Source organism: Oncorhynchus tshawytscha, linkage group LG16, assembly GCF_018296145.1.
Source record: "Oncorhynchus tshawytscha isolate Ot180627B linkage group LG16, Otsh_v2.0, whole genome shotgun sequence".
NCBI classification, from domain to species: domain Eukaryota; kingdom Metazoa; phylum Chordata; class Actinopteri; order Salmoniformes; family Salmonidae; genus Oncorhynchus; species Oncorhynchus tshawytscha.
In genome coordinates, this window is record NC_056444.1 from 53323798 (window position 1) to 53467976 (window position 144179).

At 42.5% G+C, this 144179-nt stretch overlaps 6 protein-coding genes across 12 annotated transcripts in view; 1 reads left to right on the forward strand and 5 right to left on the reverse strand.

Moving 5' to 3' along the window:
- Positions 1-8950: 8950 nt before the first annotated feature.
- Positions 8951-16172, reverse strand: LOC112215908 (taste receptor type 1 member 1-like). The gene is made up of 6 exons (XM_024375398.2): positions 15989-16172; positions 13338-13635; positions 12319-13062; positions 10491-10700; positions 10258-10378; positions 8951-9974 (listed from the first exon to the last, which is right to left on the reverse strand). The coding sequence occupies exons 1-6, from the start codon at positions 16144-16146 to the stop codon at positions 9046-9048; spliced, it is 2460 nt and encodes an 819-aa protein (XP_024231166.1). The 5' UTR covers positions 16147-16172; the 3' UTR covers positions 8951-9045.
- A 544-nt stretch (positions 16173-16716) lies between these two features.
- On the reverse strand, positions 16717-35964 carry rer1 (retention in endoplasmic reticulum sorting receptor 1). 3 transcript variants are annotated; one of them, XM_042299355.1, is made up of 8 exons: positions 29674-29860; positions 27515-27600; positions 27164-27268; positions 26466-26562; positions 25306-25384; positions 22147-22282; positions 19180-19234; positions 16717-17284 (listed from the first exon to the last, which is right to left on the reverse strand). In XM_042299355.1, exons 1-8 carry the CDS (start codon positions 29846-29848, stop codon positions 17274-17276), a joined length of 744 nt encoding a protein of 247 aa, XP_042155289.1. In that variant the 5' UTR covers positions 29849-29860; the 3' UTR covers positions 16717-17273. The 3 variants fall into 3 exon arrangements, with proteins under 3 accessions (XP_042155289.1, XP_042155290.1, XP_042155288.1); XM_042299356.1 differs by lacking the exons at positions 16717-17284; positions 29674-29860 and adding an exon at positions 35858-35964 and having other exon boundaries at positions 18135-19234; XM_042299354.1 differs by lacking the exon at positions 16717-17284 and having other exon boundaries at positions 18135-19234; positions 29674-29858.
- A 7305-nt stretch (positions 35965-43269) lies between these two features.
- On the reverse strand, positions 43270-89164 carry tp73 (tumor protein p73). 3 transcript variants are annotated; one of them, XM_024375399.2, is made up of 14 exons: positions 89068-89164; positions 74804-74899; positions 71632-71773; positions 65374-65625; positions 52827-53013; positions 52391-52506; positions 51565-51674; positions 50799-50944; positions 50438-50520; positions 48396-48520; positions 48048-48166; positions 47629-47764; positions 46017-46110; positions 43270-45791 (listed from the first exon to the last, which is right to left on the reverse strand). In XM_024375399.2, the coding sequence occupies exons 1-14, from the start codon at positions 89097-89099 to the stop codon at positions 45393-45395; spliced, it is 2037 nt and encodes a 678-aa protein (XP_024231167.1). In that variant the 5' UTR covers positions 89100-89164; the 3' UTR covers positions 43270-45392. The 3 variants fall into 3 exon arrangements, with proteins under 3 accessions (XP_024231167.1, XP_042155291.1, XP_024231169.1); XM_042299357.1 differs by lacking the exon at positions 89068-89164 and adding an exon at positions 80105-80215; XM_024375401.2 differs by lacking the exons at positions 71632-71773; positions 74804-74899; positions 89068-89164 and adding an exon at positions 66527-66864.
- Positions 81722-102634, forward strand: wrap73 (WD repeat containing, antisense to TP73). 3 transcript variants are annotated; one of them, XM_024375404.2, is made up of 13 exons: positions 81722-81912; positions 82572-82667; positions 88615-88767; positions 89200-89316; positions 95496-95568; positions 96175-96278; positions 98345-98431; positions 98511-98645; positions 99621-99698; positions 100722-100880; positions 101183-101308; positions 101531-101722; positions 102095-102634. In XM_024375404.2, the coding sequence occupies exons 2-13, from the start codon at positions 82599-82601 to the stop codon at positions 102116-102118; spliced, it is 1317 nt and encodes a 438-aa protein (XP_024231172.1). In that variant the 5' UTR covers positions 81722-81912; positions 82572-82598; the 3' UTR covers positions 102119-102634. The 3 variants fall into 3 exon arrangements, with proteins under 3 accessions (XP_024231172.1, XP_024231170.1, XP_024231171.1); XM_024375402.2 differs by having other exon boundaries at positions 100722-100827; XM_024375403.2 differs by having other exon boundaries at positions 81784-81805; positions 100722-100827.
- Positions 102635-103406: 772 nt separating this feature from the next.
- tprg1l (tumor protein p63 regulated 1-like) lies at positions 103407-116045 on the reverse strand. The gene is made up of 6 exons (XM_024375405.2): positions 115639-116045; positions 115218-115309; positions 107142-107192; positions 106808-106933; positions 106258-106411; positions 103407-106147 (listed from the first exon to the last, which is right to left on the reverse strand). The coding sequence occupies exons 1-6, from the start codon at positions 115864-115866 to the stop codon at positions 105953-105955; spliced, it is 846 nt and encodes a 281-aa protein (XP_024231173.1). The 5' UTR covers positions 115867-116045; the 3' UTR covers positions 103407-105952.
- A 2108-nt stretch (positions 116046-118153) lies between these two features.
- prdm16 (PR domain containing 16) overlaps positions 118154-144179 on the reverse strand; it is a 182282-nt gene continuing 156256 nt past the window's right edge. Inside the window, 13 exon segments of the mRNA XM_042299359.1 lie at positions 118154-121937; positions 122438-122621; positions 123217-123492; positions 128793-128964; positions 129342-129511; positions 133117-133194; positions 133327-133499; positions 136989-137076; positions 137666-138937; positions 138939-139332; positions 140425-140578; positions 141096-141243; positions 141438-141645. Of these exon segments, the coding sequence (XP_042155293.1) occupies positions 121803-121937; positions 122438-122621; positions 123217-123492; positions 128793-128964; positions 129342-129511; positions 133117-133194; positions 133327-133499; positions 136989-137076; positions 137666-138937; positions 138939-139332; positions 140425-140578; positions 141096-141243; positions 141438-141645 (3452 nt within the window). The 3' untranslated portion in view covers positions 118154-121802.

The window sequence follows — 144179 nt, forward strand, 5'->3', positions numbered from 1 at the left end:
TTTTTAAACAGAAATACTTATTTACATAAGTATTGAGAACCTTTGCTATGAGACTCGAAATTTAGTTCAGGTGCATCCTGTTTACATTGATCATCCTTGAGATGTTTCTACAACTTGAATGGAGTCCACCAGTGGTAAATTCAATTGATTGGACATGATTTGGAAAGGCACACACATGTCTATCTATATAAGGTCCCACAGTTGACAGTACATGTCAGAGCAAAAACCAAGCCATGAGGTCGAAGGAATTGTCCGTAGAGCTCAGAGACAGGACTGCGTCGAGGCACAGATCTGGGAAGGATGCCCAAACATTTCTGCAGCATTGAAGGTCCTCAAGAACACAGTGGACTCCATCATTCTCAAATGGAAGAAGTTTGGAATCACCACGACTCTTCCTAGAGCTGGCCACCTGACCAAACTGAGGAATTGGGGAGAAGGGCCTTGGTAAGCGAGGTGACCAAGAACCCGATGGACAGTGCTCCAGAGTTTCTCTGTGGAGATGGGAGAACCTTCCAGAAGGACAACCATCTCTGCAGCAGTCCACTAATCAGGCCTTTATGGTTGAGTTGCCAAACAGAAGCCACTCCTCAGTCAAAGGCTCATGACAGCCCACTTGGAGTTTGCCAAAAGGCACTGAAATGACTCTAAGACCATGGAAAACAAAGATTCCCTGGTCTGATGAACCCAAGATTGAACTCTTTGGCATGAATGCCAAGCGTCACATCTGGAGGAAACCTGGCACCAGCCCTACGGTGAAGCAAGGTGGTGGCAGCATCATGTTGTGGGGATGTTTTTCAGTAGAAGGGACTGGGAGACTAGTCAGGATCAAGGGAAAGATGAACAGAGAAAAGTACAGAGAGATCCTGCTCCAGAGCTCTCAGGACCTCAGACTGGGGCAAATGTTTACCTTCCAACAGGACAACGACCCTAAGCACACAGCCAAGACATCGCAGGAGTGGCTTCTGGACAAGTCTCTGAATGTCCTTGAGTGGTCCAGCCAGAGCCCGGATTTGAACCAGATTGAACATCTTTGGAGAGACCTGAAAATAGCTGTGCAGCGATAGATCTTGAGAGGATCTGCAGAGAAGAATGGGAGAAACTCCACAAATACAGGTGTGCCAAACTTGTAGTGTCATATGAGGCTCTAATCACTGCTAAAGGTGCTTCAACAAAGTACTGAATAAAGGGTCTGAATACTTATGTAAATGTGGTATTTCAGTATTTCTATTTTTTATACATTTGCAAAAATGTCTAAAAACCTGTTTTTGCTTTGTCATAATAGGGTACTGTGTGTAGATTGGTGAGAAGAAAACAACTGTTTAATCCATTTCAGAATGAGGCTGTAACGTAACAAAATGTGGAAAAAGTCAAGGGGTCTGAATACTTTCCGGATGTACTGTATGCTGTTCAAATTGCGTAAAATGTGCCGAGAAATTGGTGCCGCAATTTCGATGCTATGTTTTCCAAGTGATAATGCAACGTTTAATCAGTATGAAATCTGACCGCTCTGCTTTGGTGTATGAAGGCTGGTTCTCATCCTTTGTTCTGGTCTCTGCATTATGTCGTCGCTTTCACGCTCTGAGTTAACATGCACCGTGTAAAACCTGATTTCAGCATGGCAACTTGGCAACATGGCAAACTTTGTTCTTTTTTGTTGTTGTTGCAAGCGCACACTGGAATGATTTCACGTTAATTACGCGGTGTGTTATATCAGTTATCACTGGTTATAGGCGAGTTCAAAATATGGAGGCTACACAGAATGTTGAATACAGATATTTATATAATTAATATAATGTTAAACGAATTGAATGATTTACAATTCACAAAAGTTCGAGATTTTTTTTCCTGCATGGGCTTTAAAAATGTATTTAACTGGGTTATACCGTCACTCCCTTTCTCGCAGCTCTCAAAAGAATTGGTTACCTCTCCATGATAATAGCTCAACGAGCGACTTGTGTCCAAAATGGGCATGATAATGACGTACCATTAAATAACAAGTTAAGTGTATGTTTATAAAAGGACCTCAGACTTTTTCCCTCCACTTTCACTTTTCTCCCTCGAGTAACTCATTAACCACGACAGTCTATTGTCATGTATGCCTGCCAGGGGGACCTGACAAAGAGTGCTGTAATAATTGGAGTATTCGAGAACTTGTTAACAACAATTAGTGAAGCAATTATACAATTACCTGCAATAAACTGTTTTTCTCCAGAGGAAAACTTGCCCCATTTGCAAGAGAATGGCTATACATTACACAGCAAAGTTCAGGTAAATCGAATGGAGATGACTTTTGGCAAAGTAGACATGTATAGCGTGAATTGCCACATGCATATTCCAGCATTGTATTAGGCTCAGCCATCGGATCATATACATGTTGGCTTTTAAAATGCTTCACAATGCATCTAATAACCTACACTCTTAAAAGAAAAGTTATATATAGAACCAAGGGTTATATCGCTTGCTTCATATTGGCACCACTAAAAGTTCAATATAGAACCCTAATGAACCCCCCATTAAAAAAAAATGAACATATGGGTTCTATTTAGAATATTTAGGGCTGCTATATATGAAGCAAGATATATAACCATTTTAGAACCCTTTTTTGTGAGTGTAGCCTACAATAACTTGCCAAAATTAAGTTGCCAAACATAAAGCTTTTGGGCAAGAAAAAATTGATAGACTTATTTAAAGATGTGAAGGCAATTTCACACATAGAAACTGCAACGGGTCTCTGAGAGCGAAGCAAATCGAGGAACCGCCTCTTAACTATTCAGGGATCTGACGCAAACTGGAGGATGCAAAACCTTTATTATGGGCCTACACTAGGGGAGTTCGAAACGAAATCACTCAGGTGCTGACGCTGGTGAACTGTTTATATCGAATCATCTACATCCTTCGAAATTGCGAAAGGGAGATAAATAAAAGCCACGCGACGGGCCTGTTGGCGAAGCTCTGATCAAACATCAAATATCATGAATTTCTATAGACTGGTCTCCAGGTTATTTAAGGGTCTTTACTTTGGTTAAGGCGCACAATAGGTTGTGTTTGGCTATTTGCACCGGGGTTACCGTCTGAATAGAACAGAGGTCCACATTAACATCGCTTAGGGTTTTCTCAAGGGCCGAAATGAACTAGTGGAAAGTAACTTTATAACTCGCAGAGGATGAACCCTTTGTCAAGCGCTCCACTGAAAGACACAAGCGCCTAACAAAAGAGAGACGTCATTGTTAAACACTATGGCTCATGGGTATTGATGCGCCTTGAATTGCTAAACATCTGCCATTTACTTTGCAACCACTTCAACCGATTTGAATACGAATAAAGTGTCTGTGCTTCTTAGTAGTCTGCACTATCTTTGCCCGTGCGTAAAACAACAGAGTTGCCAAGCGTATGAGCGGATTAGAAATCGAAACTTTTGAGCTAGGCCTAAACATATGGCTCCCCTATGGCATCGAAAAAGAGCTAACTGCTAAAAAATGTTTTATTGGAAACTGACTGAGAAAAGAAGGGTATGATCCACAAGTCAAATAATAAGAATCCTTGATATCAGGCCTGGTTGTCAAAACGTTCTTCGTTTCTTATTTATCTGCTCACAAAAAGATACACCAAACGTTACTTGCGCTATTAGTTAAGCCTGCATGAGACTATTCAATGAATATGAATCCAGTTTCTTTTTAAACCTGAAATTATAACTTTCTTTCTGTAAAAAAAAAATTGTGCGTCATTACGCAGTTGGTCCATCAATAGGCCTGCGCTTAATGACCAAAAATAGAGAGATAGAGAGAGCGATAAAGTATCACTAGCAACAAACAACTATATGTATGGATATTAGGCCTAGTCAATCTTAAATTCTAATAATTTTGTAGCCTACTCACTTTGTTAATAATCAAACCAAATTGCGCTTCAATGTATTACCGACGGAGTTTATGAAAGAGTTCTCGACTCAATCAAAAAGGCATAGGCTATATTCTGTAGTCTACTGCTATATTCTGTAGTTACCCATTTGTTTTCTTTTAATGACTAGTCATTTGAGAAACAAGGGGTTGTGGCATACGATGTGGCATGTAAAAAGCATAAGAAACAGACAACTCTGACAACGCATTTGTCAACTTGCGCACGACAGTTATTCCAAACACAATAGACCAACTGTATAGTTATAATTTCTTACTGAAATCGAGTCCAAATACTGTAAGTCTATATAAGCATTTAAGAAATAGCCCGGCTACACAGCTGGTGGGTGAATCAAAGAAAGACGTTCTTGTGACCCGTTTTCTGCAGCAGGTTTTCCCAGGGTTCGTCCTTTATATGGCAAAAGTGGAAAATCGGAGTGTACAACTGAAAAGCCAGGGGGCGTTCCTCCAATTTTCCTCGCTCCATATTTTGCAGGGCAGAGAAATATGCATTCTCTCCCTCACTATCAGCAAGTAACATGGTTGCTGATGCCGTTAGTAGACAGACAAATAAACCATTGGATAGGCTATACCAGATCTAAATGCATGACATTTTTACATGCAATATTTTGTAATATTAGCTAAATGTTTCCAATAGCCATTAGCCAATTAATTGAGATAATAGTTATATTTGTATTATCATCAACTTTTTCCATAAAGAAAAGTCCTGCTTTTTTAACAAACGTGTATATGCTAAAATGGATATGCTCGCTGTTTGAAATATCCAAATAATATAACTTAATCGACGTGTGTGGCGTGTATCGTGCATCTACCCTAAAATTGGTATGAAATCGTCGATTTGTTGGTGTCAGCGTTCAGCTGGCCAGGCGCGCCATATGCCATGCTTAGTGGCACTATTTACCGATTCGTTCCTACTTTCACGGTCCATCCTCCTCTTCTTCTTGCCAGAGAATTGAATGACAACAACAAAATAGCAATTTACCCTCTGAAATGGTCCCATACCCCCCAAGGTACGAGTCCTTTCCGTTTCCATCAGGGGCATTATCCTTACTTCTTTTTTTTTACAGCACAAAAATGTAAGAGCTAAATATGTGAGAATGTGTGTGTGTGTGTGTGTGTGCAAAAGTCTGTCAAAGGTTACAATTCAGATTAAAATAACAAATATAGGCTAAAGCTTAATTCGTCTGTAGAACATATCCTCTTTCTACGTTTCTGAATATTGCAAAAGGAGGTACAAAACTGTTGTAGCATCCCTGGTAGAATATACACTATATATACCAAAGTATGTGGATGCACCTTCAAATGAGTGGATTCGGGCTATTTCAGCAACATCACGTTGCTGACAGGTGTATAAAATCGAGCACATAGCCATGCAATCTCCATAGACAAACGTTGGCAGTAGAATGGCCTTACTGAAGAGCTCAGTGACTTTCAACATGGCACCATCATGGGATGCCTCCTTTCCAACATGTCAGTTTGTCAATTCTCTGCCCTGCTAGAGCTACCCCAGTCAACTGTAAGTGTTATTATTGTGAAGTGGAAACATCTAGGAGCAACAATGGCTCTGCCGCAAAGTGATAGGCCACACAAGCTCATAGAACAGGACCGATGAGTGCTGACGTGCTTAGCACTACTGAGTTCCAAACTGCCTCTGGAAGCAACGTCAGCACAATAACTGTTAGTTGGGGAGCTTCATGAAATGGGTTTCCATCGCCAAGCAGTCGCACACAAGCTTAAGATCACCATACGCAATGCCAAGTGTCAGCTGGAGTGATTTAAAGTTCGCCACACATTCTCTGCAGTGATGAATCACGCTTCACCATCTGGCAGTAGCGCGGACGAATCTGGGTTTGGAGGATGCCAGAAGAACGCTACCTGCTCGAATGCATAGTGCCAACTGTAAAGTTTGGTGGAGGAGGAATAATGGTCTGGGGCTGTTTTTCATGGTTCGGACGAGGCCCCTTAGTTCCAGTGAAGAGAAATCTTAATGCTACAGCATACAATGACATTCCAGTCGATTCTGTACTTCCAAGTTTGTGGCAACAGTTTGGGGAAGGCCCTTTCCTGTTTCAGAATGACAATGCCCACGTGCACAAAGCGAGGTCCACACAGAAATAGTTTGTTGAGATCAGTGTGGAAGAACTTGACTGGCTTGCACAAAGCCCTGACCTCAACAAACACCTTTGGGATGAATTGGAACACCGACTGTTAGCCAGGCCTAATCTCCCGACATCAGTGCCCAACCTCACTAATGCTTGTGGCTGAATGTAAGCAAGTCTCCGCAGCAGTGTTCCAACATTTAGTGGAAAGCCTTCCCAGAAGAGTGGAGGCTATTATAGCAGCAAAGGGGGGGGACCAACTCCATATTAATGACTATGATTTTGGAAGGAGATGTTGGACAAGCAGGTGTCCACATACTTTTGGTAATGTAGTGTAATTGACCAATTTCAATGTGCAAATAAACACAAAATTAAATACTGAGTTGTATAAAAAAAATATTCAACTATTATTTTACCAGGTAAGTTGACTGAGAACACATCCTAAATTTACAGCAACCACCTGGGGAATAGTTACACGGGACAGGAGGGGGGATGAATGAGTCAATTGTAATTTTAACTTAGTGCGTTAATATAAATTAGTGATCTAAAACAATAATTCTAGAAGTTTAGCCACAAATAATTAGACTTTGTTTCACAAATCTAATGTTCATAAAAATGTAATAAAACATAATGGAAAAGCAACCACCTTTTAGAATAGTTTCATCACCTAAAAAAATACACATTTTACCCATGAAAGGAGCTAGGGTCAGAAGACTGCTGCCAGATGTCTTTGGGAGTGACTGGAGGATACAGAAGAGCACAGGCCCACCCATTTTATTTAGTGTCAAGGTCTACTGGCACCACCCTCTGGTAAAATAATGTATAAACTTTACACATCAAAAGTGTGATTGGTTGCGTTAAAACAGGAAGCCAAATTCGGATATTTTTCCAGGATAAAATAGAATAAAAAAAGCACACAAGGAGAACATAAGGAGTACATTTACTTCAAACTTTTGCAGCATAATGACAAATTGCTTTGATATGACATCTGTGCAACGAACCTCGTCCTCATCTTCTGAGGAGAAGCGAGAAGGATCGGAGGACCAAAACGCAGCGTGGTAAGTGTCCATATTGATTAATTCAAAAAACACAACTGAACACTGGAACAAAATAATAAACGTGAAGAAACGAAACAGTCCCACACTGACACAGAAGACAAACACCCAAAACTGAAACCCAGGCTACCTAAGTATGATTCTCAATCAGGGACAACAATTGACAGCTGCCTCTGATTGAGAACCATACTGGGCCGAACTCAAAAACCAACATAGAAAAACCAACATAGACTGCCCACCCCAACTCACGCCCTGACCATACTAAAACAAAGACAAAAACAAAGCAACTAAGGTCAGAACGTGACAATCTGTTCTAAATTTATGCAATATGTGAGCCTACTTAATCCAAATACTTACATAAAAGGTATTATAGATATAAATCATACCAGCATAAATACAGTGCCTTCAGAAATTATTCATGCCCCTTGACTTATTCCACATTTTGTTTTGTTACAGCCTGAATTCTAAATTGATTAATTTTCACCCATCTACACACAATACCACATAATGACAAAGTGAAAACATGTTTATAGAAGTTTTTGCTAATGTAATCAAAATTAAATACAAAAATATCTAATTTACATAAAGAGGTCACAGCCCTGAGTCAATGCATGTTAGAATCACCTTTGGTAGCGATTACAGCTGTGAGCCTTTCTGGGTAGGTCTCTAAGAGCTTTGCACACCTGGATTGTACAATATTTGTACATTATTCTTTTAAAATTCTTCAAGCTCTGTCAAGTTGGTTGTTGATTCTAGCTAGACAGCCCTTTTCAAGACTTGCCATACATTTTCAAGCCTATTTAAGTTGAAACTGTAACTAGGCCATTCAGAAACATTCAACGTCATCTTGGTAAGCAACTCCGGTGTATATTTGGCCTTGTGTTTTAGGTTATGTCTGTTGGAAAGCAGACCATGTTTCCCTCTAGGATTTCACCTGTGCTTAGCTTTATTCTGTTTCTTTTCATACTAAAATAACTCCCTAGTTATTGCCGATGACAACCATACCCATAACATGATGCAGCCACCAACATGCTTGAAAATATGAAGAGTAGTACTCAGTGATGTGTTGTGTTGGATTTGCTCCAAACATAACACTTTGTATTCAGGACATAAAGTTAATTTCTTTGCCACATTTTTTGCAGTTTTACTTTAGTGCCTTGTTGCAAACAGGATGCATGTTTTGTGTACAGGCTTCTTTCTTTCACTTTGTCAATTAGGTTAGTATTGTCAATTAGGTTAGTATTGTCAATTAGGTTAGTATTGTGGAGTATTGTGGAGATCCATCCTCAGTTTTCTCCTATCACAGCCATTAAACCCTGTAACTGTTTTATAGTCACCACTGGCTTCACGGTGAAATCCCTGAGCAGTTTCCTTCCTCTCCGGCAACTGAGTTAGGAAGGACGCCTATATCTTTGTAGTGACTGGATGCATTGATACTACAGGAGGTTTGTGGCACCTTAATAGGTGGAATGTTATCAAATACATCAATCACATGGTTTCCATGTGTTAAATGCCATTCCATTTACTCCGTTCCAGCTATTATTATGAGCTGTCCTCCCCTCAGCAGCCTCCATGATGTATATACCATCCAAAGTGTACAGAGATGAAGTAGTCATGCAAAAATCATGTTAAATTCCATGCAACTTATTACGTGACTTGTTAAACAACTTTTTACTCCTGAAATTATTTAGACTTGTCATAACAAAGGGCTTGAATACTTATTGATTCAAGACATTTCATCGTTTCATTTTTTTATTAATTAGTAAACATTTTTACAAACATAATTCCAATTTGACATTATGGGGTATTGTGTGTAGGCCAGCGACACAAAATCTCAATTTAATCCATTATAGATTCAGGCTGTAAAACAACAAAATGTTGAAAAAGTCAAGGGGTAAGATGAATCAATACTAGTAAACAATTCTATCAAGAAAAGAATTTCCTTGATTCAGTAAAACAGTTGAAATGAACTATTTTCAACTACTTACTACTGATGTTTTGAGTATAACGTTGGATGATCCCTTGGAAATGCTGTTGTGTATTTTTCTGCGGCTGAAAGATAATGATGTAGCACTTCGGGAGAAAGTAGCAGAAGAGGATGCTGTATGAACTGGAAAGCACTGACATTGCATTGAATAACTGTAAATATTTACCATGGTATAATATGCTTGCTGTACAGAAAGTGATCCATGTAAGTATAAGGAAAAGCAGGTACAAGGTGATTGCTTTGGACTCATTGTAGTTTTTGGGCAGGTCTTTCCCCATGTATGAGAAAATAAAGCAAAGACTTGCCAAGACTATAGTCAATAACAAGAACATGATCACTGTTCTTCTCATGGCACACTTTAGTATTATTTGATCTCTGTATGATGTCATGTCACTGACTGGTGTGGGAGGGCTGGCAGTGAACACTGTTGTAAGCAACAACAGCTGAAGAACAAAGACTATGGCTATGAGCCACCACTGTCCATTGTGCTTCACCCACCAGCTGTGAATCTTAGGGAACTTGGTGGCCATTTTGAAAATGCACACTATTTGAAAGGAGCGCACAGCGAAACAGCCTAAACAGACAGTGTAGAACAACAAAAATAGAAAATACCTCAACACACAATTGGTCACTGTTGGTTTCCCAAAGAAAAAGAACACACTGATACTGCTTGCACTCACGCAGCCCAGAAGAAGGAAACACATTGGCCCACCGGCAGACTTAACAACCGGCTTGTCATAGTTCAGTGCAAAAAGAATGACAATGGCTAGTGTTAGCGCTAACAGGACGCCTGTGGAAAACATGAGTGTGATGGCGATAGGGTCCGTGAAAAGTATATACTCCACTGAACGCTGTGTGCAAAAGGTGCTTCCTGGTTTGGACCACTCTGTCTTCCTACAGTCGATGCAGCTGTATGGGTCGTCTGTTTGGCAAGAAGACGATAGTCAATGATGAGCCAGGCACCATGCATGCATTATATCATCTCCAGTGGAAGAGCTCATGAGGACAGAATTAGTAGTTCTATGGTAACATTTGGACCAGGTGTGAAGTGTGTTTTCTAGTAGGAAGCAAAACACCAAAAACAAGCTGAAACAAAAATCTACATAAATAATGTCACATTCCTTTTCTTCTTACTTTAACCCCCATGAGTGTCAATGGACACCATAATCCAATAAGATTTCTCTCTTTATCCCTGGACCTCTTACCTGTGTAGTTGACATAAGTCATACCAGGGCAGACATTACACTGGAAACAACACTGATGGAGTCCATCTATCTTCTTTGCAAATCCTTCTGAGCATTCAGGGGAACAGCGTGCGACGGGCACCTTCAGAAGGACCAAAGGCTGCGATTAAATGGACTTGGTCATACATGTAAAATAGAAAAATATGATTCATTAATAATTTATGATTTATTAAAACCAGAAAAAAATGACTTACTTGGTCAGCATACCAGTGAATTTGAGTGTTGTTGATAGAGAAGGGAACGTCAAGTGTAGGATCAGTTTCATAAGAGCCAACTTTCTCGGCCTGGCCACTCTGGTTCCAGAAAACAATAGCATAAGAAGTAGATGTCGGGTCTCCATTGCTGTCAAACTCAATATGCCGGTTCAATATTGTGAAATTTGACCTCTTTAATTCTCGGAGAAGCTGAAATCAGACAAGAATGTAGTGTTGCAAGAGCATTTGTGGTGTGTAAACACTATAACAATGTTATAGGGATTATTCACTATTGATTCACACTTTCAAAGGTTCACACCTTTGTGTGGACATTTAAAGGTAGACTTAGCAATGACAACATCAGACACGTTGGGGTACGAATTTTGATTACTGACGTCAACAAAATCTGTCACAATTGGCTTTTCCAAATGTGGAAATATGGGCATGCCCGAAGTGAGGCCACAAATGAGAGCAAACAGGTAAGGACTGTCCTGGCAGGTTCAAATGTTGCTTCTATTGATGCTGTTGTCTGTAAGCGGGAAGTTGCCCTACAGTGTTTGATGATGTCATATTGCTGAATCTTACCTTTAAAGACACACTCCAGCCTCCCCATCACCTCATTTATCACAAGTGTAGCCTAGATGCATCCTTTCAATTGATGTATTCTTCAATATTGTAACGCCATTTCTCTTCAAACAAAAGTATGTGGACACCCTTTCAAATGAGTGGATTCAGATATTTCAACCACTCCCCGTGTATAAAATCGAGCACACAGCCATGCAATCGCCATAGACAAACATTGGCAGTAGAATGGCCCGTACTGAAGAGCTCAGTGACTTACAATGTGGCACCATCACAAGATGCCTCCTTTCCAACAAGTCAGTTCGTAACACTTTCTGCCCTGATAGACCTGCCCCAGTCAACTGTAAAGTGCTATTATTGTGATGCAGAAACGTCTAGGAGCAACAACAGCTCAGCCGCGAAGTGGTAGGCCACACAAGCTCACAGAACGGGACCACCGAGTGCTGAAGCGCATAGTTCGTCTGTCCTCGGTTGCAACACTTACTACCGAGTCCCAAACTGCCTCTGGAAGCAATGTCAGCATAAGAACTGTCCTTCGGGAGCTCACCATACGCAATGCCAAGCATCGGCTGGAGTGGTTTAAAGCTCACCGTCACTGGACTCTGGAGCAGTGGAATGTGTTCTCTGGAGTAATGAATCACACTTCAAAATCTGTCAGTCCGACGGACAAATCTGGGTTTGGTGGATGCCAGGAGAATGTGGAGGTGGAGGAGGAATAATGTTCTGTGTCTGTTTTTCATGGTTCAGGCTAGGCCCTTTAGAACCAGTGAAAGAAAATCTTAACTCTACAGCAAACAATGACATTCTAGACAATTTGTACTTCCAACGTTGTGGCAACAGTTTGGGGAAGGCCCTTTCCTGTTTCAGCATAATTCCCCTGTGCAAAAAGTGAGGTCCATACAGAAATGGTTTGTAACGAGATCGTGTGGAGGGACTTGACTGGCCTGCACAGAGCCCTGACCTCATCAAACACCTTTGGGATGAATTGGAGCGCCGACTGCGAGCCAGGCATAATCACCCAACACCAGTGCCCAACATCACTAATGCCCTTGTGGTTGAATGTAAGGAAGTGCCCGCAGCAATGTTCCAACATCTAGTGGAAAGCCTTCCCAGAAGACTGGAGGCTGTTATAGCAGCAAAGAGGGGACCAACTCCATATTAATGCCAATGATTTTGGAATGTTCGAAGAGCAGGTGTCCACATACCTTTGGCCATGTAGTGTATATGCAAAGTTTCAAATGCTTACCATAAATGGATACACAGTTACATTGTCACTGCATCCCTTAATGTCACATAGTAACAAATTATGTAACGCGTGGGCCATAGCATAAATGGCAGAGTAAGTTGCGAAAGAATATGATGGGTTTTCACCGATGATCTCTTGTGGGCTCACATCACTACAGAGGTCACAAGCTTGATTGCATGTTTGTCTGGATGGTGTTTGTTCACAGGTTGAAGGCCTATTATTCCTTTGTGTTTGGGACAAATAGACAAAATCCTTAAACCCAGGTAATGGCATCACTGTCTCTGTTATTCCAATGATGGTGCCAATCGCCTTGATTCCACTCAATCTGGGGAGGTTCTTGTTCAAGGACCAACTGTCGCCTGCAATCCACACTTTGCTGTGTATGTTGTGCTTGATTGCTGATTTAATGAACGCAACAGCGCTGCTCTGCCCGGCAAAAACTATAATGACCTCTATGCTAAGACCCTCTAACTGTTGAAGTATTTCGTAGTGATCAGACATTTCGTTGAGCTCTTTTGCATAAGCCAAGCAGATCTTTGTGTCTTTCAGCTTGCTTTTGAACAGCTGGAGGCCATTTTGGCTGTTCTCATCGCCGCTGCTGACAAATGCAACCCAGTTCCAATTAAAGTGCTGTATAATCAGAATGATCAGATGTATTAAGTCTTTGTTACTAGCTGTGGTTCGCAGGAATGAGGGATATTTCCACTTGTCGCTTAAAACAGAACTGGAGGACCCATAATTTACCTGTGAAGAAAAAGATGTCCATTTTAGACATACATAGACAAGAATAACCCAAATAGGGTGGTGACCTACCCAACCCTCCTCGTAGAGAGCTACTAGGAGTGCAGAATTTTATTCCAGCCATGCTCTTAACACGCCTGATTCAGTTAATCAAGCTCCTGATGTTAGAGAAGGGCTGGAATAAATACCTGCACACCCAGTAGCTCTCTGGGTGTACCCCATCCTTAATACACTTTTTTTTAAAGTGATCAATATAACCTAAAGTAAGTATGTATTACCATGGGAATTAGATTCATCGCAAACATGGGAGCAACAGTCATAGACTCCATGCTTCTAAATGGACCGGCCACAGCTATGACTTTGGACAGATACTCGTTGACGCACCTCAGAACTTGAATGGATCCATTTCTGGAGATCATATTTAAGATTGCCTGAAAGTTGAATTTGTCTGAGCAGTGGTCGAATATCTCATAACCGAGCGATACATTGGGCAGGATGAGGCTGGAGTTATTGATCTCTTGTACAGCGAACCTCATCACCTGAAACATCCGATAACTTGACAAGGTAAACGACTGTCTGTGGAAAGAGGAACAGTGTGTACACACAGCAAATTAGTAGATTTTTCCTGGTGTGACTACTGGCATATGCAATTTGAAGTGTTTAATCACTTCACATACCACCACACATTTTTTGTTTGTTTCACCTAATTTGTCAACTTTGTTAAAGGGGAAGTTTAGTATTTTACAACTTAAAGGAAAGATTCACCCATTTTTAACGTTATATATTGTTTTGTGCATGTCTGAGTGATGTTCTATCAATTCCCAGGGTCATTGCATGTTTTCATGTGTATCTGAGCTATTGCTTTTCAAGAAGGTATATATAAATATAGCCGGTATGACGAGTTTTGCATCACAACAGCCATTACAAACTTTAGCTAACTTTAGCCAACAGTTAAAAACAGTGGGAGTGATTAGGGCAAGAATGTAATCAACTCAAGTATTTGGTTTAAGATGACTTTAAAATGTGATTTGGCCCTTCTTTTATCATGTGCCACATGTCCCATTCACTTGCCACATGCCCCAGTCACTTGCCACATGCCCCAGTCATTGATTTTTAGCTGGCAGTAGTTAAAGTTAGCTGACGTTTGTGGTGGCTGTTTAAAGAAAACCATACCACGGATTACAGTTTATCCTGACCAATAGACTACTTTCAAGGTGTTTAACCATCTAACATGAAGTTGTAAAAAACTCAACATTCCCTTTAAAGTGTCAATCTGCGATTGGTGCATCCAAAGTTTTACTTTTAAATTAATGATATATACACATTCATTCTTATATTCTTATGAATGACTTCATGAGCTTAGCTCAACAATCGTATGGTGATGGGTTGTGCACGAACTAACTGATCTTTTTGAATGGCTCTTTTGGGTGAACGTCGGGAACTGAATCACATCTGTAAAAAAGCAGTTAATTTGTTTCCCTGATTTGCATTCTACTACAGCTTTCTGATCTCCAGATAACGATTATCTGTAGATAAATTATAAAAACATTCTCTGAAGATTGTAATTCCTCACTGCAGGAACAATAGATAGTGAGGGGAGAGACATTTTCTGGTCCACCACACATTTTGGCAGTGCGTTCATTTTTAAAATCTTTTTTTTGTTGCAGGCAACAATAATTTGTTCAGGTAAAAGAAAACTAATTTCACGATCTCACATAATGGCAGGCAAAGAGGGGTTAGGAGTAACTGATTACATGTAATCAATTGCACGTAATCTGATTACAAAAAAACAAACCAGTTACGTCACCAGAAAAAATATTGTAATCAGATTACGGATACCTTGAACAACTAGGATTACTTCTTGGATTACTTTTCAATTCAGAAAGGATGTTTGTGGGAAAAATACATGGACACCTTTCTGTTTTCTCAATGATATTCCATTCAGAATTTTAAAAATATGCAAGTTTAACTTTGTTCCACCTGAGCGAGTCTGACCACAAGTCGGAGACCACTATTATGACACATCAAATGCGTTTGCTGGATACTTTTTGTCTTCTAATGTCTCAAGGGGAAAGTAATCCAAAAAGTAAAGGAAAGTTACATTACTGATTACAATTTTGTACAGGTAACTAGTAACGGTAACAGATTACATTTAAAGAAAGTAACCTACCCAACCCTGCAGGCAGGTTTGTGGGCTTTATATAAGAGATTAGCAATTTTTACATTGTTTTAGGTACATTTTTAAGCGCTAATGAGTGAAGAGCTGTTTGGGAGCCAAATTAATGTCTCTCTTAGCTGAACGAATCCAAATGTGCCGGTTTACTGAAAAGACTTGGAATGCTCATCACTACGTCGTACCCCATCAGAACCCAACATACACATTTTTTTTACCCCAAAGTTAGTAGACAATGTAATTGTAGATAAACACTGTATAATCTCAAAAAACATTTGAAACTATAATTTTGATCTCATGGAGGGTCAGTCCACGCCTCCATAGTATATACTGTACATTTGAAAGTGGTTACATTTCTCCAGACCCATCCCTCAGCTATTTACCAAAACAGAGGTGGGGTGCCCGCTTTGTTATTGTTTGAACTGCAGATTGCTCCTTTAAGTGAGGTTAAACATTTGGTATAATACATTTACAGTACTATAACATTTCACGTTACTTACATGGAAGTGTTGTGATTGAACTCAGGTGTCTCCAACTCAGTTTCTGGAGAGGTACTGGGTATGCAGGCTTTTATTTCAACCCAAAACTAGAACAAGTTGACAATCAACTTGGTCTTCAGTACGAACATTGCTTAATTAAATTGGTTGTTAATATTTGGCTGGAAGAAAAACTGCACGCCCAGTGGCTCTCCAGGACCAGAGATACGATTTCCCTGATGGTTGAAAGGTATGTTGAATGGTGTGCTACAGCACTCACCGAGAGCAATCCACAATCACCGGTCGGTTGTAAACAACTGAGCTGTTGCGATGATGAATGTCGAAAAGGCCTCCCAGTATGTATTCTCCATCTAGTTTAAACTCAGAGGCTGAGCAAGAATATGATTCAGGTAAGGCATGCTGAAAAGACCCCAGCATTACCAGCAAGGCCAGGAGATGTTTCATCGTTGCCTTCACATGTAGTCAGTCTGAGAAGACAAGAGGGGCTGTGTCTACACCAAATGCTCAGGTACTGGTGAAGATGGCTCCCCCACTTTGCATAGGGATGCTTTACATGCAATGATTTATATGCACCATTACATCAGGCAGGAGTTCCTCACAGTCAGACTGGAAGCAAATGTGTAGCACTGAACAGGAAATCCATGACCCGAAGTGAAATAGAAATGTGCATTGAATTGCTGGTTTAAAGGATGAATGGTGTGGTAAAGGAGTTGGCACCGAGAGCATTGATTGATTTCACGGTCCAACCCTACCCAGGTGGGACAAATGTACCATGACTAGCTCCATCCTTTCTGCAAATGTAACATTTGCACAATGATTAATGGACTTGTTTTCCAAACACAAGATGTGTCAGTGTATAGATACACAATATACCTCATACAGTAATACACATGTAGCAATGTAATAGTTATTTCTAAAAAGCAGATATGGATGAACGTTGACTAAATGTCAGCGGTCCCAAAACATGAAGCAGAAACAGCCACCTCATTAGAAGGGACACAGTTTCTTTAATAGCAATTGGAGTGAAAAAAATACACTTAAAGTTATTAAAATCAAGTTTTGTTTCTAATTGCAGCACAAGAAAAAACAAGAACATGCAATCTCTTTCTTGAGAAAGTGTTATAAATCTAGAATCCAATTTTACCAGGTTTTGTTTTCATTCATTTTTTTTTAATGGCATATGATAAATTGAACACTTGGAAATAGTAGCCTATAATGTTCGAAGAAAAAAATAACATGTTCAAAATAATCTCTAAACAAATGTTATCTTTGCCATATATATAAATCCACAAGACAACTCTTGGAAACATGATGTACTTTGACAGGGGGAAAAAAGTCTGATCCTTCTTTACAGGGCTGATCAAAGGTTTTCCAAAATGTCTCTCTGGTTACCAAAAATACTACTGCACACTTTTCATAAGATACCCGACCGGCATACTGATAAAAATGCCCAAAAATGTGAGGGGTGGGGGCCAAAAAGAAAAAAAGTGTTCACAACCCCCTTCATCCATTTGTTACATTAAAAGCTCTCAATCTCAATTTTCTTATGTTTCCTCTGCAAAAGAAGAGAGAGAGAAAATATTTTTGTTTGGAATGATTAGTAGATTACCACATATTTGTCTAAAGTAAAATACAGAATATGAGTTTATCAAGACTGCTATATTTGCATGGAATGGACCCCAGTTTCTAAACAGTTGGCCTCAGTGTAGAAGGTATTTCATTATTATTCTATAATGATACTATAAAGTACATTTTAAAGTAACTGTCCAGAGAAAATCTAACTTTTCTGTTAACTCATACACAACTAATGTTGACGTCTCATTCTATACTCGTACACTTCAAAAACCACACCTCAAACTTGTGTCATACACACCTATAAAAAAAAAAATACTAGCCATTTCCTCATGGAGGATGTTGTCATCCTCCTGAGGAGGAGCTGGCCAATCAGCGGTCTACTTGAATTCACATTTTTTTATGACCAGTATACGCCCACACCATTCTGTTGGGATATGCCCACACCATTTCAACACAGAAAATGTACTGTTTTACATATTTAATACCCATTTTTTGGAAGGAAAACTATTTCACCCCTATTGTAATTAATTATAGGTCATATTTCATAGAAATCTGGAAACACTGGACAGTTACTTTAAGAAATCTAAACTCGAAAAATGAACTATTTAAAATTATATTCACAGGGGGGCGCATCGCAAAAATCTGAGGTTTAACTTGATTGGCTCGTCCATAGCTAGATGCCACCTCCATAAAGTAATCTCTATCATTTAGTTTCCAGGAGTGCTGAATGACACAGTATTATATTTATCTTCAACTGTACAAGCAAAGCGTCTTTTAGACATGATGGGAAAGCAGATGGACTAAACACAAAAAGGGATTATATGGCTACATAGGGCAAAACAAGAACACATTTTAATAAAAATCAGCCACACTTAACTTGAACGAGGCATTCTTAAACCTCACTGTACATAATGTCTTTAAAAAAACATGACATGAAACATTTCATAATCCTCCATGATGGTTTATTCTCTGGAGAGTACACTAACTCAGTCTTGGCCATGCAGTGATTTGCACTCTTAGCTGACTTGTTATCTAGCCAACCTCCTATACATAAATCACTGCTTTTGCCATAAAGAGATGGTTGGATTATGGTTCTGAATAGTTACAGTATGATAGGTATTGTATGTAGTTAGTGAATCCTTGTTCAAGTGAAGCATAACCAGTCATTGAAAAGTAACTGCATTCTGCATTAAAATACAGTGGATAAATTTAGGTTGGGGGGTTTCAAGCCGGCACAAAAATACACTTGATCTCAGAGACACATCATTCATCAATTTAAATATTTCATATTTACTTCAATTTCAAAATGTTACATCTTATCGTTATTTCAATCTAAACCTAAGGACTTCCCATAATTACACGTTATAAACGAGTAGGTACCAAGTCTTCAATCAAAAGTAGTTACTTTGCTTGGAGACAGAGCAGTGCACAGCAGTTGAAAAGGGATAGTCGTTAAGAATCCACAACTGAAATTTCTACTGAAATTCATCCAGTGCCGCCCCCTCTAGCAGAGTTTATACTTACCCCATGGGGTTACAAGGCAAAGGGCGACACTGCGTTTCATCCACTGACTTAAGACAATGTTATCCCGCGGCTGCAAGATGGCTCACCGACTCATATCCCCATAATAACCAAAGGCAGAGTTTTCTTGTGACTACAGCAATCCTCAGCAATAATAACATCCATCACTGTCACCATTTTGGATCAAAACTCTTTTCCCACTTCTCTTTTTTTTTTTCAATCCCCTCACAGACAATCATTGACCCCTGTTCCCCACCATATACTCTTTTTCCACAACTTTTAATTTTCAAAATGGGGGAAGGGGGGTGGGGGGGTTATTTTAACTAGCAAAAGGTTTCCCTGTGTCTTCCTTGCCTCTGTAAGTCCTCTTCCCGTGCGTGAAGGGTAGGTATCTATACTTGACCATATGCTGGAAGTAGGAGAAAAGACGGAGTTAGCCACATTGTAATTCAAAGAAAGTGAAAGTCACAGCACAGTTCACATTTTGCTGCTTTAAAAATGAAAATGTATTACATTTAAAAAAAAATCCTACACATGTACACAACCTATACATTCTGAAAGTGAAAGAAAAATGTAAGAAAATATTCCAAATTAATAAAAAATAAAAAAGATGTCTTGATTGTGTAGGTCTTCACACCCCAGAGTGAAGACTTGGTGGAATACATATTTTGCAGCCATTACAGCTGTGAATCATGTTGAATAAGATTTTACCAACTTTGCACAATTCGTAGGGCAACTGACTGTACAAAACATTAGGAACACCTGCTCTTTCCATGACAGACTGACCAGGTGAAAGCTATGAACCCTTATTGATGTCACTTGTTATATCCAAATCAGTATAGATGAAGAGAATGAGACAGGTTAAAGAAGGATGTTTCAAGCCTTGAGACAAATGAGACATGGATTGTATATGGTGCTGACGGACAGGGCTGCCGTGCTTCTAGCTCTTAGGAAACTGCAGTATTTTAATTTATTTTACCCTCTTTTTTCTCCCCAATTTCGTGGTATCCAATTGTTAGTAGCTACTATCTTGTCTCATTGCTACAACTCCCGTACGGGCTCGGGAGAGACGAAGGTTGAAAGTCATGCGTCCTCCGACACACAACCCAACCAAACCGCACTGCTTCTTAACACAGCGTGCATCCAACCCGGAAGCCAGCCGCACCAATGTGTCGGAGGAAACACCGTGCACCTGGCAACCTTGGTTAGCGTGCACTGCGTGCCCGCCACAGGAGTCGCTGGTGCGCGATGAGACAAGGATATCCCTACCGGCCAAACCCTCCCTAACCCGGACGACGCTAGGCCAAATTGTGCGTCGCCTCACAGACCTCCCGGTCGCGGCCGGTTACGACAGAGCCTAGGCGCGAACCCAGAGTCTCTGGTGGCACAGCTGGCACTGCAGTACAGCGCCCTTAACCACTGCGCCACCCGGGAGGCCCTACTGTAGTATTTTTAAAATCTGTTATTTCTTACATTATTAGCCCATGATATTTATGTTATTACATACTGTAATATGTATAAAAAAAAAACAGCCACGTCACGGACACTGACGTCTTGCTTCCGGACAAGCTAAAACACCTTCTTCGCCCGCTTTGAGGATAATACAGTGCCAACGCAGCCCGCTACCAAGGACGGTGGGCTCTCCTTCTCTGTGGCTGACATGAGAAACACATTTAAGCGTGTTAACCCGCGTAAGGCTGCCGGCCAAGACGGCATCCCTAGCCGCGTCCTCAGTGCTTTGAGACTAGTCAAGGATAATATCACCTCTACCTTACCTGACACCCTAGACACCCTAGACCCACTTCAATTTGCTTACCGACCCATTAGATTCACAGACGATGCAATCGCCATCACAATGCACAATCCCATCTGGAGAAGAGGAATACCTAGGCTTTGTGTGGGAGTATCAATGTAGTTTGTGTGAGTGAGTGTGTATATACAGTCTAGTAAGTGTGCGTAGGGTCAGTGCAAGACAGAGTAAGTACAGATAGTTTGGGTCCCATTAATTGTCGATTTAGCAGTCTTATGGCTGTGGGGGTAGAAGCTGTCTGGGGGCCTATTCGCCCGAGAGCCCTCTCCAAAGTGTGCAAGTTCCTAAGTAATTTCAATGCACTTTTATGTTTCAAAGAAGAGTCTTCAACTATAAGGTGCTTTTTGAGCTCTCCAAGCTGTGTCATTGAAGAACTAAAGCAAGTACACTTGTAGATGTTTTGATTGGAACACAACCCTGGATCCCCAATATCACACAATTACTGTTCACGCAATCCAAAAACGATCCATTATACAGTAAATAGCAATCTGGGTCAGATGAGCATAATTTGAAAGCTTGCTCTATTGCCAACATGACTAGCTAAGTTACAAAATACGATACTACAGTGTTAGCCGCTCACAATTCAATTCAGAGAAACAGATTGTCATTTTGGTGCGTGTAGAAAGGAGTCATGAGTGCATTCAGGTGCGTGTGCACGACAAGTTGGACACAATAGACAAATATGGGCTCATTCTGTCCAAAACAACCCAAGGTATGACGCCACGTCATCTTGTAACTGTACATCCAACATAGTGATCATAAACGTTGGCACTGTATATGACATGAGTTTTATGCTATGGAAATGTGAAGTGCACATTTGGACTCACAGGTGTTTGGCTTGCTTGTATGACATAAAAGCGGTATTTATTATCATCCTCAACATCTCATCTTTTAAAATACATAGCCCTCTTCCTTTACAGAATTTCCGTAAAAACATTAGCAAAAGTTGCCCAATTAGCGGAAGGGATGGGGGCAACGTCTTGTCGCACGAGGTGCTCAAATTCAGAACATCTGTCAGTCAAAACCCATACAGAGCTGTGTAGCGGAGACCCTGAGCTCTGACATCATGTAAAGCTTTTTACTGTACAGCCACTGCGTACCAATTTAGCTGTTTATCAGTACCTAAATCTGCCACTTTCAACCCATATACGGGTATGAATGCAAAAGGGATACACAAGAAGTTGTTAAATGTTGCCCTAAGAGTTGTACAAAGTTGGTTGGGGTGTGTGAAGACTAAAGCAAAAAAGACATCTTCGTTTAATTTTTGTAAATAAATCAATTGGGAAAATGTTCTATAATTTTCTTCACTTTAAAAAAGAAAAGTGGAGTTGGTTGTGTAGATCGGTAGGAAAAATAATAAACGTATTCCCTTTTTAGATTGAATTTCAAGGCTGCAAAATGTGATGACTGTGCAAGGGGTGTAGACTTTCACTAGCGACTGTACATCTAGCTATGACGCATCTGATACGACTATCATGCAGTCAGCAGCAGTGTCACTGGGTTTCCCATACCTTGATCTGCCTCTTCATGGTGATGCAGAAAAGCATGATGAAGTACATTACGAGAATGGGCCAGAACACAGGCACATTGAAGGCTTCGAAGAATGTGCAAATCATGGCAATGACGATGCCTTTTGTTGCCGAATGCCTGCAGACAAAAAAAAGGAACCGACATAAAACATACAATAAGGATGTGTAGTAGTTGGAAAATAATAGTAGTTGGAATTTCACACTCATGGCCAAAAACAGGACCCATATTCAAAGCGTCACAGATGATCTAGGATCAGGTCCCGTCGATGCATATAATTATGATCTAAAATGCAAAACTGGATCAGCTCTCGTAGTCTGAGACTCTTTGTGAATACGAGCCCAGAAGGATACCACAAAGCTAACCACCAGAGTTTTCTGTTTCCGATCATCATAGGTATGGGCAAGAACATATCAGTCAGTGACACCAAGTCAAGGGGTCTGAAGACAGTATTCAGACCCCTTCACTATTTCCACATTTTGTTACGTTACAGCCTTATTCTAAAATGTATTAAATTGTTTTCCCCCCCCTCCTCATCAATCTACACACAATATCCCATACTGACAAAGCAAAAACTCTATTTTTTTCCTTTCGCAAAGTAAAATAAACTGGAATATCACATTTACATAAGTATTCAGACCATACTCAGTACTTTGTTGAAGCCCCTTTGGCAGCGATTACAGCATTGAGTCTTCTTGGGCATGACGCTACAAGCTTGGTACACACCTCTATTTGAGCAGTTTCTCCCATTTTTCTATGCAGATCTTGTCCCATTTTTCTATTCTAGACTTGTCCTGAACCCACTGCTGCGTTGTCTTGGCTGTGTGCTTAGAGGACGTTGTCCTGTTGGAAGGCGAACCTTCGCCCCAGTCCGAGGTCCTGAGCACTATGGAGAAGGTTTTCATCAAGGATCTCTCTGTACTTTGCTCCGTTCACCTTTGCCTCGATAGTGACTAGTCTCCCACTGACTGCCGCTGAAAAACATCCCCACAGCATGATCCTGCCACCACCATGTTTCACCGTAGGGATGGTGCCAGGTTTCCTCCAGACGTGACGCTTGACATTTCATTCCAAATAGTTAAATCTTGGTTTCATCAGACCAGAGAATCTTGTTTCTCATGGTTTGAGAGTCTTAAAGTTCCTTTTGGCAAACTCCAAGTGGGCTTTCATGTGCCTTTTACTGAGGAGTGACTTCCGTCTGGCCTCTCTACCATAAAGGCCTGATTGCTGGAGTGCTGCAGAAATGATTGTGATCTGCCGCACTCCAACAAGAACAACCATTTCTACTGCACTACAACAACCAGTCTTTTATGGTAGCGCGGCCAGACGAAGCCACTCCTCCATAAAAGGCAAAACAGCCCGCTTGGAGTTTCTCCCATCTCCACAGAGAGAGCTCTGTCAGTGACCATCGGGTTCTTGGTCACCTCCCTGACCAAGGCCCTTCTCCCCGACTGCTCAGTTTGGCCGGACGGCCAGATCTAGGCCGCCCGGTCTAGATCTGATCTTCATCCAAGTCACAACAACAAACACAGTCTGCTTAAACTAATAAATAATTATACATTTTCACGTCTTTATTGAACACACCATTTAGACATTCACAGTGCAGGGTGAAAAAAGTATGTGAACCCTTGGATTTAATAACTGTCTGGTGTGAACTGCTATCTTCAGATCATGCCACAGCATCTCAATCGGGTTGAGGTCAGGACAGGGCGACTCCAGAAGGCGTATTTTCTTCTGTGGAAGCCATACTATTGTTGATTTACTTCTGTTTTGGATTTACTTCTGTGTTTTGGGTCGATGTCCTGTTGCACCATCTAACTTCAAATTGAGCTTCAATTGGCAGACAGCCTTACATTATCCAGCAAAATGTACATTTGCAGGATGGCCACTCCTAGAGAGATTAGCAGCCGTGCTTAACTTTCTTCATTTATAGACAATTTGTCTTACCGTGAACATCAAGGCTTTTAGAGATACTTTTGTAACCCTTTCCAGCTTTATGTAAGTCAACAATTCTTAATCTTAGGTCTTATGAGATCTCTTTTGTTTGAGGCATGGTTCACATTAGGCAATGCTTCCTGTGAATAGGAAACTCAAATTTTGTGATTTTTTTTTATAAGGCAGGACAGCTCTAACCAACATCTCCAATCTTTTCTCATTGATTGGACTCCAGGTTAGCAGACCCCAATTAGCTTTTGGGGTTCAAACTTTTTCCAACCTACACTGTCAATGTTTAAATGATGTATTCAATATAGACAAGAAAAATACAATAATGTGTGTGTTATTAGTTTAAGCACACTGTGTGTCTATTGTTGTGACTTAGATGATCAGATCAAATTTGGACCAATTTATGCAGAAATCCAGGTAATTCCAAAGTGTTCACATACTTTTTCTTGCCACTGTATGTAAATAAGGTGTTTTATTTGCAAAATTTGCAAAAATGTCTAAAAACCTGTTTTCGCTTTGTCATGACGGGGTGTGTAGATTGCTGAGTATTTATTTTTATTTAATCCATTTTAGAATGAGGCTGTAACGTAACAAAAAGGGGTCTAAATACTTTGAAGGCACTGTATGCTATATCCACATATAGCCTTGATAGTAAGGAGAGTATGTACAACAAAGCTTTCCAGTAAACGTCTATAGAGCCATCCTAGTGCAGCATCCTTCAGGAAGCATACTTTCACAAGCCAAGAACCTCTTCACATTGGAGGGTGAGCGAGCTACTTGGTGAACAGAATACAAGGAGTGATACTTTGCAATGGCAGTGTGCAGGAGCTTATTTTCTGTGAACCAGGCTATAGCTGGACATAGGACACAACACACATACATGGTCGGACAGTATTGTACATGGCACAGTGTACTACGTGAATATGCGTGTTCTCACTTTATTGTAATGTATTATAGTGCATTGATTTGGTGCATTATGATGTGTTGCTGACCCCACAAAATGAACTTCCATGCAAATGTTCCCCCCCAAAAAACATATCGTAACCATTGGTGAATGATTGATGAAAGAATATTCAAACAGGAGACTGTGGTAGGATGTCAGGACAAGGGAGCACAAATGATGCATGCACAAGACTGTGGCTCAACCCAGTTCAGTGAAAGGCCAGGCTGGGTAGATGACGGTGATTGAGGGCTCTCACCAGAATTTGAATTCGGGCAACCTCCTGATGAATGGGCGGAACTCCTCGTTCTGCTTGGTGGGGAGCGCCGGGCCCTCATCTATAGGTGAGTGGAGGAGGAGCAAGGTTACAACAAGGATCAGTGGTCACGTTCCGAGCCAATCAAATGGACTCAAAACAAGAAGTGACTACAGATTTAGAAAACTGATCCCAACGGCATCCCAATAAGAATACTGGGGTAAAAACTTTGCATTCTGTTTTAAATACCAAAATGTCACTAAACAGGTGTTAAAATAGTATTTACATAGCAACCAAATAGCTTTCAAAGAGAACCCTTTCTTTGTTACTCTCACCACACTGGAAGCAAAAGAGCTCTCCAATAACTTGTTTCTCTAGTGTACAGAGTGCTTCTAAAAACTGGTATGAGATGATGCCCCCACCCCAATTCAGTCCAAATCCTTTCAGTAAAGAAATTTGCACCTTGCAGCAGCAATGTCAGTAATTAACACACATCAAAGACCCCACTTAACCAGTGCATCCCCCATTTTAAATTAGTAGGCGTGAAAAAGGGTTAAATGCAGAAGACACATTTAAGTTTAATGCATTCAGTTGTGACATGGTGTCCCCCTTTCACTTTCCCAAGGGCAAGGTAAACCAACCAATCGTTATCCACAATACTACATGTAAGTACACTGAACTGTACTAAATATGCACCTCTTTCTGAATTTTGGGATCTAATTTTGTAGTTTGCCATTGGGCTATAGGCTGTTTTTCGAAATAATGGGTAATTTGGTAATTATGTTTTATATAGTCTTTGTCTAGTCATTAACAAGGATGAATTATCCAGACTACAAATAAAAATGTAATTGCATTGAACTAAACCGTATAGTATTGAGTCTTCCCAAACTATAAAGGTATCTTTTTTAAATTGTATACGACAGTGTATTAAGACGAGATATCGAGTTGGCATGAAAGCCAAAGATGCACCCCTAGTAAAAGCTTTTTTAAAAACACTCTCTCTAGCTGCACCATGGAGTCTGAGCACCAAGATATTTTTGATTGTGTCTTAGTGAAGAGCACTAGAAGACACTCCTAGACATGGTTTTATGGAGGAAAAGTAAACATCTTGAACATGACCGCAACCAAAGGAATGTGGCGTGGTTCAGTGAACTCTAACTTGCCTTCGTCAAGCATTGATGGATCCACTTTTGGTGATAGAAAAGCGATGAACAGGTTAAGATGGTAGATTCCCAGAGCATATGTTACAATATACCAACCCTGGAGGGAGCAGAGAAAACCTCTTATTAGTGTTGATTTGAATGTCATGCATTCCCACCTGCAAACTGTAAATTAAATAAGCGTAAAAATGTATATTCCGTAATTCAATTTGCAAATGCATCACTGACTGAGATGAAAATATCTGGAGCAATACTAGTCTAAAAGAAAACAGTACACCTTCACACAGTTAGATGCCCCCAAAATGTCTTCATATAACGTTATCATAGTCAAACAGAATTCAAATCTGACAAGCCATTTATAGGCTCTTCCAAACTTGCTCTCTTGCTTGAGGCATGCCAACATCTTGGCAGATTTTACTTTGACTGTTTACGCCTGTAAGGAGAATGTTGTCCCACTGTGTCTGATGAAGTGTCACATTGCCGAGGCCACCTTTAAAGACGTCAGGTGCGTATTCAGTAGGGCACAATGTTGTGGAACGTTCCGATATAAATATATTGTTCAGAACAGACGTGCCTTTTTGACATGTGGAGGAAGGAATTATGTCAGCTTTGCTCATGGCATTTCTATGTGGAGTGTTCGGTATGTTGCACTCTCCCGAATGCGGCTCAGGATAAGCCCTGAGTGTGGTGTGTGGCTCTACCTGTAATATGTACACTCTGATCATGTAGATGGCCGTTAGAGAAAGAGTGACTCCCCATCGCCCTATGGAGAATGGCGTTGACTTGTCTAGCCATGACTGATAGATCTGGAAAAGACACCAACCAGAGACACAGTGCACAACCATTACCAGGAGAACAACTGTAACCATTAGATAAAGCACTGTTTTAACATCGTCTTATCTGAAGTGGAAATTCTAGTCTTTCTATGTGGCACCACCGGGACAGTGGGTCCAATGTTTATCTTCATCAATACAGTGGTGCAGAGTTCTATTTGGTTTAGCCTATTTCGCTTTCCTCTTGACGAGACCAACTAAAGGCCCCGGCAGCAGTACCTGTCCAACCCGTGTGAAGAAGCTGCCGATTGTGGATGGTTTCCCATGGATCGATTCACCAACACTGTCCCCTTCTGACATTATGTCTGTGGAAGGAGAGAAAATGGTTGTGAACAGGTATTCCTTGAACAGACTTCACCACCCAGGGCTCTACAGTGCGACCATTTTACTTGAATATGCACCTAAATATTTTGCTATGCGAGCTAGATTTTTTATTTTATTTAGGAGCACCAGAGCTCCTAGAAAAGAAATTAGCCCAGATGATAATTGTTGCAATGATTACTTCCTTGTACCGCAGCCCGAGTGCCATGGAGAATACACAAGAGCAGATACACCACCATGCTTGCGCCATTACTACAAAAAAAGGCTTCTTAATGAAAAATATTTGAAGTGTGCTCTTCAATTTACACGTACTCGTAAAAAAAATTCAAAAGTCAGCGTAGAGCCCTGCTAACTCAGACTTTGTGTTTGAAAGATCTTGCCTGGCGGTGCTTGATAAAGCTAGTTTAGTTGTTCCATTTGCTGCAAGTAAATAATGTGTGGGAAGATGAGACTGGGGATATTATGCCTATAACTCAAAGAAATGTGTCAAATAGTAATGAACACCAATATCATCCTTACATGTAGGCTTCAGTAGTCGTTTAATATATAGCTAGCTAGTTTATTTATTCAGTTGCAGTCCTCTTCTACATTACCGGTAATAACATGGCAACAATACACAGAGCGACAACAAAGCTACATCAACATTAGCCCAACCGGCCACCAGATTGCATTTTTATTCCTTTTACGTAGTTCGTCATCTGCGTCCGACTTGAATGCGCCCAGCCGGCTATACACTCGTGTCCCCCAGTGACTGTCTCGTACATAAAAAATGTCCTTCATTCAGGCAGCAAGGGCATCGGTTTCCTCCTTAAAAGGAACGTTCCGGCCATTTTTGGCCTAAAAATCATTGTCCGATACAAACATGCAGGAATGTGAAAACTACTTCCAAATGTGTTCTGTAGATCAAAAGCTAGGTATCGTTAGTTCATCATACGCTGATGAAGACAGCTTGGCTGTCGAAACGTTGGTATTACATTTTTGCATCTGAGCTCCTAGAGTGTGTGGCTCTCCTTTATTTTCAAGTTTCTACTCCGCTAGCCAGCACCTCGTCTTAATAGGTGTGCGTTTCTTTTTCTTCTCTCTTTCTTCTTTTCTTCGTTTTATTTTCAGGTATCGTTAAGTTACCAGATTTGATCCTTACTGATGCATTTGGGGGTAATCGTGTTATTTCAAAACTACAACAAGGTTTAGGGAGTGAGGTTGATTTCCTGATCTCGGCTTGTCCCACTCCCGAATGCTGGGAATCGGAAAACGCGGGGCTTTCTTAGTTTAACAGCCTTGAGACAGTACTCCCGAAAATAAACTGGAGAAGAATGCCTGAACCAGCGGGGCCAAGAGGACAGATAACAGAGCAAGTGTTTTGCTCCAGCTATTGTTTTTATATCTGCATAATTTCATAACATTAGTGCTGATGTGTGCATTGCGGTTGTGTAGCATTAGTTCGGCTATCGTTACTAGATCGAGTTCTGCCTGGTTTGTTTATACATCCAGAGCTAGCACATTGACATAGCCTCGTTTCTAAAGTACAACCATTGCAACACTGACTTGAATTGTTTTATATTTGGCTGCTGAATGTGCTCCCACCATAATATCTATAACAGCTATATGAATGAGTCTCCTGTAGCTTGCTATGGTAATCTCCCGACATCTTGTTTATATTGGCATCGTCATAGTAGTCTAAGCAATATGGCCCCCCCAATATACCATGGCTAAAGGCTGTTCTTATGCACGACGCAACACACCTGGATACACCCCTATTGGCCATATATCACAAACCCCCGAGGTGCCTTATTGCTATTATAAACTGGTTACCAACCTAATTGGAGCAGTAAAAATAAACGTTTTGTCATACCCGTGGTATACGGTCTGATACCACGGCTGTCAGCCAATCAGCATTCAGGGCTCGAACCACCCAGTTTATAATTAACGTTAGATCACTTTACCATCGTATTGGCTACATTTACCAGTGCTGTTTACAAATGTTGGAGTACAGTCTACCCTAACAAACAAATCTGATTATTCCTTTTTTTTTCTTTCAGAAAATATCACATGCCTACCATTTTTTTCCTTTCTTCCTGGAATGGGTACAACGGAAAAACAACAGACTGGTTTTGCCTGCCTGTGTGGTTGGGAGAATTCGTGATCTCCTGATGGGAAGTAAAGAGGCTTCGTCGAGGTTGATGATGTGCTGGAGGAATTGTAATAGCGTGCAATAAAATCTGGAAACGGCATGAATTCTTTGTCTTTATTTGATTGGTTGTATCACTATCAGATCAGTACATCTTGAGTAAAACGAGTAGCCTCAATAAGGAATCACTCAGCTACTTATTTGCTTTAGTTGTACTATAAACCCCCTTTGTTTTGTGTATACACTATTGATTTACCAGAAGTTGGTGGAGATATCAGTATCAGGGTTGGGCAATATTTTTGTCTGGCCTCATATGCATTAAGCATTTCTGTCATATAATGCTTTGCTTAACTGTAAGGTTTGTTCAAATTTCTCATGAGACTTTTCCCATTTTCCTATTGTTTGTTCTTGCTCTCTCAAGATTACCTTTGGCCTACCATATTTGTAGGTTATTCAAAAACAACATAAAACTTTGAGATAGCCTAGAACTCCATTAAATAAATTCCTTGTTTGATCATGAAATAGCACAGTGGGAGAAATCATCCACTATTGGAGAAAGATATATATTTTTTAAATAATTAAATTGACCGGACATTTAGCACTGCTTTGGTGAAACTTAGCCATGTCTACATTGTGCTCTTGCATTCTGTAAATATAACATTAATTGGAATGGGCTATAGCAAATCAGAATATAAAAAATTGACTCGGAATGACACCCATGCGCTGTCCTGCTGTGCACTGCCTGACTCCACTCTACTCTTTACTGCTTGAGGCCAGTCACGTTGGAATAGGTTAGGTATCGTCTGTCACATCACGATGTCATCACTAGACGATGACTGTCAATCATCCTTGATAGACGATACTATTGTAATATCGACCAACCCTAAATCATTATTGCTCATAATATAGATGTTCAATAATACAGCTCATATTCACACAGCGGATATGCCTAGTACAGCCATTAAAGCTTGTTTGGATTGATTTGTTTATAGAGAATAATATACACATTTAATTTACAATAACATGGGCAATGATGTTTTAATTTGAGAACCTTGTCTTGTGCTTCTTAATGACATCCTGTTTTGCTGGCTTTGTTGCTTGGGCAATGTTCTTTGGAATGGCAGGGGTATGCCTGTGTTGAATTTAGAGTTGGACAAAATACGTTGTCCTGATAAATCACCACCCATCAATTTGGCCTGCCTAACCCTCTCGTTGTCCTCTGGTGTGAAATGCTTGCTACATACTAGAGGTCGACCGATTATGATTTTTCAACACCGATACCGATTATTGGAGGACCAAAAAAAGCCAATACCAATTAAAATCGGCCAATTTTTATTTATTTATTTGTAATAATGACAATTACAACAATACTGAATGAACACTTATTTTAACTTAATATAATACATCAATAAAATCAATTTAGCCTCAAATAAATAATGAAACATGTTCAATTTGGTTTAAATAATGCAAAAACAAAGTGTTGGAGAAGTAAAAGTGCAATATGTGCCATGTAATAAAGCTAACATTTAAGTTCCTTGCTCAGAACATATGAAAGCTGGTGGTTCCTTTTAACATGAGTCTTCAATAATCCCAGGTAAGAAGTTTTAGGTTGTAGTTATTATAGGACTATTTCTCTCTATACCATTTGTATTTCATATACCTTTGACTATTGGATGTTCGTTCTTATAGGCACTTTAGTATTGCCAGTGTAACAGTATAGCTTCCGTCCCTCTCCTCGCTCCTACCTGGGCTTGAACCAGGAACACATCGATAACAGCCACCCATGCAGAGCAAGGGGAGCAACCACTCCAAGTCTCAGAGCGAGTGACATTTGAAACACTATTAGCGCGCACCCCGCTAACTAGCTAGCCATTTCACATCGGTTACACCAGCCTAATCTCGGGAGTTGATAAGCTTGAAGTCATAAACAGCGCAATGCTTGAAGCATTGCGAAGAGCTGCTGTCAACCGCACTAAAGTGCTGTTTGAATGAATGCTTACGAGCCTGCTGGTGCCTACCACTGCTCAGTCAGACTGCTCTATCAAATCATAGACTTAGTTATAACATAATAACACACAGAAATATGAGCCTTAGGTCATTAATATGGTCGAATCCGGAAACGATCACCTCGAAAACAAGACGTTTATTCTTTCAGTGAAATACGGAACCGCTCCGTATTTTATCTCAGGTGTGGCATCCATAAGTCTAAATATTCCTGTTACATTGCACAACCTTCAATGTTGTCATAATTACGTACAATTCTGGCAAATTAGGCAGCCCAAACTGTTGCATATACACTGACTCTGCGTGCAATGAACGCAAGACAAGTGACACAATTTCACCTGGTTAATATTGCCTGCTAACCTGGCTTTCTTTTAGCTAAATATGCAGGTTTAAAGATATATACTTCTGTGTATTGATTTTAAGAAAGGCATTGATGTTTATGGTTAGGTACACATTGGAGCAACGACAGTCCTTTTTCGCGAATACGCACCGCATCGATTATATGCAGCGCAGGACACGCTAGATAAACTAGTAATATCAACCATGTGTAGTTAACTAGTGATTATGATTGATTGCTTTTTATAAGATTTAATGCTAGCTAGCAACTTACCTTGGTTTACTGCATTAGCGTAACAGGCAGGCTCCTCGAGGAATGCAATGAGAGGCAGGTGGTTAGAGCGTTGGACTAGTTAACTGTAAGGTTGCAAGATTGAATCCCCGAGCTGAGAAGGTAAAAATCTGTCCCTGAATGAGGCAGTTAACCCACCGTTCCTAGGCTGTCATTGAAAACAAGAAGATTTTCTTAACTGAATTGCCTAGTTAATAAAGATTAAATAAAGGTGTAAAAACAAATATATATATATATATATATTTTTTTTTAAATCGGCCAAATCGGTGTCCAAAAATATTTCTGATTGTTATGAAGTCTTGAAATCGGCCCTAATTAATCGACCATTCCGATTAATCGGTCGACCTCTACTACATACACAGACCTTCCGGTAATTGTCCTGCGGTGGTTTTACATCGTATTGTCGTAGAATTATTCTAATCAAAAGGAGAGACTAAGATTTCTTCAAAACAATCAAACTTTATTATTTAATTACTGCAGTAATGGAGCTTGTCAACGACCCACACGTAGGGGATTCGTTGAGAGCCCAACCAGCAGGACTAAGCCACAGCATTCTATAGCAAAGTCCATCCTCCTGGATATTCATGACAATTCACAGATGAGAGAATTTATACAAAAAGGTACATTTTGCACTCATGCAAAATAATTCAAGATTTACATGGTACCAAATATCTGTCTCTAGTTAATTTACTGCTTGCTTATACAGAAATACTAATGCAGCAGACATAAGGTCCTTAAATAAACTGGAGATTGTGCCTGTCTGTCGGTGCCAGGGAGACCCACAGACACTAATCATGGAATGTTGTCTTATCACCAAGCCATCGTAAATCTACTGTCAATGTTAAATCTTAGAGGCTTCTCCCTCTCCCCCCACACAGACACATGAGAGTTCGAAGAACTGTATTCTGTTGCCTCTAAGAAAAACAGACAGTGTGAGCACTAGTATAGGCTTACATTCTAATATAAAAGTAATGTGATTAACATAATGTAGTAATTTTACGATAGTATTTCGAGTTTTGAATAGGCGCCAACCACTGCTTGCATCTTTCCAAATGATGGAAACCGCTTTCAATTTTGGATTCTTGAAATTACCACAGCCGAACACAGAACAACTACCAAGCATTGTTATTTTAAGAATACATTTCTTTACGGATAACAAAAACTAATGTAGCCAACTGGACAGTCAAGCTCGCTCAGAAGTTGACTTGAGACGCTACTGACAAGTATATCACATAACCACGCCAATCTAGCGAAGACGTTCTCCAAAAGTCAAACTTTGAAGTTGCTCCAAAATGTAAGTGTTTGTTGTTCCTGCTGCTATATATCGTTTAATTTCTTCAAATGTCAAATTTTAAGTTAACATGTTTGGGATAGGGTTAAAAGATTACATTTTGGAACCCATTCCAAATGGTTTGGTATAGGATAGGGTTCACCCCCCCCAAAAAAAGTGTCCATGACTGGCTTCGAACACGCAACCTTCTGATCTAGAGTGCAATGAAAAACCAGTGTCCATGACTCCAACCTCATGAAAGTGACAAACTGGCATGTTTTCATTTTCCTCAAAATGTGTGGTGATTGGGGATTTCTATTTCTAGAAGCAGTTTATGCCCATCTAGGGCAAGTGAACTGAGCAGTCGCACAAGTTGAACCTGCTCTGAGGTTTCCACATTGGGAAGGTGATAAAAAAAAATGTATGGCAGTCGGGCAAGTTGAACATGCTCAACATAACCGAGTTACAGATCTGTCACTGATTGAAAGCAAGTCTAAGAAGCCATAGATCTGTCTTATGTACACTATTTTTATGCTTCCCGTTTTTAAGTTTAGTTGTGTCTTTTACTTTCAGTTTTGTACACTAGCTTCAAACAGCTGTAAATAGAATAGTTTTGGTTATGGAAAATATATTTCGCAGCGGTTTAGATGGTACAATGATTCTCTACACTATACATGCTTGTTGACACAAACTGAAATTAGGTGAACTATTAGAATTTTAGTAACCAGGAAATGGCGGAGCGATTTCTCCATTGTGAAGCTTTAACGTCAATCCCTGCCACTCTAGCATGGTGGTGGAAAATTGTGTTTTATTAAAACGGTACACATATGTCCCTGTTTTTTTTTATAGACCGAGTTAAGGAGGAAACTGATGCCTTTGCAGCCTGAATTAAGGATGTTTATGTGCGAGCCGGTCACTGGGCGACAGACATTGTATAACCAGCTGGACGCAGAAGACAAACGTAGTAATAGTGTCCGCGGTCGGTTGGGCTACATCAACATACTGTAGGCTAATTCAGTGTTTCCCAACCCTGGTCCTCGAGTACCCAACAAACTGTTTATTTTAACCCGTGATACCTGATTCAACTAATCATCAAGCCCTCAATGAGTTGAACGTTGGGTTTTTGTCAAGGGCTACAACAAAACGGTGTACTGTTTGAGGTACTCGAGGACCAGGGTTGGGAAACACTAGGCTAATTGACCTAGCTAGCTACCACTATTCCAACACTTCCCACCCAAAATCGATAGAAGAGTTTCATTTTCCAGTTCATGTCAAATGGCATTTGTTGTTGATTGGCTATCAAACGGCTATCCAATTATTGTGAGACTAAGTTAACGTTGGCTGATACGACCATATACTTGATAAATAGCTGACAGATCGGAGACAGACGGTCTCTTCCATTATGGATAACGTTAGCTATTATTTGCTCTCCAACGCTGAATCGTGTAATGGTAGGCTAGCTAATAGCAAGCGAGCTAGCCAACCAGCAAATGCAGTAGATAGGTAGCCAGCCATCTAGCCAACAACCCATCTATAGTGTGGGATTGGAAAGCTATCTACAGTAACGTTAAATGTTTAGCAATGAAGTGTGATTATTCATAACGCAATTTTGAATACCTAGCTAAAATATCAGGTCATTGTTGTGGTTAGTTACTATTAGCTATTATTTTCGTATTCAATGTTATGTTTCTGTTTTGCAAGCAGGGTGAGTGTTGCTAGCAAATTAGCTAGCTTTACAAAAAAAATATCTAGCGAATTAGTGATGTTCTTCCCTAAACAACCCATTTCTGGTTTGTGTAGTTTAAGCAACCATCTTTCATTAGCAGTGTGTGGTAAAACACTTATGTTTTCACTCTACTTCCCATAAGGTGCAGCGGGAATCAAACAGTTACTTGTTAACCCCTGCTATCAGAAAGATGGAAAGTGTAGTCCTTAGGTGTCAATCGTGTCGTTTTAAAGGCTACAAATCAGTTGGAAATTGAACTACAACCACCAGCTGTAATTTCGTGAATTTGACAACTCACTTCCGGTTAGAAACCGAGCTCTTTCTCGCTAGCTAGCATAGGCATATAGCCTCTCGTTACCATATTTAGAGATTCATTCAATTTAAATATTATTTCGGTATTGGTCCCCTAGATTCCACTTAAACTCGAGAACATATGTTCACAGTCCTACTGATAGACAAAATACTGCAAGACAGGTTTTTCTTACCTGATTCTGCCGCTGTGTCACTGCCTAACTACCTCTCGTGCTGGGCCGGCTAATGACGTATGAACACGTCAGTACTTCCGCGAGGACTCGCTCGAAAGTACGGCAGGCAAGATTAGAAGAGCTTCGAAAACGCTGGACCAATGTGATAGATTCTATAGAAATAGAATCTATGGATCAATGGATTATATTTCTATGGTGGTTACACTGGGGTTTTAGGTGCATTTTGCCAGGCCTCCGGCAAATTAAACATTGAAAAGACAATTGAAAAGACAATGGCAAAATATTAACTACAATTATATATGACACAATAATAATTTCACTTTTTTTCCAGTTACACATTTACTTTCAACTCACGTACTATTTTATGTCTGTAGCCTAAGATAATGCTCCAAATTAAATAGCCTACTTATTAAGTCTCTCTAGAAATAAGTGCCTTCAGAAAGTATTCACACCCCTTGACTTTTTCCACATTTTGTTGTGTTACATCTTGAATTTAATATTGATTAATTCGAGATATTGTGTCACCTGCTTACACACATACCCCATAATGTCAAAGTGGAATTATGATTAATGTTAATGTTTAAACATTAATAAAAATTAAAAACGGAAATGTATTGAGTCAAACCTTTTGTTACAGCAAGCCTAAATACATTCAGGAGAAAAACTTTACTTAACAAGACACATAAATTCCATGGACTCTCTGTGTGTGCAATAATAGTGTTTAACATGATTTTTGAATGACAACCTCATCTATGTACTCCACACATACAATTATATGTAAGATCCTTCAGTCGAGCAGTGAATTTCAAAAACAGATTCAACCACAAAGACCAGAGAAGTTTTCCAATGCCTCATAAAGAAGGGCACCTATTGGTAGATGTGTAAAAAAAAACAGACCTTGAGTATCCCTTTGAGCATGGTGAAGTTATTAATTACACTTTGGATGGTGTATCAATACACCCAGTCACTACAAAGATACAGGCATCCTTCCTAACTCAGTTGCCTGAGAGGAAAGCGCCGAATACATCAGGTGTAGACCTTACAGTGAAATGCTTACTTACGAGCCCCTAACCAAAAATGTAGTTTAAAAAAGAAACAAGTAATTAAACAGTAGCAGTAAAATATAACAATAGCGAGACTATACAGGGGGGTACCGGTTAGTTGAGGTAATATGTACATGTAGGTAGTGTTATTAAAGTGACTATTCATGGATGATAACAACAGAGAACAGCAGCGGTGTTGAAGGGGGGGCGCAGTGCAAAGAGTCTGGGTAGCCGTTTGATTAGATGTTTGGGAGTCTTATGGCTTGAAGGTAGCAGCTGTTTTGAAGCCTCTTGGATCAAGACTTGACGCTCCGGCACCGCTTGCCGTGCAGTAGCAGAGAGAACGGTCTAGGACTAGGGTAGCTAGAGACGTTTAGGGCCTTCCTCTGCCTAATGTAGAGGTCCTGGATGGCAGGAAGCTTGGCTCCAGTCATGTACAGGGCCATACGCACTACACTCTGTAGTGCCTTGCGGTCAGAGGCCAAGCAGTTTCCATACCAGTGATGCAACCAGTCAGGATGCTCTTAATGGTGCAGCTGTAGAACCTTTTGAGGATCTGAGGACCCATGTTAAATCTTTTCAGTCTCCTGAGGGGGAATAGGTTTTGTCGAGCCATGACCAGCATTTCAAAGCACTTAATGGCTACAGACGTGAGTGCTATGGGTCGGTAGTCATTTAGGCAGGTTACCTTAGTGTTCTTGGGAACAGGGTCTATGGTGGTCTGCTGAAAACTTGTTGGTATTACAGACTCAGACAGGGAGAGGTTGAAAATGTCAGTGAAGACACTTGCCAGTTGGTCCTCGCATGCTCGCTGTACACGTCCTGGTAATCCATCTGGCCTTGCGGCCTTGTGAATGTTGACCTGTTTAAAGGTCTTACTCACATAGGCTGCGGAGAGCGTGATCACACAGTCTTCCGGAACAGCTGGCGCTCTCATGCATGTTTCAGTGTTATTTGCCTCAAAGCAAGCATAGAATAGTTTAGCTCGTTTGGTAGACTCGTGTCACTGGGTAGCTCTCGGCTGTGCTTCCCTTTGTAGTCTGTAATGGTTTGCAAGCCCTGCCACATCCAACGAGCGTCAGAGCCGGTGTAGTATGATTCGATCTTAGTCCTCTATTGATGCTTTGCCTGTTTGATGATTCGTCATAGCGGGATTTCTTATAACCTTCCGGGTTAGTGTTCCACTCCTTGAAAGCGGCAGCTCTAGCCTTTAGCTCAGTGCGGATGTTGCCTGTAACCATGGCTTCTGGTTGGGGTATGTATGAACAGTCACTGTGGGGACGACGTCATCAATGCACTTATTGATGAAGCCAATGACTGATGTGGTGTACTCTTCAAAGCCATCGGAGGAATCCCGGAACATATTCCAGTCTGTGCTAGCAAAACAGTCCTGTAGGTTAGCATCTGTTTCATCTGACCACTTTTTTATTGATCGAGTCACTGGTGCTTCCTGCTTTAATTTTAGCTTGTAAGCAGGAATCAGGAGGATATAATTATGGTCAGATTTGCCAAATGGAGGTTGAGGGAGAGCTTTGTATGCGTCTATGTGTGTGGAGTAAAGGTGGTCCAGAGTTTTTTCCCCCTCTGGTTGCACATTCTGTCCTGCCAATACAGCGTATAACCAGCCAGCTGTATGTTGATTATGTCGTCGTTCAGCCACGACTCCGTGAAGCGTAAGATATTGCAGTTATGAATGTCCCGTTAGTAGTTTAATCATCCGCGTAGGTCTTCTATTTTATTTTCCAAAGATTGCACATTTGCTAGCAGAATGGAAGGAACTGGAGGTTTATTCGATCTATTTGCTATTTTGGTCACATTCCTATTGTGTGATTCTAAATTGATTTCAGAATCTAAAATAACACCTCGTATTTTAATCTTTATTGAATTAAAATCTGTGGCCAGATTCTCTCTCTGTGCTTTGGCTGCAACAATAAGTACCTCGGTCTTGTCTTGATTTAACTGGAGGAAGTTGTGAGCCATCAAAGTATTTAAATCATTAATACAGTCTAATAATTTATCCGTGAAGCTAAAATCCTCTGGTGACACAGAAATGTAAAGTGGTGTATCGTCTTCGTAGCAGTGAAAATAAATACTGTGCTTTCTGATAACGCTGCCAAGGGGTAACATATATAAACTGAACATCACTGGACCCAAATCTACACGGGAGTTGCGTACCAAGGTGACAGTGAATATTCCTGTGGCGGAGTTACAGTTTTGACATAAATCTACTTGAAAATCTATGGCAAGACTTGAAAATGGTTGTCTAGCAATGGTCAACAACCAAAATAATTGGCCAAATGTTGCACAATCCATGTCTGGAAAGCTCTTAGAGACTTACCCAGAAAGACTCACAGCTGTAATCGCTGCCAAAGGTGCTTCTACAAAGTATTGACTCAGGGGTGTGAATACTTATGTGAAAGAGATATTTCTGAATTTAATTTTCAATACATTTCCAAAAATGTCACTGTTATTATGGCGTTTTATATGTAGATGACTCAGAAAAAAAATCATTTTTTTAATCAGGCTGTAACACAACAAAATGTGGAATAAGTCAAGGGGTATGAATACTTTCTGAAGGCCATGTATATACTTTTGACAAGTTTGAAGATGATCTTCTTTACAGTAGGTCGAGGGCCATGTCCCAATGTAGGCTATTCATTGAAGGACTGATATTAGCATTTTTTGTGAATCATGTTCAAATAAGCTATAAGCAGAGGTGTGGACTCGAGTCACATGACTTGGACTCGAGTCACAAAAATGATGACTTGCAACTCGACTTTGACACCAATGACTCGTGATTTAACTTGGACTTGAGCCTTTTGACTCGAACTGACTTGATACCGTCCCCAAGCGCAAATATAAAAGATTAGGCTGTTAAAAAAGTGTAAATTTAATTTAACGGATTACAGTTTGAATTGGACAGCAGCCAATCAAATTGTGCCAGCTGAGAAAAAATTGCGCGTGGCAGTGCAGAGGAACTTTGGCGAGTGAATTCAGATGGAGCCCTTGCTTGGAAAGATGATACCCCAAATGATTATTTTCGGATATAAAAGACTACGCTGTATCATCAAAAAACGGATTGCAACTTGCAAAACATGTGGGAAGAAAATGACAGACAGAGGCGCAACAACTTCCAACTTTGTTCGACATTTGATCTGCACAAAGAATGGTAAGTCGTGGCTAATATAGTCGACGTTAAAATCAATGGCCCACCACACAGTCAGTCAGTGCGGGAATCTGATCATTGCACCCAAGATTGAGCTACAACTGGCTTGGCAGTTGGTAGACTATATCCTGCCTGATGTTACTGCTGTTCTTAAAGCCATTGACATATGTTAGCCTACTGTAACCACACGTGTTAAGGTTGGGCGATTGTGTACAAGCCTACATTCCCCGATTTCGATCCTCGACAGCTATGTAATATACTAACTATTACTCTTGTTAAAAATATGAAATGGTATTAAATTTGGTGAAGAGCAAGTTTAGGACTTGAGACTTGACTCGGACTTGCCTGTCTTGACTTGGGACTTTTTGGATTTGAGTGCTAAGACTTGAGACTTACTTGTGACTTGTAAAACAATGACTTGGTCCCACCTCTGGCTATAAGTGACTTTGTGGTGCTTCACAATCAATTTGAGATACTTTCGATGATGCACGAAAAATGCTAATATCGGTCCCATGAGTTGAATGAGATTTGTGCCAGAAATGCTAAAACGTTAGCATGTGGAAACAGTGCCAGGGAAACTAAACCAAAGCATGGATTGCTGTCATACCTTCTCCATAGACTGCTTACAATGTTAGGAAACCAATGTGTAATTTTGTAAACTATCCCTTTAAGCATTTTTGGGGAAGGATTCTTAATGTTGTTCTCCCATCCTCGTGTGAATTTAGGTAAATTTAACATGAACATGTGTGTACACATTTGACCTGAAAAATCTATTATTTACACCGCTACTGCTACATTGTGGCCATTTCAGGACGCCATAATATCCACATCAATGGTCATCTTCACTGTACCCATCAGAAGGCAACTCACTGGGCACAGACATCAGTTCAATTTAGAGTTTTGATTTATATTTGGTTGAGTTGTCAACTAACATGAATTCAACGTGAAATCAACAAAAAAATTCACCGTGTCACTGGATTTAAGTTAAAAGTTGGGTAAAAAAACAAAATGCCCTTATGCTGATTACTTTTTGCACATCCAATCAGTTTTCCATGTTGATTCAATGTCATCACATTGATTTTTTTGGGTTGAAATGATGTGGAATCAATTTAGATTGAACCAGTTTTGCGCACTGGTAATTGACTCTGGTGTCTAGGCTATCCTTGTGGTGACTCTCAGTAGATGGTCAATGTACACACAGTTTACTTCAACATGACAGTACTGGTTCTTTTGATAAACACACTAGGCTACTATATAAACAACAGAGATATGATATGTCAGCAGTGCTTAACTTTGGCATGAGCTCACCAGAACTGAGTACCGGCACCTCAAATGTTCTACTGCTTGAGTTTCTGTACCTCATAGAACATTAGCTCAAAGTTAGCACCTAAATATTAAAACGGTACCGGCACTCAAAAGGAGTATCGGCCCCTATTTCAGTCTAGCGATGTATGTCGCACATATGACATACAGTGCCTTCAGAAAGTATTCACACCCCTTGACATTCTCCACATTTTGTTGTGTTACAAAAATATATATTTTTTGTCAACGATCTACACAAAATACCCTGTAATGTCAAAGTGGAATAAAAATACTGAAAAATAAAACACTATCTTTATTTTTGTATTTTTTTTTACCCCAATTTCGTGGTATCCAATTGTTAGTAGCTGCTATCTTGTCTCATCGCTACAACTCCCGTACAGGCTCGGGAGAGACGAAGGTCAAAAGCCATGCGTCCTCCGAAACACAACCCAACCAAGCCACAGCGCACATCCAACCCGGGAAGCCAGCCGCACCAATGTGTCGGAGGAAGCACCGTACACCTGGCGACCTGGTCAGTTTGCAGTGCGCCCGGCCCGCCACAGGAGTTGCTAGTGCGCGATGAGACAAGGATATCCCTACCGGCCTAACCCGGACGACGCTAGGCCAATTGTGCGTCGCCCCATGGACCTCCCGGTCACGGCCGGCTGCGACAGAGCCTGGGCACACTAATATATCTTGAATATGTATGTATTTAACCCCCCGAATCAATACATGTTAGAATCACTGTTGGCAGCGATTACAGCTGTGAGTATTTTTGGTAAATTGTAAGATCTTTTTACACCGGGATTGTGCAACATTTGTGCAACATTCGTCTTGGTAAGCAACTCTGGTGTATATTTGGCCTTGTGTTTTAGGTTATTGTCTTGCTAAAAGGTCAATTTGGCTCACATTGTCTGTTGGAAAGCAGACTGTATCAGGTTTCCCTCTAGGATTTTCTCAGATGCTTTAGCTCTATTCTGTTTCTTTTTATTGCAAACAGGATGCATGTTTTGAAATATGTTGTATTGTGTACAGGCTTCTTTATTTTCACTCTGTCATTTAGGTTAGTATTGTGAAGTAACTACAATGTTGTTGATCCATCCTCCAATCACAGCCATTCAACTCTGTAACTGTTTTAAAGTCACCATTGGCCTCATGGTGAAATCCCTGAGCGGTTTCCTTCCTCTCCGGGCAACTGAGTTATGGAGGATGCTAGTTAGGAAGGATGTCTGTATCTTTGTAGTGAGTAGGTGTATTGATACACGATCCAAAGTGTAATTAATAACTTCACCATGCACAAAGGGATATTCAATGTCTGCTTTTTTTTTTTTTACCCATCTACCAATTGGTGCCCTTCTTTGCGAGGCATTGGAAAACCTCCCTGGTCTTTGTGGTTGAATCTGTGTTTGAAATTCACTGCTCGACTGAGGGAACTTACAATTATCTGTATGTGGGGTACAGAGATGAGGTAGTCATTCAAAAATAATTTGAAACACTATTATTGCACACAGTGAGTCCATGTAACATATTATGTGACTTGTTAAGCACATTTTTACTCCTGAACGTATTTATAACAAATGGTTGAATACTTATTGACTCAAGACACTTTAGCTTTTCATTTGATTCATTTGTAAAAAAAATAAATAATAATAATCAAACAGAATTCCACTTTGAACTTATGGGTTATTTTGTCTAGATCAGTGACACATTTCAATTTAATCCATTTTAAATTCAGGCTGTAACACAACAAAATGTGGAAAAAGTCAAGGGGTGTGACTACATTCCGAAGGCACTGTATATCCAATGATCTTTAGAATTGAGAATCCACATGTAGATAGACCTTATTAGGCAAACCCATGTTTTTCTACATTTAGGAAAGAAAGTTGCTCCACACCTATAAGTTTCTGTAAAGCACACGTTTTAATATTCATGATTTACAAGAAAAAACACTGTACACGTACAACCTCAAATAAGAAATTGAAATCGATATAAACAGCGATATTGGTACATTGTTACACATTGTTATAAAAAAAAAGAAACACTTGAGACAGTACCTCTCCAGAAATATCAAAACAAAGTGACAATCTACCATTTACAAGTTATGACGTTGGCCTAATACTGATTATAAACACACTGAACATGAAATGATTTCTATCCTCTATTCTTTTCAAAGCAGTAAAGTGCTTTATTCTGCTTAACTGTTGGGTGTTAATGGAAGGTATGCATCCCTTACTGTGGACTCAAGGACTGTTTTTGCACAGAGTATTGGAACTGGCATTATTCACAAACCCTTTTTTTATTATAGCAAAATGATCACAGTACTTTTCCCCATGTACTATACACATGAGAGGAGTGGCTGCGGTCAAAATAAGACACCACACAACATTTTGAAACTGGAGTCATTCTCCTTTTTGTGCCACCCTATTTTACGCTAACCCATCAAGTACAGGTGCATCATGGTTAAGTGTGGTGTCAACGTGAACTACTAAACATGTCTGTTTGAATCAATATCGAAGCAAGTGCCATGCAGTGGAGAATTCAAGAACACATACAGTGGTGGCATGGCTTAGTATGTAAAAACTGCCTAGATCAAATCTTGTGATTATGTAACTTCAAGGGAGATATATATATATATATATATATACACACAATACAAATAACTTGCTTTGCAGTTTGAAATACAATTCCACACAAGATATTGCTGTAAAAGAAATATAGTGAAACACATCAACTGAATTAATTGTTCATGTGGTGGTGTATAGCAGGGTTGGAATCATGGGTCTAAATTCAGGAATTACATATAAATTAATTGATTTTATAGCATATTGGGAGTGTGTTACTACTAATAAAGAATTCTATAAAAACAACCCATTTCATTTTAATGCACATTTTGTAAAGTGATTAAAGCCACAGTCTGCGATTTGGGAAGCTGATTGTCAGTTATCTGATTGTCCTTATACACTCACTGCCTTGATTATTCTCAAATGAACTCAATCAATCTGACTTAAAGGCCTACCTTATGAACTAGGCATAAAAAGGGGGTCCTCTGTGATTATCTGCCAGTAGCATTGCCCACTAGATACAGTACCTGAGCGTGACTTTTCTACAACTGCATGGCTCTATCTAATACTGATGGTTAGCTTTCCCTCTTTGTTTCAGGCAACCGAGACGTCACTTGCATCTATTTAGCCTGGCCAATTGACTGTACAGGGTGGCTTCGTCAATCCATACAATCGTATCAACAACCAGGGTAGTTATCCAACGTGACACAGGAGAAAATCATTCCAATACATCGGCTACTATAGACACAAGACTCAGGGGGTACATGTACTCCACCGAACTAAACAAAGGGTTTGGGGTTGAAATGTAAGACAACGGCGTGCTTCTGTTCTGGAACTATGATGCTTTAGCACAGGAGTGATGGGGAATTAACACGGTACGAAGATCATGACCACGCTGATACACTCTTGTATGTACTTTGATTTAAATGGAAACTCTATACATCTGTCTGTCTGAACAGTTATACCTTAAGGAATCTAAATACACATGTTAACCTTTTTTCATTTGACCACAAATCTAATACATTTTACAGAACATCATGTACATATTTACACCAAAAGAAAATTTTATTGATCTAATTGAGTACAGGTATGTGATGGCTTGTTCAATGGAATCTAGCCATACGATGACATCGTGAGCATTTCGGTGTCAGGCTCAAATGTACTGACTTAATTATGACTAAGTCAACGGACTTATTAGTAAGCTGTACTGACTTAGCTGTACTGACTTACAAAAAAACAATAGAGAAATTGTGCTACATACTGGTTGTCCTAAGCCAACCAATCTGTAAAGCAATATAACAAATCAAACGACACTAAACCAGGCCCCTGATGGACATCAGAACAGAAGTCATCTCACTCGCTCTTCCTCGCATCCTCTCTATCCCTCTCTCTGTGAACATAGAGTCCCGTTCTCTCCATCTTGCTCTCCCCCCTCCCCCTGAATCGCTCTCTCCCTCTTTCTCTCAGTGGACGTCACTTTCCATGAACTCCTCCTTGATGGAGTTCTTGTTGCTGCGTGACACTTTGCAGTCGGGCATGTCAAAGCCAAAGTCGGCCCACTCATCAGCGGCGGCAGCGACTGCCTGCGGCCCACCTCCCGGGCGGTTGGATGGGATGGTAATGGTGTGGCGCACACGGAAGTGTACGGCCTCCATGACACGCTGGCGCTGCAGCTCGCCGCCGGGGACGATGGCCATGGCGGCGGCTGCCATGTTGCTGCTGGAGCGGAGGAGCTGCTGGCCATAGTGGTCTTGATGGTGGGAGGAAGGAGGAGGTCCCACCCCGCCGCCCTGCTTCATGTCCTGCAGGCCCCGCCAGATGGCCAGGCGGAACTGCTCTGGGATCTTTAGAGCACTCAGGTCCTAGAGAGAGAGACCGAGAGAGTGAAGGAAAGGAGTGACAGAATGGGAGATAGAAAGGAAAGAGAAGAGAGAGGGAAAGGAGGAGAGTGAATAGTAGAAAGAGAAAGAAAATGAGAGATACTTAATAGACCTCAGGCCACAGTGATCCAACCAAACCTGACCCCCCCCTAGGACTGGAATGATTTACACTGCGTAAATTGCAGAGAGAGTGAATGGGTATTTTACCTCCATGGACAGAGTCTGGAGTTGGTAGAGACTCTGCAGGCCCTGCAATGTGAAGTAGTCGATGCAGTTCTGGCAGCCCAGACTGGTTAGAAAGCTGTGTGGAGAGAGAAGCAGTACCACTTAGATTTAAGACCAGAGTTAGTGTCCACTCCACCGCAGCCAAATTTATGTAGGGAGACAATGTCTACTTCGGTCTACTTCATGTGATTAAAATCCACTACCAGAGTTAACTGTAACTTTATTAAATGGTTAACTATGCCAGAAATGTGCTTGTCTGTACAGATGTAGGATCTTAATTTGATCACCCTGTTGCAGGAGAACCTTCTTGCAATGCAGGACATTTTTAACGTGTAGTGTATTTGAGGTTTAAAAAGGCTTCTGAAGTTGGTAATTTTCATTTAGAAAGTACAGACTTGATTTTCCCTTCTGAACAATATATCAACCCCTACAGAAATGTCCATTAATTATAATCCACATAATTCACATTTTTGGTTGCAGCAGGATTATTTTCCTGCTGTAGCAAAACTGTCTTAAATTTAAGATCCTACATCTGTACCTATCGTAAAACTAAAATGATGGTTTCATGTCCAATAAGGAACAAAGAATATTACGATCAATTACAAATGGAACAATTTCTCAATGACTATGGTTATTAATTTCCGTCAAATCAAATTCATGCAGTTGTATTAAAGATTCATAAAAGCCAATTTGGTTGAATTAAAACCTTTATTATAAATACATGGATATAAAATTCTCGTCTACAAACACTTTAAACAAAACAAAATGTACAAAACAGTATACGATAATAACCATGTTCATTCTAATGCTGCTTTTTGTCTGGGTACAAACGGTGCAAAATGGAAGCCCTAACATTATGACAAAACAACGTCTTAGTTTGAATGCAATGCTAGGCACTAATAGATTAGGAAACTGTTTCTCATGTTCCAATACCGATTTCCCTTGTATTCTGCATATGATTAGAGGGAATGAATGGAAATAAGATGCTAAGATGGACAAGTTGTTCATTTAGATTTGAAAAACATAATATTGGAATTCTCTGATGGGTAAACATACTGTATTGCTAATACAACTCCCCAAACCGTAGGAAAGTGAAACAGCAACCTATTCCTCCAAATCCGACCAGCAGAGCATTCGCTTAACGTTGCAACAAAACCCCAGAAACGTCTTACTATCAGACCAAAGTAAAGGAATAACGATTCATTAAAGCTTGGTGGAATTTTTGTCCAGTTTCTTTTAATTTCTCTACAGTCTTATACAGTTCAATGTAAATGCCTGAAGTAGGTACACAAAATGGCTGTGTTCTCTGTGAGAGAAACAATATGACCCCAATTATTCTAAGCTGCTCTGGGACATATTATAGGTAGAGAAACCAAGGAAGATGAGAGAAACTACCCTCCATGTTGGCAAACATGTCATGACAGCACCATTCCCATTTCAATCCTTACCAGAATATAAGGAACTTTTGGTGCCAAGATGGCGACTGCAGAGATCTCAAACAGAAAAGGCCCTATAATCTATTTATCATAGATGGCTCTGACTGTTGGTTTGTGTCAGTGGGAGAGGAAGACAGTGTCATTGGAGGGGGAGGTACCTGACTAGGCTGGGGTCAGGGTTATACGGAGGGGGAGGGGTGCAGTGCGACGTGGACAACATGGACTGGCCGCCCCCATGTCCCCCGTTCATGTCACTGTTGGTCTGCATGTGGTGACTGTTGAGCATGTTGGGACCTGTGGGAGAGGGGACAGGAACAAATCAATAGGAGCAATCAATAGGACAATGCTCTCAGAATGATGTCATTCAGAGGTTTTTCAGAGGTTTGCCAGAGTAGCTTCTAATAACTAGCCTCGTTCCACCATCCTGATCTCGCAAGATAACATTCTGAAAGGAAATAAGATATCCTGACTGCTGCGCTATCTAATGGCACCCATTAGCTGTGATAATACACACACACACACACACACACACACACACACACACCCATTCCCCCCAATTCCCCTGACAAACACTCACCCACGTGCCCCATGTTGGGGAGGGGGTTTTGCTGAGACTGGTGGCTCCCATGGCCCCCGTGCAGCTTGTTCATGTTGGACAGGGGAGATCCATAGGAGGACGGTGATGCTACGTGGGTCCTGGGAATTGGAGAGGGGGAGATGACGGACGTGTGTAAGAGGGTAATATTTGTATGTGTGTTAGACAACACAGGTATGCATGGACGGAATGAGTGTATTTGGGTTTGTGTGTGTGCGCGCACCTGTGTCTGTGTGCTTGTCTGTGTGTGAGAGAGAATGTGTTTGTGTGTGTGTGTGTGTTTGTGCATTTGCATGTATGCATATTTGAGCTGGTGTGTGGCCGACTTACTGTCTCTGAAGCAGCTGTTGCTGTTGTTGTCTGTAGGAGTCCACCAGCTGCTGTGGTACGAACTCCACCAGCTCTAGACTGTCCTTGATCTTCATCAGCAGGTCAAAGTTCTCTCTGCCACGAACCTGCACACACATATAATATATATATATATATATATATATATATATCTATATATATATATATCTATATATATATCTATATCTATCTATCTATCTATCTATCTATCTATCTATCTATCTATCTATCTATCTATCTATCTAGTAGTTGAACACCTACTCATTCAAGGGTTTTTCTTTTTACTATTTTCTACATTGTAGAATAATAGTGAAGACATCAAAACTATGAAATAACACATATGGAATAATGTAGTAACCAAAAAAAGTGTTAAACAAATCAACATATATTTGAGATTCTTCAAATAGCCACCTGTTGCCTTGATGCCAGCTTTGCACACTCTTGACATTCTCTCAACCAGCTCCATAAGGTAGTCACCTGGAATGCATTTCAATTAACAAGTGTGCCTTCTTAAAAGTTCATTTGTGGAATTTCTTTCCTTTTAATGTGTTTGAGCCAATCAGTTGTGCTGTGACGAGGTAGGGTAGGGGGGTATACAGAAGATGGTCTTTTACCAAATAGGGCTAAGTCCATACTATGGCAAGAACAGCTCAAATAAACAAAGATAAACGACAGTCCATCATTACTTTCAGACACGAAGGTCAGTCAATACGGAACATTTCAAGAACTTTGAAAGTTTCTTCAAGTGAAGTCGCAAAAACTACCAAGCGCTATGATGAAACTGGCTCTCATGAGGACCGCCACAGGAAAGGAAGACCCAGAGTTACCTCTGCTGCAGAGGATAAGTTCATTAGTTAACTGCACCTTGGATTGCAGCCCAAATAAATTCTTCAGAGCTCACGTAACAGACACATCTCAACATCAACTGTTCAGAGGAGACTGCGTGAATCAGGACTTAATGGTCGAATTGTTGCAAAGAAACCACAACTAAAGGTCACCAATAAGAAGAAGAAGACTATTTGCTTGGGCCAAGAAACATGAGCAATGGACATTAGACCGGTGGAAATCTGTCCTTTGGTCTGATTAGTCCAAATTTGAGATTTTTGGTTCCAACCACCGTGTCTTTGTGAGATGCAGAGTAGGTAAACGGATGATCTACACATGTGATTCCCAACATGAAGCACGGAGGAGGAGTTGTGATGTTGTGGGGGTGCTTTGCTGGTGGCTGTCTGATTTATTTAGAACTCAAGGCACACTTAACCAGCATGGCTACCACAGCCTTCTGCAGCGATACGCCATCCCATCTGGTTTGCGCTTAGTCCCACTATCATTAGTTTTTCTACAGGACAATGACCCAACACTCCTCCAGGCTGTGTAAGGGCTTTTTGACCAAGAAGGAGAGTGATGGAGTGCTGCATCAGATGACCTGGCTTCCACAATCACCCGACCTCAACCCAATTGAGATGGTTTGTGATGAGTTGGACTGCAGAGTGAAGGAAAAGCAGTCAACAAGTGCTCAGCATATGTGGGAACTCCTTCAAGACTGTTGGAATAGCATTCCTTGTGAAGCTGGTTGAGAGAATGTCAATAGTGTGCAAAGCTGTCATCAAGGCAAAGGGTGGCGACTTTGAAGAATCTAAATCAAAAATGTATTTGGATTTGTTTAACATTCTTTTAGTTACTACATGATTCCATATGTGTTATTTCACAGTTTGTCTTCACTATTATTGTACGATGTAGAAAATAGTAATTAGATGTATATCTATCGAGGGGGTGTGGTAAATGCACAATATACCACAGCTAAGGTCTGTTCTTTAAGCACGACGCAACGTGGAGTGCCTGGATACATCCCTTAGCTGTGGTATATTGGCCATATACCACAAACCCCTGAGGTGCCTTATTGCTATTATAAACTGGTTTTCAACGTAGTTACAGCAGTATACGGTCTGATATACCACGGCTGTCAGCCAATCAGCATTCAGGGCTCGAACCACCCAGTTTATAAATAAATAAATATATCTTACAGGCATATAGTAAATCTCCTCTTCACCATGCCGCCGTCTCTTCATGCCTGGACTAGGAATGTTTGGAGGGGTCTGTTTGAAAGCTAAATGTTGGGAGTACAAACAATGATTTAAATCATGAAAATTAGTAATAGGATTTTTACAAAGACATTCCTAATATCAATATGCACAAACTATTGCATAGTTTTTATTGCACTGGTGTATATGTTTGCATTGTGATCTGTGTCACTGTATGTATGTGTGGGCCCTGGTCAAAAGTGATGCGCGATATAGGGAATAATGTGCCATTTCAGACTCACCCCAAGCAAAATGACCAAACATTTTGTAATGGTGTAGAGAGCGAGAGAGAAGGGCGACTCACTGCGCTTGTTGGCGTTGTTGTCGTTCTTGGACATGTTGTCGCTCATGGTCTGCTGCTCCCTGAAGTGGTCTTCATCTGCCTTGCGATCTCGCCCCGGACAGGCGCATATCCGCCCTTCAAACGACCTTCGTCCCAGCACCTGACCACTAATTGCAACAAAGAAAGGCATAATATATCATACGTTAATTTACAAGGCGTTGAAAGGCCTCATATGCTTACAACAGGTAATAAATAATATATTATAATTGTATGCCCTTTTTAAAGTGTTATCAAAATATTTTGTGCTTTAAAAATAGTCACACACTCATTCATATATATATATATATATATATAACTCCCAGTAATTTATTCGGCATCACTGTGCCTTCTTCAGGGTGACCCAATAAATGACTGGGAGTTTATATATAGCGTGTGCGACTCTTTATTTTTATGGCTTATAGTTTATTCACTGTTAGTCGGCACCTCTACATAAAATAATTTTCTCCGGGTGTGCGACCAGCTCATGTTTTTTATTACACTTTTTATATGAGCCATGTGTTTAGTAATGCACTTGAAATTTATTCTTGATTTTTATGGATTTATATAGGCTCATCAGGAGCAATTGACTATGAATGCTTACAGCATGTTTATTGTGAGACAGGGGTGCAAAAAGGCAGTTCAATCAGCTGTGAATTGTTGACACACATGCACACAGGCATGAGCGCACACACACACACACACACACACACACACACACACACACACACACACAATGTCATGGACTTACTCGCGTGTCTCTAGGGTGATGATGATGAGGATGGGTCTCCTGTTCATCCCTCCCACACAGCTGCTGTTGCACATGAAGTTGTAGAGGATGGTGGTGAACTCTGTCCCCACCTATCAGAGAGAGAGACCTTTACTGGCCAGTCAATCGTTAGCCAGCTTGCCAATCACCAGACAGTGATAGCCAAAGCACCACATCATAACCCCCTATGATGACACACTGAAGATACCCATTTAAAATAAAGCAAAGTTAATAGACTGAAAAAGACAACCTTTATCAGGCCAGGGCTTCGCTTGTGTGAAACAGGCCCTAACGCATCAGACTGAATGGTAACGGACAAAATATAAGCTGTATATTTTATTACCTCTAGATGGCAGTGTTGCCATATAATGTTACATAGCAAAAGTCAGGCATGGGACCTATTTTGAACATATCAATCAAAATCATGGGCAACTAAAATATAAAGTTGTAAATAGGTATACTACATCTAAATAACTAATTAGTACAAAGACTGTTGTTTTCTAGGTGATTTTAAATGTTAACCAACCACCATGTTCTATTGCTGGGGTAGGCAAACTTGGCCCTGGAGTGTTATACAGACACATTATGTTTTTAATGGAACATTTGTGTTTTAAGACCTGGCAGACCAGGTGTGATGAATTTAAGCAATCACTGTTGGTGAGGTCATTGGTAGAACAGGTTATGTTGCCTGGTTGGGATAAAATTCAGTAGTGGCTCCGGCACTCCAGAGTCCAGCACCAGGGTGGGCTACAAATATTCTACCGTATTGTGTGAGTGTGGGCGTTCCTAGCTGAGGGGAGCCACTCACCTGTGGGTTCTCGTAGGGCAACATGACACTCTGCCTGCATGTGACGGGGTCGTCCACATACTGGGACAGGTTGTTTCCCTCCACCCTGATCAGGTGGCTGGCTGGGGCCGCTTGGCCTGGGGGATGGAGGGGGGTTACAGGTCAATCAACTAATCAATCTCTCCATCCATTTAAACTTTCTTCAATTTTTATACTAAACCAAAACTACACCGAAGCAGTCTCTTTGGACCAGAGGTCCTATTGAAATGCCATTTCAGTAGAATTGTTGTATATTTCTGTCATATAGCAGACACTCTTATGAGGGCGGTATACCATAAGTGCATTTAAGGTAGTCCAACAACCACATCATACTAGCACTGTTGTGAGTCAAATCTGTTGTGGGATACATGTCGATGACACGAACTGATATGCCTATCAAGGTGGCGTGGTTGCTTACTGTCATTGAAGTCCCGTCCCAGCTCGTGGTTGGGGCAGCGTTTGACTACCTCGGTGACATGCTCCGCTTTCTTGTAGACAGGCATGGCACGGATGACACTGGCGTGGGGCGGGGCCGAGGACAGCTTGATCTGGATTGGACAGGTCTTGGCGATCTGACAGTAGAGCTTCTTCAGCAGTGGGGAGTACTGAGGAGGGGCAAAACATAAGGGGGATGTTATTTTTGACTAGTCACCGTTGTGGTGTCATTTGTTTTGTTACTCATCAAAAATCTCATCCACTTTGTTTGTTAATAATTTTTGGGAACACTTTACTAAAATCCTTCAGGTATAATGCTTTTTTAAAAAGTTATAATTTATGAGCAGGAATGAGCCTTTATGTCTTAGCATGTTTCAGCATGATAATGCACTTCTCCATGTTGCAAGGATCTGTACACAATTCCTGGAAGCTGGAAATGGACCAGTTCTTCCATGTCCTGCATGCTCACCAGACACATCACCAATTGAGCATGTTTGGGATGCTCTGGATCAACGTGTACGACAGTGTATTCCAGTTCCCGCCAATACCAGCAACTTCACACAGCGATCGAAGAGGAGGGACAACATTCCACAGTCCACAATCGACAGCCTGATCAACTCTATGCGAAGGAGATATGTCACGCGGCATGAGGAAAATGGTGGTCACACCAGATACTGACTGGTTTTCTGATCCACGCCCCTACCTCGGAATTACGAGTCATGTGAAATCCATAGATTAGGGCCTAATGAATTTATTTCAGTTGACTGATTTCCTTATGTGTCACATCTGCTCCTCCGGTGCCTCCTTGACCTGCCGCCACTCCCCCAGTGCTCTCTCTGTCTCTCTCTCTCACTCTCTCTGTGATTGTGTGGGCGGAGACAGGTGTGCTGGAGTCAGCAGATCCCCACCAGCTGCAACCTGGTCCATAATCAAGACCTCTACAAATCCTCAGTGATAATAACTCAGTAAAATCGTTGAAATTGTTGCATTTCTATTCTTGTTAAGTGTATTTATTGGTGATGAGATGTGATGTCTAAAAAAATGTACTCTCTCAAACCAAAGTGCTGAGTGATGGTATTACTAGGGTATGAGATGGAAGGTTATGAACACGTTTATCATGTCAGATTAGTAGGACTAGAACAAATTGAGTGATTTGAAACATGAGGCAAAATACATTAAGGCTTTTTGAAGGCTATAAAATTGGCTCCATCATGTCATAAATAAAAGGACTATTCGGTTGCTGGAAGGAACATGATTACCATCTACCAGGCTGGACTTGCAGGTGTTGTAGCAAAGTGAGTAATAATTCCTGGAGGTAAGCATGTCAGTTCAAAAAGCCGTGTGTGTGAAAAAGTTAAATGGAAGAGTTCGTATGAGTTCAGTAGGGACTGCAAACAATACAATCAAATCATAACTGTAGCCCTATTCAAACTCCAAACGGATATTCAATATCACAAGCTTGCTCAATTGAAGCAAGTCTACTGAGGAAAGCACCAACTACATTGGAGATACTCAGCTAAGATGCTATCATAGCCAGGCAGTGATGTATACTGCGAGTCTGCATTCAGCAGGACTTGAAACAGTTATTCAGTGCAAATGTTTGGATATCTAACTGAAGTACATAAGTGCAAGTGAAAAGAGCCCTTTGTACTCTTTGACAGGCACGTCTGCCATTACCGATGCTGGCAGTCATCCTACTAAAAAGGAGGTTCAAATGCATCCAAACTTATGGGAATGGGAGGCGTTTCTTAGCGGACAAGCTTTAACATGCCCCAACACTATCAAGAAAATCCCAAAATCCACCTGAGGATATCAAACCTTCCAGGAAAGACCGTTTTTGTGGATTTGCTACAATGACTCTAAATGCAGATGTAACATTTTTCCCAAAAGCCCTGGTGTAGAAATAAACATGTACTGTTTTCAATGCAGAGAGCCATACGCTTTAGTCATTGATGCTACAATAGCATTAACATGCTGTTCATACTCCAGTCAGTGGAATTAATCACTGATCATTTTGTCTATTCTTAGGCCATGGTGAAAATGATTGACAATAGTGGACTTTTCCATTTGAATTACACCATCATCATAAACTGTGGGGGAAATATGTCATCTTTGTAGACTCATCTTTTGTTCTGTGCTGTTCAATGTCAAAAATCCCCCATGGCGAATCCAACCGACAGCTTTGGGGGTGGGGCAGAGAAGGACAAATCTCTGAATTCCATATTGAGATACCGTTACTAAGCCTCCTGCAACCTTGCACCACTCAACCCACCTCACTCCAATCCCTTCTCCTCGCCCGCCCCCGGCCATAGCATAGACTTGAGACGTATGCGTAAAGCGGAAGCAAAATATTTGGGCACAATCACCTCTTCCCATCCTTAGCCTGCAAGTTCAGACAGATCAGCCATACTTTGAATAAATAATTTGAAGCTTCAAAACCACGACGACTTTTTCACAGATTCAGGGATTTTTTTCCCCCAGTGATTGAGCTGAGTAGCATTAACAGATCCCTCGGATGCAGTCGAAAGGTTACTGTTCTCTGAACCCGCAAAACGACCCTTGCTAACCAGCATTCCCAAATCTGATTCTAACAGATATTGATGATTAGTGACACTTAACAAGGATGGAATCTTAGCCTGAGATAAGTGTACTGTACTTCAAATGTTACCACAAATTTCCAATTGATGTGCATGGTACATGCAAATATTCTGTGCATGGATGTCTCAAGTTCTGGTTCGACCCACACAAATCGATACGTTCTACTCTAGCTAATGCTTGTGGCCCATGCAGGAATCAAACCCACAACCCGGTTGTTGCCACCAGCACCAAGGTTATGTACAATACTGAGTCATTGGAACCACACTGAAAGAGAATGAAGCCCATATGAATCAATAAGCATCATATGAGTTACATGTGCTGGGCAGATGGGGATCATTTTGATAGGTTCAGTCACAGCTCAGAGCATGGCAGAGCAATAAATCACTCTCTGTCTCTGTATGCAGCTGAGAGAGCGAGACGTCTGAACTTGTCCACTGACACATCTCCCTTCACTTATTCTACTTATTCATCATTGTTTTATTGAAAGGTACGGAACTCCCATATCACATCGACTGGAGAGCGCGTTCCACAGACAAGGGCGTTCCACAGACGAGAAAAGCCGAGTCACGAGCAAGCCCAATGCTGGGATGGATGGGCAGATGGATGGATGGATCGGTGAATGGATAAGTGGATGGAGGAATGAGTTAAGGTGTTGAGTGAGAGGGGAAGATGAAAAGTGCAAGAGAGGTATAGAATGAGAAAAGCAGAGAAGAGAAAGCGGTGCTAAAATTGGTCTAGGAGATGGAGAAGTGTATTGGAGGAAGAAGAGGTTGAGGGGGATTAAGAGGGAGAGGAGGATGTGCATGCTAGGAGATGGACGAGTGAAGAAGAGGTTGAGGGGGGATTAAGAGGGAGAGGAGGATGTGCATGCTAGGAGATGGAGAAGTGTATTGGAGGAAGAAGAGGTTGAGGGGGATTAAGAGGGAGAGGAGGATGTGCATGCTAGGAGATGGAGAAGTGTATTGGAGGAAGAAGAGGTTGAGGGGGATTAAGAGGGAGAGGAGGATGTGCATGCTAGGAGATGGACGAGTGAAGAAGAAGACAGACGGAACTCAAAACAGTCAGCCAGTCCAGTGGACCATATGTGCAGGTCCAGACAAGCTTGTGGGGAACGAGTGATAATTGCCATACTGTCATCCCTGTAGGCAAGCCAGAGCATGTCCATCGCAAAGTCAGTTAACTGTCCAAATATGTTAACACACTGCAGTCCTCCTCGACTATATCCCAAATCCCATTAATCATAGATGAGCATCAACAACACTTTCCCGAATCCCTCTCTACGCACATGGCAAAGAAAGAAATGAGTCTCTTGGATAAGAAGTGGAAATTCTATAGCGTTCTATGTGAATTCCCCCAAGGTGATTTGAGCTTTAATTGCTGTTTGGGAGCATTTGGGAGATGAAGTATATAATCATCTTTTGTTTCACCAAAATCCACCCAAAGAAATCCTGTCAGAAGTCACTGACCATCAAATCAAGCTTTATTTAGCACATTTAATAAATGGAATGTGACGCAATGTGCTTTACAGGAAAAAAACAAATAAACGATAAATACAATGTGCTTTACAGGAAAAAACAAATAAACGATAAATACAATGTGCTTTACAGGAAAAAAACAAATAAACGATAAATACAATGTGCTTTACAGGAAAAAAAACAAATAAACGATAAATACAATGTGCTTTACAGGAAAAAACAAATAAACGATAAATACAATGTGCTTTACAGGAAAAAACAAATAAACGATAAATACAATGTGCTTTACAGGAAAAAACAAATAAACGATAAATACAATGTGCTTTACAGGAAAAAACAAATAAACGATAAATACAATGTGCTTTACAGGAAAAAACAAATAAACGATAAATACAATGTGCTTTACAGGAAAAAACAAATAAACGATAAATACAATGTGCTTTACAGGAAAAAACAAAAACGATGAAAATATAAGCTGAAATATTTACTACACTATTAACATAAACTAAATGACACAAACTAAAAAGCACCCTAAGGAAAAACAAAGTTAAAAAGATGTGTTTTAAGATCTCTTTTAAATATGCCCACAGTTTTTGCCCCCGCAGATTCTCTGGCAGGCTATTCCAGAGGCTGGGGCCATAGTAACTAAAGGCGGTCTCTCCATGCCTCTTGGTCCTAGGCTTTGGGATAGTTAAAAGGCCAGTGCCAGGGGACCTGAGGGACCTACTGGGTACATAACTTAAAAGCATGTCTGACATGTATTGGGGTGCACAATCATGGTTTGATTTAGAAACCTATATTTAATAACCAAATTAATTCTATAACTCACACGCATAGAGCTTAAAACAGGTGTATTGTGTGTTCTCCGTCTGGTCTTGGTCAGTACCCGTGCTGCAGCATTCTGTATGTGTTGCACTTGATCAATAGTTTTTTTGGGTAGACTAGACGGGAGAGCATAACATTTAAGTAGTCAAGCCTGCTTGTAATAAAAGCATGGATGAGTCTCTCTCTGTATCAGCCTGAGAGAGAGACGGACACACCTTGGCAATGTTCCTCAGGTGGTAAAAAGCTATTTTGGTCACATTCCTAATGTGTGATTTTAACATTTTGTTCAGAATCTAAACTAACACCTAGGTTTTTTACCTGGTGTTTTATCTTTATTGCCCGTGAATTAAAATGTGCGGCTAGATACTCTCTCTGTGCTTTGGCTCCAACAATTAGCTGGAGGAAGTTGTGAGTCTTCCAAGTATTTAAATCACTAATACAGTCTAATAATTTATCTGTGGAGTTGTGTATCGTTTGCGTAGCAGTGAAAATCAATGCTGTGCTTTCTGATAACGCGGACAGGGGGTAACATTATATTTATATATATATAAACTGAACAGCTGGTCTCTTTTGAAGTGGTTGTTGCTTTGGGAATAATGAGCTACTGTTGCACTTGCAAACATCTCCAAATGTGGATCAAATTAACTGCAGGCCTACCTATACAAGCACAGAACAATCTAAATGCATATCTGCAGTCTAAAAAGATGTGTTGTTTATGATGTACCTACTAGTTATCATAATTACTGGAAGTGTATTGATGTTGCTCATGGCTCCACAGCTCCAGGTAAAAGTTGCCTTTTTAAGCACAATCTGTTCAAGATTTCACAAATTGATGTTAGATGGTTCCTCACCCTGAAAGTAGTCCATGTGCCAGGAGAAACTGTAATCGATGGTTTGGTTTTCACAGCCACAAACCTCAGCTAACTTTAGCTACCGGTATCTAAAAATCAATGGAAGTGAATAGGTAATGTTTGCATGTTGTTTTTTTTACAGCCAAATCAACTTTAATTAAGTAACTAAATATGGAGTTGATTTGTCCAGGAAATGTTGACAATTACACACACGCCCCATTTACTTTCATTGATTGTTAGCTAGTTGTGGCTAAAGTTGGCTGGGAAAGGTGTGTAAGGGTAATGACTTGTCAGCAGATAGCCTAGCATCTCCACTACATGATTTAATCCATGCTTGAAATCTATATGATAAACTCTGTACACTTGATATACACAAACATACATATATAAACATAACATCTACTGCTGATCCCTTGTTTCATGAGCTGAATTTAAAAATCCCATACAATTTCCCTACGCACAAAAAGCTTATTTCACTAAAATGTGCACAAATTTCTATACATCCCTGTTAGTGAGCATTCTACTTTGCCAATATAATCCATCCACCTGACAGGTGTGGCATATTAAGAAGTTTATTACACAGCATGATCAATACACAGGTGCACCTTGTGCTTGGGACAATAAAAGGCCACTTTAAAATGTGCAGTTTTGTCACACAACACAATGCCACAGATGTCTGAAGTTTTGAGGGAGTGTGCAATTGGCATGCTGACTGCAGGAATGTCAACCAGAGCTGTAATGTTCATTTCTCTACCATAAACTGCCTCCAATGATGACTGACTTCCTTATAAGAACTGTAACTCAAGATTGTTGCATGTTGCGTTTATATTTTTGTCCAGTATAATGTTGTATTAATGTAAAGAGTTTGAGTTTGATATAATGCACAAAAAGTGACAACACCTTTACCTATTGATATGCTTCATGTACAGATGACTGTTTTGATTGATACATATCAAAACAGGAGCTACCTGCTCCAAAGCCTGATGCAGAGTGTCTATGGAAATTTGTGTGAGTAAAGAGTGCGAGGATGTAACACCAGAAAAGGTGGCTAATTGATTCCAATTCTATATGTGTTTACGTGTGTGAATGTGTGTTCGAATATCCTCATTATCAAGTGTGTGTGCGTGTTACCAAGCCGTGGCAACACACACATGCAGACAGGCAGTGGTGTGGATGGGGTAGACTTAGCGAAAGGATGTGCGGTCGGTGTCTGACTCTATGGGCATGTTCGGGCCTGCGTCCTGACTGTGGGAGGCTAATAGCTGGGAAGAGCAACTCCTGACACGCTGGGATGCAGAGCATGCTCCGGCCTGTCCCTTCCTCATCCCAATCCACACCCAGCCGAGTGGCGGAGCATTGTCGGAGCATCGGGAGCGCCGATGGGTCGTTATTGGAAAAGGGCTGCGGCGTTAGATGTCATTTTCATCCCATCATGACACTTCTTGCTCTGAGAGCTCCAGGAATGTTTGAAGTTTTGGAGGCAAAGGGCTCATTTGAAGGATGGATGGTGCATGCTTGGGAGCAATTATCCCTAATACAGAATAATGTGTTGTTTACCAGACAGACACCCAAGACACCCATAACAGCAGCTATGAGATCACTTGTAAATAGAGTGGCTTAAAGTAATCTTGGGTAGATTCGTTCAGTGTGAATAATCATGATGGGGGTTTTTATGAAACACAAGGTATTCTTTGTGTTGTCTTGTGCCTTCTATTCTATTCCACCTACAGTAACCAAAGCAGGTGTCAACTCCCTCAAATAGCCAATACTGCAGTCTAAAACTGATGACTGCTGTCAGTCAAGTAGTTAGTGTATTCAATTCAATGTTCATTCCCAAGGACAGATTGTTGCTGGGCTGTAAATGGCAACAACATGGTAACCATAGCCTACAATACATAAGACCGTACAGACACAACAGCACTCCAAATCCTCATCAGTCCAGGTAAAAGAGAACATTTTAAAGTTAAGTGTCATTGAAAAGGTCCTATTGGCAAGGGCAACTCATTGGAGTGGCAATGTCACCTTTTTAATACATTTTTTAACACATAACGAGCTGCTTGCAAACACAAACCAAGTCTGTCTGAACAGCAGCCATAGTATTTAAGGAGTTAATCTCTCCAAAGCCCAGTGCCTCCTACAGTAGCTGAGAGGTGACGGCCAAAACTAGGAGGTGAAGTCAATATGCCCCTATGCCATTCCCCATAGCCTGGGCCCCCACAAGCCTACAACCACCCAGCCGCTTCTCCTACCTTAACCCTTTCAAGTCCACCACACAGTGTCTCAACTCCCCACAGACACTGATCCCCAAGCCGATTCATGTTCAAGCACGGGCCCGATGCAGGATTAAAGGTGTTACACACTCTCCTGCCATTTTGGGAATCCCCCTGCATTAGAAGCAACTCTTTCATTCCTATCGGCTTGACGGTAAGCTATTTTCTTTTCAGAAACTCACGCTTGACATGTTACTAGTAGCCCAAAAAAGCATTTGCGATGCAAATGGTCCACGAATGGACTTGACAAACATTGTTATGTCCTGTCTTGGGGGTTTCTTTGATTTGTTGTCCTACTCGAGTACAGATGCTCCTTTTGTTTAGTGCTTTGGGTAGAAGTTGCCTGTGGGCACAGATCTAGGATCAGTTTACTGTCTCCCAAAAACAAACCATAACCATTAGAGGAGAGAAAATGCTAAACTGACCTTGGTGCTTAGTATAGAGATATAATCCTGAATCCATAAATATCTCATTTACATAAGTATACACACCTCTGAGTCAATACTTTGTAGAAGCACCTTTGGCAGCGATTACAGCTGTGAGTCTTTCTGGGTAAGTCTCTAAGAGCTTCCGACATCTGGATTGTGCAACATCTGCCCATTTACTCTTTTCAGAATTCTTCAAGCTCTGTCAAATTGGTTGTTGATCATTGCTAGACAACCATTTTCAGGTCTTGCCATAGATTTTCAAGTAGATTTAAGTCGAAACTGTAACTCGGGCACTCAGGAACTTTCATTGTCTTCTTGGTAAGCAACTCCAGTGTATATTTGGCCTTGTGTTTTAGGTTATTGTCCTGCTGAAAAGTGAATTAATCTCCCAGTGTCTGGTGGAAAGCTCCATTCCTTTATTTTTTTTATCCTGAAATATTACGCAGTCCTTAACGATTACTAGAATACCGATAACATGATTTTGCCACCACTAGACTTGAAAATATTGAGAGTTGTACTCAGTAATGTGTTGTATTGGGTTTGCCCCAATTTTTTTGCAATATTACTTTAGTGTCTTGTTGCTAACAGGATGCATGTTTTGTAATATTTTTTTATTCTGTACAGGTTTCCTTATTTTCACTCTGTCATTTAGGTTAGTATTGTGGAGCAACTACAATGTTGTTGATCCATCCTCAGTTTTAATTAACCTAATGACAGAGTGAATGATAAATGATTAACACCTGTTAATGTTTTAAAGTCACCATTGGCCTCATGGTGAAAACCCTGAGTGGTTTCCTTCCTCTCCGGCAACTGAGTTGGAAAGGACCTCTGTATCTTTGTAGTGACTGGGTGTATTGAATACACCATCCACAGTGTAATTAATCACTTCACCAGGCTCAAAGGGATACTCAATGTCTGCTGTTTTACCCATCCACCAATAGGAGCCCTTCTTTGCGAGGCATTGGAAAGCCTCCCTGGTCTTTGTGGTTGAATCTGTGTTTAAATTCACTGCTCGACTGAGGGAACTTACAGATAATTGTATGTGGGGTACAGAGATGAGTTAGTCATTCAAAAATAATGTTAAACACTATTATTGCAGACGGTCGAGACAACTTATTATGTGATTTGTTAAGCACATTTTTACTCCTGAACGTATTGAGGCTTGCCATAACAAAGGAGTTACTTATTGACTTGAGACATTTCAGATTTTCGCTTTTTATTAATTTAGAACATTTTAGAAAAATATTATTCCACTTTGACATTATGGGGTATGTGTGTAAGCCAGTGACAAAAATCTAATTTTTTTATTAATTTAAAATTCAGGATGTAACACATAGAAATGTGGAAAAGTTCAAGGGGTGTGACTGTTTTTTTGAAGGCACTGTATATTTACGTGAATCCAAAGATCTATTCTTCATTTGTCTGTCTAGAACAAATTGAGAACAACTTTTTTTGTAACATTCATATTTCAGTTGGATACCATTCATATTCTAATTCCATATTTTATAATAGGGGACCAATTATAACAATCATCCCAGACTTTTACAAATCCACTTTTTCTGCGAGGTCATCTTCTTTCCCCTAAGCATTTGCTATACAAAATGATGAATTAATGTAATAACAGGGTATATTTTCACACCGAGGTACTTAACATTGTTCTCCCACTCTGTCTAACTACTGCGTTCAGGTAACAATACTGCTTTAATTGTTCCGTCAGGCAGACACGCAAGGCAAAGCAGTTTAGTGCAGGGTGTAAGGACTCTCCCTGTGCTGCCTTAAAGGCCCACTCTGTGATATTTACAGTCATTTTTTTTTGTATGTATATCAAAGGGACAATCTGTGATTTGTAAATCAATTTTTGTACTTTGAAATAATGAAATGTATACCCATTGATTCTTGAAGAATATAACTTACCAATGCGTCACAAACTTACTTCAACTGTCAGAACCCCAAATATAAGCTTGTTTTACTCCATTGTTTGTAGACAATATAATTGTGAAGAAACACTGTATAGCCTCAAAACATGGTTAGAACTATAATTTTGATATCACGGATGGTCAGTCCTTGCATCCATAGATCTGTCTATGAATTTGAGAATGGTTACACAGCAGTCCTTCAGCTGTACCAAAACAGTGGTGGGTAAACTATTTGTTATTGTTTGAACTGCAGATTGCCCCTTTAATTATATAAATGTATTGATTCTTGAAGAATAGGAATTTGAGAGTAGTTGGTTTACATTTCTCCAGCCCCATCGCTCAGCTTAAAGCAAATCAAGTGGAGGGGCAACCATTTTGTGATTTTTCAAATAAAGCAGTGGGCCTGTAAGGAGTGTATTACTCAGTGTGTATCACCCTGTGTGTGCGCTGCTCAGTCAAGTCGTTTTCTGTCTCTACTTGAATATTGCCCGACCTCAGTCCTCAGGTAGAAGTGTTTCGGATTTGTAACAACATAGTTCATACGTTCTCATTCAACATAAGGTGATGGATTCCAACTATCAATCATACAAACTATAGAATATAAGAAACCAAACACTAACATCAATTCTGCAATCACAGTAGGCTCCTCTCCTAAAATCTGTCAAAGGAAGGGCCCATAGATTATCCTGATGTAAAAAAAACGTTGGCCCCCGTAAATTGTCTAGTTACAACAACGGAGCTGGTGTTTTCCGAGTGTGTCCTCAGTCGCCATGAGACAGGTAAGGGGAAAAGCTTGTGTCAAAGAACAGTTGACAGACACATTGGAGAGGAAGCCTATGTGTGGGGACAGAGTGGAGCCCCGGAGCGACGCGGGTGACAGCCAAGAGAAGGGCTGAAGAAAGACGGAACACGGTGGTGGGTCAGAAGGCAGCGCCTCAGTGGCCGGGGGATCCTTTTACAGATCCTTACTGCCATCGAGCCCTGAATAAAGTCCCCCACGCTTGAGTACGCTTGACAGACACAGCCAAAAAGCCCCCACAGGCAAGGAAACACAGGTTCACATTTCAAACAGAGGTCAACTCTGTAACAATCCGGGGCGACACCTTTCGGGGGGGCAACTCTTTCTTTTTCAGCTCAGACAAATCACATCGCAGCAGCTCCCGTTTCAAGTGTCTTTAGATACATTCCTAGACTGTCGATTTAGTTTGGATTGGGTGTATGTCAAATACATACATGTCATTATAATTCTTCAGGTGAAACAAATGTGAATATTGATATGTTCCCAGGATTCCCAGGTATTCCCTTAATATTAATGGAGAAAGTGACTTTCTTTAACGGGAATCCTATCTTGCAACAGATAGCACAAAAGAGGTAAAAACAAACAAACCAGGATTGACTTTTAAACTAAAGAGACAAACTAACATTCTTAATCAGTTACTACAGTATATTGAAAATCATTAAACATGTACAACCATTCATTGTTGTTCAGAGCTGTATTTGTCAGACGCTACAAAGTAATTGTCCCCCCCTACAACAATCTCTTCCCCTCTGCACGCCCACTTTGTTTGACACGTGTTGCATGCACCTAAATGGAAGCATTTTGGATTGAGTCGTATGTACTGAACCTTTTAGTCATGCTTGTGGTATGGTATCAATAACAGATCAGTTCTGGGATGAAGAAAGTAACAACAGAACTAACTGTCAATCACTTGAAAAACAGATCACTGTCTTATACTGATACTAGAATAGTTTGGTCAGTGTCTACTCTTTGAACTCATGAAGAGTCAAACACACAGATTCCCGCAACTCAGTCTTCTGTCACAGGAGTGGTTGCAGCCAATAGACATAAATATATCCTCGGTTGCAGCCAACAACCCATCTCATTAAGAGAACTTCACTGATCTAATGCAGCAATGTCAGTCCGTTCTCAGGGAAAGTAGCACCGTAGCCAGCACCTTTTAGTTTGTGACTTTTACATGACCTTTTAGTCTAGGAAAGACCGAGACACCGAAACAGACAATAAAATGAAAAACTAGGGAGAGCAGAATAAAGAGCGAGAAAGAGACAGTCAGAGATAAAACAACCCCTCGCCGTCCCATTAGCTTGTAACGTTTGCGTGCGCATGTATGTCTGCCGTGTGTGTACGTCGACATGATCTGAAACTCACCGTCCAGGTGGCGGACTTGGCAGTACTGGACTGCTGGAAGGTGACCTCGAAGCAGTGGGGTCCAGGGTAGTCTGTGTTTGACGGGATAGCTGGCGCCGGCGACAGGCCGTCAAATGTGCTGTTGGGCTGCGAGTAGGGGGACGGCGTCGGCACTGCAGACGTGTTCTCCCCCGAGCTGTAGGGGCTGGTGGACGCCGCTCGCTGGCTCCCCAGGTTCGCCTCCATGCTGCTGCTCAACAGGTTGTACTGGGACTGCACAGAGGGAAGGAGGGTGGGAGGGAAAGGAGGAGGGAGGGAGGAGGAAATTGTTAAGGAAAAGGTAAGGCCCAACCTGGAGAGAGACAGGGATTTTTGGGCTCATCGGGGGGTTCAGGTTACAACACTCAAAGGAAGGGTTTTTGGAGGGGTAGGGAGGAATAGGAATTGTTGAGGTGTGTGTAAAACAAGGAAAATTCTAACAAGTGGGGACCTTTTGCCAGTCCCCACAAGGAAAAAGGCTATTTTAGGCTTAGGGGTTAGGTTCAGGGTTAGAAGTTAGAGAAAATAGGATTTTTGAATTTTAGATTTTTTTTTGTTTGGTCCCCACAAGGATAGTAAAACAAACACGTGTGTGTGTAGACCCCCACCCTGTATCCCCCCCAGGGGGGGCTGGGTGAGGTTGTAAAACATCAATGTAATCTGTGATCTGCCTAATTGCCTGCCAGTGCCATCTCCATGGGGAAATGTGTAACTCTGTGGTGAGAAACTTCAGATCACTAGCCAAACTACCTGCACATGGAGGGAAAAGCTTGAAGAAAACAATCTTCTAATACTCAATTTACAGACAACCTCAAAATCATCAATAATCAGAGAGTGAAAGCCTCTGGCCATAATAAAGTCTATACAAAGTCGCCAACTCGTGCAGTAACTACTTGATTGAAGATTAGCACACAACTGATAATTATCAGTCATCAATATAAGCAATATCATTTTGCAATGGAGTGTGGAATACTGTGGAGAAATACATTCAAAACAATAAAATATCTTTCCCCACCTGATCTCCCTTCACAACCCCTGGACAATCAAAACACTACTACTGCAATGAACTGGGCAAAACACAGGTATACAAGACAAGGTTGAACACACAGACATAAAATCAAACACCAAGAGTTACCTTCTTCTTCACGTAGTACATCCTTCCAACCGGCTCTATTCACTTTCACAACACAAACTCCTAAGTCAGAAGTTTCAGAGCAAAATAAAGCAAGAAGAAAAAGGAAGCATAGCCTGTAGGATCGGTAGAGGGGTGTGCATCGATGGACACAACTCTCTCCCAAACACAGCAGCACCCCTTCTCAAAGACCCTTTAATGGCAAAGGTTAGAAAAAAAAAACACTGACAGAAAGAACGACAGGGGATGAACTGAGAGAGAGGGAAAGAAAGAGGTAGAGAGACCCAAAAAATTGCGCCAGTGTTCTAATTACAGCATGCCTGGACTCAGACGACAACATCAGCGCAAGTATGCACACGCTGGAGAATGCATAGTGAAGACCCGCACAGCTAGGATAAACATTGTCTGTCTGACATTTGTCCCAGAGAGAAAGAGAGACAGAGGGGAATGAGGAAAACACTAAAAAAGTATAGGAGTCAGGCTCAAAGGTCACAGGAGGGGAGATAGTGGTGCGCCCATATAAGGACAGTGCATAGGATTGTCTGTGGGGCAGGCGGCCCATGTCATATCAATACTGAGGTGAATTCACACATTTTGACTGGGGTTTGTTGTTGTCAAGCAGCGGGTTGTGATTCCCTAAGTGTTTAAAACAATGATGACTCATCGAAAGTAATTTTGATTCCCCCGTACAGGAAAAACCAAACAGTAGGCCTATTTCTAGCCAGAACCTAGGCGTTCACCACTGGATCATGACCCATGCACCATTTGAGGAACTTACACCAGACACTACACTCTCAGAAAAAAGGGTTCCAATAGGGTTCTTCGGCTGTCTCCATAGGAGAACCCTTTTTGGTTTCAGGTAGAACCCTTTTGGGTTCCGTCTGTGGAAAGGGTTCCAAATCAAATTTATTTATATAGCCCTTCATACATCAGCTGATATCTCAAAGTGCTGTACAGAAACCCAGCCTAAAACCCCAAACAGCAAGCAATGCAGGTGTAGAAGCACGTGGAACCCAAAGGGATGAACTAACATTCTTAATCAGGAACCAAAAATGGTTATTTTCCTTTGGGGACAGCCGAAGAACCCTTTTAGGTTATAGAGAGCCCTTTTTCCCCCCTAAGAGTGTACCTGACATGCAACTATAAAGACCCATTCCTGATTAAACCAGGCTTGGGCTGGATGTATAGTTCAAGGCTAGCTCTGAACATTGGTAAAAGCCAGTGGTTTCCTATAACAGCCTGTATGAATGAATGCCTATAAATGCATTCATAATTTGTAGTACACAAAGACAGTTAATAGAAAGTGTTCTTAATATTTTTTTTACTGTTAATACTATGCAACATGTATCTATTTGAGAGACCTTGGTTCGTAAAGGGAGTTTCCACTATAGTGAGACAAGTCCAGCTGTTGTTGTCATCTCTAGAAAACATTTTAGACAAGTTCATCTGAGGAACATACTGTAGTCACAGAGGTAACCACACACACACAGGTGTGCTATGTCATAATGTCTCAGCTTGATCTATAACAAGTTGAAACAGAGCAAAAGCCGCCTGTGTGTGTGTGTTTAGAATAGTGCACTCCCGATGACCTACTGTTTGCGTCCTGAACTAATCACAGCATCTAAAAATGTTCCATCTATCTTCTTATAAATTTACTGCGTTGAAATAACACACTGGGTACACACTGGTTAAATCAACATTGTTTTCAAGTCATTTCAATTCAATTACAATGAACCAATGTGGAATAGACATTGAATTGACATGTGGCCCAGTGAGAAGACACAATACAAATACAATAAATATCCCTACCAATCAGGATGCAATGAAAAATGCATTTCATGGCATCATGTGTTTTGTTGCATGTCTGGACTAAGCAGAATATTTGGGAGGAGTAGATTAGCGCCTGGTAACTGCTACATCACCAATTTGGTCTAAACTCTGATCATGAAGTCATGAATGTCTGCCCCCTATTGGGAGGAAATGGGAAGTGTCAGTAAAGAGGATAAGGTTAAGGTTTGGGGAAGGTAAGCTGATCCAAGATCTGCACCTAGGGGTGATTTAACCCCAGCGCCAGTAAAGAGTGTTTGTTATACTGGGGTAGTTAGAAGTTTCCCTAACCGCTGGTCCAGGAACAGTGTTTTTCTTTGACCATCCTAATGATTATGTTTATGATTTCTTACTCATTAATTCATTAATTATTCTCTGTTCGTGAAAAAAAGTTGCAAAATTCAACTTCTTACATCCGATGTGAGATTTTTTGTTGTTGTGAATTTAACTAGGCAAGTCAGTTAAAAATAAATTCTTATTTACAATGACAGCTTACTCCGGCCAAACCCGGATGACGCTGGGACAATTGTGCGCTGCCCTATGGGATGCCCAATCATGATGCAGCCTGGATTCAAACCAGGTACTGCAGTGACACCTCTTGTACTGAGATGAAGTGTCTTAGACCACTGTGCCACTCGGGATTCATGGAATTCACACAACAAATAATTGTGTGCATTGAAATATTTATCTTCAAAACTGTTATTGTGAACGCCTGTGAGAACCAGTCCCATGATATCAGAACTGGAATGGTGACTATAATTCTTTATAGCAAACTCTATATCCCCCATCTACCCAATGAAGCCAAAAGAGTGTACCAATGTCAATACAGTTGAGAAACATACCAACAATATGGATGGACTCCAGTCAGTAAGTAAGCATTTCACGGTAAGGTGTTGTATTCAGCGCATGTGACAAATACATTTGGATTGGATTTGAAGTATAGTTAAATCCATGAGATACATCTTTTGTAATATTACAGTAAAATGACACTAGTCATCTATCATGTTAGTTACTCTGTGATAAATCTTAAATAGTATTTACACAAAAAGCAAAAGAACAGGAGGCATCCGACCTATCATTGACCCCCTTACATCTTCATCCTCTTCAGCCTTCAGCCTACCCTACTTGAATAACCAGTTGACACAAATGATGGTTCTGAGTAACCGTACTACAGAACAATACTGTGACTGATTCCCAAATAAAACCAATGACACAATCCAACCAAAACTAAGTTATCCTTGCAAAAATGACACATCAAAATGACACATCAAAATGACATCCACACAGGTGTGTAGACTAAAACAGATATATATACTGCATAATAGCAGAAATAAAAGTCAGACACCTTACCGTGGTGTAGTGCTGCCCGGGGTCACTAACATACAACATTTTAGATGTCCTGTAGAGAGCGGAGGGCGGTCGTAAGGAGAATGGTGTTCCCCTGACCGGGTGGTCATAGATGGAACTGGGAGAAGGGGAGCGGTAAGGTCAGGTGTGATCAGGTGCAGTCACTGCTATGAACCACACTAGTCATCTTTCAGATCCACAGGGCAGGTGAACCGCTCACTAGAACCTGGGTTGGGTCGTGATGGAGGAACGACGTATGACGGTTCATTCGCTTCTTTTGACCTGCCTCTGCTGCTGGTCTTGTCTCGGCCCTCTCAACTAGTTCTGCATCTAACAACAAATGTAAGGACCTCCCATTTTTTTTCCTCTCATGACTATTCATTAACTAGCAAGGCAAGTCCAGGCTTGCCCAGTGACATATTGGATCAGTCCAATATTGTACATCAGAAGGCTTGTTTGTAATTGAATGACTTGTCCTCTTCTCATAGATTTTGGTCACGTGAGCATTGTTTGATGGTGTTCAGGTAAAACAACACACTCTCTAGTCCATTAGTGCCTTCCTCATAAAGCACTGACAAGGTATCTGTTTGCCAAACACATTGAAAAATAATTGAAGTCGTCTGTTTACAATAGAGAGCTGTGTCTAAACATTTAGAAAATAATGTTATAGCAGTTTCTAGACTGTTGCAGCTGTTTTAGACACACACACACACACACACACACACACACACACACACGCTACAGATGGCAGAGCAGAAGTTTGTGTGTGTGGGGCTTGGCTTGCTGCTCTCTAATTAAGGTGTTAACCTCCCCCTAATCCCAGACCACTCACCACAGAGTACTGAGGGAGGGAAAGGGCTCCGGAGGAGAGGGAAATGAGGAGGGAATCTCTACTTCAATGGAGGGAAAATCACGCCCCACCAATACAGGAACAACCCTGACCTGATACCGGCTAGTCTGTTATTGTCCACGCATGTCACACCGCCGCAAAGTCAACGTGAAAACAAAAGCATTAATCCATTCTAAAATACTAGTCCCGTATATAAACTGAGTGGACATGCATTTTTAATTTTCTTATTTAACTAGGCAAGTCAGTTAAGAACAAATTCTTATTTTCAATGATGGCCAAGGAACAGTGGGTTAACTGCCTTGTTCAGGGGTAGAACGACAGATTTTTACCTCATCAGCTCGGGGATACGATCTTGCAACCTTTCGGTTACTGGTTCAATGCTCTAGCTACTACATTAAGTGTACATGACATAGACTAACCAGGTGAATCCAGGTGAAAGCTATGATACCTTATTGATGTCACTTGTTAAATTCAATCAGTGTAGATGAAGGGGAGGAGACTGGTTTAAAGAAGGATTTTTAAGCCTTGAGATGATTGAGATATTGATTATGTGTGCCATTCAGAGGGTTAATAAGCAAGACAAAAGATTGAAGTGCCTTTGAACGGGGTATGGTAGTAGGTACCAGGCGCACTGGTTGTGTCAAGAACTGCAACGCTGCTGGGTTTTTCATGCTCAACAGCTTCCTGTGTGTATTAAGGACAGTCCACCACCCAAAGGACATCCAGCCAACTTGACACAACTCTGTGAAGCGTTGGAGTCAACATGGGCCAGCATCCCTGTGGAACACTTTCGACACCTTGTAGAGTCCATGCCCCGACCAATTGAGGCTGTTCTGAGGGGAAAAGGGGGTGCAACTCAATATCAAGGTGTTCCTAATGTTTTGTACACTCAGTGGTAATTTCACTCGTCTGTATTTTAACGTATTTCTTCTTGTGATGACTAAATCTTATCATAACTCAAACTTCCTCAAATCTCATTATTTTACGCACATTTTTGAAAGTTAGGACTCAGCCCTTACAGTGTGTTGTTAAATGAATTAAATTGTGAATTAAATTGCAGTTGAACTAGACTTTCTCTTCCTACCATGACGTTGTCGTTCATGTCCCTCATGTGGTAGATGTCCATGCAGACCTCTGTAGCGTTACTGGGGGTGCTGGTGGAGGGAGCCTGCCTCTCCCCAGAGTGACCCCCGTGGGGGAGCTCAAAGTAGGTGGTGTCCGGTTCTCTGGGGGGGGTCAACAGAGACACAGTCTGATCAAACACTTCTCACTCAGATCCAAAGACAAGGATCCATCATCACTCACATATGAACAAACTGACCAAAATCAAAGAAAGAGAATGGCCCCAATTTAATCTCTCGTGGGCAGAGTAACCAAGAGAATCTGTCAAGGCTGTAATCGAATGGCTGAGATAACTAGCAGCAGCAGTTCCTGTGTTTGTGTTTTCATCATTGATTATTTGGACGAATCAGGATTGGGCGAAGGCTGTGCTTTAAATCTTTGAGTGGGGATTTCAAGCCTGTGTGCGCAGTAGTTAATTAGCGGAAGGGGGGGGAATTGTCTGAAAGTTCATTTTTGCGACTTCCTCTCTGGCACAACCCGAACTCTCAACTGTTAACACATTTGGACCCAGAAGCAGAGCTGGCAGAAAACTTGTGGCGACACAGCATTAGCCTCCGGTACTGTTCAATCTGGTGTGACGCCGCCAAGCAGCAGCACCAACCGCCTGCATTTTTTTCAGGTTCCAGTTCAGCAATTACCTGCTCTGTCGCAGTCTACCATTGACAACCATTGAATACTACACGCAGCAAACTTGTGCTATTTGTATTTGAGCAATATGATTGGCCATTCATTCAAGCACTACTACGCTCCCGCGAATCACATTTCGAGCAGTACGGAAGATGATAGCTACCTTCACACAGCACACGCAAGCTGTCCTGAGCAAAAAGAAGCATTCATCATCTACTCGCTGAGCTTGTTTATTATATGAAAGTGATTTACAAAAGTAAACCCTCAATAGTGAGCACACTAGCAATATGCTGGCTACTGTTGATAGTCTGCTAAAAGAAAACTATAAAAATACCCTTTAGCATGTGTCTTGGCTAGCCTACCGTGGCCAGGTCCTATCTTAAAAGGGCAGCATCTTATTTTGCGATGTAAAAAATGATATTCTAAATTGAATGCAATTACTACAATGCAATTGTAAAGAATAGAGTAATGACTTACATTGTTAAATTATATTAACCTCTAAATGTCTAAGCCATTGTTATTTTTTTCCTAAGCTAACAAATGGACTTGTTTTAAGATGGTCATACGATGGATAATTTACCTATTTGATATTGAATTTTAGGAACCCTTTAGTTATCAAAAAAAATGTAACAAATGATTTAATAAAGTATTGAATTTGGTCTTCACTGCTATGGCCCATAGAAACGCATTGAATATAACATTCATAAATGGCAAAAAAAAAACTGTAAAAAAAATAAATCATAAGGAATAAGGTTTAGAAGTGTCTGTCCTACTGTATGTCTAGGAGATCTAGGAAAGCTCAGGATATGTTTTTGTTTTTTAAACATATATTTAACACTTTATTTTTTGGGGCATAAAACTACCTCCATACTTCCATTCATTTGTATGGGTTACCTTCAGACGAGTCCCGTGAGCAAAACAGAATGCCATCGTGTTCGTGAGAGTCTCCCGTTTCCACAGAGGGGTCATATTAGTTTGTAGCCCAAACGGTTCAGATGCTACAGACAGAAGTTTCCACATCAGCGTTATCGACTTCAGACAAGTCCTTTGGGGCTTAAGAGGGACGTAAAGCAAAACGGAAAACACCATCTTGTTCGTGAAAGTCTTGTCTTTCCATAGAGCGGTCATTATTAGTTTCTAGGCCAAACCTTTCAGACACCACAGATATTTTTTTTTTTGGGGGGTTACCTCCTTTTCTCCCCAATTTTGTGGTATCCAATTGTTAGTAACTACTATCTTGTCTCATCGCTACAACTTCCATACGGGCTCAGGAGAGACGAAGGTTGAAAGCCATGCGTCCCCCGAAACACAACCCAACCAAGCCTCACTGCTTCTTAACACAGCACGCATCCAACCCGGAAGCCAGCTGCACCAATGTGTCGGAAGAAACACCTTGCACCTGGCGACCTGGTTAGCGCGCACTGCGCCCGGCCCGCCACAGGAGTCGCTAGTGCGCGATGAGACAAGGATATCCCTACCGGCCAAGCCCTCCCTAACCCGGACGACGCTAGGCCAATTGTGCGTCGCCCCATGGACCTCCCGGTCGCGGCGGGCTGCGACAGAGCCTGGGCGCTAACCCAGAGTCTCTGGTGGCACAGCTAGCACTGCCCTAGACCACTGCGCCACCCAGGAGGCCCCACCACAGATATTTCTGTGAGAAACATAGGCGGATGCGGTGGATTGAGACACAGCCCATGCAAAAAAACATCTCTCAAGCTTAAATTGACGGATTCTGATGGGGATTTTTTAAATTATGTTCCTTAGATTGTCTTCGTGTCAATAGACTCTTAAGGATTTACAGCTTTTTAATACATATCATAATAACCAAATATAGTCTATTCATAAATATGCAAAAAATGTGTAAGCGAACAATAAAATTTGATTTGAATTCATTTGATTTTAATAGCTGCATATAGAGAGAAAGCATGCAAACCTACAGTATAGGCCCTGCATGACCCCAATGCATTTAAAAACTACTCAGTGTCCGGGCCAGTTAAAATTCTGTTCTGTCATAGACTACGAATAGGACCCAGAGTTTTACATGACCAGGTCATGAGATCAGGAAAAACTCCAGGCCCCAGAAAAGACGCCTACGAATTTTGCCACACCACTTTTGAAGCTGTGGTGCCACCTCTGCCCAGAAGTAAATAAGAAAGCTGACCATATTTCACTGAGTTTACTTCTGGGTAACAGCGATTGCCCCAATTCAATGAATTGCTAATAAGGAAGAAATAGGGCACATTCTGAATGTTTATGACCATCTCTTTTGGCACACATTAGCTGTGGAATAAAATAGCCAACTCAAACACTTATTTCACAACTCAATTAAATTTTTATTAAATGAGCTGAAACACTGCACCAAAAAGTGAAAAAAAACCTAGTCGGAATAGATAATGCAATGACATAAAATTACGTTTAAAATGTAATAAGTATCAAGAGAGAAAAGGGAAATTGTCTGGTCCGTTCATGGCTTTACGGTGTGTGTGTGTGTGTTTGTGTACACTTACAAGGTGTTCCACAGGTGCTCGAAGGTGCTCCCCTCGTCAGCAGCAGTGGGCTGGGACATTTTGGCAGGAGGGTAATCCACCGAAGGGCAGATCACTCTGTAGGGGTCAAAGGTCAACTAGAGTTACCGCTGGAGTATCAGGGATATACAGAGGCATGAACTGTCTCTGACACAAAACCCATCAGACTGTTAAACAGCCACCACTAACATTGAGTGGCTGCTGCCAACACACTGACTCAACTCCAGCCACTTTAATAGTGAAAATTTATGGAAAAAATATATCACTAGCCACTTTAAACTATGCTACTTAATATGTTTACATACCCTACATTACTCATCTCATATGTATATACTGTACTCTATATCATCTACTGCATCTTTATGTAATACATGTATCACTAGCCACTTTAACTATGCCACTTTGTTTACATACCCTACATTACTCATATCATATGCATATACTGTACTCTATACCATCTACTCCATCTTGCCTATGCCGTTCTGTACCATCACTAATTCATATCTTTATGTACATATCCTTTATCCATTTACACGTGTGTGTATAAGGTATTCATTTTGGAATTGTTAGGTTAGATTATTCGTTGGTTATTACTGCATTGTCGGAACTAGAAGCACAAGCATTTCGCTACACTCGCATTAACATCTGCTAACCATGTGTATGTGACAAATAAATTTGATTTGATTTAGGTAACATTTAGACTAAAGTAAAGGTTCTATAAGTAGTTGACAGACTGTCATTTTTTAGATATTAACAGTGAAGGGTAGGCTAGGTAAAGAAAAAAGGTTGGGAACCACTGGACGAGCTAAATCATTCCTGTTCACATATGTGAACATACAGATAACTCACACAAAACCACCACAACTGACTAACCAGGTGGCAATAGGCACTATATGTTTGCCTTTTTTCATATCAAACAAACATTACAACTACATCCTTGAAAGGAGAAGGAAAGGAGAAAGGAAAAACAGATGTGTTGCCAGGGGAAGTGATTCACTCGGTAATTTTATCGATGGCCGATAGAGTGTAATCACCGAATGGCCTGAGTGTGTTGATGATGTGCAGGGAGTGTGAGTGCGACACACACAAGTGCACACGCACACACACACAGACACACACCCCTGTCTCTTGGTGCTGCTGTTTCCAGGTGTGATCACACCGGGTATGGGCCCAGTAGACTGGCACAGGGGTGTCGGGGGCTCGACATGCCTGGGCCTGCCCGCTCCTCATCGTCTCACCCCAAGAGAGGACCGTGTGCCACGTGGCATCGCACGCAACTTCCTCCTTCCCCTTCCCACTCTAAAGGATGAGGGCCCCACCCCTCTCCCCCATAGGAGGAACTACCAAACAAGTTTAAATATTGAGCTCTGTGGGCTTCGGAGCTGCAATAATGAATCTGTATAGACCTAAGTAGTGGATATCGATGCATGTATGACTGAAACACGTATGACTTGCAAAATATGACAGATGGCATGGATCAGAATCTTTGTTTGCTCTGCTGCTAACTGCACTTTGATATAAACAGACCATATTGACACTGACCTCTGATACACTACATGACCAAAAGTACGTGGACACCTGCTCTTCGAACATCTCATTCCATAATCATGGGCATTAATATGGAGTTGGTCCCCCCTTTGCTGCTATAACAGCCTTCACTCTTCTTGGCATGCTTTCCACTAGATGTTGGAACATTGCTGCAGGGACTTTCTTTCATTTAGCCACAATTGCATTAGTGAGGTTGGGCACTGATGTTGGGCGATTAGGCCTGGCTCGCAGTCGGCGTTCCAATTCATCCCAAAGGTTTTCAATGGGGTAGAGGTCAGGGCTCTGTGCAAGCCAGTCAAGTTCTTCCACGCTGATCTTGACCACAAAAAGCACATGGACCTCGCTTTGTGTACGGGGGCATTGTCATGCTGAAACAGGAAAGGGTCTTCCTCAAACTGTTGCCACGAAGTTGGACGCACAGAATCGTCTATAATGTAATTGTATGCTGTAGCGTTAAGATTTCCCTTCACTGGAACTAAGGGGCCTAGGCCGAAATATGAGAAAAAGCCCCAGACCATTATTCCTCTTCCACCAAACTTTACAGTTGGCACTATGCATTTTGGCAGGTAGCATTCTCCTGGCATCCGCCAAACGCAGATTTGTCCGAACGCGTTTCCCCTGCTCCAGAGTCCAATGGCTGTGAGCTTGACACAGCTCCAGCAGACGCCTGGCAATGACCATGGTGATCTTAGGCTTGTGTGCGGCTGCTCGGCCATGGAAACCTATTTCATGAAGCTCCCGACGAAACAGTTATTGTGCTGACGTTGCTTCCAGAGGCAGTTTGGAACTAGGTAGCAAATGTTGCAACCGAGGACAGATGATTTTTACACGCTATGCGCTCAAGCGATCCCATTCTGTGAGCTTGTGTGACCTACCACTTTGCGGTTGAGCCGTTGTTGCTCCTATATGTTTCCACTTCACAATAACAGCACTTACAGTTGACCGGGGTAGCCCTAGCAAGGCAGACTTTTGACAAACTGACTTGTTGGAAAGGTGGCATCCTATGACGGTGCCACGTTGAAAGTCACTGAGCTCTTCAGTTAGGCCAATCAACTGCCAATGTTTGTCTATGGAGATTGCATGGCTGTGTGCTCGATTTTATACACCTATTAGCAACACGTGAGGCTGAAATAGCCGAATCCACTCATTTGAAGCGGTGTCCAAGTACTTCTTGTGTATATAGTAGGTGTTTCATAGATCAAGTAATCAAAGCCTATACAATGCAATGGACAACAAAACAAACCAAAAGTGACCTTTGCTGTTTAAGCAGATGGGTATGCTAATGATAAAATAATCCAGACACAGCCATGATTTAGTAAACAACAACAAACACTTCAAATAAGCACAGATCAAATCAGCATATTGACAAAAGAATTATGTCAAAAGCATGGTGTAAAAGCTACATCATGTCCTGTTATATCCTCTTACATAATTCTGTACATTCATGTGCAGACTTTATCGCCTGTCCCTGTAGGATAATACATATTTTTTTCCAGGTAGAACCCTTTTTGTTTTCATGTATAATCCTTTCACCCAATGAAGAACCCTCAAAGAACCAGTTGGTGAAGCTCCCATGGGACAGCCATTTATGAACCCATTTTTCTAAGAGTCTATTACAAATGAGAGGCTACAATAGGCCATTATATATTATTCAATTGAGAATATATTTTTCCAAAACTGGAATATAACTGGAATATAATTTCCATTCCTCAAAACAGCCTCCACAAAATGTTTGAAACACACAGCACGAGAAAAGTGTACAATCATTTCCTAATTGATGCGAAAGTGTTGCTAAAATTACCGCAAAATTCTCCTAAAACAGGATTTCTGAGTTTTCGATAGTCTCCAACACAATTCATTCTTGAACACGTAGTCCCTTCCATTCGACCGCTATAAAGCTTACTTACTAATGTGCACAACGAGGCGTCATATCTCCTTAGCAACATTGTAAGAGCTAGAAAAAAAACTGTGGCAAAGGTTTAGGGGTTGAGCTGTGCGCACGAATGTGGAAAAGTTTAACCCCTGTTAGAATCAAGTTTATTGATGCGCGTCGATAATAATGCATGTGCAGAGCAATTAGGCTAATATAGCAATTAATAGCCATGCGAAAAAAGCACGTTTGGGCATGCATAAAAATGGAATTTGTGCATAATAGGCTTGCCGTGATGACACAGACACTAAAAGGTGAAAATTATCTGCTGTAATGTCAACAGTCATGCGTAATCACTAAACAAACAAACACACACGAGCGCTGACAGACAGACAGACAGACAGACAGACAGACAGACGCGCGCGCGCCCAGGTAGGCTATGGACAGATGAATTTCCATGTTGAAGCTGGGAATTTATTTTGAAGCAGCTGCTTGTTGGTTAAATTAGGTTCCCGCTATTCCCGTGGTAGCTGCCGCCTTGAGAACTGTGCAGAACTGCACTTGGGGTAATTGAGGAATGGCAGGGGATTTAGCATGAAGAAATAGATTTCCATCAGGACATGGTGGAGGCAACACACATTTCACTTACACAGAAAGGTCCATGCAGCTATACCAATTTTGGAATAGAATTTAAATGCGATGAAAGCATATGTGATTATAATTTAACTGTTTTTTTTATGAATAGGTTATTATTTCAAACATATTAAAGATGAGTGGATAAGTGAACCTTTGTAAGAGGCAGTGTAGGGTCTTTGCCTTTATGTGAAATTAAAATAATGGCATATCATATTAAATAAAAACTCTTCCATATTCCAATAAATATCCTGAATGCAATTGCAATAAGGGCAACAAGCAACTAAATAAAATAGGCCTATCGAAATGCACATTGATGCGTGGGATATGCTGATTTAAATTCACCTGTTCCACGCCCAAGTTGGAAACACTATGCAGCACCCATGACAACGACTAGATAGATACACAATACAAGCCATTCCTCCTGGGTAAATCGCCCTCCAGCAAACTAGGCTAATACCAGTGTTGTGGGAGAAAATTCTTAACGCCATTTGTCTAACCCTTATTTACACATACAAATTAGGTTGACTAACGAGCTTTTATAATCTGTGAAATGTAACTGAATCTACGATGATAGTGTATTTCAATTTAACGGGAGTAGATTTAAACAGCCTGGCAGAAAACAAAATGATACGTTTTCATTTATCATTGATTATTATTACTAGTCTATTATTATTGTTATTATAGAAATACCATAATAATGATATATTTTCATAACTTATTTTTTCCAGGTTTCGTCATCAATAACACAATAAAACTTTCTGAATTTGAGTCTTTATTTTCTTATCAGACTTATCAACATCTAGCTGTTGTGTAGCCTACTCTGAACACTGTACAATATTTTTAATGTATTATTGGTTTTTTTATTGACAAGGAGGGTTCACAGAAAAACGACAGGTTATGTTTGAGTTTTGTTTCTGCAAGTTTGTATTATTGGTGTTTATACAACACCACTTGACTTGTAAGTCAATTTACCCTTATATATCACAATAATTGACATTAGTTTACGTTTCTGTTCAATATAACATTTTGGAGACGCCAATTTCCCAAAACTTCTTCTGAATACTTGCTTTACAGATCTATAATTATGTAGTAACGCTCAAAGTATTATTTTGATATAGATAAATAATTTTAAGCTGTAGGCTAATGCCCTTTGTTTAAGACTTGCTATGTGACTGCTTCCCATAACATAATTAGGCCTATGTGCAAACTGCAAAGACAAGAACACTTACCAAACAAAATGAGCTTGGTCCAGTTTGACTACGTCCAAAAATAATGTGGTCGTGATAAACAGCGTATTATCCTTTTTTATAACATGTCTCATATCTGTAACATTCGTCACAAATCAAGCCATCGATTAAAAAGCACACATTATCGAGTATTTTTTTCTCCTTCCAGAAATGGCTGACCACTCACGACGAAGAAAATCATTAGATGATAAAGCGAGGAAACTTTAAGTGTCATGAGCTTCCTCCGCGAGGTTGTGTTATTGAGATTTAGAGTTGGGTGGGATTCGGGTGACAGGAGGAGGTGTTAGCCGCGGTTTGGGCGCACACGAGCGGGAAACATTTTCCTAACTCACTAGGGGGCACATGGAGGCAAATGCTAGATTAACCATTGGGAAAAGAGTTCTAACAATAAAGCTTTGAAACAAAAATACGTTGTCTTATACTTGTGCGTAGCCTGTCTGAAGCCTAGATAGTTTAACTTCTGCAACGCAATTATTCTATGGGGCACTATTAGTACTACACTTTAAAAATAATAATAATAATTTAACCAGGCAGGTTTGTTAATAACAAATTCTTATTTATAATGACGGCCTAACCCGGACGACGCTGGGCCAATTGTGCACGGCCCTATGGGACGTCCAATCACGGCCGGATGTGATGCAGCCTGGATTCGAACCAGGTACTGCAGTGACCACTGCTCCACTCGGGAGCCCAAATACCCTCAAAATGATTCGGCATACCGGAGATCACTGTCACATTCCAATTTGTTATATATATATATATATATATATATATATATATATACCGGGCCATAACCTGAGCTGCAGTGCACCGGGCTAATAGAACTCCCTCATTGTTATAATGTGAAATATGGTTTCTTGGAGACGCCAATTCCACAAATCTTCTTCTGAATATTTGCTTTACAGACCTATAACCATATTTCACATTATAATAATGAGGGAGTTCTATTAACCTGAGCTGCAGTGCACCGGGCTATGGCGCATGACGTGAACAGGCAAAACGTGGAAAGCTTTATTTGTGACCCATGTACAAATTAGAATTGTGCAATAGCAGAGCATAAGACAGTTGCCACATCAATGTTACACTGAATTAATTAGTTAAGTTATAGTTATTAAATGTTATATTCCAATTTTATTTAATGATATTGGTTATATTCCATTCCAATATTATATTCCAATTAATATTTTTGGGGTATAAATTAAAAACAACTATTGAAAACGTTTTGCTCCTGAATGGTAACTGGCACCTCCAGGGGCAAGTTACCCCGATAAACGCGACCCGAGTTCTTAATTAGGAAATGCTAGTTGGATGATTGTTCAAATAGATTTTTCCTGAGCTAGTTTTTTTTCTTGAGTTCCCAGTTGTCTTGAATGCACTGAAGTCTGAGATTTCCGAGTTCTCAGTTGTTTTGAACGCGGCAACTGGTTCCGAAACGAATGCACTCACTTTTCACCATAATAAAACTCCTTACACCGGGATAACCCGGGACAGATAATCGAATCCCCTCTAGGTAACCTCTGCTGAACTACATTTCCCGGCATAATGAAAAACTGTCTTCATGCTGATTGGATGGCGCTCTTGATATCAAGTGCGTTTGATTTTGCGCGCTCACCACGTCGGGTGACAGAGTAGTTTGCTCTTTGACCAGACTCTTGTGCAACCTCTGCTCATCCGGTACCAGAGGTGAGGTTAATCCATCGCACCGAAACAAGTATCAGACAGTTATTGTTGTCATGCACTTGTTTGATAGCATGTGAACGAGGAAAGTTTTCAACAAACCCTGGATACCGGTGAGTCGCTCAACCTTGGACGATAAAACTTCACGCTAAAACATACCGTTATATGTGTGGAACGAATTGGTGAACTACGGTATCTAGCTAGCTAGGCTAGCTAACGTAAGCTTGACGATAACACTACTGTTAACTTGAGCCAGCTTGCTTAGAATGCAAAAAACACGTTAGCTGACGTTCGTCATTGGTTCACATTTACTGATTTGTTTACGCGACTGGTAGGAATAACAAATGATTCATTGTCAATAGCTAGCCATTTCAACTGGCATCAAACAGGTGTAGCTACTTTGCTAATTTAGCAAGCTAATCTGTTAAACCTACTCGCTTGCCATTATAGAGCCATAACACTCGTCTGTGCTACCAATGCAATGTGCATGTTAATAGTCGCGTTACCGACTTGTTTGTTCACGCACTACTACTAGTTAGATGCATAGGTTTCTTTATTTTTAGCAAACGTTAGCTACAGTAGTACTGTACAGTTAGCCTTAACTTCCAAAGAAGGCATATGGTTTTTGGCTTGAAATACATTCACGGTCTCAGTCGCCACCTTGTGGTTATTATTGACCAAATAACTCAAGACTAGGCGAACACTGCGAGTAGCTAGCTTTATTGAGTTGTATACTGTTGACTAATCACATGATCATGTCCCCTTTCTACAGTGACCAGTCATTTAGTTAAGTTCAGAGATGAACTTCTCTGAGGTCTTCAAACAGTCTAACCAACTGTGCAGAGTTTCACCAGATGGAAAATATTTGGTAAGCAATCATTTGTTTCAATATACACTTAGTAATTAAATCAAAGTTTATTGCTTACAGGCTCTAACCAATAGTGCAAAAAAGGTATTAGGTGAACAATAGGTAAGTAAAGAAATAAAACCACAGTAAAAAGACATATATATACGCACACACAGTAGCAAGGCTACATACAGACACCGGTTAGTCAGGCTGATTGAGGTATTATGTACATGTAGATATGTTTAAAGTGACTATGCATATATGATGAACAGAGTAGCAATAGCGTAAAAGAGGGGTTGGTAGGTGCCGGGACACAATGCAGATAGCCCGGTTAGCCAATGTGCGGGAGCACAGCTCAATTGATGTAGTATGTATATGAATGTATAGTTAAAGTGACTATGCATATATGGTAAACAATGTAGATAATGTAATGATTAAGATTGTACACAAAATTCAACCGAAAACGGATACATACTGTATACAGGTTGGAGCAAGAAGGTGCCACACTGGATGTGTGTGTGTGTGTGGTTGCCAGCTCATTTCCGGCTGCCAATAATGATTTATTAATTGAAGGCTACTGAGTTCCATAAAATTAGTTCCTTTTGCATCCCTTTAATATTTTACGTAGAAATTGTGCATCAATATAGAATTTAAAAGCTTGTTATATTAAATGAAGTTCCCTTTAATGTAGACCACATGGACAATTCAATAAATCTGATTTATGGTATGAATAAAGAATTGCTAAAGTGCCAGAATTCTACATTTTGACATGTCCCTCTGCGACTTCTAGGAAGATTTTAATTAACTTAACCCCAGAATGTCTCCAAACTTTCACCATCATTGTAAATCCATAGTTTTGTTGCTTTGAGTAATTTCTGAATTCTAATGTTTATTTAATGTAATTAGTGATTCATCTAATCACATAATGCATGTACCTCATTTTAAAGCCAACCCTGTTAAGTGAAATGAACTTTCATTTTAATATGGTGAAAATATTCCTTTAAGTAATTTTTTCAAACATCTAATTGTCAGAACTGGTTCTAATCTTTTTGGCCATTTTCTGTTGTGCTGTGGAAAACTCTTACCTATAGATGGGCTCTAAATGTTTTAAGTTTCATTTTATAAATTGTTTGCATTCAATTGTCCCTCCCTGCACACTATAAGCTTCCAATTCCACAAATCCAAGGGGATCTATGGCTGATTTAAGATGAAATCGTCAACCCCGTTACTTGATTTAGCACTTACCATAGTCCTTTTTTATTTAACCTCTAGAGATAGGAAAACTTTATTTTTTATTATGGAGTGACTTGCTGTTGCTAAATATACAGATATTTCTGGGCATGCAGGATCCACTAGTCTACCTACCTCCTTTCAGCTGCCGCTCATTGCTCAGTCACTCCGTGACTCTGCTGCCACTTGTACACAAAACAGTTCGATCAAACGTAGCTAATTGTAACAGTAAGCTGTTGCAAACATAAGCATGACATAAAGAGGTCTAGCAATTTCATGTTATTTTTTCAGGAGTTAAATGCAGCTATTTAGGCAAGCTATATGTAGCTTACACAGCATATCAAACAATCAAGTCGCAAGACACTCAGTCAATAGCGATTTTATGTCATTTCTTCATCATTGGAAACATTGTCTGAACAGGAGGCAGACTGGCTATATGGCAGCAAAATTGTAAAGATTACATCACGCACAACAATAATTGTTTTGCCCTAATGCAATGTGTAGACTGTCTTGCTTGTGCTACAGCAATATCAGTTTCAACAGACAGAAGGTTGTAGCTGGCCCTTCATATAGGCTATATTTTTGGATCGATAGTTCAAATCGCAGCAGTTCAGGAATGACGCAGAGACATGGGCTACATAATTTCGATCAAATTGTTTGAGAGTTCAGAAGAGGGTGAGTAAAGAAAGAAACGTGAATATATAGCTAGGTTTCCATCAAATTGTCTACAAATTTCATGCAAATATTCTAAAATGCACGTAAAGAAAATATGCACATTTTCATGTTATGGGTATGCTTGTCATCGGCAAGGACTAGGGAGTTATTTAGGATAAAAAATAAACTTAATAGATCTAAGCACAGGCAAAATCCTAGAGGAGAACCTGGTTCATTCTGCTTTCTAACAGATACTGGGAGACAAATTCACCTTTCTGCAGGACAATAACCTAAAACACAAGGCCAAATTATACACTGGAGTTGCTTTCCAAGATGACATTGAATGTTCCTGATTGGCCTAGTTACAGTTTTGACTTAAATCGGCTTGAGAATCTATGGCAAAACATGAAAATTGGTGTCTAGCAATGATCAAAGATGAACTATACAGAGCTTGAAGATCTTTTTTTTTTTTTTTGTAAGAATAATGGGCAAATATTGTACAATCCAGGTATGCACAGCTCTTAGACTTACCCAAACACACTTGCAGCTGTAATCGCTGTCGAAGGTGATTGTAACATTTATTGACTAATGGTTGAATACCTATTTAATCAATATATTAGCATTTTAATTAATAAAGGTAGAATTTGTCCCCAACTTTGACATTAGAGTATTGTTTGTGGATCATTGACAAAAGACAAATCAATTTTAATCCCACTTTGTAACATAACAGAATGTGTAAAAAAAAAAAAATCAAGGGGTGTGAATACTTTCTGAAGCACTGTAGCAACATGCCTATAAATTACCTTCTGAAAGTATTCAGACCCCTTGACTTTTCCCACATTATGATACAACCTTATTCTAAAATGGATTAAATCGTTTCCCCCCCCATCAATCTACACACTAACCCATAATAACAAAGCAAAAACAGGTTTTTAGACATTTTTGCAAATGTATTAAATAAAAATGGAAATATCATATTTACGTACAGTACCAGTGTGGACACCTACTCATTGAAGGGTTTTTATTTTTACTATTTTCTACATTGTAGAATAATAGTGAAGACATCCAAACTATGAAATAACACATGTGGAATCATGTATTAACCCAAAAAGTAGCCACCCTTTGCCTTGACAGCGTTGCACCCTCTTGGCATTCTCTCAACCAGCTTCACCTGGAATGCTTTTTCAACTCTCTTTAAGGAATTCCCACATATGCTGGGTACTTGTTGGCTGCTTTTCCTTCACTCTGCGGTCCAACTCATCCCAAACCATCTCAATTGGGTGGAGGTTATTGGAGGCCAGGTCATCAAATAGACCTTACACAGCCTGAAGGTGTGTTGGGTCATTGTCCTGGTGAAAAACAAATGATAGTCCCACTAAGCGCAAACCAAATGGGATGGCGTATCGCTGCAGAATGCTGTGGTAGCCATGCTGGTTAAGTGTGCCTTGAATTCTAAATAAATCCGACAGTGTCACCAGCAAAGCACCCACACGCCATTACACCGCCTCCTCCATGCTTCACGGTGGGAACCACACATGCAGAGATCATTAGTTCACCTACTCTGCGTCTCAAAGTCACGGCGGTTGGAACCGATCTCAAATTTGGACTCATCAGACCAAAGGACAGATTTCCACCGGTCTAAATCTTCTTCTTATTGGTGTCCTTTTAGGAGTGGTTTCTTTTCAGCAATTTGACCATGGCCTTATTCATGTAGTCTCCTCTGAACAGTTGTGTCTGTGAAGCATTTATTTGTGCTGCAATTTCTGAGGCTGGTAACATTAATGACCTTATCCTCTGTAGCAGAGGTAACTCTGGGTCTTACTTTCCTGTGGTGGTCCTCATGAGAGCCAGTTTCATCATAGCGCTTCATGGTTTTTCCGACTGCACTTGAAGAAACTTTAAAAGTTCTTGCAATTTTCCGGATTGACTGACCTTCATGTCTTAAAGTAATGGACTGTCATTTCTCTGCTTATTTGAGCTGTTCTTGCCATAATATGGACTTGGTCTTTTACCAAATAGGGCTATCTTCTGTATACCACCCCTACCTTGTCACAACACAACTTATTGGCCCAAACCCATTATGAAGGAAGGAAATTCCACAAATGTAACTTTAACAAGGCAGACCAGTAATTGAAATGCATTCCAGGTTAATATCTCATCAAGCTGGTTGAGAGAATGTCAAGAGTGGGCAAAGCTGTCAGGTAAAGGGTGGTTAATTGAATAATATCAAATCTAAAATATATTTTGATTTGTTTAACCCTTTTTTGGTTATTTCATAGTTTCCATGTCTTCACTATTATTCTACAATGTAGAAAATGGTAAAAAAAAAAAAAACATTGGACACGCACCCATTTAAACTTTTGACTGGTACTGTAAGTATTCAGACCCTTTACTCAGTACTTTGTTGAAGCGATAATAGCCTTGAGTCTTCTCGGTATGACACTACAAGCTTGGCACACCTGTATTTGGGGAGTTTCTCCCATTCTCTGCAGATCCTCTCAAGCTCTGTCAGGTTGGATGCGGAGTGTCCCTGCACATCTATTTTCAGGTTTCTCCAGAGATGTTCACGTCCGAACTTTGGCTGGGCCACTCAAGAACATTGAGACCTGTCCCGAAGTCACTCCTGCGTCGTCTTGGCTGTGTGCTTAGGGTCGTTGTCCTGTTGGAAGGTGAACCTTCGCCCCCAGTCTGCGGTCCTAACCTGCTCCAGAGCGCTTTTCATAAAGGAGCTCTCTGTACTTTGCTCCGTTCCTCGATCCTGATTAGTCTCCCAGTCCCTGCCACTGAAAAACATCCCCACAGCATGATGCTGCCACCACCATGCTTCACCGTAGGGATGGTGCCGGGTTTCCTGCAGACGTGACACTTTGCATTCAGGCCAAAGTGTTCAATCTTGGTTTCATCAGACCAGAGAATCTTGTTTCTCATGGTCTGAGTGTCCTTTAGGTGCCTTTTGGCAAACTCCAAGCGGACTGTCATGCCTTTTAGTGAGGAGTGGCTTCTGTCTGGCCACTCTACCATAAAGGCCTAATTGGTGGAGTGCTGCAGAGATGGTTGTCCTTCTGGTAGGCTTTCCCATCTCCACAGAGGAACTCTGGAGCTCTGTCAGATTGACCATCAGGTTCTTTGTCACCTACCTGACCAAGGCCCTTCTCCCCGGCTTGCTCAGTTTGGCTGGGCCGCCAGCTCGAAGAAGAGTCCTGGTGGTTCCAAACTGCTTCCATTTAAGAATGTGTTCTTGGGGACTTTCAATGCGGCATACATTTTTTGGTACCCTTCCCCAGATCTGTGCCTCGACACAGTCCTGTCTCAACTTGTAGAAACATCTCAAGGATGATCAATGGAAACAGGATGCACCTGAGCTCAATTTTGAGCAATGGGTCTAAATACTTATGTAAATAAGGTATTCTGTTTGTATTTAATACATTTTCAAAAATGTCTAAACCTGTTTTCACTTTGTCATTATGGGGTATTATGTGTGGAAAAGGAGAAGGGTTCTTAATACTTTCCGAATGCTCCCCCCCAAAAAAAGCACCATTCTGCACAAACTAATTTTTATTCAGACATTTGCAACAGCACAAATAATCATAACATTTAAAACTATTTAAATATATATGAAAATAAGACTCATAAATATCAAAAAGTAACAAAGACAAATAGAAACAAATTTGTGTTGATTTGGTACTCGAGCATCATTACATTACCCATCCCCCCCAAAACTGGCAACCAAGGGTCAAGACTAAACCCATTCACCTTGGTGTTGTGCAGACTGGTTTTGTGTTTTTCTTAATGATTTTGCACAACCCAGAAAAAAATGCAACAATATGTCTGAATTTTGGTCCGCCACCGCATGGCAGGTACCCTAGTCATATAAATGTTTTCAGTGCAAATATGATGCACACCGTATGTACTCCACTTATGCACTCAAATATGCACTTTTAAACATCGACAACAGGCATGGCAGATGGACGTTCATGGGCTTACAACCGAGGAGTTAACAAGTCCAAAAGTACACAGATGTGCCGGAACACAACTTTTTCTGCTTGACTGTCTCACTGCCTGTCTCTCTCCATCTGCCCCCCAGGCCACGTGTGTGCAGTACAGGCTGGTGGTGCGTGACGTGAACACCCTACAGATCTTGCACCTTTACACTTGCCTGGACCAGATAGTCCACATGGAGTGGTCCTCTGACTCGCTCTTCATCCTCTGTGCCATGTACAAGAGAGGACTAGTGCAGGTATGCACTCCTCTATTAGGCTAGTGCATATTGTTTTTATCTCATTTGTCCAATAATGACAGTTGGTGTATTTTATTTTTAGGTGCTGAATTAGCTTGTTCAGACTGTTGATGAATGCTTAAATATACAGAATGTGGGAAATTAAACTGGGAATAAAGTGTACAAATATAAATCAACAACTTGCACAGATAAAGTGGAGTTTAAGTAGATAATTACTGACCATTTTGTAATGAAAGGGAAATTACCCCTCATTTGAGACAGTGTTAAGATCAAATGCACTGTGCAAAAAGAACAGCTTACTTTTGCAGAGGTAACCATCTCCAGTCTTTCATTTCGTCTCTGGGTCAGATTTGGTGTGGTCAAAGGTTTGAGTACAGGTTGAGCTCAGGGAAAGGCAGTTGTCCTTCTCTCACAATCTCTCTCTCCTCTCAGGTGTGGTCTCTAGAGCAGCCCGACTGGTACTGTAAGATTGACGAGGGCTCGATAGGACTAGTCTCCTCGCGCTGGAGCCCAGACGGACGTCACATTCTCAACACCACAGAGTTCCATGTAAGTGTGAAGTCACTAGGAGTGTGTTTATGTGTTTCTGTCTGGTGTCGACTGTTGCTGCCCATAATGAAGGAGGAGACCTGAAAATAGACAGCAGACACCAGACCCTGCCCCACCTGACAAATGTATGCCTGATTTCAGTTACTCCAGCTAGTGTTCTGTCATATCCTCGACACACAAATTAAGTTCCTTCGAGTCCTATTTAATTTCTCCTCCCTGAAGTGTGCACTCGTTCATTCCCTTTGAAGCATTTAAAAAGCACTGGATTGGTGTAAGTCTGTGCTTAAGTGGGTTTTCACCATGTTCCGTACACTACTCCCTCCCTTTGAAATCCATGGTGGAAGTGTACAGGGGGAGAAACGGAATTGGGCTGTAGATATTTATGTTATATTCTTGGAAGATGACAATCCATCCAATGTGTTATGTCACACATCCAATAGGCTGTAAAATTCCGCCACACTTAGACATTTTTAATGTGGTGAGTTTTGCTTAATAAGAAATGGCAAAGTACATTTATAGTGTCTTTCTGATTAGTTTAGACTTTGAATGAACATGCTTGCTGGAACCAAACCAGTGTCGGTGTGACGACATCGCAGCTTGCTTTGCACGTCTGCAACGACTGTAGGTGAAAGTGCAGTCGTCTGGCTTGTTGAGAGCATATTTGTCCCTAGGTATCGGAGGGGGGAGTGGGCTGCACTCGTCCTCTCCCGCCTGTTTGGGTTACGACTTGGGCACCGTGCCATGGCGGGGTTCGCCTGACACCCGAACCCGACTCCAAGACTCACTGACAGGTGCCGGGGCCCAGGCACAACTGTGTCTGGAGGTTTGAGAGGGAGCAGGGAGTGCAAGTGTCTGACATTTCTGCTTTGTCTGTCTGCTTCTTCAACTAACACAGGAATAGAATGGAGTCTCCCTAGGTCTGTCTGCTCCTGGGTCTGTCTGCTCTTTCCATTAAATTCTGAGAAGGGAACAATTGTCAGTTGTTGATTTGGGGAAGATGTAAAACAAATACATTTTGCAACAAAATGTGCATTTCTTATTGGATAAGATCAAGTAGCCCCCCCTGTTTGTTGCCTTGCATGGCTCAGAACTCATGCAAGATCCCCTGTATTCACATTTGGGGTGCTAAGCCCGTTTACCAAAAGTCTAGGGGTGATGACGCCCGCGTTGCCCAGTGCTGCTGACCTCACCTTCACCCCTCCACAAAGATTTCATTATGGCTGTGCCAGACTGGTGTTCGTATCAGGGCTCAGTTTCAGCCGGGAGCTCATGAACAAGATGCTATATTAACTTGTTAGGGGACAGCTGCTGTCTGTTGAACCCACTGTGTGTGTGTGTGTGACTGTGTGTTTTCTTTTCTCCCCACTGACTGTTTTGATACATGGGTGCAATTTGTCAGTTAACAGCTGATGGTGCTAGACGAGGGTTTGGATTTACGTTCATCTCTGTAGATATGCCATTTCGCGTGGGAGAGTCGCCGGAGCAGCAGGCCGCGGCGTGAGCCAGTCTCCGGATCTGATCTTACCTCCAGCCCTCACCACAGTTTGCACTGCTTTACTGTGCTTTGCGCTTTTTGTCCATGTACAAATGATTTCAAATGGTTAACAAGCAGCTTTTTTGATGCTAAAATTGTCTTACACCATATCTTGCATGCGTTATGTGATTTAGCTTATGGCCTCTCGCTACTGTACATAAAGGACAATTGGTTAGTCTATAGTTGATTAGTCTATTGCATTCTCCATGTTCTTACAAGTTAGCAGGACATCCTGGAGTCTCTTGGTTGTCTGAGTGGGTTGCCTATCGTATTACACTCTTCAGAAGTGACTTAACATTGGTAATTAGGACTAGCTTCATGGATAGGCCCGATGTCATTCAAATAGGTGTTTGTAAAATAACTTTTACCCTCATTGTATGTTCGAATCAAAAAGCCATACATGTTTGAATTCCCACTCCTGATTCTCTCCACTGGCACTATGCTGCACATATTCACTGCTAATCCAACAAACCAGCTGAGCGAGCTGTAAAACGGGTGTGGAAGACATCCACTCAAGGCCGGCACGAACATTATATACCTCTAATGGTTTATGCATTGTTGGGATCAGGTTAGCTGCGTGCCTGGCCGGCGGCGCGGGATCCCCGCTAGCGCGTAGCATGTTGGCAGCGTTAGCTATCAGAGAAACTGAACCCAAGTAGCTGCCACAGCTCTACTCTTGACAATCGACAATCAGTCATCCAGACTGACGCCTGGCTACACCGCACTCCAATCCACGGGGGAATTATAAGGCTGTAACAGGAGAAATGTGTCTATATTGGGTTGAGAGACCGTCTCTGATGGGGAATGCATATGGACTTATCCATTGCTGACAGATAGGCCTATGCAAAGATTCCTCGCAGGAGTCGCAGCATCACTAATTCTCTCTCGCATATAAAAAGTGCTGCCACAGGAGGAGCTGATGGATTTGTGATTTGCTGTCAGGGATTCTGCGGTGTAGTTGGTCCTGTTTATCAAGTGTAGCCTTTCTTGTCCCAGTGGGCCTGTTCTTTCTAGGGTTAAGTTGAGGGCTTGAGGCATAACTCCTGTGAGGTTATGTTTAGAACAAGGCTGTGGGAGAGCTTTAAACAGGATAAATGAAACGAAGTCAAATTAATTCCTCCAATGGGAAGTGAACCAGTACTGTTGTGAGCTGGTAGCCACGGTTTAGGCCCTCCATCCACCCTGCCAGTCAGCACAACACCCTAGCAGGCACCTCTGCTACAACTCTGTAAAATGTGCTGTCTTCTCGTCGACACATGGCCTCCCTGCTTATACAGTGCATTCGGTAAGTATGTAGACCCCTTTTTCCACGTTGTTACGTTACAACCTTATTCTAAAATGGATGAAATACATTTTTCACGTCATCAATCTATACACTACCGCATAATGACAAAGAGAGAACTGGTTTTGACGTTTTTGCTAATTTATTAAAAAAAGAAACGTACCTTATTTACGTAAGTATTCAGACCCTTTGCTATGAGACTTGAAATTGAGCTCATGTGCATCCTGCTTCCGTTAACCATCCTTGAGGTGTTTCTACAACTTGATTGGAGTCCAGCTGTGGTAAATTGATTGGACATGCTTTGGAAAGGCACACACCTGTCTATGTAAGGTCCCACAGTTGACAGTGCATGTCAGAGCAAATACCAAGCCATGAGTTCAAAGGAATTGTCTGTAGTGCTCCGAGACAGGATTGTGTTGAGGCACAGATCTGTGGAAGGGTACCAAAACATTTCTACAGCATTGAAGGTCCACAAGAACACTGGCCTCTATCACTCTTAAATTGAAGATGTTTGAGAAACAAGACTCTCTGGTCTGATGAAACCAAGATTGAACTCTTTGGTCTGAATGCCAAGTGTCAGGTCTGGAGGAAACCTGGTACCATCCCTACAGTGAAGCATGGTGGTGGCAGCATGCTGTGGGGATGTTTTTCAGATGCAGGGACTGGGAGATTAGTCGGGATTGAGGGAAATCTGAACGGCGCAAAGTACAGAGATCCTGCTCCAGAGCGCTCAGGACCTCAAACTGGGGCGACGGTTCACCTTCCAACGGGACAATGACCCTAAGCACACAGCCAAGACAACGCAGAAGTAAGTGGCTTCGGGACAAGTCTCAATGTCCTTGAGTGGCCCAGCCGTTCGAACATCTCTGGGGAGACTTAAAAATAGCTGTGCATCGATGCTCCCCATCCAACCTAACAGAGCTTGAGAGGATCTGCAGAGAAGAATGGAAGAAACTCCAAATACAGTTGTGCCAAGCTTGTAGCGTCATTCCCAAGAAGACTTGAGGCTGTAATCGCCACCAAAAAGGTGCTTCAACAAAGTACTGAGTAAACGGTCTGAATACTTTTGTAAATGTGATATTTCAGTTTTATTTTTAATAAATGTGCAACATTTTCTAAACCTGTTTTTGCTTTGTCATTATGGGGTATTGTGTGTAGATTGAGGGAGGGGGGGGGGGAAAGAGTATTTAATCCATTTTAGAATAAGGCTGTAATGTAAACAAAATGTGGAAAAAGTCAAGGGGTCTGAATACTTTCTGAATGCACTGTAACAAACTTCCTAGAAAAGAAGCCTAAAGCTGATGATCATGCTGTGAAGGCCAATACAAAGCATTATTTGTGTCCCTTTATTCTGATGGCTAAACATAAGCGGCTTTATTTGCTCTTGGACCATCTTGTCTCTGTCCTAGAGACTGAAACGCCAGTCTACTGCTCCCAGTTTGCTTCCAAGATGTAGTTTTACCAACTTCAGTGCCCCAGACTGGCATGCCAGGCAACACAGAAGCATTTCTCACCTATTTTACATATGTGCTGCTCCCTCCCTCTTCCCAGTTTAAAGTTACACCCCCCCCCAGACAACCTCCCAACCCAGTCCCCCCATGTCAATGTGGTGGGGTACAAATTGTCCAAGAAGAACTGTGTTGAGCTGTGTTGACGGTGGTTTCCATGGATCTGTGGGGGGGGGGCTTGTGGGTGTAATGACAGGCCACAGCTGGATGTCTTGGTATCTCAGGAGCATGCCCTGGTCAGTTAGACCCTTACCCAGGGAACAACAGCCAGTAGGTCAGACAGACTCCTGCCTGAATGCCTTCCTCCCCTGAGTGAGAAAGTGAGCCCTAGTTAGAAAATCAGGGAAAGCATGCCATGCTAGATCTATTTAAAGTTCATCTCCTTCTTCATACAGTTGTGTAGTTTTCTGATGTTTGCACTTCTCTTACAGGAAGGTAAGTGTAGGCAAAGGGAGCACCCTGAATGAAGTTTTAATTGGTATTTTGGGAGTGTCGATGTGTGTTCTGACATGCAAACCATATAAGCCGCCGCCTACCAAGGCCGCACAGAGGCTGAGGGTCTTGATTACAGTTCACACTTGAATTGACGACCCTCGACTTTGTCACCTCTGTCTCAAGCTTATTTATTGTTATGAAGCCGCATAACAGTCTTGGCTGATCACCGAGACTAGTTTAGTCCAGCATTTGCACAGGCTTAGTATTCAAAGTATGATAAGACAGGGTGCGGAGAAGTGTATGCATGCACATTTATATTGGCCTACTAGGTTGTAAAAGAAAATATGTAGGCCTTGCATTTTACACCCATAACATGCTTGTGGTGGTAGGCTACATAGCCATAATGTCATTTGGATGGTGTAGAATGACTACTGTTCTGGCTTTTACTTTTAGGAGTAATAATAACTAGGCTCGCTCTAGGCTGAATACAAATACTATATTGTGCATCTTACAGTATAGACCTAGTTATGTTCTTTTTAACAAAGCATATGTAGTTTCAATGTTTTCACATGAACACCTTTTGTTTTTCTGATCACGACTAAACGAGGAAGAAACTAAGAGTGCAGGACCTGTCACACGCTGTTCTTGGAGAGCTAGATGCAGCGTGTTACTGTCCGCCTGCTGGTTGTGTGCTGCGACGTGTAAAGCTCATCTCGGATGATTTTGGGGGGCAGGGGTGACGTGAATCTTTACGGGTAGACAGGCTGGCATTGGCCTTGTTTCTATTGTCCAGTTCTGCTGGTAACCGATAAGGGTCGTACTTGTACTTAACTGCTGTTATTAATGGATAGTCTAGAGATTTCATTATTGTAGTGTTTTAGATTTAGAACTTTCCCTTGTGAGTGGTTTAACCATTCAGCACAACCGCTCATCTTAGTCTTATCCATCAAGAAGACCCTCGTGGATCTCTTCCACAGACCGACACGGAGTCCCCCAGGGGCTGTGTTGAAGCCGAACGGGGTGACTGCTGCGTTTGGTATAAAACCTAAATGGACGGAGTGGCAGGGATAGCGAGGAGCTCTCAGCGGTCTCATTAGTCGAAGAGTTGACTGAGCTCTTATTAATAGACGGCTGTTGTTGACGCCCTGCTCTGAGCTCCACACTTACCACATTAAAGCCTCCATCCAGCTCCTCTTACAGAGGAAGAGGCCATGTTGCCAATGAAGAGCGGGCATGGGGTGCAAACGGCGATGCCGTTTGCTTTATTAAATGGGCGAAGACATTCAAAATAATTGATCGCGGATCAAAGATGTCTGTTTTTGGACGGATGAGTCTTTGTAGGCTATTCCCCTGTGCTAGCTAACCTTTCACTGGGAGATGAGGTATAGTTTGTTACATTTTGTTTCTTTTTTTTTGACAGCTGAGAGTTACCGTCTGGTCCTTGTGCACCAAAGCCGTATCTTACATCAAGTACCCCAAGGCATGTCAGAAGGGTAAGTACGTGAGTGTGTGTATGTGTTTTTCAGCGAGAGGACTTGTGGACAGGGCCACACTGACTGGCTTGACACATGGGCTGGTGAATCGCGTCCCTCCCTGTCCCTTGACCTTAGGGCCTATGGGCCATCTGCTGACAGCTGGAGCCCTCTTCAGTAAATGGTGCATGCTCGCCATAACCTGTTTGTCAGCAGCCAGTGGAGTTATTGTCTTGGGCTCCAACCACTACCCAAAGGTTCACACACCACCACCACGTGACCCAAGCACCGTTGGATCCACCGTATAAATAATCCAGCAATGCCAACCACTTGCCGCTGAAGGCCTCTTGATAGTTACACTCGATAGACTGTGCTGTACACCACAGCAACGCTATAGGTTAACATGACGACTAAATGACCACAAATCATTTTGTCACCTAGATTAACATAATGTAGGTCTAAAGCATATCACTTTTGCATCTGCAAATTGTCCTCTATCCCAACATTGTCTTTGTACAAGGACTAGATGATGAGTAGTTGAGTCAGGTGTGCTTGTGTGGGGAAAGATTTTGACTATGTTAAATAGCGTTTCCTGTGCATTGTTTCCCCCCTGGTCTGTGGTTCCAGGGATAGACTTCAGCAGGGACGGCTGCTACATGGCCCTAGCGGAGCGCCGCGACTGCAGAGACTATGTTAGCGTGTTTGTGTGTGACGACTGGCACCTACTGAGGGTGAGTGCCACTCAGAGCTCCCACCACGGGAGTGTCCCAAAAAAAGTTTGGGGATTTACATTTTAGTTTGATAAACTCAGCAAAAAAAAGAAATGTCCCTTTTTCAGGACCCTGTCTTTCAAAGATAATTTGTAAAAATCGAAATAACTTCACAGATCTTCATTGTAAAGGTTTTTAAACACTGTTTCCCATGCTTGTTCAATGAACCATAAACAGTTAATGAACGTGCACCTGTGGAATGGTCGTTAAGACACTAACAGCTTACAGACGGTAGGCAATTAAGGTCACAGTTATGAAAACTTAGGACACTAAAGAGGCCTTTCTACTGACTCTGAAAACCACCATAAGAAAGATGCCCAGGGTCCCTGCTCATCTGCGTGAACGTGCCTCAGGCATGCTGTAAGGAGGCATGAGGACTGCAGATGTGGCCAGGGCAATAAATTGCAATGTCCATGCTGTGAGATGCCTAAGACAGGGAGACGGGATGGACAGCTGAACGTCCTCGCAGTGGCAAACCACGTGTAACATCACCTGCACAGGATCGGTACATCCGAACATCACACCTGCAGGACAGGTACAGGATGGCAACAACAACTGCCCGAGTTGCACCAGGAACGCACAATCCCTCCATCAGTGCTCAGACTGTCCGCAATAGGCTTAGAGAGGCTGGACTGAGGGCTTGTAGGCCTGTTGTAAGGCAGGTCCTCACCAGACATCACTGGCAACAACGTCGCCTATGGGCACACCCACCATCGCTGGACCAGACAGGACTTCCAAAAAGTGCTCTTCACTGACTAGTCACGGTTTTGTCTCACCAGAGGTGATGGCCAGATTTGTGTTTATCGTTGAAGGAATGAGCGTTACACCGAGGCCTGTACTCTGCAGTGGGATCGATTTGGAGGTGGAGGGTCCATCATGGTCTGGGGAGGTGTGTCACAGCATCATCGGACTGAGCTTGTTGTCATTGCAAGCAATCTCAACGATGTGCGTTACAGGGAAGACATCCTCCTCCCTCATGTGGTACCCTTCCTGCAGGTTCATCCTGACATGAACCTCCAGCATGACAATGCCACCGCACAGAACGAGCAGTATGGCTGATTTCCTGCAAGACAGGAATGTCAGTGTTCTGCCAGCGACGAGCCCAGATCTCAATCCCATTGAGCACGTCTGGGACCTGTTGGATTGGAGGGCTAGGGCCCCCCTCAGAAATGTCAGGGAACTTGCAGGTGCAAATCTGGTGCAGTCCATGAGGAGGAGATGTACTGCAGTACTTAATGCAGCTGGTGGCCACACCAGCTTCTGACTTACTTTTGATTTTGCCACCCCCCCTTGTTCAGGGACACATTATTCCATTTCTGTTAGTCCCATGTCTGTAGAACTTGTTCAGTTTGTCTCAGTTGTTGAATCTTATGTTCATACCAATATTTACATGTTAAGTTAACTGAAAATAAATGCAGTTGACAGTGAGGATGTTTTCTTTTTTTGCTGAGTTTACAAAACATTAGGAACGCTTTCAATTCATCGGGGCATGGACTTGACAAGGTGTCAAGCGTTCCACAGGGATGCTGGCCCATGTTAACTCCAATGCTTCCCACAGTTGTGTCAAGTTTGCTGGATGTCCTTTGTGTGGTGGACCATTCTTGCACACTGGAAACTGAGTGTGAAAAACCCAACAACGTTGCATTTCTTGACATGCAAACTGGTGTGCCTGGCACCTACTACCATACCCAGTTCGCTTAAATATTTTCTTGCCCATTCACCCCCTGAATGGCACACATACACAATCCATGTCTCAAGGCTTAAAATCCTTTAAAACGGTCTCCTCCCCTTCATCTACATTGATTTGAAGTGAATGTAACAAGTGACATCAATAAGGGATCAAAGCTTTCACCTGGTCATTCTGTCATGGAAAGAGCTCATGTTCCTAATGTTTTGTACATTTTGACACATTGTAAAGTGAGACCCAAACAACCGATGCACCTGTACAGATGCGCAGTTTTTCCCTGTCTATTTTCTGCTAATTGTCTGTATCCTCTTGTTTGACCTCCCCTGTCTACCTTTCAAAGCACTTTGAAACAGAGACCCAGGACTTGGCGGGGGTGGAGTGGTCTCCTAACGGCTGTGTTCTGGCTGTATGGGACAGCTGTTTGGAGGTAAGCCATTGGAAAATTAGTTGACAATATGTTGACAGAGTGGGAACCCTGAGAGAGTGTGTGTGCGCTCTCTCCCCAGTACAAGGTGCTGCTGTACTCGCTGGACGGCCGGCTGCTGTCCACCTTCAGTGCGTATGAGTGGTCGCTGGGCATCAAGTCTCTGGCCTGGAGTCCCAGCAGTCAGTTCCTGGCCATCGGCAGCTATGATGGAAAGGTCTGTGCTCTGTCTCCTTCTCTTTCAATAGGCTTACGGTGGCTTCCAGATACACCCATTCTGTGCAACCTGTGCAGATCCGTGTTAATTTCTTCAACAATAATTTAATTTCGTCAATGACCTATTTTTCTTGATGAAAGCGAGTGACGATAACGAGAAATGCCTTGGGGGGGAGACATTACAAATTACTTCATTTTAGTTGTTGAAAATGTAACTAGATGAGAATTCCACATGAGCCTAATGGTCATTCATGTGTGCTGTAATTCATCTATGTTGCCATTCTTGCGGTTCCACAAATGCGAGTTGCTTTTTTCTGACATAATACTTCTGGCATTGTTGGAAAGCTCGTCTTGTCCCCTTTTCAAGGAAATCACTTATTTACCCCCCTCCGGCAGTTATGATGGGGAGAAAATCAGAGCTCTGAATTGGTGAACCTGTAGCAATGGCTTTATAGCCATATGGTTTATTATTCCTGGTATTGGCTAAAATCTGCCACAATAGCAATGTTGACAGCTAAGGTATACGAGGGGATAGTGGGCTTAGTTGGACAAGGCTATCTGCACACAAGGGAAGCAGAAAGTTGTAGTTATGTATTGGATAAAATGCACTGACTATGTGACTGATAACTGAAATATATTTTAAGACTAAATCTAAAATAGCTGGCAAAATGAACGCGGGTGCAGATTATATTGATGTGGTTCCTGAAAAGAAACTCTTATCTACTATCGTGCGTAGGCCTTTACAGAGAAGTGATTTAGTGGTCAAGTCCCATTCCAAACATTTGGGGCTGGTTTCCCAGACACAGATAAGGCGTAGTCCTGTAATGAAAGCACTTTCAATGGAGAATGCATTTTGTGTCTGGAATATCCCCATAGTCATGTAGAAAAGAATATAATGAATTGAAGCTATTTTAGACTATAGGGACATGGAGTTGGTGGTATGACTGATGTGGGCTTACCTGATGGTTTTGATCAGGTCCGGATCCTAAACCACATCACCTGGAAGAAAGTGACTGAGTTTGACCACCCAGCCTCCATCAACAATACTAAAGCTGTGAGTACTCTTTCCAATGAGTACATGTCAGTTATGTGATGACCTAACGTGCTGAGGGGTAGGGGTTAAGGGGTCCATACAACTTTCACTAGTATGCCCTTACACTCTACTACTCTTCGTCAATTGTTCTTAACCCTCTGTGTCCCCCCCTGTCCTTCCTCCATTCTTCTTCTTGATCTCCACTAATATGTTTTTGATTGAACCGCTCGCAAGCAAGACCAGTTGCAGTTAAATAGATTTATAAACTGGGGGGTTTGAGCCCTGATTGCTGATTTGGCTTAAAGCTGTGGTATATCAGACTATACCACGGGTAATGCAAAACGTTTATTTTTACTGCTCTAATTACATTGGTAACCAGTTTCTGTGGCAATAAGGCACCTCGGGGTTTGTGATATATGGCCAATATACCACGGCTGAAGGGCTGTCAAGTTACTCTACATTGGGAAACACAACTTGAAAAACATGAACATGAAAAACCCTGCAGCGTTGCAGTTCTTGATACAAACCAGGGCGCCTTTCACCTACCATATCCGGTTCAAAGGCACTTAAAAAATTGTCTTGCCTATTCACTCTCTGAATGGCGCACACAGGCAAAATCCATGTTTGAATTGTTCCGAGGCTTAAAAATCCTTCTTTAACCTGTCTCCCCTTCACCTACTCTGAAGTGGATTTAACAAGTGAGTGACATCAATAAGGGATTGTGGCTTTCACCTAGGACAGATGATTTTTACACACTACTTGCTTCAGCACTCGGCTGTCCCGTTGTATTTTGGAAGTTGTATTTACTTTCTGCCATGCAAATGATTTTGGGACTGTATCACTGTCCCCTCTGCTACAATACTCACACTCCATTTCATGTCTCCCTCTACTGCTTTATATGTAATTGCTTGAAACACAATGCTTTTAATTGTGAGCAAGTGCTGCGAAAGGACCATTATTTACCTAACTGGGCACTTTAATGCTTGGGTGTAGCTGAGGAAGTGTTGACCATGTCAGGTGACTGACAGGAGCTTGTGTTGTCAGGTGGTCTACAAGGAGGTGGAGAGGAAGCCGGTGGTGGGGAGTGCGGACCTGTTCATTCAGCAACGCATCACTATGGGCAGCACCCTGTTCAACACACAGAGCAAATGTAAGCACAACTCATCACTATGGGCAGCACCCTCTTCAACACACAGAGCAAATGTAAGCACAACTCATCACGCCACACCTGACAGTGGATATTAGCCAACAGGAGTGTATATTTAATTAAATATGCAACATTCTTAGCTATAACTCTTTCATTAAACCCCAACCTTATGAAAAGTATTATAGCCTAAGAAAATATGCAATTTGGAATAGATGAAATTGAGATGGTATAATAACCCATATTCAGCCAAATTTTTATTAGTACACTGGAAAATAAGTTTTTTATCACAGAGGCTATATCACTGTCAAAATTGTCTGACTTATTGATCCTGCTTCTGTGGCGCATCCCTCTGTTGTAGATGAGATCTGCCCATTGCCAGTCCAGGTACCTGTGGTCAAACCTGACCTGGACCGTGCCAACCCTAAAGTCGGGGTCTCCTCCATGGCATTCAGCTCGGACAACCGCTACCTGGCCACGAAGAATGGTAAGGGACAGATTCACACTGTAACGTTGCTCTACTAGCCATAGGTGTAAACCCTGCAGACCCACACTCACAAAATGACCCTTTACCAACCAGGGTTAGATGATGTCAATCATTTTCTGAATAGTTTGTATAGCATTTGGTGGCTGTCACATAATTACTAGTCCCGTTTAATTGTATGGTGGCAATGATGGTGCTGACTAGGGTTTGTGTGTCTCCCTGTAGACAACATGGCCTGCGTGGTGTGGGTATGGGACATGCAGAGGCTGGGGCTTCTGGCTGTTCTGGAGCAGACGTCGGCCGTGCGCTGCTTCCAGTGGGACCCCCGTCGGCCCCGTCTGGCCCTCTGCACCGGCAACGCCAAGCTCTACCTCTGGTCCCCCGCAGGCTGCGTCTCTGTCCAGGTCCCTGCTGAAGGTACTGTAGCTCTGACCTGGCCGTCACCACAAACCGCATAGCATGTGAAGTCAAACACACATCACTTATCATGGGTTGTAATAAAACTGTAAAATAAGTAGTCAAGCACAGTCAAATGCTCTGTGTACTTTTATTGGTTCACAATATTTACATTCCAAATGGATATTCATCAGGTCACTGCAAACTCCACAGTAATAGAAATAGGACTGTTTCCCAAACCAAGTTAAATCAAGTACTCCGCTAGAACAACTGAGTGGAAGAGCTGGGGGAACACTGAAATGGAGGAACAGTACACTGGTAGGGACACTTCAGCTTGGCATATGTGAGCAGTAGGTGGAGGTCCTTAACGCCTCGTGTGTCCCTCCTTCCTAGGTGGTTTCCAGGTGCAGTCAGTGACTTGGCACTGCAGTGGAGACTCCTTGATTCTGTTGGGGAAAGAGCAACTGTGTCTGTGCTACATGGAGGTCGGGGAAGAGGAGGAGGAGGAGGAGGACGACGACGATGTCAAGTGAGAGAACCCCACGTACTCTCTCCTATGGGGGCCAGAGCATTAAGATTAGTACTCCAAAGACTGTCTGAGCCCATACTCAATCAGGGCTGTGGTCTTCACATGACCAGAAGAATTCCAAAGTGCTGCTCTGACAGTCAACTCTATGGCCATTAAACTGTGGTCATGTGTACTTGCACTGGTCAGTGTCAGCCATCCCTGCAGGTAACGTTTGACTTATTTAGGGGAGGATCACAATATAGGGCAGGTGTAGTTGAGGTCCAAGTTCCTGTAGTATTTAAGAGATGTTTACAAAGTGCATTTGTCAAATCTCTGTCATTTAATTATTTGAAGTATTGTGTTTGTAAAAATGTAAAGTCTAGAGGTAACAATTATTTTGTAATAAAGTTTGCTATGAATAACCATTTAGATGTTTGATTCAGACAGAAACTGTGTCTAACCATTCCGGTCTACATTCAATCACTCCGAAGGCCTCAAACAGTTGGAATGTTCTGCTGTGGATGAGAATGGAAAAGGGTGAAAACGTAGTGCTGAGTTCCTCAGGCACAGATTGGGGGGGGTGCTGATGTGGCTGGCTGTATTGTTAAAAACAAAAAAGCTTTAGGGCTCGATTCATCCATATTGCCAAAGTTCAGTGCTATAGCATGGATCTTCTGTGATTATTACCACAGCAAGCAAGGTACTTGGAGTCAAACATTCAGGCCTGGGTGAGATCTTTAAGGTCAGGGCCCTCTGCGGCTCACAATCATTTTAGACCCAAGCCACCCCCTGTACCTGGACTTTGAACTACTCTCCTCTGGACGCAGGTATAGGGCACCCCTCATCAGGAAAAAAACAACTAGACAATTTGTGCCAGGTGTGATATCCCTCCTAAATAGCTCGGGCTATTTAAGACCAGCAGGCTAGTCTTTTTTTTGTGTTTTATTTCTTTAATTATTTTTATTGGTATGTAAACTTGTGAAAGTTGTATTGTCAATTTAGTTTTGTATTTAAACGCCACTTTAAATGTGTACATGACACTGCAACAACATTTCCCCATGGGGTCAAAGTAAGAGATTAAGTATAGCCCTAGACTGTCTGGGAAACTTTTTCCACTTTGGCGAAATCCCTAATCCCCGGGGTACTTCAAACTGGGTTTACAGGAACCTGCAGTGTAAGAAACAATGCCACAAGACATGATTTTGATGAGTATTTATTTAATAAGCAATGTACAGTATTCAAGGTCAGTATGAGCATATAGTCAGCGTTATGAGTCAAACTAATCGGCAAATGGGTTGGATATCAGATTTACCCAGTATGAAATATCAAAGTAATGTAGGCAATTGCCTCACGTTGGTGACCGTGCTACAAATATTAAGCATTTGACCAAGAAGTTAGTTTTCTTTTTGTAACACTCAAAACCTGCATCAATTGCTATTCTGGAGCATTTTTGAAGTTGAACAGAGATGGCATGCAAACCAACATGCAAGACATGCATGTTACATTTAGACCAGGAGTGGGTGGGGGGGGTAGTTGGACAGACATCTTAGTTCATTCGAGCGGTTAAAGCATGATCTTGTGTGAAGCAGAGGCCTAACAACCAGATTCTTCTCTGGTGAATGGATGAGAAAGATCGGTTTATTTCAAACCAGTTTAAATCTGGTTCCTGGATTACTTGACGTTGATTTGTCTTGCGTACTTTGAAATATTCCGTTTGGATCCCATGCAAGAATGACATCTTACTCTGTTTAGAAATAAAATTGAATGTCCATCAACCATTGTGACTGATGGAAGAATGTTTGAAATGTAATAGGACCTCTAGGAAATCTTAGACTGTTCAGTTTCAATTATATTCAGCCAATGTCACTTCCTGTTATTGTCCCTTATACATTAAATCACTTCCTTTGATTGGCTCCTGTGCAGCGCTGATACATTTAAATTTGTGCTTGTTTAGGCTGAGACAGTTGGGGGTATTTAAGGTTCCTCTGGGTGCCAGCATGTGGGAGTAGAAGGGAATGAGGTGGATGTTCTCGCGGAGCAAGCACTCAAGCGTCGACAAATCGGTAAAGCAGAGGCCAAGGGGGTTAATAAGTGGTTAAAAATAAATAGCAAGCGTTGTGGAGCAGGGAGGGGTAGGGAGGTACCCAGGTCGAGAGGAGAAAAACAATGGCATGGAACTATTTCACTATAGTCCTTTCCAAATACATTAACAGAGATGGATTATTCTGTTCCTGAGAGCTACTGAACAAAAGGTCCGCGGCAAAGCCGTGCGAGCAAACGAGCTTGGTAAAAGGAGACCTTAACATGCAAATCTGATTGAGGCTGATATTTCAAACACTGTATCCAATTTAACTTCAGTTGCTTTTTTCTTTGAGGTTTATGTCAGACTATGGCTACAGCCCTAACTAGTTAGTTACTTGAATAGTTGACTAATAGATCAATGTAATCTAAAATGGCCACCATTTTTATTCCCACGTGGATTTTTAAAATTTTTATGGTCAAGTTATTCAGGTGGTTGATAAGACTATTTTAGCCTCCGAGCAAGATTTGTGTATTTGAATAGTAGATTGTTTGGTGAAACCATATGTAGAAGGGATTATTTTCCCCTTCTAGACATTTCTATACCGGTCAACACTAATAATCAAACAGGTATGAAAATGTACCTCAATCCAGGCATGGAAGGTGTCACTGTACTTTTAATTATCCCACAATGCCTGACGGCAAATCATAATACTGTTAGTTCGGAATTAAACTGCCTTTCTTGTCCTCATGCTATATAGCTAATGCTAAAGTAACATATTCCACAACACTTCCTCGGCAGCTACTCACCCCAATGTTAGACATCACATTTTCATAGGACCTAATCCGCTGTTTCAGCATGAACTAGCCTAGCATGAGGATGGTAAAGGCTGTGTGTTTTCTAGAAATGGAGATGAGTAGACCTAATCAATTTAAGAAAATTGTCACAAGGGGATATCTGTAGTTGGGCTTGCACCAGACAATGTATAATTCAAGTAAAATATAGTAAATAAACACTAACCGTCAGAATAACGTGGTCATAGTTTTGACTGAAAAAGCAGATTGTAGCACCGGAAGCCGCATTAATTCTCAAATTTTACCACTACAACGTCCCAATATGATGGATTTTAGAGCCAATCTGGCTAATGCAAAAATCTGCAATTTTGCAAGGCGTCTCAGGTTGAAAATAATGGGTAGACTGCTTGATCAGGCAAAGCTCATTGCATCAGTTTCTGTAATAACGAGCGCTGATAAAGCCCACTCTTATACCTAAAGTTAAAGCACCTAACCATGCCCTCGTACTGCACAAAAGGCCCACGATAATATTAACTTCCAAGGGCTCTAAGTCAGGTTCACCTAGCAGCATCAGGTGTGTATTACAGTATTTTCACAATGGCAAGGTAAACAGTATGCACTGTACCCACAATTAGCGACATTCCCTAATCGCACAAACACACCAAATTCACATACTGTAGGTCTCTCCACTCGGGGGTTAAATAATTATGGCAAATGGAAAACAACTTTGCATGAGAGCACTGTGGCAGGAGTGGAGAGAACTCAGGCTTGCTGCACACCATGGCTGCCCGCCGGTTATACTCAAGCGTTGGGTATGACACAGCCACATTGTCAGCATTCCACGAGCAGACAGACACACACTCATAAAACACACAGTTTGACAGCGCTCCCACTGCTGTGGAATAAGACGGTCACTCAGTGGGAAACATTTAGAAGCCAATCTTTCCCCTGGTCATGGAGTAGCCCAGCTTGGCCTCATTGTTGATGAAGGACATGATGCCCAGGTAGGTCTCGATGAGGAGGGGCCTCTCTAGGATCAGAACTCCGTTGGCCCTGCCCGGAATGGCAAACTCCTTGTGGGCCTTCTTCACTGCCTGAACCAGCTGGGTCCGGAAGATGTCCATCTGACAGAAGAGGTGTTTAATATACCAAGCTCCCATGTGAACATGAATATTGCATATAAATTGTTATTATTGTAAATGGGGGAGGGGAGGTGGCAACGTAAGAGTTTAACCTGGCAGAGAGAGGCCACTTTCTCGTCGGCACGAGCCATGGGGTGCTCAGTGAAGGTGACATAGGGCATGTCTGTGGACCAGGGATTCCAGCGGTTCACGAAGGAGGGGCGTGGGCGTTTGTCCCACTGAACCCGAATCCCATAGCCCTCCCTCCTGTAGAGACACTTATTGTAATTCCAGTGTGCTGGGAGTAATAAATGAATAGTAGGCTGTGTTCAGTGGGCACGAGAGGAGAAAAGCTTTAGAAACAGGTGTATCTATACTTGTCCAATATGCATTCCTAGTTTTCGGTTTCCATGCCTACTGAACACTGCTGAGTGTATTTGGCCCTGTCCAGAAAAAACCCCAAGCGACTTGAGTAGACTCAACATAGTTGGATATGTATAAGCAATATGGCAACATTTCCACCAAGCCTATCCCAAGTGAACGTTAGCCTTCTACCATATTGCTTATACTGTACCTATCCAATTATTTCAGAACATCGACAAGTGTCTTGTGTTGTTGTAAGTACAGGGTCTCTGTACAGGGTCATAGCTCAGTGGCGCTTACTTGTTGAGTGACTTGGGCGGGAACTCAAACTCGCCCACTGAGATGGTGTCCACGGCATTAAGGGAGATTCTGATGACCTGCTGACACAGCAGGTTGATGAAGTCATACTTGCAAACCAGCAGGGACCTGTTAGAAAACCAAGAGGGACAATATGGCAAATTAAGTGAAGAGTGTACAAACGTTCATGCAAGTTTGACGCCTTTATCATCACGAATATATCACAACCGCGTCCAGTCGGCAACATAAATGTATCAAATGATATGGGAATGGATCCCTCCAATTGGGTTCAAATGGATATCCAATCGTAACATTTGCCACTAATCATTTGGTTTACCTGTCAGTTATGAGCACCAGTCTCTCCTTCTCATTGTTCCAGTGGTCAACTCTAAGGGAAACATTATTACATTGATTTAGTATTCTCATCTGTAGCAAAATAATGTAATGAGATATTCATGAAAATATGAAGTCACAATGGTGTAAGAGAGACTAAAATGTGCCAAGGGGTTGTGTGATGTCTTTACCAATTGGCATCTGCCGGCAGAATATAATTTTTCATGGAGATGGTATGTATTAACTGGATAAATAAACATGCCTTTAAGCACTAGATGGCTCTTAATTGCCCCCAAAATATTATCCTTGCCTCTCACTTGCACTAATATCGTTTCAAAGTTTATTTACCACATCCACAGGAAAATAGGTGTAAAACAGTAGACATTCTTACCTTGAGAGCTCTTTCCCAACAATACAATAATAATAATAATAATATAGAATAATAACCACAAGAACTACGATGTGAGTTAGAAACACGAGAATGCAAGTATATACATGCATACATACATACATGCAAGTGACTGGTAGTAGGATAAAGAGCCTTCAGAATGTATTCACACCCCCTTGACCTTTTCCACATTTTGTTGTGTTACAGCCTGAATTTAAAATGAATTAAATGTAGATTGTGTCACGCTAGTTAGCATTGTGAAACTACCTGTGTCCAGTATGAAGTTAGAGACAGAAAAATGGTATCCACAAGGTCATTGGACTCTGGGTAAGTAGATAAAGGGACTCATTGCCAAAATCCCAAAGTATCCCTTTAATAGGTGAATGACTGTCACGCTTGCTAATAGTGACGAGGTCACATTAATAATACCTTCTATTTGTTTAACCTTTCTTTAACTAGGCAAGTCAGTTAAGAAATTCTTATTTTCAATGACGGCCTAGGAACAGTGGGTTAACTGCCTTGTTCATGGGCAGAATGACAGATTTGTACCTTGTCAGCTCAGGGATTCGAACTTGCAACCTTTCGGCTGCTAGTCCAACGCGCTAGGCTACCCTGCCGCACCCTATGCCGATGAGATAGGAAGCGATGTGAAGTATAATGTGCTTACTAGTCATTAAGACCAGCCTTATTGATGGTAGTGTTTAACATGATTTTGGAATGACTATCTCTGTACCCCACACATAACGTATAATTATCTGTAAGGTCCCTCAGTCGAAGTGTGAATTTCAAAACACAGATTCAACCAAAGACCAGGGAGGTTTTCCAATGCCTCGCAAAGGGCACCTATTGGTATATGGGTAAAAAAGTTCAAAAGCAGACATCGAATATCCTTTTAGGCATGGTGAAGTAATTAATTACTACTAAACGATATCATAACCGCCATCGATAAAAGACAGTACTGTGCAACCGTCTTCATCGACCTGACCAAGGCTTTCGACTCTGTCAATCCCTATATTCTTATCGGCAGACTCAGTAGCCTCGGTTTTTCTAATAACTGCCATGCCTGGTTCACCAACTACTTTGCAGACAGAGTTCAGTGTGTAAAATCGGAGGGCATGTTGTCCGGTCCTATGGGGGTACCACAGGGTTCAATTCTCGGGCCGACTCTTTTCTCTGTATATATCAATGATGTTACTCTTGCTGCGGGCGATTCCCTGATCCACCTCTACGCAGACGACACCATTCTGTATACTTCTGGCCCTTCCTTGGACACTGTGCTATCTAACCTCCAAACGAGCTTCAATGCAATACAACACTCCTTCCGTGGCCTCCAACTGCTCTTAAACGCTAGTAAAACCAAATGCACGCTTTTCAACCGTTCGCTGCCTGCACCCGCACGCCCGACTAGCATCACCACCCTGGATGGTTCCGACCTAGAATATGTGGGCATCTATAAGTACCTAGGTGTCTGGCTAGACTGCAAACTCTCCTTCCAGACTCATATCAAACATCTCCAATCCAAAATCAAATCTAGAGTCGGCTTTCTATTTCGCAACAAAGCCTCCTTCACTCACGCCGTTAAACTTACCCTAGTAAAACTGACTATCCTACCGATCCTTGACTTTGGCGATGTCATCTACAAAATAGCCAATAGCCAAAATTCCAATACGCTACTCAGCAAACTGGATGCAGTTTATCACAGTGCCATCCGCAATTGTAAATGAGAACTTGTTCTCAACTTGCCTACCTGGTTAAATAAAGGTGAAATAAAAATAAAAATAAATACCACCCACCACTGCGACCTGTATGCTCTAGTCGGCTGGCCCTCGCCACATGTTCGTCGCCAGACCCACTGGCTCCAGGTCATCTACAAGTCTATGCTAGGTAAAGCTCCGCCTTATCTCAGTTCACTGGTCACGATGGCAACACCCACCCGTAGCATGCGCTCCAGCAGGTGTATCTCACTGATCATCCCTAAAGCCAAAACCTCATTTGGCCGCCTTTCCTTCCAGTTCTCTGCTGCCTGCGACTGGAACGAATTGCAAAAATCTCTGAAGTTGGAGACTTTTATCTCCCTCACCAATTTTAAACATCTGCTATCTGAGCAGCTAACCGATCGCTGCAGCTGTACATAGTCCATCGGTATATAGCCCACCCAATTTACCTACCTCATCCCCATACTGTTTTTATTTGATTTACTTTTCTGCTCTTTTGCACACCAGTATCTCTACCTGTACATTCATCTGATCATTTATCACTCCAGTGTTAATCTGCTAAATTGTAATTATTCACTCCTATGGCCTATTTATTGCCTACCTCCTCGTGCCTTTTGCACACAATGTATATAGATTATTATTTTTCTACTATGTTCTACTCCTCTACTTGTTTATTGTTTATTGTTTACTCCATGTGTAACTCTGTGTTGTTGTCTGTTCACACTGCTATGCTTTATCTTGGCCAGGTCGCAGTTGCAAATGAGAACTTGTTCTCAACTAGCCTACCTGGTTAAATAAAGGTGAAATTTAAAAATGTAAAAATTACACTATGGATGGTGTGTCAACACAACCCTTCACTACAAAAAATAAGCATCCTTCTGGAGAGAAAGGAAACCTTCTCATCATGAGGCCAATTGTGACTTTAAAACCGTTTTTAAAATTGCTGTGATAGGAGAAAACTGAGGATGGATCAACATCGCAGTTACTCGGCAATAATAACCTAATTGATTTCTCTCTACGCGGCCTCATTGTCTCTAGTGCCCCCTGCGGTCATAAAACGGAAGTACAGACATATACTGAGGGTGGTGGGTGCATAGAAAGACGAAACTCCATTAGTTCCGGGTGTCCGAGATTATGAGTGGGTGAAACAATGATATGAATGGACAAGGCCATCGATCACGTGAAACCATTCATTCCGTTGTGAAAACTCGATAGCGCATAGAGGCCAAATGAAGGCGGTTTCAATTATTCCTATGGGTTGGTTAATCTCTCGTGGACAGTGCACGTAGCATAACATCTGACACAATTGCGCATTATTATATATTATATATTTATTTATTATATATTAGATATTTAGTTCATGGAGACAACATGGTTTGTGCTATCCGGAAACATTGGGACGTCCCTACCCCCATTGAAGTTGAAATGTAAAACGGTTAGGGGTTAAGGTACCCCATTCATAGACGTTAACTATCTTTAGCGCCTATTGACGATATTAAGTATATTTCAGAATATACTATCATCGAGAAATAATAATAAAAAACATTACTACACAATTTGAATAGGGTTCCCACAAGGCCATATTGGTATGTTACAGTGCTTGTTTACGGAAGACAGAGTGGACCACCTGTGCCAATTAGCCTTCTGTGTCTCCGTACAACTGTGTGCAGACGGAAGACTGACGCCCAAACGTGTTGTCACTGAAAAATACTGTCAGCTGCAAATGTTAAAACAGTGTATAGTAAGTGTGTATTGTCATGTGAAAGTAGAGGGATTTGTGTTTCTAGAACCCTACCGCAACCGATAATCGAATCACGTTTACATTTGAGTATTTGGCTTCCAGAGCCAATTCCCCTAAAAAAAAAAGAACATGTAAGGTCCTTGGACTATAAGGAGTCCGTTAGTCCATTATTGGGCTAGGTTTAGGGTAGGGACATCTCAAGTAATCCCGGATAGCACTGAACAACATGCGCTGTTTGAGCTACTCCAGAAAGTGACTTTGCAGTGCTGCCGTCTCATTGAGTTGCTCAAATTGAAGGCCGAACGGGGTACTGCAGGCTGCCATTATCAACTCAATCTTTCTAACTTCTGTGTGCGATTTAAAAACAATTGGTTCAAAGACATACAGTTGAAGTCAGAAGTGTACATACACCTTCGCCAAATACATTTAAACTAATTTTTTCACAATTCCTGACATTTAATCCTTGTAAAAATTCCCTGTCTTAGGTCAGTTAGGATCACCACTTTATTTTAAGAACGTAAAATGTCAGAATAATAGAGAATTATTTATTTCAGCTTTTATTTCTTTCATCACATTCCCAGTGGGTCAGAAGTTTACATACATTCAATTAGTATTTGGTAGCATTGCCTTTAAATAGTCTTAACATGCGTCAAACGTTTTGGGTAGCCTTCCACAATAAGTTGGGTGAATTTTGGCCCATTCCTCCTGACAGAGCTGGTGTAACTGAGTCAGGTTTGTAGGACTCCTTGCTCGCACACACATTTTCAGTTCTGCCCACACATTTTCTATAGGATTTGAGGTCAGGGCTTTGTGATGGCCACTCCAATACCTTGACTTTGTTAAAGCCATTTTGCCACAATTTTGGAAGTATGCTCGGGGTCATTGTCCATTTGGAAGACCCATTTGCAACTAATCTTTAACCTCCTGACTGATGACTTGAGATGTTGCTTCAATATATCCACATAATTTTCCTACCTCATGATGCCATCTATTTTGTGAAGTGCACCAGTCCCTCCTGCAGCAAAGCACCCCCACAACATGATGCTGCCACCCCCGTGATTCACGGTTGGGATGGAGTTCTTCGACTTGCAAGCCTCCCCTTTTACCTCCAAACATAACGATGGTCACTATGGGCAAACAGTTCTATTTTTGTTTCATCAGACAAGAGGACATTTCTCCAAAAAGTATTTGTCCCCATGTGCAGTTGCAAACCGTAGTCTGGCTTTTTTATGGTGGTTTTGGAGCAGTGGCATCTTCCTTGCTAAGCAGCCTTTCAGGTTATGTCGATATAGGACTAATTTTACTGTGGATATAGATAATTTTGTACCCGTTTCCTCCTGCATCTTCACAAGGTCCTTTGCTGTTGTTCTGGGATTGATTTGCACTTTTCACACCAAAGTACGTTCATCTCTAGGAGACAGAATGTGTCTCCTTCCTGAGCGGTATGACGGCTGCGTGGTCCCATGGCGTTTATACTTGCGTACTATTGTTTGTACAGATGAACGTGGTATGTTCAGGCATTTGGACATTTCTCCCAAGGATGAACCAGACTTGTGGATGTCTACAATTTCTTTTCTGAAGTGTGTCATGCACAAAAAGTAGATGTCCTAACCGACTTGCCAAAACTATAGTTTGTTAACAAGAAATTTGTGAGGTGGTTGAAAAATGAGTTTTAATGCCTCCAACCTAAGTGTATGTAAACTTCCGACTTCAACTGTACATCTGGTGTATCAGAAGCAATTATTGGCAACTATAGAATGGTGAAGAAGAACTCCGCGGAGTATACAACTAAATTAATTTAGCCATTCATTGTAGCATTGGCACTCTGTAGAGTTGCTATTTTCTCATGTTCTTGTGTCAATTAACTCATGACATTCCTAGATTACTCATTATACTAAAAGTCAGATTTAAAAATCAACAAATGCAATAGTCAGTTTAAAAAAAGGATAAGGGTACAAAAGTGTGTGTGTGTGTGTATGTATATATATATATATATATATTTTAAAAATCAATATATATATTTAAAAATCAACAAATACAATAGTCATTTTAAAAAAGGATAAGGGTACAAAAGTGTGTGTGTGTGTATATATATATATATATATATATATATATATATATACACATATATATATATACACACACACACACACTTTTGTACCCTTATCCTTTTTTTTAAAATGACTATTGTATTTGTTGATTTTTAAATATATATATTGATTTTTAAAATATATATATATATATATATATATATACACACACACATACATACATTGTATAATTTTGGACTCAGACCAAAAGGACAGATTTCCACTGGTCTATGTCCATTGCTTGTGTTTCTTGGCCCAAGAAAGTCTCTTCTTAATAGTGTCCTTTAGTAGTGGTTTCTTTGCAGCAATTTGACCATGAAGGCCTGATTCACGCAGTCTCCTCTGAACAGTTGATGTTGAGATGTGTCTGTGAAGCATTTATTTGGGCTGCAATTTCTGAGGCTGGTAACTCTAATGAACTTATCCTCTGTAGCGGAGGTAACTCTGGATCTTCCTTTCCTGTGGTGATCCTCACGAGAGCCAGTTTCATCATAGCGCTTGATGGGTTTTTGCACTTGAGGAAACGTTCAAATTGTACAGATTGACTGACCTTCATGTCTTAAAGTAATGATGGACTGTTTTGCTTTGCTTATTTGAGCTGTTCTTGCCATAAGGCACACCTGTTAATTGAAATGCATTCTAGGTGACTACCTCATGAAGCTGGTTGAGAGAATGCCAAGTGTGCAAAGCTGTCAAGGCAAAAGGTGGCTACTTTGAAGAATGTCAAATATAAAATATTTTGATTTGTAAAAAAAAAAAAAAAAATTGGTTACTACATGATTAAATGTGTTATTTCATAGTTTTGATGTCATCACTATTATTCTACAATGTAGAAAATTGCAAAAAGAAAAGAAAAACCCTGGAATGAGTAGGTGTGTCCAAACTTGACTGGTACTGTATATCTGGCTGTGTTGGCAAAATCTCTACATATCCCATTGAGGCAAGCAGGGAGAGGCTGGCCATTGTCACAGTTTCAAGACCGGTCAGAAACATCCAGCTAACCCTACGCCAATGGAACTTAGATCCACATTAAGTAGCAATGATATCCTTTGCCACTGCTGTCTTAACGACAAGACAGCTTGAACCAGTCATGACTATTACAAAAAAATAAATCTAGCTTTCCAACAAATGTCTTATACTGAAAAATATATATAAAAACGTAACATGTAACATGTTGGTCCCATGTTTCATGAGCTGAAATTAAAGATCCCAGAAATGTTCCATATGCACAAAAAGCTATCAAATTATGTGCTTGTCCCAGCTCCCGCCAATTGTCCAGCAACTTCACACAGCCATTGAACAGTAGTTGGACAACATTCCACAATCAACAGCCTGATCAATTCTATGCGAAGGAGATGTGTCGTGTTGCATGAGGCAAATGGTGGTCACACAAAATAGACTGGTTTTCTGATCCACACCCCTACCTTCTTTTTTAAGGTGTCTGTGACCAACAGATACATATCTGTATTCTCAGTCTTGCTAAATCCATAGATTACGGCCTAATGAATTTATTTCAATTGACCGATTTCCTTATATGAACTAACTCAGTAAAATCCTTGAAATTGTTGCATGTATATTTTTGTTCGGTGTAGTTACATGATTGTTTTGAAGTTTAAGGGTGCAGTATTTATGTACAAAACAATAGCATAGTTCAAGTTTAGGACAGGATATAGCTGCTGGACGCACATGCGCTCTAGGCTAATTCAGGACAAAGGTTGTAGTTTTTATTTGATTAAACAATTCAGAGACCAAAACAAATACATCAGATTAAATATTTAAGGAGAGCGAATCGATATACAGTCCCTAAATCAGCTGTAACTGTCAATACTAAAACAAAGCTTAAAATGAAGTCGCTTCTGGACATAGACTCCTCACCACTAATTGGGGGATCCTGTTTTCCGCTAACAATGTCTGCAGTACCACGGTCGGCCTTCAACTTCCATGGCTTCAATGAGAGGGGACAGTTGTTCTCCACTGGAATGAATCATTGAAAACACTCAGACATCATCAAGCTCATTTCAAATCACCTGTAGTGCTAGGGCAAAAACGTGCACGGGGGGCCAGGACCAAATTTGGGAACTTCTGTACCGCCAATGTAACTTTACTGGCCTATGTGATGATGTGAATTGCTGATAAAATGACTCACTCTGCAAGCAGCCACACACTCAGCACTTCTCCATCCTCTGAAGGCAGGCCCACTGTTCTGATGTCATTCACTGCTCGTTCAATGGTCCCTGGCTGAAATGAAGAGGCCACAGTTAATTGATTTCAGTCCACTCATCATTATAATAATCGAGCAGATTGTTCCATATATCATAGCTGAATAAATTGCAGTTGTCTGAATAAATGGGTGCGTTTCACAATCTAAGAAATATAGGTTAGTTTGTAACGACATGTTGCATAGGTGTTCACTGCCACAAATACGCCCCTTCAAATCAGAGCGAGCCAAGCTGATTGCAGCGTGAGCGTTTGACAGCTGTTTCCAAGCTAGCCTATTAGCTTGCTAACTAGCTAATATCCGACGTTGTTCAGATAAAACAAAAAGGGCAATTATTAGCCAGACTTACCCTAAAGACGAAATAATCCTTCACTTTCGCTTGCATTGTTGGGTTGTGGACATGAAACGGCGTCAACGTTTGTAAGGGGGAGCAACATGCTACAGAAGAACTATACCCAAGGCTCCCTCTGGCCCCCGGCGGTGTGAAGGCAACCTCGACTCCATCCTCTGCCTCTGCCGGATGAAGGACCGCAGCCCCCGGACTCATTGGTTCAACCGTGTCGTTTAGCTGAAGCATAGTGCAAACTGAGTTGTAATAAAAAGCACAAAATAGACTTCAACCTATCCTCTCGAAAATAAAGATTCAGCAAACGGTGTACTGTTTTGAATTGGTCATTGCGCACAATAATATGATCAGAAAGGATGGTGTTTACAAGGAAGTACCCCTGCCTCACTTCCCCCCTTAGATTTCCTTTTTTCACCTCTTAAAGGGGAAATCTGCAGTTCAAACAAGTGTTCACTCCCGCCACTGTTGAGCTGTAATCCTTAGTACGAACAGCTAAAACAAGAGTTTCTATTATTTTGTATTTCAATTTAACCAGGCAGGTCAGTTAAGAACTCATTCTTATTACAATGACGGCCTACCGGGGAACAGTGGGTTAACTGCCTTGTTCAGGGGCAGAACGACAGATTTTTTTTTTAAACCTTGGATTCGATCCAGCAACCTTTCGGTTACTGGCCCAACGCTCTAACCACTGCCGCCCCTATTGGACAAATTCAGATAGGTTCCTCTTGTTTCGTTCCGTTAGCTTCCGTTTAAGAATATAATACAACTTTATTGGCCATTCAGGATGGACATTTTTCTTTGGCATCACCTTCTATTAAAATAATCACATACACATACATTCTCACATCATACACTTTTAAACCAGTCAGTCCATCGTGTTGCATACACCAACAACATAGAGGACATTTTAGCTAGATAGCCACTTGTTGTTCTCCTAATGAAATAACTAGCTAGCCAGCTACTTAGCCCTGTTGCCCACGTTATAACGTTATTAGCAGCCAGCTAGTATGGCTTGACCGGACCGGGTTATTTGTTGTATAGCTAGCCACAATAAGGATTAGCCACATAGTGGAATTTGCGTTTCGCCTTCAAACTAAAAGTCCCTCGTTGAAAGTATAAGAGTCTACCTGGCGACACCCACAGAACACAACTGTGAAGAGTTTACGCAAATATTAGCATCTTAGCTTGACACGTCAAATAACGGGACTTTGACTGTGGGAAATCACCTGCCCAGTCAGCCTATTGTGCGTATTGACATTCATATCGCACTGTACGGCCTTACCTAAGGATTGGGGATCAATTAAATGGGGTATCAGTCTACTCAGTACCAAATAGCTTTTTCAGAGTTATCAGGCGCCAAACATCCACATTGCATTGTTTTCCCTCTCGAATAGTGTTCAGTAGGTTAACTGGTACAATAAATGTGGCTCAATTCACAGTGGTTTCAGAGTCCTGCAATAAGAAATATGATGCTAATGTTCTCTGGATGTCACTGAGTAGACTGATACCCCATGTCATTGATCCACAATCCATAGGTAAGGCTGTACAGTGAAATAGGTATGCCCCCCTCAATAAAAGTATATAGTCTAACAAAATTCAGTGTGATTTCAACAGACTTTTGTCAAATTAACAAATTATTGTCTTTTGTTGAATTTATATAAGGACATTCTAACCTTGTTTAGCATGATCTATTCCATTATGGCATGATTCCACTATTTGTATTCATTTGCATTACTTTCCTAGATACTTTTATTTTAAAGGCAAATCGCAAATTCCACTATTGTGCCTAATCCTTATTGTGGCTAGCTTCACATAGATGGGTCCGACCATCATTAATCAAATAAGAAGTGTATTTTAAATTAGGGGTCTTTAAGATGATGACACCCAGGTAGAATGATAGCTAGCTAGCTAACTATAGCTACTGAAACAGATCGTTGATTTGCTATGTTTTTGGGGAAGAACATTGTTTTCATCCATCAGCTAGCTAGCTTTTTTATGACCAGCACTGTCCATAGTTTGGGGAACTCGACCAGCATGTATCGGTGAATCGATATGAAATAAGAGTGATAGTGTAATCAATGTGTAATAACTACGTAAAAAATGTATGAACGTGTTAAATTATTATGTGACGTGCAGTCATTTCCAGGTCCTGATTGGTCAACAATATTATTTATTTAACGTGTTTTACATCTTTTACACCCAAAGAACCAAACGGCGTTCCATATTTAAGAATCAATGGGTATATATCGTTAAATTAAAAGGATATGCCAATCACAGATTGCCCCTTTAAAGTGGTCGCATGCATGATTTGATCATCATGGCAAGTGGGCGGGGGGTAGGCCTATTTAGTTATTTAATACATAATCTAAATATCTCACTATCTGTCCATTGCTTTATAAGACATACAACAATTAGGCCTATAACAATTTTGACTATGCAGAGAAGAGAGAGAGAGAGAGAGAGAGAGAGAGAGAGAGTTCTCTGATGGGTACATGACAAATACAAGGGACATTTCATATAAAAAGCACACAGGTTTTTATTGCATATCAATTTCATGTATAAATTCTTCATAGCATTGGAAAGATTACATTTGGTATACATTTCTATTCTACAGAATTAACATCAGAATCATATCAATTCCATGAAATTTCTCTGAAGTACATCTTCAATAATCACAAGCATCAAAAAAACTTCAATTTCAGAATTGTTCAATATTATTCTACAATCCTTTCATTTTTTTCATTACAGCTTTCTCCCACAATCTTTTTTGTATTCATTTAAGAACCACCTGCCCAATACATCTGTAAGGACTTGAAGTCAAACCTACTAACCTAACCACATGTACAATAAGTGCATCTACGGATTCATCATTTTTTATTTCATTTTTTAATTTAAGATACACATTTCACAAATGGACATCATTATGACTGCCAAACACGTCATGCACAATATCTTTTTAATAAACATAACAGAGGTGATACAACTCGGATTCAAATGAAACGAGCACCATCCATTTAAACCCATATTTTTTTCATTGAATTTTTCAGACATATGCAACATTGTTTTTTAAAATACTATACAGTTAAAAAGAAACTTTTTTTTGTTGTTTTTTTGTACTTTTTCCTGTAACAGTGGGGAAAGAACAGCAACCGTATTCTGAAGTTATCAGTTTGTGACCATTTGCCAGATCCTTTCAAAAGCTGGCAATGTGATCTTTGACTTCAATGTGCATCCATAATTCTACAACCGACAGCGCGCACTTATTACAGTAGTACATGACATGAATTACTCCATATATAGTATACCTAAATATTTAGTAACCCCAGTCTCTGCATTTAATAGTAATGTATTGCAAAACAATGTGTTAACCGTGGATCCACATTTAGTATAGCAAGACAGAGACCTCTGTCATCATTATCATCGGACATGAAATGATGCAGCAAAACTAGTATCACCCTGCCACCTGCTGACAAAAAAAATTAAATTACAGTGCTTCAGTTACTGATTTTTTTCCAAGTTCATCATCATTTTAAGTGAGGGTTGATCATCCACTCCAAGTGAGGCAAATCAGGTTAACTCCTAGTAACTCTTTAGTGACAGAGACCCATGCCTGCCCAGTTTGTTGTTTTGGACCCATGCGTTTAAGTGCTGGCCTGAACCTATCCCACCCAGTCCTGAAAGTCTTCATTCACATGTTCAGCGTGAAAGCAACTTTTGCAATTTACAGTGAACAACCCTTCAACTTACAGCGACATGAAATAAAAAAAACCTGCGCAGTATTAAGTGCCATCTCTACCTTTGTCTACAGTTTGGAATGAAATCCCGTAAATGAGAAGATAATTGGGAGGAAGGGAATTGACAAGGGATTTATCAAAAAGAGTGTGTTTGCAAATATGAATACAAAGTGAATAGAAGTCTTTGAAACTTAAAATCCTATGTATGTCATATTTCTCTCCAAACCAGAAGCATTTCCTGGTTTGATTTCTTTCCTAGTTTGACTGTTTAATTCTTTTGCTGGTCTCACAGTACAGTAAATGTGTTCTGCTGGGTGTTAAAACCCTTTACAGACACTCAAACTCATCTCAGTTACAGCTGGAGTAAAGGGTGAACCATCAAGCTATGACCAGCGGGTTATATGCCTCCAAGGAAGAAACATACTCTTCTCAGGATTAAAAGTCTCTCGGCTGTCGAAACCCTCGTGTCAACACTAGTTACAGAACCATTTAACCCCGAGAGTAATGCAAGTTCTACTAACAAGTGGAAATATGATAGAATGCTACACTGTAGTTGGACACTATCTGAAAAACAATGTCGATTTTATCAATGACTGGGCATTCTGAGACATTATTTTTTTCTAAAACCACACGGTCACATTTAAAAAAAAAAAATCCTACAATTTGAAACCATCATAGCAGAATCTGAGCACTAATAAACTGATTGAGTTGATTGGATTTGTTATCGAGTGAAATGTAGTTGCTTATACTTAGGATCAATGATAAGCTAACAATACAATGCCCTGGCATCCAAATCCCCTGACATTCATAGTGAAGGCTTCCATTTCATGAAATGACCACCGTAAGACTTCCAACACAAAACACATCAGCATACTGGTTGAAATGGTTGAACTGAAACGAGACAAACCAAACCTCATGCTAGACACAGCATTGCAAAACATGATCTAAACAATCTAGAACTACCGTGTCACTAGAAATAAAAACAGCTGATTTTCATGCTTTCTTTCCAATTTGGCACACTGGTCTTTCCAGAAAAAAAACCTTGAAACCCAGATTCAAAATCTCGGTCGCGTTTCGATTCAACTTCATTCCTTCAGCAACACTTAAAAGAGGGATAAAACAAAATACGTTTTTTTTTTTCGTGTTTTCATTTGTCACTTGTCTCCAATCGTGACATTTTTTTTTAACCTAAATAAATAGAATTACACACACTCTTTAAATCAAATATATAAGAAGGTAAAAACAACAACTATGACAGCAATTAAAACCCCTCGAAATAGAAATGATTGTCGGAGAACAAAACCTTTTCTATGGGTTATTTGGCACATACCACTCTTGCTATGAACGTCCAGGTTATTTTGTACATCATACAACAATATCATACAATTTTGGTCCTTCACTAAATAATTATATTAACATTTGAGCACAGAGGTGCCTAAAATGAGACAATACTGTTTTATCAAAGAGAAAAACACAAAATGGAATCACGTTAACAAATGAGCAAAAAAGGGAAAAACAGGCTTTCCCTATTCTAACCAATGGACATCCATTTAACCTCTTGTTCACCGGATAACTTTTGAGGTCGAGACTTTGTCCTCTGCAATGCCCATTATATGTTGGGGGCGGTCATTCTCCATGACATCATTGCCATTCGAGCTTGATGCATCATCCTACTGTACTTTCTTCATAAACAAAAGCCAGAGTGCCGTTTCCTGCTCTAACATTTATCATTGTGCTATTATTGATTTGAAACAAGAATGAAGAGAGTGAAGGCATTGGATATGATGGGGGGTCCATCAGCTAACGAGCTAGTTAGTACATCCCCACTATGTGTTGATACTGCTGCTCCTCCCACCCAGTGAAACAGCACCCCCCTATGGACATGCAGTGCATATGTTCCAGACCGACTGTTACTGTATCTGTTGCTATTGAGACATTGTGTTAGACTGTGTAGAATAGATGGGTGTTTTGCTCTCCTAGTGATGCGTTTACACACTCAAACATAACTGTCTCTGAGAGTCCAACCAAAGGGGTTCGCTGGGGCGGAGTGGGCGGGTCTTGTAGAATGACTGGGGTTTGGGGTGGTCAATCCTGGGATGTCCTTCACTCCTCTACAGGGAGGATCTCTGCCTGCGACTGTCTGTTTGTCTGAGGGGCCCCTCGTACACACACGCACTAACGTGGGCATGCACGAATCAATGCGCGTAAGCGCGCGTGCGTACGCACACAAAAACACACACACCCACACACACAGAGAAGGGCAGGAGCCAGTAGTCCTCTCTCTTCTCAGGCCGGGGGTGTGTGAAGTTGAGTTCTCCTCCGTAGTAGCCTCCTACTTTCTGCCGCGCTCTCTCTCTCTCTCTCTCTCTCTCTCTCTCTGTGTCACTTTTCTTATTTTTATCGTGATACTATACTGCCTCCCTCCTCTCTCTCCTAGATGTGGTTGAGTGGGTGAAAGCTGCTCGTCTCGGACGGGCCTCCTCCCAAGCTCAGCCAGGCATCCAGTGAGTTCTGGGAGGACGCGTGCAAAGGGTTGTTCTCCGACAGAGACAGCATCATTGCATAAGCCTGGAGGAGACAGAGAAATGACAAACAAAATCAACATCCATTGGTCAGAAACCATTTTGTGAGTCTCCGCGTTGTCGGCCAATCGAACATGACTGTCATTATTGTCGATAAAACACCTAGAGATGTTCCATCTCGGATTAGGAGTATCGTTTCAACGATTGCAACAAGTCTGGGCATGCAAGAGGTCAAAGGTCAAATGTGACGCTGCTGATGGGACAGTAGGTGTAGTAGAAGGAGAGCATTAATAGCTCAGTTAGTAGGTAAGTTAAGCGAAAGGTAAGGCATGTCAAGGAGAAGAACACTGGTCTTTTATTCAACGACTCTCATCCCGACACTCCATACAGCAACACTGAACAACAATGGCCTCGTTGTCATGCGTTTTCTTCGCTGTGTTTTCCCTTATCATCGAACTCAATCGAACTCAAGCTTCAGGGACCAATGTCCAAAATGATTGGCCACTTTCTGCCTCCCTCGCTCTCTTTCGACGAGAGTCCACCTACCTGGGTTTTAGCCTGCCTGTACAGAGTCTCTTTCAGGGCCTCAGACTCGAGCGAGGCGGTGTTAAAAATGTCTTTAACATCAAAGGGGGGCTCCTCGCTGCTGCTGGCCTTATGCAGCTCCAGGCCCTTGGGGAAGCTGGGCAGGGACTCCAGGTCTAACAGCCCACCGTCTTCCTCTATACACCTGCAGCAGCACCAGGGAGGGGGAGGGGAATGGTAGGGGGGGGATGAGGGAAAGGGGAAGGAGCATCCTCAGTTAGCCCAACCAATACTGTCTTGTAACTCGATGGATGGACTTTTAGATGGCGCATGCATGGTGGGGGCAGATGGACGCACGGACGGATGGAGACGGACGGGATAGGGGCTATGGAGGACATCGAGAGAGAGAGAGAGAGAGAGAGAGGACCACGGATGCACTGAAAGGGAAAGGGGGAGCTAAAAGGCTCAACCATTTGGAGCCACTGTGCTCGGTGCGGGGAGAGAGAGACTGACAGACAGGTGGACATGGAATGGAACTGTGAGAGTTCTATCTGCATCCCGACACCCTTTTGTCACCGTCTAGCTCTCGTTGACCTCACTGCACTGCCATTACAGGGAGGGCAGGTCATGCATTGTTACATTTGATTAGTTTTGTTAGTTGGAATGGGAGGAGACAAAGGTGGCTGTTGTGATTGGGTGGGTATGTTTGTGGAGGTGTTGTGTGGTGTGCTGTACGTGACTGTCTGAATTTGTCTGTAGTTGTGTGTAACTACGTCTGTATTCTACCAGATAGGACATACCTGCGGGTGTGTTCGTAGCTCATGGCTAGCGGTGTGGCCTCCTCCTCTTCTTCCGCCTCCTCCTCTTCTTCGTCCTCGTACGCCTCCGGCGTAACCATAGTGACCGGGGAGGGGGACTCAGGCGCCTCGTCCTGAGACTTCTCTGTCAGGCTGCCTTCCTCCTCCTCTTCGTCATCTCCCTCCGCCTCCTCCTCCTCTTCCTCCAGCCCCCGGGCTGCCATCTTGGAGTTGGACAGGCTGTGGCTAGATGGACGCTCCTCTTCCGCAACCTCTGACCTGCAACGACGAGAACCTTATTGATTTTGCACTTTATTTCTAGCAACAACAAAAAAAAAATTTCCTTTCATTTCAATAAAATACAATCTATTATATTCTTAAAATGTCTTGGTTGACCCCCATTGGGTTTAATAGGTGGAACTATGCATCCAAATAATAGAATGCCGTCTGTTTTCTCTCCTCATCTCCTCACATTCACTGCTCAGCTCACTATTTCCACCCATTCTGCTTTGGCTAGATGAGCGGAGACGAGGGAGAGAAGACGGGAGGAGAGGATGGCCCTTTTAGCTCCATATTAGGACTTTGATTGGTCTTTCTAGGCCCACTGCCCTAGCTGCCTCAGTGGGCCCCGGCCAGGCATCCCCTCTGTCTGTCTGCCTGTCTGTCCCCTGTCTGTCTGTCTGTCAATAGGCAATGAGTCATACTTTGCACAGCCATAACTAAGATGCCAGGAGCTCCGTTGACAGCGAGCAGAGCCCCATTCCCACTATCCAAGCAAACACACGTGTGTCGACAATTGTCAAGACCCGTTTCAAAGGGGAAACGGAGACGAATGATTAATTGGCTAATTCCTGAGAACCAGTATATAGGCAAGAATGGCTCAAATGGTTAGTTTGGGCCCCGATTCTGGATGCTGTGTGTGTGTGTGTGTGTAGGAGTGTGTGTGTGTGTGTGTGTGTGTAGGGAGGGCGATGGCTGCTCAGCAAAGCAGCCATTGTGACCTGCCGCCTTTACATTATCCAGCCCCCCCCCCCTCTCCGCCGCTTCATACCCCATGATGTCATTTCCTCAGGGGGAGCGCGTTTACCCTAGGAGAAGCCGGACAGACGGACATTTATCAAACCAGACAGGATACCTTCGGGGAGCGAAAGGGACAGAGGGGTGGTGGGGGTGGGTGCTTGTTCTCCTCTTTCAATCTAGATTAAATATTGTATAATCAAATTGGCAGGGGCTGTGTGGGGGGGATATAGGGACGCGGCTCTGACGCTGGGCCCTGCGTTTTGTCACTTAGTCTAAACACGTCAGCCGTGTGTTTGTGTTAGCAACCTGGGAGACTGTTTCAAATGGAGTCTCCCTGAGGACCTGCACTGCCAGCCTACCCTCCAACAACAGGCATACCCCCCACAACAGGCCTACCCTCCAACAACAGGCATACCCCCCACAACAGGCCTACCCTCCAACAACAGGCATACCCCCCACAACAGGCCTACCCTCCAACAACAGGCATACCCCCCACAACAGGCCTACCCTCCAACAACAGGCATACCCCCCACAACAGGCCTACCCTCCAACAACAGGCATACCCCCCACAACAGGCCTACCCTCCAACAACAGGCATACCCCCCACAACAGGCATACCCCCCACAACAGGCATACCCCGCCACAACACGCCTACCCTCCAACAACAGGCATACCCCCCACACAGGCTACCCTCCAACAACAGGCATACCCCCCACAACAGGCCTACCCTCCAACAACAGGCATACCCCCCACAACAGGCCTACCCTCCAACAACAGGCATACCCCCCACAACAGGCCTACCCTCCAACAACAGGCATACCCCCCACAACAGGCATACCCCCCACAACAGGCATACCCCGCCACAACATGCCTACCCTCCAACAACAGGCATACCCCCCACAACAGGCCTACCCTCCAACAACAGGCATCATACCCCCACAACAGGCCTACCCTCCAACAACAGGCATACCCCCCACAACAGGCATACCCCCACAACAGGCATACCCCGCCACAACATGCCTACCCTCCAACAACAGGCATACCCCCCACAACAGGCCTACCCTCCAACAACAGGCATACCCCCCACAACAGGCCTACCCTCCAACAACAGGCATACCCCCCACAACAGGCATACCCCCCCACAACAGGCATACCCCGCCACAACAGGCCTACCCTCCAACAACAGGCATACCCCCCCACAACAGGCCTACCCTCCAACAACAGGCATACCCCCCACAACAGGCCTACCCTCCAATAACAGGCATACCCTCCCCCACAACAGGCCTACCCCCACAACTTTTGAGCACAAGAAACGCCCAGTCCAGCTCTACTCCCCCCACACACACACTGTCCACTGTCCCCGCCCCTCTGCACACTGTGTAGTGCCCCATACACCACTCCTTACCTCACAGGCTAGACAGTGTCCAGGAGAGAGGGGAAAAAACACTCGAGCGAGACAAGTGACTAGACCGACTTGACTTTGTTTACAAACACTTTGTGGAGAGGAGACGCATGAGCGCACAGATAGGCATACACACAGCTGTGTGTCTGTGTTCAATGAGGGGGAGTGGGGAGTGCTTCAGTCAAAGTGTGTGTGTGTGTGTGTGTGTGTGTGTGTGTGTGTGTGTGTGTGTGTGTGTGTGTGTGTGTGTGTGTGTGTGTGTGTGTGTGTGTGTGTGTGTGTGTGTGAGTGTGTCTGGGATGGACAGAAAACAGAGCACTTATTTTGAATTACAGATATTAAAATGCCAGACTTGCTTGTTCTGGATGGTTCTGCACTATTGATCCCAGATGGCAGAGGGGCTAAATTACCCCTGAGTTCTGTTAACTTTTATGTCTACTGACCAGGGAGGGAGGGAGAAAAAGACAGAGAGCGAGAGAAACAGACAGACAGAAAGAGATTGAAAGAGAGAAAGACAGGGAAAAGGATGGATATATTGAGAGAAAAGAGAGGGAGAGAGGGAGAAAGATGGATATATTGAGAGAAAAGAGAGTGAGAGAGGGTTTTGCTGATTTTGTACGTTTGCCCTCTGACAAAGTAATGATCAGTCTATCATTGTAATGGTAGGTTCATTTGAACAGTGAGAGACAGAATAACAACAACAACAAAAAAAACACATGTCAAAAATGTTATAAATTGATTTGCATTTTAATGAGGGAAATAAGTATTTGAACCCTCTGCAAAACATGACTTAGTACTTGGTGGCAAAACCCTTGTTGGCAATCACAGAGGTCAGACGTTTCTTGTAGTTGGCCACCAGGTTTGCACACATCTCAGGAGGGATTTTGTCCCACTCCTCTTTGCAGATCTTCTCCAAGTCATTAAGGTTTCGAGGCTGACGTTTGGCAACTCGAACCGACAGCTCCCTCCACAGATTTTATATGGGATTACGGTCTGTAGACTGGCTAGGCCACTCCAGGACCTTCATGGGCTTCTTCTTGAGCCACTCCTTTGTTGCCTTGACTGTGTGTGTTGAGTCATTGTCATGCTGGAATACCCATCCACAACCCATTTTCAATGCCCTGGCTGAGGGAAGGAGGTTCTCACCCAAGATTTGATGGTATATGGCCCCGTCCATCGTCCTTTTGATGCGGTGAAGTTGTCCTGTCCCCTTAGCAGAAAAACACCCCCAAAGCATGTTTCAACCTCCATGTTTGACGGTGGGGATGGTGTTCTTGGGGTCATAGGCAGCATTCCTCCACCTCCAAATACGGCGAGTTGAGTTGATGCCAAAGAGCTCCATTTTGGTCTCATTTGACCACAACACTTTCACCCAGTTGTCCTCTGAATCATTCAGATGTTCATTGGCAAACTTCAGACGGGCACGTATATGTGCTTTCTTGAGCAGGGTGACCTTGCGGGCGCTGCAGGATTTCAGTCCTTCACGGCGTAGTGTGTTACCAATTGTTTTCTTGGTGACTATGGTCCCAGCTGCCTTGAGATCATTGACAAGATCCTCCCGTGTAGTTCTGGGCTGATTCCTCACCGTTCTCATGATCATTGCAACTCCACAAGGTGAGATCTTGCATGGAGCCCCAGGCTGAGGGAGATTGACAGTTCTTTTGTGTTTCTTCCATTTGCGAATAATCGCACCAACTGTTGTCACCTTCTCACCAAGCTGCTTGGTGATGATCTTGTAGCCCATTCCAGCCTTGTGTAGGTCTACAACTTGTCCCTGACATCCTTGAGGAGCTCTTTGGTCTTGGCCATGGTGGAGAGTTTGTAATCTGATTGATTGATTGCCTCCCTTTAAGAGTGTGCTCCTAATCTCAGCTCGTTACCTGTGTAAAAGACACCTGGGAGCCAGAAATCTTTCTGATTGAGAGGGGGTCAAATACTTATTTCTCTCATTAAAATGCAAATCAGTTTATAAAATTTTTGACGTGTTTTTCTGGATTTTGTTGTTGTTATTCTGTCTCTCACTGTTCAAATAAACCTACCATTACAATTATAGACTGATCATTTCCTTGTCAGTGGGGAAACGTACAAAATCAGCAGGGGATCAAATACTTTTCCCTTCACTGTATATAGAGAAAAGAGAGTGAGAGAGGGAGAAAGAGTGAAAGAGAGAAATAGAAAAACAATCAGCCCAACTGGCATGAAGACGGCAGAGCGAAATCAAGGAGGAACCACTACGTGTCATTAAAAGAACCCAACATGCCTGCCTAGGGCTTATTGAAGAAGACGGCTCGGATATTTCCCCCAGAACACGTCTGTCAGAGCCAGTACATGTTCCCGACATCGCCCAACACTGGTTCGTATTCATTATGAGCCAAATGCAAGAAAACAGACTGAACCTACCTGGACTTGTCCAAAAAGAAATGCATGATTTCATTTTCAGTTGCAAAACATTTTACTAAGGTGTGCACTAATGAACATGACCGTGCTAAGCACTAGCTGCTCTCTATATACCTGCGCAGGGCCGTAGACAAGAGAAGGCCAGAAGCTCTGGTATATGTCTATCCCTGGTTAGAACCTGGGAATTTTCTTTCAGTTGAGGAGAAATTAGTCGTTGAGAACTGAACTGTCAGAGCAGAGTTAAGGGGGGGGGCATTTATAGAGCTGTACTGTACAGTGTCTACTATACTGTACTGTACTCCACCTAAAGCCTGTTGGAGTAACATTCAACCACTAGAGGGCAGAGTATGTACAGTTTCACCATAGACACACATCTGACAGGGGAGTAGAGACAGTGTTAGGAAGGTGTGTGTGTGTGTGTGTGTGTGTGTGTGTGTGTGTGTGTGTGTGTGTGTGTGTGTGTGTGTGTGTGTGTGTGTGTGTGTGTGTGTGTGTGTGTGTGTGCTATGTAAACAGAGGTCATTCGCTGAACCATGCTTGCGTGATGATGAATGTCCTTGCCTGAGACCTGAAGACTTGTGTTGGCTCCCCAAGCCAATGCCTTGGCTTTAGCTCACCGGGCTCACACAGTCTTGTGGTAGGAGACTGGGATTCAAAACCCCTTTCTGACTAGTGTCACATATTTGTAGAGAACATTACGAGTGCTCTGTTCTGAGCTTGTGTGTCCATGTGTGTGTGTGTGTGTGTGTGTGTGTCCTACCTCTTGTCTGTTGAGCTGGATGCCTGGTTCAGCTCGCTGTTGGAAATGAAGTTGCGGATTTCCGAGAAGTACGAGTCCTCCTTCTCATCTAAAAGTGCATGATTGTCTGGCTCGGAGTTGGGAGAGGAAGCGTTGTTTCCTAGGTTGGAGAGGATCCCAGAGTGTTGACTCACTGTAAGCAGGAAACACACCACCGTTAGCCACAGCATATGGAGCTATAATAAACAGCTGGAATCGGGGACTACACTGCACATTTTAATGACACACTAAGCTATACACTACATATGTCAACGTTATTACGTACATGACACTCACCACCAGGGAGGAATAAAATTGGTAAAATAAATGCTGAACCCGGAAAGAGATGGCCGGCGCCGAGTAACAACTGTTAATGTCGAAAGGGATAGTTCAGGATTTTGGCATATCCGTTTCCTTACCTCGAAAGCAGTCGACAGACAACGAGTGACTGCAATCCACGTTACCCACACAAATATCGAAACATGTCAAAATCGTTGAGCTGGGGGTTAATTAGGCGAACGGGGGACCCACCGGGGATGCTCTCATGCTCGTGCTTCTTGAGGTGACGGTCCAGGTTGGTCTGCTGGCCGAAGCAGCGGTTGCACAGGTGACACTTGAAGGGCTTCTCCTTGTTGTGGATGTTACGAACATGCCGCTGGAGGTTGGAGGAGATGCTGAACGAACGGTCACAGTATTTACACCTGAGTAGAAAATACGGGGAGGGAGGGGTAAGTTTGATTTCTGATTTTTTTTACATTTTTGTGCAGGTAATGTAAAGGTGGTAGGTTGTAATGCCAATACCGCTCAATGCATTGAATCTGAGTTTAAAGAGAAAGGGAGAAAGACATAGAAGCAGAGAATGAGAGGGATGCAGAGAGAGAGAGAGAGAGAGACAGAGACAGAGACAGAGAGACACAGACAGAGAGAGAGAGACAGAGAGAGAGACACAGACAGAGACAGAGAGAGAGACAGAGAGAGAGAGAGAGAGGGAGACAGAGACAGAGAGACAGAGACAGAGAATAGAGAGAGAGAGAGAGAGAGAGAGAGAGAGAGAGAGAGAGAGAGAGAGAGAGAGTAGGCTAGACTGGTAGCGGGGCATAGACAGGCAGGGAAAAGGGAGCTCGGGAAGCTGAGAAAGAGCGAGAGATAGAGTGGTAGAGAGAGAGGTGGTCTAAATGAGTGGCCTGTTCCACTGTGTAAACAACAGTAATGACCCAGAATGCCTCAGTCTAAACACTGTGGGCAACATGACTGTTAATCTACTATTGGTCTTTCTACATGGACACATTTGTCACTGCAGCTCTGACACACACACACACACACACGCGCAGGGTTTTCCCCCTTGCCTGCATGGTGGGAGAATATGGAGGTGTGTTGTGCGTCCGTCAATTCCTCAAGCACACGCAAGTAATATGATGAATAGGCGACCGCATCAGTGGTCAGAACATAAACTAGAAGCAAAACGAGGGTTTTCACTCCGTCACCACATCATAGTCACGAAAAAACACACAAACAGACTATGGGTCAATTAACACTGTAATAGCGCCACCGTGTGGTGGAGAAACATTGATGCGCCACCAGTGGGAATGGGAGTCCTGATGCAGCACAGCCCAGCTCAACATCCACTCTGACTACTGCTCAATCTCACTCCCCACTATGGGAAATCTGGACAATCTGGCAACCGGGGGTCGGCATGGCAACCCAAGAGACAAACAAGCAGGTAGGAACGTGGTCCTGATTTGAGGGAGGATTTCTGGAAAATCTTTCAGCGATATATCTGGGGTCGTGACCGCGCACACAAGCACACACACACACACACACACAGCTGTACATCTATTTAACCTGGCCATAAATAAACAGTGGCCAGGCCTTGTCAAAACCCCCAGCCCACTGACACTGGCTCTTTGTTGTGTGTGTGTGTTTGCATCAGGGCCTGCAGACCTGCTACAAGGTGACCTCCGCTAACCCCAACAAACACCACACACACACTGACGTCAGACAGCAAGCCCCTGCTGCTGCAAGGCTGGCATTCAGGGCTAATTGCTTTGGGAAAAGTTGCTGGTGATCAAGCTTTGGAATCAAGATGCAGGGCCCTTTTCATGTTCTGCCGTGTGTTTGTGTGTGCGCTACGTGCGTACATGTGCGTGCTGAAGCTCGCTAACATCCAGACTCGGAGCAACACACTTCACAGAGCATGGTCGAGCGCCAACACTAATTCCTTTTTTTCTCTCTCTGTGTTTATATTTATTTGTGTCCGAAGGGACGTGAAATTACGACTTCTTTTTCTAGTCCCCGGCAGTCCAGAACATTGCGACGGGGGCTGCACATGGAGCGTTACTGACTGAATGGGGTCTTTCAGTGGTCAGGTCTAAAGTGTGGCCAATTTCTGGAGCAGAAAGCAGCCGCCTGATAGGATCTCAGGCAGGCAAATGGCCCTAAGACAATGAAGCATGAAGGCGGCTAGAAGGCCCTGGTCTCTCTTTCTGTCTGTCTCTCTCACACACACTCTGTCGCTCTCTCTCGGTCTCTCTTTCTGTCCGTCTCTCTCACACACACTCTGTCGCTCTCTCTCAGCCTCTCTTTCTGTCCGTCTCTCTCACACACACTCTGTCGCTCTCTCTCGGTCTCTCTTTCTGTCCGTCTCTCTCACACACACTCTGTCGCTCTCTCTCGGTCTCTCTTTCTGTCCGTCTCCCTCACACACACTCTGTCGCTCTCTCTCAGCTTCTCTTTCTGTCCGTCTCTCTCACACACACTCTGTCGCTCTCTCTCTGTCTCTCTTTCTGTCTGTCTCTCTCACACACACTCTGTCGCTCTCTCTCGGCCTCTCTTTCTGTCCGTCTCTCTCACACACACTCTGTCGCTCTCTCTCGGTCTCTCTTTCTGTCTGTCTCTCTCACACACACTCTGTCGCTCTCTCTCGGTCTCTCTTTCTGTCCGTCTCCCTCACACACAATCTGTCGCTCTCTCTTGGTCTCCCTTTTCCTCTCCCAGTGTTTCTTTCTCTCTCCACTTGTCGCTCTCCCCCGCTCTCTCTCTCTCACGGTCACTCTCCACCTCATCTCGGTCTCTCCTTGTCGCTTTCTCTCCCTCTCCCTCTGTGCTGCTTTTGGTCTTATTTGCCTGAAAAGTGGCAGAGATAATGATGTCTGCTATTTGTTATGGTAAATTGTTTCTAAATGAGCTAATCAGTAGATTGTTTGGACTGGGCCCGGGAACTGGGTCCCCCGAGAAAAATCTCTCTCTCTCCCTCTCGTTCTGTAGATTGTGCTCAAAGAGTTGGCACTACAGCTCAACAGAAGACAAAGTGCACCACTTTGGGGCCGGGCCCTCAGGTTAGCCAAGTTTCCAATAGTAGGAGGTTCATTTGAAAATGAGATTGCAGGTTCCTTTCTAAAGTAGTACTGCTTGGCTATCACTGTCCCTCTTGCCATTTACAGTCAATATGTTCTCAAACTGCACACGGTTTATTGGGCTCCAAGATGGAGATGGCGAGAGATGGAGAAACAGAGCGAGAGCGAGAGTGAGAGCGAGAGCGATAGAGAGAGATAGAGAGAGAGATCATCACCTATCCACCTATCAGAGGATAGGTGATGCAGAGGAGAGAAAGAGAGGGAGAGGTAAGGATAGAGATTCAGCAGGGAGGAGACTGAGAGAGCGAGAGACAAACAAACAGCAGAGACAGAGGGAGACAAACAGAGAGAAAAGGAGAGAGAAAAGGAGAGAGAGAGGGAGAGGCTGGGCAGGAGCCAAATGATTGATAATTAACGGGTCTCTATAAACAGAGTTCTGATCTCTCCAGGGCACCATTACAACCCAACATTGTCCAGGACCACCACTCCCCTGGCCCATTCCATCCCTCCCTCCCTGTCCTACCCGACTACATCTGGGCAGACTGCATCAATCTTCCTTCTCTTTCCTACATTCTCGCACTTTCCTTGCTCTCTCACTCTTCTCAAGTACCAGACCCAGCCCTCCTCACGTTTCCAGCAGGTCGTATATATGTATATATCACTCTGCGGTGTGTGTGTGTGTGTGTACAGCTGAAGCTGCACATTTGAGTGTGTGTGTGTGTGTGTGTCCGTCATCGAGGCCTATGCCAGGCATGAGTGTGTTTTTGTTGCCAAATGAGGAGGGATAAATCAGGTGGGAAGGATGTGATTTCATCATTGGTTGACCGGTTGGAGTAGGCCTCTGTCAGCGGTACGGAGAGACCGAGAAGAGAAGAGAGGGCGAGAGGAGCAGAGAGGAAGAGGGGGAGAGAGAGAGAGAGAGGGGGGAGAGAGGGAGGACAGGAAAGGCTTACCTGTAGGGCTGCTCTCCTGTGTGTGTCCGTAAGTGCCTGGTAAGATTAGCTGACCTGGGGAAGATCTTCCCACAGTACCTGGGGAGAAAGAGAGGGGAGGGGGAGAGAAAGAAAGAGAGAGAGAGAACACAGCTTAAATATCCTACACGGTCCTGTACTTCTTACAAAAAGTTTACCCCCCCCAAAAAAAATCTCCGGCGTGGTGCCTACCTGCAGGTGTAACGCTCTTTGCCTTTGCGGAGGATGGCGTCGGAGAGGGAGGGCGGCGGCGAGCGGAAGTTGAAGAGCGGGTGGGCGGAGTGCTGCAGTGAGTTGGGCGGGGCGTCCAGTTTGAGAGCGCCGAAGCTCTCCAGCTTCTCCGTCATGTTCTCCATGGCCGACATCTGAGGTAAAGAAGGTGTACCACGGTAAAGATACTGTAGCTGTAGATAGGGGAAGATTTACAGTCACGTTTTAGTCAACAATAACTGTTCTTCAACAGGTTGCACTGTTTTGTTCCAGTCCTACACTAGGCCTTGATTAGTTGGTTAAATCGCGCAAACTGTTCGCCTCGGTGACGAGCGCCTGGTAGCGGGGGCAGGAGAGAGAGAAATGGAGGAAGGCAGGAGGAAGCGATATATCAGAGGTCGTTCTCTTGATTGTGCTGTCGGGAGTCACCTCCCTGACCTATCGCACGTTGGCAGACACTCGAGGAGTCCCCTGAGTCCCACCCCCGGCCCAGGCAGACTTTGTTCTCAGCCACCTCCTCCTTTCCCCTCCGCCCTCAGACTCTCGGTGAAGCCACCGCGAGCTCAATAAGCCATTCAATGAGAACTCTGACGGGAACCATACAATAAAGTTCAAAGATGCCCGTCACTGATACTGCTTTACCTTGTCTCCTCCCCCAGCCTCGGGACAAAGGGCCAGTCAGTTATGGACTGGGGTTTTTTTATTTGCCAAAAACAGCTTACATCCTTCCTGGTTTGGGAATACAACAGGGGACATGGAGACAGACACGCCGTCTCAATTTATTTATTCGTGGCGTCTCGGTGTTGGATGATTCCGTCAGCGGAACGAATTAGCGAATGAGCGGTCCGGTCATTGCGGTGTGATAACTGGGTGGATTGAAGCCTAGAAGGTTGGGATAACAGAGGGCTTATTGGGCTTCGTATTTGTCTTGGATGTGTTCTGTCCAAGACCCAGGTGAAAGCAGCTTTGACAGACCATTCCGTTTGTTCGTACGTCTCAAAGGTCCTTACGTCCTTATGCTCCCGCCTGTTCTTATGTGCCCCCCACACCTGGCATATAGGAGGAAAGGATCCACTGTTGTTGTTGGATGCACATGTAGGGTACAGTGTGTGTGTGTGTGTGTGTGTGTGTGTGTGTGTGTGTGTGTGTGTGTGTGTGTGTGTGTGTGTGTGTGTGTGTGCGTGCGTGCGTACTAACTCAGTGTGTGAGTGCCTCGTTCAACTTCACAATTGATAGAGGACCAAGCAGATTCCCGGGTCAGATAAAACGAGTTCCCAACAACAGCCCCCATTCTTCCCCATTCTCCTGGACACAAACACAGGACGTCCTTGATGGACACACTGCTATTATCTAGGCAGCCAGGGAGAAGAAACTGGCCAGGAGGAAGTTATTAGCTCTCCGTGTGCTCCGAGGCCCAGAGAAACAATGCCGCAACTAAGTTTAGGATTAGCAAGGGGCTGAATCGTGGGATAGCTGCATGGGGTGAGATAGGGCTCGATTCAAAAGCGTATTATTCTTCTTATTAATACGTATCATTCTTGTTATCGCCGCTGGGAGGTTGTTTGGTAGGTGGGAAGGGTTGGAAGGGTTCGAGGACAAGCCAAACAATGTGGTTTGGTTATCAAAGGGGCGACGCGATACCAGACCTTTTGTCTTCTGTGCTACAAGGTGGGAGGCGGTGGAATTCCGAGGCGCCACATCGTAAACAAAGGAAGAAATCGTACAGAGCCCCTGAGAAATGACAGTGGCGCTTCGGGACCGCTGTGGGACCGTTGCGCAGGAGAGGAGGGTTTCAGGAGTGGGTTTGTGGGAATTCTCATAGAGCAACATGTTGGGACAAAATCAGATATCGATTCTAAAACTCTGCCTAAGAGTTCAACTTGGTGACCAGTTTTCCTAATCTGTCTCTACCCATCTGTCTATTCAATGACATAGATGAGCACATCTGTGTCTAATCAATCAGATGCAGTCAGTCAGTCAGTCAGATTGATATTAAGATTACTTTATTTGTCAATTGCACACAATGTCCAACTGAAATCTGACTTCCTATTTAACCCAACCCTCTGAAAGACACATACAATTGAAGTGGGAAGTTTACGTCCACTTAGGTTGGAGTCATTAAAACTTGTTTTTCAACCACTCCACAAATGTCTTGTTAACAAACTAGTTTTGGGAAGTCGGTTAGGACATCTACATTGTGCATGACACAAGTCACTTTTCCAACAATTGTTTACAGACAGATTATTTCAATTATAATTCACTGTATCACAATTTCTGTGGGCGTTTACATACACTAAGTTGCCTTTAAACAGCTTGGAAAATTCCAGAAAAGTATGTCATGGCTCTCAAGCTTCTGATAGGCTAATTGACAAACAATAGTATGCAAGTGTACACCAAGTTTACACCATGGGACCATGCAGCCGTCATACCGCTCAGGAAGGAGACACATTCTGTCTCCGAGAGATGAACGTACTTTGGTGCGAAAAGTACAAATCAATCACAGAACAACAGCAAAGGACCTTGTGAAGATGCTGGAGGAAACAGGTACAAAAGTATCAATATCCACAGTAAAACGAGTCCTATATCAACATAACCTGAAAGGCCATAAAAAAAACAGACTACAGTTTGCAACTGCACACGGGGGACAAAGATCGTACTTTTTTGAGAAATGTCCTCTGGTCTGATGAAACAAAAATAGAACTGTTTGGCCATAATGACCATCGTTTTGTTTGGAGGAAAAGGGGGAGGCTTGCAAGCCGAAGAACACCATCCCAACCGTGAAGCATGGGGGTGGCAGCATCATGTTGTGGGGGTGCTTTGCTGCAGGAGGGACTGGTGCACTTCACAAAATGGATGGCAACATGAGGGAGGAAAATTATGTGGCTATATTGAAGCAACATCTCAAGACATCAGTCAGGAAGTTAAAGCTTGGTCGCAAATGGGTCTTCCAAATGGGTCTTCCAAACTTCTGACCCAGCTCTGTCAGGAGGAATGGGCCAAAATTCACCCACCTTGAGTGTGAAGCTTGTGGAAGGCTACCCGAAACGTTTGACCCAAGTTAAACAATTTAAAGGCAATGCTACCAAAAACTAATTGAGTGTTTGTAAACTTCTGACCCACTGGGAATGTGATGAAAGAAATAAAAGCTGAAATAAATCATTCTCTCTACTATTATTCTGACATTTCACATTCTTAAAATAAAGTGGTGATCCTAACTGACCTAAGACAGGGAATTTTTACCAGGATGAAATATCTGGAATTGTGAAAAACTGAGTTTAAATGTATTTGGCTAAAGTGTATGTAAACCTCTGACTTCAACTGTACATATACAGGTTGCAGAGGTTGGAGCAGGAGGCTTCAACACTGGACTCCTGTGGAGCAGTTGCTGTGGGGTTTAGGTGTCCTTCTGAAGGGCACAACGGCAGGCAATGGCATCTAGGACTTGACACCAGAAAACCTCCTGTTGCCAGTTCACTTCCCGACAGATTTTTACCATCAGACCCGGGATTTGAACTGGCAAACCTCCAGTTGCTGGCTCGCCTTTCTAGGCTACCTGCTACCCGTCTGTTTCCCTTGCAGCAGTGGGGGCTTGCTGTGTGTGTGTGTGTGTGTGTGTGTGTGTGTGTGTGTGTGTGTGTGTGTACCTGTGGATGAAAGAGCAGCGGGCTGGGCCTCAGGTACTTCTCCTTCAGAGCTCCCACAGGGTCCAGTAACTTCCTCTTTTCCACCCTGCTGGACAGCAAGGACAAGGGTTACGTACGAAGGTCGGAGGTCAACTGGAAAGGTCGCACTGATTCACACTATACATGCCCATATAACGTATTATAATTTCATTTATACATTTTATGGACATAGTATGTTTTACATGAGTTATCTTGTTGTTATTAGTGCCACCCTTCAGCTCCATTCAACCCCTCCCATCTATCTCTTAACACCATCCATATTGGATTTCTATTTGCCATATATTTTTCAACTGTGCTGTGATGTTTCACAAAAGCTCTGAACCTTTCCATTCTCATAGTTTCTACAGACTGAACATATATATTTTTTGCTAAAAGCATTATTATATTATTGATCGATTGACTATGACTTCTCAGATCACCCAGTAATGTGGGAGTGCATACTTAGTCGTTTGCTAGTGTGGATATTGCAACCTAGTCCTTTCCTCTTATCTCATGAGGGGAAAGGTTAAGTCTGAACACTGACATACAGATTTGGAGATATATATTATACTGAATATAGGTTCTAACATGAGTTTCAACTTGAGTGGGTTATCATACAGTGTCTGGTGAGGCCTCTGGTCTACTCGGGGCTGAAATACCTGTATATTGGGTCCATGAAGAAGGGTGAGGGCTTGGCGTAGTGCAGGGAGGGCTGTTGCTGGGGCGGCTGAGCCAGGGACTGCTGTTGCTGGGGCAGCGGGGGCTGGAGGAGGGAGTGGCCCTGGGGGTGCTGGGTGTGGGAGTGCGGGTGGCTGCCGGGGTGCTCCTCCTTGCGGTGATTCTTGCGGCTGGGCGGTTGCTCGGGGGCCACCATCCCGTTGTGTCCGTCCCGTCGGCGGCTGCCGATGCTCAGGTCCAGCGGCTGCTCCTCACCCCCGGGGAGAATGAGGGGGGCGTTGCTGCTACTGCTGGGTGGGGTGGGCTTGGAGGGGGCCGGTGGGGCCGGCTTGGCCTCCTTGGGCTTGGTGGTGAGGTCGAAGGGCGATGACTCTCCAGTGCCCGGGGCGGACATTTTGTGGGGTGTCGGATGCTGCTCACGAGGCGACTTGGGCTCAGCTTTGAAGAACATGCCGGGGTTGAGGGTGCCGGCCCGCTCTGCGAAGGGGTAGAGGGAGTGAGGGAAGTTGGGTAAGAACTGGAAGGGGAACATGGAATGGTAGGGCAGCGAGCCGATCTTCTTCTCCTGCAGGCCCATGAGGCCAGGGCCAAAGTACTTCTCTGCAATGGAGGCGATGGCCTTGATGGAGTCAGTGGCAGCGGCGCCCCCTGTGGTGGTGGGTGGCAGCGCCTGCTCCTCCGGAGGCGGGAAGAAGGAGTGTTGGGAGGCGCCGGAGAGGAAGGAGGGACGCTCGCAGGCCAGGTTGCTCAAGCTGGACACCGCCGACACCGAGCCACTACTCACGTCGTCCGGCCGCCCGTCCAGGCCCACCCTATCCCCCCCCCTCGCCCCTCCAGCACCCGCCGCCTTCCTCCTCTTGGCGCCGGTGCTCCGCTCCCGTTGTTCCCGCTCGCTCTCTGCGTCGCTGTCTAAGTCTGAACCCGAGGCGGTGCCGGTGGTGGTGTCCAGGTCGGTGCCGCTGGTGGTGTTGACGTCCTCCAGGTCACTGCCGTCCGACACCTCCGACATCTTGGCCTTGGCCTTGGCCTCGCCGTACGCCAGCCTATCCTTGTCCTCCCTCTCCTGGCTGCTGAGGAGACTACCACCTCCATTGTTGTTGTTAATGGAGCTGACCAGAGACAGTGGAGGACCATCCAGGGGGCTGCGGGGCAGCTTGCCCTCCTGAATCCCACCGTTGTTACTGTTGTTGCCCAGGGGGCTCTTCAGCATCGGGCTGGGGGGCAGTAAGGGCGGCCGGGGGTAGAGCGAGGGGGAAAAGGCCCGGGAAGCCGTGGGAGAGCGAAGGGAAACCATGTGGCCCAGGGGAGAAAGGAAGGCCGGCATGGGGGTGAGGGTGTGGCCGGGAGGGGAAGTAGTCGGGGAAGGCCAGGCCCGAGTGGTTGAGGCCCGGGTGGTGGTGGGGATGGTGGTGCTTGGACTTGGCCAGGATGGGGCTGCTGCTCATGGGGATGCCGGGAGCGAAAAGTCCCCCAGCAGGGCCGTAATGGTTCTTGCCCTCACAGAAGCGCCGGTGCTTGTTGAGGGAGGAGGTAGTGCTGAACATCTGGCCACAGTCCTTACACTTGATCTGGGTGCGGCAGTCAGCGTGCATGCGCTTGTGGCGGCACAGGTTGGAGAACTGCGTGTAGGACTTGTGGCACACCTCGCCTGGGGAGACACACAGCCCACATGGGCCTGGTTAAGCCCATTTAAACACTGTCACTAACTCAGAGTACCAAGTCAACAGTCTACACGGATACAACACTAGGCTACTTAGAGAAAAAGACATGTACATCGCGCCTTCATTTTGTCTAAAGACTGTATATCTATACAAATCAGAAGCCGTACATGCTTTTGGTGAAATCCAGTGACAAGTTTTCATCTTCATACTTATTGGCCATTGAATCACTATGACTGGCAACACACCTACCATATGTCCACAAGGGGCAATATACGGTTAAGCTGACTATTTTCACACTATGTTCTATGAAGTGTTGCTTGAATACATACTGTACGTATACATGTATATAGGCATATACACACATACGTGCACATGAGTACAAACAGAAATGCAAAGCAGAAAGTTGAGTGAGAGAAGTAGAGATCATGGCTTCCGGCATCGTTCAATGGGGAGCTGAAGCGGATACTGTAGGATCCACTTTGATCATATCAAATCTGCCCATGCCGTCAGGAAATTTGTTTTACATCACCCTCAGAGGGGAAAAAACACACACAGAAGGAAAAGAAACCAAAAAGGAACACACAAAGTAACACTTTTTTTGAAAGTCCCCCTAAAGATGCTCAACAAATTATCAATAAACTATTTTCAGTAACATATCAGCTGCAGAGGGACCATAGAGTTGAATAGAGGGCCCAACTCCTATCTGTACCATTGCAATTGCGCCCTCTATCCAATTCTAAGCTGGACTATCAAAATAAAGTGTGACCCATACAACAAAAAGAGAAGGAGAGTGAGAGGCACAGAGAGGGGGAAGGAGGACGGTAACAAAAACAAGCAAAAAAGGTAGGAAAAACGCAAAACAAAATGGCGGTTGAAAAAGGGATGGGGGTCATGGAATTGTCTCTGACCTATGGGATTGTGTCTGCTACTGTCACTGGCCCTGCCTGGGGTTGGAGAGAGACGGAGGGAGGAGGAAGAGGAGGATGAGGAGGAGGCCTTTGGACACGGGGAGGAGGTAGAACTAGATGTGGGTTGGCTAGGCCGTGGCGGCGACAGGGGCGGTGGCGACTCAGACTTACAGATGAAGGGCTTGACACTGCTGTGAATGTGCTTGTGCTGCTTGAGGCCCGAGGAGGTGGCGAAGGTCTTGCCACACTCGGGGCAGGTGTGAGCGCGCGCTCCTACGTGCTGTGAGCGGATGTGGCGCTGCAGGTTGCTGGGGTCCGTAAACACCTACGGGTAGGGGGGTGGCCGGCACGTTTACATTGACACACACACTTATGCATACGCACAGATATAAAGCAGTTATGGCCAGCGATCACAGTCATCCGATCACTGTAATAAATAGTACTGAGTAAAATGGATTTTACTGCCATCATAGACAACACAAAACCTGACGATCTATCTCAGTCTATGCCAGCTGCCCATGAATGGCCTATTAACATTGATGGTGGTGACATTCACAAACAACTAACTTGATGGCCAGTCAACCAACAAGCTGAATAAACTGAAACAAGTGACACAAGTCATCTAACATAAACCCACATGATTAAGTTGGTACTAAGTTGCGTTTATGGTTGCCGACTTAATCATGACATCACACGATTACAACCACGTGTTCCTACATACATACAGGATGGATTTTCTCCTCATTCAAGTCGCTACTGTAGCTAGTGTCAGCATTCACCAAGGTAGCGAAGGAGAAGAGCCAGTGTTTGAGTGCACAACTTACGTGCCGGGTGTGCTGTACCTTATCGCAGTTTTCACACTCGAACCGCTTTCCGCTGTCGTGGGACATCTGGTGACGGATGAGGTTGGACTTCCAGTTGAAGGCCTTGGGACACTGGTCACACTTGTACTCCCGCTCCTCTGTGTGCACAATCATGTGCTGGCCCAGACTGGACAGGGAACACACACACACATACATACACACACACACACACACACACAGTCCTTTAGGATAATGATGATACTCCTCCAATCATTAGTGTAGAGGTGATTGTACCACTGTGTGTGTGCATGTGTTCTCGATGACGCACGTGTGTGTGTGTGTGTGTGTGTGTGTGTGTGTGTGTGTGTGTGTGTGCTGCACCTGTACTCGTTGGGGAAGATCTTCTCGCAATCCTTGCACTCATGGACGGGCTCATGGTCGCTGTCGTCGCGCTCCTGCTTGAAGTCCTCGTTGCTGAGCGTGTCGAACAGGGAGCCGGCGCTGGCGCACGAGTACTTCTGGTGCCGCCGCAGCTCCAGGCCCGAGGTGAACAGCTCGTCACAGTCCTCGCAGCGGTACATCTGCTCGTCTGCAAAACAACACAACTTGATTTGTCCCAACTGTTTTATCGGATACATGTGTCATCTGGACAAGGACCGAACGACACACACCTGCGAAAGGTAAAGGTCTGAGCAGGATGACTACATAGCTCCCCAGCCTATATCCATCGATGATCCCAGACTGAACACACAACTACAAACAAGGCAAGAGCATCCAGAAATGTCTAGCATTCAAACTTGTATGAAAAGAAATCTCAGGGTAGCCCATACCCTGTACTCTCCTGTCCAAGCTCATCAAGAGCATGTTCAAACGCTTAAAATAACCACTCTCCAATTGGTGTTGATGTAAAAGGAAAAATCTATTAAAAATCAAATGTAGCCTGGGCTAGAGGGCTTTACACCTTAATTAACTCATAGCTGATTACTTTAAGTCCAGTAGTAGTGGCTGTTCTTTGGCTTTATAGTGAGCAAAGGAAACAATAGGCTACACATTTGTCATTGTTTTCCAGCATGATAGCCTTTGTAATTCTTTTCCCAACCAAGGTCAAACCAATAAAACTTGGAGGCAGGGGCTTTCAATGGCGGGTTCCTGACTTGGACGCCAAGTTCAACAACTCAGGCCAAATGAGAGAGAGGGGGAGTAGATGGTGGAAGTTGTCCAAGAAGAATGAGCCATGCGGGGTTCGGCTAGGTTGTCACCCACCCCGTGGAGGTTTTAGAGCGCCAATCAACCCACGATGCCCGCTCTGCCGTGACCCTAGTGGGCACTGCGCGAGGGCACCAGAGATCCCCCTAACACACCACACTGTAACTATTAGTCATCGAATAGCAAAGCAGACAAGTTGATTCAAAATGACTTACAGTGCATGGCTCATCTGGTTTCTACTGTATGCCTACATTTATTCCGCTGGCTATGTCTAGAGCCATTAAAAGGGCAGAAGTGTAGCAACAGAACTTTGTCTAAACATGTATTTGAACAAATGACCCTCTTTGGTCGTAGTCGTCCATTACTTCAAACTCAAACACTATGCATGCATAGCTGCCACCCTAGCCACATAACTCATAACGGAGTGAGCGTTTTGCTGTGTTAAATGTTCCATTCCAACCTAAAAAACACCTCAGCGCCAAGCTATTTGGATGTGTCACCTTTGAAAGCTGCGACGTGTTTCCACGAACAGGCTTATAAAAAGCGCTTATTGAGGCTTTGTTACCTGTTTTATTACACCGAGGCTTTGTCAAATCAAACAGCACTTCAAGTGGGAAGTGAAACGCGAGGTTGGACCGGGCAGAACCGCACCTAGCCATCGGCTTCACCGCTACATGGCGTTCGACTCGAGGCCTACAATGCTAGATAGGAGGCGTGCGGGGCGTTTAAGGCCGAAGAATACTTTTGGCGCCATTATCTGTGTTCCATCAGTAACACTCCGGAATCGAGAGGAGGAATGTTGCGGAGGGAGGACGGTGAGAGGGCTCATAAATGGGAGACTAATAGCTTTCTGGGAGATGTAGGGGAACACAATTATGTGCAGTTTAGCGACTAATCTGGGAGCATGGGTGAGGTCTCGGGGGACTCCTCAAGCCCCACTTCAAATTCCAGCTCCTATAAGCCAGCCGAAGAGTGGTGCAGCGCCAAGCTATTCCTCTCCCCTTCTTTTCTCTTGCGAACACACACACACACACACACACACACACACACACACAGTCTACCTTTCCCTTTGTTACTAATTTGTTCATTCATTCTGCCTCTCCTCCATTTTCTATCTTTCCCAAACTCTCGTAATATGTCAGTCTCTTTCGTTTTCTCTTGCTCTCTTTACAAATCTCTCGCCTTTACGTCCCGTTCCTATCCTTTCACCCCCTCTCCTGTTCTTTTGGCAAAGAGATCTGAGGGAGGCTTTCGGGGAGAAAACATTTTGTGTGTTAGAACATCTATGGCTCACGAATACCTTCTTCTGTCTACACCGTTTTTATAGTTCATGACAAGTAAAAACATAACCCCACTTCATTGCAAAAAGACCAAGATGTTCAAACGTCCAACTGAACTATGCCTTACCTCACCTTGATCAAAATGGAGTACCTGGATCAAATTGGAATGATGAAATAACGTTCTCTTTGACATGTAGCATAGGCTACAAGATCATTTACAACAAGCACGACTGAAATGTCGTAGTCCTAAATTAATTGGAACGGCTCAAGACAATTTGCATGTTAGACAAAACCAAATTAATCCATAAAAATAAACAATAGGCCTACATGCCAAAACACGAAATCCGAAGTGTGGGGAGGTCCCCATTCTGATATTATTTTATTATTATTATTTCTCAAAAACAAAGTCATTGGATTTCAGTTATTGTAAAATGACCCATCAAATCTCATTTGCCACTAACGTCGTGTTTTACCTAACTATTCTGTCACTTGTTGACTTTAGGCAAATAAAACGCTTTTATCCCCATCACAAAACCTATTAATTCCAATAATATGCTACAGTATAGCCTATCTAATAGGTTAAGGCTATCCTATATTAATTCTAAAACAAGGTAAGTATGGCAGGGCCTACATCAAA

Excerpts from the sequence above, each read along its gene's own strand:
- tprg1l (XM_024375405.2), bottom strand. The coding sequence starts at position 115,866 with ATGCTTCAGCTAAACGACACGGTTGAACCAATGAGTCCGGGGGCTGCG. Across the intron at positions 107,193-115,217 it reads AGTGTGTGGCTGCTTGCAGA|AGTTGACCACTGGAACAATG; the intron begins GTGAGTCATTTT and ends TGTTTCCCTTAG. Across the intron at positions 106,148-106,257 it reads AAGTGGCCTCTCTCTGCCAG|ATGGACATCTTCCGGACCCA; the intron begins GTTAAACTCTTA and ends CTCTTCTGTCAG.
- tp73 (XM_024375399.2), bottom strand. The coding sequence starts at position 89,099 with ATGAAAGACTGGAGATGGTTACCTCTGCAAAA. Across the intron at positions 51,675-52,390 it reads TGCCCTACGAGAACCCACAG|GTGGGGACAGAGTTCACCAC; the intron begins GTGAGTGGCTCC and ends TCTCTCTGATAG. Across the intron at positions 50,945-51,564 it reads ATCACCCTAGAGACACGCGA|TGGTCAGGTGCTGGGACGAA; the intron begins GTAAGTCCATGA and ends TGTTGCAATTAG.
- LOC112215908 (XM_024375398.2), bottom strand. The coding sequence starts at position 16,146 with ATGCTGGGGTCTTTTCAGCATGCCTTACCTGAATCATATTCTTGCTCA. Across the intron at positions 13,636-15,988 it reads GTGATTGTGGATTGCTCTCG|ACAGTCGTTTACCTTGTCAA; the intron begins GTGAGTGCTGTA and ends CTCTTTCCACAG. Across the intron at positions 10,379-10,490 it reads TTCACTGGTATGCTGACCAA|GTGCCCGTCGCACGCTGTTC; the intron begins GTAAGTCATTTT and ends GTCCTTCTGAAG.
- wrap73 (XM_024375402.2), top strand. The coding sequence starts at position 82,599 with ATGAACTTCTCTGAGGTCTTCAAACAGTCTAACCAACTGTGCAGAGTT. Across the intron at positions 88,768-89,199 it reads ACAAGAGAGGACTAGTGCAG|GTGTGGTCTCTAGAGCAGCC; the intron begins GTATGCACTCCT and ends CTCTCCTCTCAG. Across the intron at positions 98,646-99,620 it reads TCGGCAGCTATGATGGAAAG|GTCCGGATCCTAAACCACAT; the intron begins GTCTGTGCTCTG and ends GGTTTTGATCAG.
- rer1 (XM_042299354.1), bottom strand. The coding sequence starts at position 29,848 with ATGCCGTTTCCAGATTTTATTGCACGCTATTACAATTCCTCCAGCACA. Across the intron at positions 27,601-29,673 it reads AGGAAGAAAGGAAAAAAATG|ACATAATGTCAGAAGGGGAC; the intron begins GTAGGCATGTGA and ends CTCCTTCCACAG. Across the intron at positions 27,269-27,514 it reads TCTTCACACGGGTTGGACAG|ATCTATCAGTCATGGCTAGA; the intron begins GTACTGCTGCCG and ends TGTCTTTTCCAG.